The sequence below is a fragment of the Oncorhynchus keta genome, chromosome 33, assembly GCF_023373465.1.
Source record: "Oncorhynchus keta strain PuntledgeMale-10-30-2019 chromosome 33, Oket_V2, whole genome shotgun sequence".
NCBI lineage: Eukaryota > Metazoa > Chordata > Actinopteri > Salmoniformes > Salmonidae > Oncorhynchus > Oncorhynchus keta.
The window spans coordinates 9,384,528-9,528,706 of record NC_068453.1 but is presented as its reverse complement, the minus strand read 5'-3'; the positions used below and the strand labels follow the sequence as shown (position 1 = coordinate 9,528,706).

At 44.3% G+C, this 144,179-nt stretch overlaps 3 protein-coding genes across 6 annotated transcripts; 2 read left to right on the top strand and 1 right to left on the bottom strand.

Annotated features, from left to right (window-relative positions):
• Positions 1–9,278: 9,278 nt before the first annotated feature.
• On the bottom strand, positions 9,279–20,133 carry LOC118366193 (interferon-related developmental regulator 1-like). The gene is made up of 11 exons (XM_035748680.2): positions 19,914–20,133; positions 18,169–18,273; positions 17,843–17,924; positions 17,468–17,592; positions 15,140–15,297; positions 14,049–14,099; positions 13,645–13,823; positions 13,309–13,417; positions 11,269–11,403; positions 10,797–11,021; positions 9,279–10,207 (listed from the first exon to the last, which is right to left on the bottom strand). Exons 1-11 carry the CDS (start codon positions 19,942–19,944, stop codon positions 10,121–10,123), a joined length of 1,287 nt encoding a protein of 428 aa, XP_035604573.1. The 5' UTR covers positions 19,945–20,133; the 3' UTR covers positions 9,279–10,120.
• Positions 20,134–33,507: 13,374 nt separating this feature from the next.
• LOC118366191 (ras association domain-containing protein 3-like) lies at positions 33,508–95,702 on the top strand. Of its 4 annotated transcripts, none has more exons than XM_035748676.2 (7): positions 33,508–34,196; positions 49,281–49,405; positions 86,972–87,079; positions 90,259–90,414; positions 90,516–90,603; positions 92,354–92,469; positions 92,550–95,702. In XM_035748676.2, the coding sequence occupies exons 1-7, from the start codon at positions 33,710–33,712 to the stop codon at positions 92,697–92,699; spliced, it is 1,230 nt and encodes a 409-aa protein (XP_035604569.1). In that variant the 5' UTR covers positions 33,508–33,709; the 3' UTR covers positions 92,700–95,702. The 4 variants fall into 4 exon arrangements, with proteins under 4 accessions (XP_035604569.1, XP_035604570.1, XP_035604571.2 ...); XM_035748677.2 differs by lacking the exon at positions 33,508–34,196 and adding an exon at positions 40,830–40,983; XM_035748678.2 differs by lacking the exon at positions 33,508–34,196 and adding an exon at positions 48,126–48,204.
• Positions 95,703–99,718: 4,016 nt separating this feature from the next.
• Positions 99,719–142,402, top strand: LOC118366190 (ras-related and estrogen-regulated growth inhibitor-like). The gene is made up of 5 exons (XM_035748675.2): positions 99,719–100,031; positions 104,978–105,150; positions 134,781–134,837; positions 139,481–139,554; positions 140,599–142,402. Exons 2-5 carry the CDS (start codon positions 105,090–105,092, stop codon positions 141,007–141,009), a joined length of 603 nt encoding a protein of 200 aa, XP_035604568.1. The 5' UTR covers positions 99,719–100,031; positions 104,978–105,089; the 3' UTR covers positions 141,010–142,402.
• The last annotated feature ends 1,777 nt before the right edge of the window (positions 142,403–144,179 follow it).

Sequence of the window (144,179 nt, the reverse complement as noted above, 5' to 3'; positions counted from 1 at the left end):
GGGCCAATGAGGGAGAATAACAGTGTTAGGGCCATGGAGGCAGGAATGACCGTGTTAGGGCCATGGAGGGAGAATGACAGTGTTAGGGCCATGGAGGGAGGAATGACAGTGTTAGGGCCATGGAGGGAGGAATGGCCGTGTTCGGGCCATGGAGGGCCATGGAGGGAGGAATGACCGTGTTAGGGCCATGGAGGGAGGAATGACAGTGTTAGGGCCATGGAGGGAGGAATGACCGTGTTAGGGCCATGGAGCGAAAATGACCTTGTTAGGGCCATGGAGTGAGAATGACAGTGTTAGGGCCATGGAGTGAGAATGACAGTGTTAGGGCCATGGAGGAGAATGACAGTGTTAGGGCCATGGAGGGAGAATGACAGTGTTAGGGCGATGGAGGGAGAATGACAGTGTTAGGGCGATGGAGGGAGAATGACAGTGTTAGGGCCATGGAGGCAGGAATGACCGTGTTAGGGCCATGGAGGGAGAATGACAGTGTTAGGGCCATGGAGGGAGGAATGACCGTGTTAGGGCCATGGAGCGAAAATGACCTTGTTAGGGCCATGGAGGGAGAATGACAGTGTTAGGGCCATGGAGTGAGAATGACAGTGTTAGGGCCATGGAGGGAGAATGACAGTGTTAGGGCCATGGAGGGAGAATGACAGTGTTAGGGCGATGGAGGGAGAATGACAGTGTTAGGGCCATGGAGGGAGAATGACAGTGTTAGGGCCATGGAGGGAGAATGACAGTGGTAGGGCCATGGAAGGAGAATGACAGTGTTAGGGCCATGGAGGGAGAATGACCGTGTTAGGGACATGGAGGGAGAATAACAGTGTTAGGGCCATGGAGGCAGGAATGACCGTGTTAGGACCATGGAGGGAGAATGACAGTGTTAGGGCCATGGAGGGAGGAATGACAGTGTTAGGGCCATGGAGGGAGAATGACCGTGTTAGGGCCATGGAGGGAGAATGACAGTGTTAGGGACATGGAGGGAGAATAACAGTGTTAGGGCCATGGAGGCAGGAATGACCGTGTTAGGACCATGGAGGGAGAATGACAGTGTTAGGGCCATGGAGGGAGAATAACAGTGTTAGGGCCATGGAGGCAGGAATGACAGTGTTAGGGCCATGGAGGGAGGAATGACAGTGTTAGGGCCATGGAGGGAGGAATGACCGTGTTAGGGCCATGGAGGGAGAATGACCGTGTTAGGGCCATGGAAGGAGGAATGACAGTGTTAGGGCCATGGAGGGAGGAATGACCGTGTTAGGGCCATGGAGGGAGAATGACCGTGTTAGGGCCATGGAAGGAGGAATGACAGTGTTAGGGCCATGGAGGGAGAATGACAGTGGTAGGGCCATGGAGGGAGAATAACAGTGTTAGGGCCATGGAGGCAGGAATGACAGTGTTAGGGCCATGGAGGGAGGAATGACAGTGTTAGGGCCATGGAGGGAGAATGACCGTGTTAGGGCCATGGAAGGAGGAATAACAGTGTTAGGGCCATGGAGGGAGGAATGACAGTGTTAGGGCCATGGAGGGAGAATAACAGTGTTAGGGCCATGGAGGCAGGAATGACAGTGTTAGGGCCATGGAGGGAGGAATGACAGTGTTAGGGCCATGGAGGGAGGAATGACCGTGTTAGGGCCATGGAGGGAGAATGACCGTGTTAGGGCCATGGAAGGAGGAATGACAGTGTTAGGGCCATGGAGGGAGAATGACAGTGGTAGGGCCATGGAGGGAGAATGACCGTGTTAGGGCCATGGAGGGAGAATGACCGTGTTAGGGCCATGGAGGGAGAATGACAGTGGTAGGGCCATGGAGGGAGAATGACAGTGTCAGGGCCATGGAGGGAGAATGACAGTGTCAGGGCCATGGAGGGAGAATGACCGTGTTAGGGCCATGGAGGGAGAATGACAGTGTTAGGGCCATGGAGGGAGGAATGACCGTGTTAGGGCCATGGAGGGAGAATGACAGTGTCAGGGCCATGGAGGGAGAATGACCGTGTTAGGGCCATGGAGGGAGAATGACAGTGTCAGGGCCATGGAGGGAGAATGACCGTGTTAGGGCCATGGAGGGAGAATGACAGTGTCAGGGCCATGGAGGGAGAATGACAGTGTCAGGGCCATGGAGGGAGAATGACAGTGTCAGGGCCATGGAGGGAGAATGACAGTGTCAGGGCCATGGAGGGAGAATGACCGTGTTAGGGCCATGGAGGGAGAATGACAGTGTTAGGGCCATGGAGGGAGAATGACAGTGTCAGGGCCATGGAGGGAGAATGACAGTGTTAGGGCAATGGAGGGAGAATGACCGTGTCAGGGCCATGGAGGGAGAATGACAGTGTTAGGGCCATGGAGGGAGAATGACCGTGTCTGGCACTGCCATCCCCTATATCCCTCCGTCAATCCCGATTCGTCTGACTGACAGACCGACAGCTGTGCCCTTGTCTTTTCCTCTGGGTCCCTGATAAATGACAGCTCGGAGGGTTTTAGAGAATGCTATTTGCCATACCAGAAGGGTCTCACGTATCGGAATTCACACATTAAAGGGTCAGTCCATGTCCATTAGCACACAGCCTTCACACCCATTAACACCGATACTGTAGGTCTGTCGGTCTCTGGTTCCAAGTGCCTTATAAAGTGACACGTACAGTAGTCTGGTCCAGGATCTGTATGTGGTTCATTCAATTCCGCTGAGTATCATTGTTATACATACATTATATATCATGATAACAATAGACTGGGGAGTGAGTTCTCCAGAGCACACAGTAGTGATTTGGGGCCAGGCTAGTGTTGATTATGCACCAAATTGCACACAAGGACCAGTTCCACACAATTAGGGCAGGAGGATGTTAATCATTTGATAATAATAATCATAATTCAGTGTGTTTAAAAAATAAGCTGCATAGCTAATGTTCTTTTTTGGTGTACAAACACATTTTCATGTCTGTATTTTACATACACGTGATTGTAAAGGTTTTGTATATTTTGGTTTGGTCCATCGCGGGTTATCTGTATTTCCGTACCCCCATATTGTTCTCTTTTGCCTGACCTTCGGCCAGCGAGATATGTTGTCCTTGGCTCCGCAATTTTTCAATATAAAACCGTGGTAATGTTACACGATGCACTGTTATGCAACCATACGTTTTGTTACAATGTGGACAATATAAAGATGTATGTTAACAACTTTCACCGAGCTCGCTAACTAGGGTACCTATTGTAACTTGTGAGTACTTGGGACAGTGTTTTGAGTGAGTCTCCATGTGCTCCCGCAGGTGCCTGAGAGCTGTGACTGCGCCAAGGGCTAAAAAATGGTGTTGTCTCTTCGTGTGCAGGTATGTCATTGATTTTGTCCGAATTATGTTGCATCTCATTTGACATTGTATTGTATGGTGTGCTGTTGTGCACTGAATGTGTGCACGCAGCACCTGTTATTTCTTTTTGGCGCTCTCTTTTGCCTGACCTTCGGCTAGCGAGGTGCCTGAGGTCAGTGACTGCGCCAAGGGTTAACATTGTGTGTTGTCGCTTCGTGTGCAGGGCAAATAAAAAATCCAACCAGCAGACCTCCAGTTGTGGCAGTGTCCTACTTAAATCACAACACGCAGAATGAACCACGCTACACTAGCAAGTACTGTCGTCAAAACTAAATCAAAAGAAAGTGTTGATCATTAGCTAAGCTGGTTTGACCGTTAAGAATCACTGGCTGAGATTGCTCATTTACATACTGTTAGTCCTAATTGTAAAACTATCAGTTATCTATTGCCTGCCTTGCTCTACAGTTTTCTGTCAGCACGTGTATTGTTTTTCTATCACTGTACTTACCAGTTTGCAGGAGAAAAATGAAGCCCGAAAGATACAGGATTTCCAAGCTGGATCCCAATAAACCTGTGTGGTTGTTACCTCAATAACCCCGGCGGATACAGTGTTATTATCACAGCATTGTGTGTGTGTGTGTCCTCCTTTTGCGTGAGGATCCATTTATCCCGACTAAATTTGTCTCGAGAGACAGAGCAGAGGATCGGGTTTCCAAATAGGCCCACTACTACCTGCCAGAACTTTAGATGGAGACCATTCCGTTGCCAACGTAAGTGGAAACCCTAGGCATGAAAGATGCATCTGACTATTTGTTCCTAACTTGGTGTACCACTTTCATAGCCTAAAGTTCAAGGCTTTGGTAGACTAAAGGGATAGTTTACCAAGTCTATGGACAAGGTATGACAGTCAATGGTACACTATATATACAAGGTATGTGAACACCCCGTGTCACCTTTCCAACAAGTCAGGTCGTCAAATGTCTGCCTTGCTAGAGCTGCCCCGGTCAACAGTAAGTGCTGTTATTGTGAAGTGTAAAAGTCTAGGAGCAACAACGGCTCAGCCGCGAAGTAGTAGGCCACACAAGCTCACAGAACGGGACTGCCGAGTACTGAAGCGCGTACCGCTTAAAAATCACACACTACCGAGTTCCAAACCGTCTCTGGAAGCAACGTCAGCACCAGAACTGTTCGCCGGGAGCTTCATGAAATGGGTTTCCATTGCCGAGCAGCCACACACAAGCCTAAGATCACCGTGCGCAATGACAATCGTCGGCTGGAGTGGTGTAAAGCTCACTACAGTTTGGACTCTGGAGAAGTGGAAAAATGTTCTCTGGAGTGATGAATCATGCTTCACCATCTGGCAGTATGACAGATTAATCTGGGTTTGGTGGATGCCAGGAGAACGCTACCTGCCCAAATACATAGTTACAACTGTTAAGTTTGGTGGAGGAGGATTAATAGTCTGGTGCTATTTTTCATGGTTCAGGCTAGGTCCGTTTGTTCCAGTGAAGGGAAATCTTAACGCTACAGCACACAATGACATTCTAGATGATTCTGCTCTTCCAACTTTGTGGCAACAGTTTGGGGAAGCCCTTTCCTGTTTCAGCATCACAATGCCCCCATACACAAAGCGAGGTCCATACAGAAATGGTTTGTCGAGATTGGTGTGGAAGAACTTGATTGGCCTGCACAGAGCTCTGACGTCAACCCCATTGAACATTGGAATGAATTGGAACGCCGACTGCGAGCCAGGCCTAATCGCCCAACATCAGTGCCTGACCTCACTAATGCTCGAGGCTGAATGGATGCAAGTCCTCGCAGCAATGTTCCAAAATCTAGTGGAAAGCCTTCCCAGAAGAGTAGAGGCTGTTATAGCAGCAAAGGGGCACCAGCTCCATATTAAATCCCATGATTTTGGAATGAGATGTTTGATTTTGGTCATGTAGTGTAACTGCTGTATGGTGCCTATGTTAGCATGTTCACATCCAAATCATCTATAAATAACTTGACTCACAGAATATTTTTACACTTAAGGTTGATTTGGACATGAAGCACAAACATTATTATATAGGTACCGTTTACTTGCATTGGTGCAATATGTCATTTTGCAATTTGGTTGAACTGTCCCTTAAAGCTAGACTCCTTCGTTGCTACATCCAGTTTATACCCACTGCTTCTTGAAAAATAAAACACCTGAGCTTAGTTCAAATGTCATACTGCATCAGAACCCAAAATATAAGCTTGTTTTCCTCCATTTGTAAACAATGTAAAACACTGTATAGCCTCAAAACATGGTTTAAACAATACTTTTACTATCATTGATGGTCAGTCACTGCATCCACACCGCTGTCTGAATTTGAGAGTGGTTACATTTCCCGGTAACAATTCATTTGGATAGTCTTGTCTCTTGATGCTCTACAGACAATCAGTAACAGTTCAACTACCTACTAACACTAACGATGGGCTATCCAAATAAAGCATGGCCCATTTCTCCAGGCCCATCCCCCAGCTTTGTACCAAAACAGGCAGGTGAGCACATCGCTTAAGGTCTCTAGAAATATATATTTTTTTATATACACTGCTCAAAAAAATAAAGGGAACACTTAAACAACACAATGTAACTCCAAGTCAATCACACTTCTGTGAAATCAAACTGTCCACTTAGGAAGCAACACTGATTGACAATACATTTCACATGCTGTTGTGCAAATGGAATAGACAACAGGTGGAAATTATAGGAAATTAGCAAAACACCCGCAATAAAGGAGTGGTTCTGCAGGTGGGGACCACAGACCACTTCTCAGTTCCTATGCTTCCTGGCTGATGTTTTGGTCACTTTTGAATGCTGGCGGTGCTTTCACTCTAGTGGTCGCATGAGACTGAGTATAAAACCCACACAAGTGGCTCAGGTAGTGCAGCTCATCCAGGATGGAACATCAATGCGAGCTGTGGCAAGAAGGTTTGCTGTGTCTGTTAGCGTAGTGTCCAGAGCATGGAGGCGCTACCAGGAGACAGGCCAGTACATCAGGAGACGTGGAGGAGGCCGTAGGAGGGCAACAACCCAGCAGCAGGACTGCTACCTCCGCCTTTGTGCAAGGAGGAGCACTGCCAGAGCCCTGCAAAATGACCTCCAGCAGGCCACAAATGTGCATGTGTCTGCTCAAACGGTCAGAAACAGACTCCATGAGGGTGGTAATGAGGGCCCGACGTCCACAAGTGGGGGTTGACACCGTGCAGACACCGTGCAGGACGTTTGGCATTTGCCAGAGAACATCAAGATTGGCAAATTCGCCACTGGCGCCCTGTTCTCTTCACAGATGAAAGCGGGTTCACACTGAGCACGTGACAGACGCCGTGGAGAACGTTCTGCTGCCTGCAACATCCTCCAGCATGACCAGTTTGGCGGTGGGTCAGTCATGGTGTGGGGTGGCATTTCTTTGAGGGGCCGCACAGCCCTCCATGTGCTCGCCAGAGGTAGCCTGACTGCCATTAGGTACCGAGATGAGATCCTCAGACCCCTTGTGAGACCATATGCTGGTGCGGTTGGCCCTGGGTTCCTCCTAATGGACGACAATGCTAGACCTCATGTCTAGTTCCTGCAAGAGGAAGGCATTGATGCTATGGACTTGCCCGCCCGTTCCTCAGACCTGAATCCAATTGAGCACATCTGGGACATCATGTCTCGCTCCATCCACCAACGCCACGTTGCACCACAGACTGTCCAGGAGTTGGCGGATGCTTTTATCCAGGTCTGGGAGATCCCTCAGGAGACCATCCGCCACCTCATCAGGAGCATGCCCAGGCGTTGTAGGGAGGTCATACAGGCAGACTTCTTTTAACTTCTTGCGTCGAGCCATCCCGGATCCGGGATCGTGAATACAGCCTCAAGCTCATTACCATAACGCAACGTTAACAATTCATGAAAATCGCAAATGAAATGAAATAAATATGCTAGCTCTCAAGCTTAGCCTTTTGTTAACAACACTGTCATCTCAGATTTTCAAAAATATGCTTCTCAACCATAGCAAAACAAGCATTTGTGTAACAGCATTTAGCGTTAGCATAGCATTTAGCGTTAGCATTCAGCAGGCAACATTTTCACAAAAACCAGAAAACCATTCAAATAAAATAATTTACCTTTGAAGAACTTCTGATGTTTTCAATGAGGAGACTCTCAGTTAGATAGCAAATGTTCAGTTTTTCCTGAAAGATTATTTGTTTAGGAGAAATCGCTCCATTTTGTGCGTCACGTTTAGCTAAGAAAAACTAAATGTATCCAGGATTGTGTAAATCTATCAGCAAGCTCATTAGCATAACACAACGTTAACTATTCATGAAAATCGCAAATGAAATGAAATCAATATGCTAGCTCTCAAGTTTAGCCTTTTGTTAACAACACTGTCATCTCAGATTTTCAAAAATATAGCAAAACAAGCATTTGTGTAACAGTATTGATAGCTAGCGTTAGCATTTAGCGTTAGCATTCAGCAGGCAACATTTTCACAAAAACCAGAAAACCATTCAAATAAAATAATTTACCTTTGAAGAACTTCGGATGTTTTCAATGAGGAGACTCTCAGTTAGATAGCAAATGTTCAGTTTTTCCTGAAAGATTATTTATGCAGGAGAAATCGGTCCGTTTTCTGCGTCATGTTTGGCTACCAAAAGAAAATAAAAATTCATTCATCCAAACGCCAAACTTTCTTCCACATTAACTCCATAATATCGACTGAAACATGGTAAACGTTGTTTAGAATCAATCCTCAAGGTGTTTTTCACATATCTCTTCATGATAGATCATTCCTGGAAGTCTCCTCTGTCTCAATCACATGGATGAATGCGAGCAGCTTGGAGATTACGCAACAATTTCAACAAAGGACACCGGGCGGACACCTGGTAAATGTAGTCTCTTATGGCCAATCTTCCAATGATATGCCTACAAATACGTCACAATGCTGGAGACAACTTGGAGAAACGATAGAAAGGGCAGGCTAATTCGTGGCGCTTTCACAGCCAATATAAGGAGACAATGAAAAACAGCGTCAAAAATCCTGCTCATTTCCTGTTTGAAGTTTCATCTTGGTTTCGCCTGTAACATCACTTCTAGGGCACTCACAGATAATATCTTTGCAGTTTTGTAAACGTCAGTGTTTTCTTTACAAAACTGCCAATTATATGCATAGTCGAGCATCTTTTCATGACAAAATATTGCGCTTAAAACGGGCACGTTTTTTTTAATCCAATAATGACATAGCGCCCCCATAGGTTGAAGAGGTTAAGGACATTACATCAAAGTTGGATCAGCCTGTAGTGTGGTTTTGTTGTCAACACATGCAATTATGTAAAGGATAAAGTATTTAATTAGAACATTTCATTCAGATCTAGGATGTGTTATTTTAGTGTTACCTTTTATTTTTTTGAGCAGTGTATAAAATTGATAGGTGTTGGTGTTTGGGGTCCAAACTCCAGAGAAGCAGGAGCTTGTGGATATTTGACTAGTTACTTAATCATGCGTCACTGCGTTAGTGTTCTATTACAAGTCATACTTGTGGGAAGAACATCAAGTACTGTAATGCCGCAATATCTTCTTCCCCAGTCTGTTCCTCACTCAGCTTACACAAGGACTAAAGCGCGTCTCTCTGGAGGACCCATTTTACAGCCGTATGTACAAACGGCAACATTCTCTGAAAAACGTGTTCAGCTGCGGCGTTGTGTCAACGTGACCATTTCATAGGCAACTGTAAAGCAGGTCCTCAAATGTGAAATCAGCTTCCAGGAAAAGCTGAGAGAATAGAGTCAATTAGCCAGAAGTCCATTTGGTTGTCTGCTAATTGGGCTCTGCTCTACTCATGTGTCAGAGAAACCCATTACATAATACGACACACCTCAGCTTAACATGGGTCTTATCCTAACTGGTCTGCTTTAGGACTAGTGATAACAATGGGTGATATTTACTGAAGATCAAGAAACACACATTGAGACTAGTTCAGTTAGTATTTATTTGAGTTTCTCACAGCCAATAGACAAACTACACTGTGTACAAAACATTAACACCCCCCTCTTTACATGACAAACTGTCCAGGTGAAAGCTATGAGCCCTTATTGAGGTCACTTGTTAAAGCCTCTTCCACCAGTGTAGATGAAGGGGATGAGATGGGGTTAAAGAGTGATTTTTAAGCCTTGAGACATGGATTGTGTCATGTGTGCTATTCAGAAGATGAACAGGCAAGAGATTTAAATGCCCTTGAACAGAGTATTGCAGTACGTGCCAGGCGCACCGGTTTGTGTCAAGAACTGCAACACGTTTCCCCGTGTGTGTATCAGGAATGCTCCACCACCCAAAGGACATCCAGCCAACGTGACAACAGTGATAAGCATTGGAGTCAACATGAGCCAGCATCCATGTGGTAGACTTGTAGTCCATGCCCCGGCGAATTGAGGCTGTTCTGAGGGCGACTAAATACTAGGAAGGCATCCTAATGCTCGGTATAATCTGTGTATAACAAAACACCAGACAATAAACTAGGGTCCACGGGGAAGTCCATAGGAAACGTTAACCAATTAGTGCATTTTTAAATATTATAACTCAATGTTATTGGAACACAAACATTAAAACAGAGCAACAAAGTCTACATCTCACTTTATTCCCTACATAGACACTGGCAAGCCTATGGGGAATAGAGAATCACTTGAGACAGACATGATTATTCATATTTACAAATACCAAACACTTAACTGGATAAATTAAGGATAGTAACAGTGATATTCAAGAAGGTTCAATTGATGGTTAGTAAAAGAGCAGGTTGGACCCTTTAAATCACATCAAAACTCCCCGACGTCAACCCTCTTGTCTCTGAACTTGTTCCTGGCCTTTGTCCGAGCCTTGAATGCAGCCGCATTGTAGAGATGCTGGAAAAGAAAACCGCAATGTTAACACAATAAGACAGGTTCTTTTTTGCGTTGGTATATCCATTTGAAATGGTCAAAGAATTAACCCAATGAGTCCAACCGCGACATGATTTGCACTTCTAGCCCCTTTTAAAACAGTGTACGTTTCAGCTACTGACTGCTGGGTTGTACCATTGGATAAATCCATTTCTTCTGCGTGATTAACGGAGGGGTGGGGTGAGCTAGAGCGGTGTTTGTGAGACATGGGCAGATCCCGAAGGGGCTGGGTCTTTCTACAAAAACTTCTGTAGAGTCCAAATGGTTTGAGCAAAAAAAATAATGGCATTTGTCAAACTCATGAACGCAACATTTTATGTCAACTTGTTTTGTGATGCACTTGTAGATCTGGTTGTCCTGAAAATAAAGTGGTAAAACACTTCATGGTGAGGCTAAATATAAAGGGCTGGACATTAAAAGTCGGATGAGACACCAGCCAAAATCGTCTCGAGACTGATCGGGTTAATTGAAAGAAAATGCACTTGTGACCTTTTTCAAAAAGTTAGAGTTCAATTAGTCAAAGGAAAGTACGCAGTCTAGTAAGGATACTTGCCCTTTCGAAACGGGAGATTTTCATGGACTTCAGTGTGGCCGCGTCAACCAGCATGGGGGGTCCCAGTTGAAACACGTCACGAATAAACTCATTGGCCTGTAGGTGGTAGTTCATGCCAGAGCCCACAAACTCCCTGAAGGCGTCGTAAGTCCTCTTCCTCACCCAGCTGTCGATGGTCATACGCTCGGTGCTGAAGCGGATTGTCTCAGTCTGAAAGTCTCTCTCCTAACACACACACACACACACACACACACACCAGCTGAGGCAAGGCTACACTGTTCTGGATTCTCACAAGACAACAAAATGGGTAAATTATATTGATACCAAGGGTAGATTAGGTTGGCAAAGGCAACCATCTGCCAACACAGGCACACAGAATTCCCACCATGAATCAGCAATGAGTCATCACATGAAATTCAAATTCTATTCCCCAGACATTGCTCATCTACTATTGTATAATCTGCCCACTCACCTCCACAGCCTTGAGCACGTCCCTGAACACAGACCTCTGCTTCCTCTTGTCAGTCTTGGCACGGTGTTTGTTGCAGTCGGTGGCCAGAGAGTTGAGCTTGTCACACAGGGGCTCCCAGTCGTCATACTCAAACTCCTGAGAACGTCACAACAGAGCATGGGTCAGTCATCACTCAAGTGTTTACAGATTAACATGCTATGCTGGCACTGCATTTTGGTAAAATGCCATTTTAATTCAGTACAGGATGGGGATGTGCACAGCCAGACGAATATCCAAACTGGCGTTAGTATTAAAAATATGGAGTATTCATTTGAGCAAAAACTACTTATAGGTAGGTATATTTTAACTGAAAAAGGCTTTCTCTACATTAAAATAACCATGTGACATTGTTACATACAAGGATAACATGACAACAAATTATAGAACACATTTAAACAGTTTATGAAGTGCCCCAATTAAAAAATTTAAACTGTAGCCTTCACGTGTAGCTTGTTGGCCAATCAAAGCAGCTCCATGTTTAGCATATGTAGAGAGTTCACTAATGCAAGATGGAATAAAGTTACAGAATTATAAAAGTGACCAAAATGAGAAGTAGGCTACAACGAGCAATTAACCCAGCTAGCTATTCAAGGCTACTCCAACCAAAACAGGCTGAGGGAAGGCTATATGGGGATAAATAACAGCCAAGACAAGCTCTCTGCCACAGTCTGCTTGCGCCTATCTAACCGCCACTTCCCAGGACAAAAGTACACCATTTTATATACAGACAACCAGTCAATAGTTTGGAAACCTACTCAGTCAAGGGCTTTTCTTTATTTGTACTATTTTTTTTACATTGTAGAATAATAGTGAAGACAAGCAATGGCATGACATATGGAATCATGTAGTAACCAAAAAAATAAATAAATCCAAATATATTTTCTCTTTTAGATCCTTCAAAGTAACCACCCTGACTTGAACCAGCTTCATGGAAGTAGTCACCTGGAATGCATTTCAATTAACAGGTGTGCCTTGTTCAAAGTTCATTTGGGGAATTTCTTTCCTAAATGCATTTGAGCCAATCAGTTGTGTTGTGACATGGTAAGGGTGGTATACAGAAGATGGTCTTTTACCAAATAGGGCTAAGTCCATATTATGGCAAGAACAGCTCAAATAAGCAAATAGAAACAGACATGGTCAGTAATGTGGAAAATTTGAAGTTTGAAAGTTTCTTCAAGTGCACTCGCATAAAATCAGAACGCACTCTGAAACTGGCTCTCACGAGGACCGCCACAGGAAAGAAAAGACCCAGAGTTACCTCTGCTGCGGAGGATAAGTTAATTAGTTACCAGCCTCAGATTGATGCATTTATTTGGGCTGCAGAATTCAAATAACAGACACATCAACTGTTCAGAGTAGACTGCATGAATGAGGCCTTCATGGTCAAATTTCTGCAAAGAAATCACTACTAAAGGACACCAATAAGAAGAGACTTGCTTGGGCCAAGAAATGAGCAATGGACATTCGACAGGTAGAAATCGGTCCTTTGTTCTGATGAGTCCAAATCTTAGATTTTTGGTTCCACTCGCCGTGTCTTTGAGACAGAGTAGGTGAACGGATGATCGCCACGTGTGGTTCCCAAGAGAAGAATGGCGGTGGTGTGATAGTGCTACTCTGGTGACACGGTTTGATTTATTTAAAATTCAAGGCACACATATCTACCACATTCTGCAGCGATACACCAAGCCATCTGCTTTGCACATAGCGGGACAATCATTTGGTTTTTTTTCAACAGGACAATGACCTAACACACCTCAAGGCTGTAGAAAAAGCCTCAAATCAACAGGTGGGTCCAAACTGTTGACTGGTACTGTACATTCAGAATGTCCGGATTTCCAACAAATTCATGATACTGGTCGAATAGTGAAATCCCCCCCATTTCCTAGTACAACGGGATTGAAAATCCAAATGAGACTTGAACTTCCTAAATGAAATCGGATTGAATCTCCTGAATTTAAATGGAACGGAGGCACACAGACCAAAGAACAGGTGAGCACTTACAGGGTCCATGTCCCTCGCCAGCTCAAACAGCAGAGCGATGGTCTCTCCCGCTGCTATCCTCATGTTGACGTCATCATTCTCCAACAACCGGGGAAGTTTGGGCAGGTGCCTGAAAGACAAACATTTCAGTCAAAAACAAGTAGACTTCCTATTTAAGGCTTCCCAACGCCATTATATTTCCTTCATCCACACTGGTAAGACAACTGGACAGGTAAGGACGTCAGGAACACACATTCACTATATTCTCTTGATCAGAAGCATCCAAAGACCTATAGGCTGAAATGGACTGAAAGTCGTGTCCCAGAGGGACTCAAGAGGTTCGAGTTAAGTACATACTTGTGTGTGACTGCTTTGACCTGGCTGCCTGTGCAGATTGTGAGCAGCAGGGCCCAGGAGAGGAGGGCGTTGGTGTGGAGCAGGGTGGTCTGGGGGTTGAGAGAGGGGCGACTCCCATCCTCCTTCACATAGGAACGCATGAACAAACTCTCAAAGCTCTCCATGGTGGCATACACATCCTGGAGACCCAGAGAGAAAGAGGTTCATCATTTATGTTTAACCAGGGTGTGAGATTGGACTATGCAGTCATTTTGAGAGAGGTCTTAGTTTCTGTACCTTGTTTAAAATGCTGAACAGAATAAATGTTAGACAGAATGTCTCTTGTGCTGCTGAAGAATTTGGCAAAAGTAGTTCCACATACAATCAAGCATAGTCACAATGGAATGTCAAACATAGCCACATACCAAGATGTCATCTTCCGCCACCAGAGTGCACAGGCCCAAACTTGTTGCACACTATAAAAGAAACAAAGGGCCACTTATAAACTCGGCAAATAAAGAAACGTCCCCTTTTTCAGGACCCTGTCTTTGAAAGAACTTGTAAAAATCCAAACAACTTCACAGATCTTCATTGTAAAGGGTTTAAACACCGTTTTTTGTGCTTGTTCAATGAACCATAATCAATTAATGAACATGCACCTGTGGAACGGTCATTAAGACTAACAGCTTACAGACTGTGGGGAATTAAGGTCACAGTTATGAAAACTTAGGACACTAAAAAGAGGCCTTTCTACTGACTCTGGAAAACACCAAAAGAAAGATGCCCAGGGTCCCTGCTTATCTGCATGAACGAGCCCTAGGCATGCTGCAAGGAGGCATGAGGACTGCAGCTGTGGCCAGGGCAATAAATTAAAGTCCATACTGTGAGACAGGATGGACAGCTGATCGTCCTTGCAGTGGCAGACCACATGTAACACCTGCACAGGATCGATACATCCAAACATCACACCCACAGGACAGGTACAGGATGGCAACAACAACTTCCTGAGTTACACCAGGAACACACAATCCCTCCATCAGTACTCAGACTGTCCGCAATAGGCCGAGAGGCTGGACTGAGGGCCTGTTGTAAGGCAGGTCCTCACCAGACATCGGCAACAATGTCACCTATGGGCACAAACCCGCGGTTTTGTCTCACCAGGTGTGATGGTCGGATTCATCTCACAGCAAGAACTGGCAAATCTGGTGCAGTCCATGAGGAGATGCACTGCAGTACTTCATGCAGCCAGTGGCCACACCAGATACTGACTGTTAATTTTGATTTTGAACCCCCCCCCCCCCTTGTTCAGGGACACATTCAATTTCTGTTAGTCACATGTCTGTGGAACTTGTTCAGTTTATGTCTCAGTTGTTAAATCTTGTGTTAATACAAATATTTACACATGCTAAATTTGCTGAAAATAAACACAGTTGACAGTGAGAGGACAGTTCTTTTTTTTTTGCTGAGTTTAGCAAACCAAACCTATTTTAATGACAGGGTCCAGGCAGATACTCACAGCTTGTCTGGCTTGGATGTTGGCTGCTCCATCCAACAGAATGTTCTTGAAGATGGGTTTGAGGGTCTTGAACACCTCTTCGCTCTCAACGCCTGAGCCCAGCTGAATACACAGCAGACAGGCCAGGGAGGCTGCTGCACACTGCTCCGGTCCTTTACCTGAGGGATTTGATTTATTAGGATCCCCATTAGCAACAGCTAGTCTTACTGGGGTCTGGGGTCTGACAAAGCACACATTAGACAAGCCTTTACATGCATTTCAAAAACAGCATGTGCACATCCATCAGTTAGACATACATGTCAGTACATAAGCAACAAGTAGGTCACATGGGGGAGGGGCATTGTATTTGTTTTTTGAAACCAGGTTTGCGGTTCACTTGCGCTATATAAGATGGAAGGGAGTTCCATGCACTCATGGCTCAGGATAATACTGTACATTTCCTTGAATCTATTCTGTACCTGGGAACTGTGAAAAGACCCTTGGGGTGACCCTTGTGTGCGTTCAAGTTGCATCTGCAAATAATTGGGAATGTCAAACACATGTTTCTTATAAAAACAAGTGACGCAGTCAGTCTTTCCTCAACTGGTAGCCAAGAGAGACTGGCATGCCGTGTCCCTAAACCGGGACAGTTGTTGCTCAATATGTGACTAGAATGACATTGTAAACAGCCAACTTTCCTGGACGTCGACACGTCTTGAGCAGAAAGCTTAAATAATTGTTAATCGAACTGCTGTGTCCAATTTACAGTAGCTATTACAGCTAAAAAAAAAATACAATGCTATTGTTTGAGGATAGTGCGCAACAACACTCATAACAGCAACCGGTTTGATACATTCACCTCTGAATGGTAGCTCTTGCTCTGGTTTGTCATCCTGGAAAATGTAGCATAGTTAGTGTTTGATAAAATCAATTTTGGGTTCTACTGTTTGACCCTACTGCCACCTCACCCATCTAGATGAGAAGGTTAGTGTCTTTTCTGTAGGGAACCTAATGAGCCATCACGTATGACATTCTTGGGAGTATCCAAACTCACCATATTATTTTTGTATGTTAACTATAGTTATGTATGGAAGAGCGGGGCGGCAGGGTAGCCTAGTGGTTAGAGCGTTGGGCTAGTAACCGAAAGGCTGCAAGTTCATATCCTGAGTTGACAAGGTACACATGTGTCGTTCTGCCCCTGAACAGGCAGTTAACCCACTGTTCCTAGGCCGCCATTGAAAATAAGAATTTGTTCTTAACTGACTTGCCTAGTTAAATAAAGGTAAAATAAAATGTACATGTATAACTTGACCATTTTGGCACATTTGGGCAAACTCCTGGCAGACCGGATACAAAATAGTGTAGTGATGTAATGCTTTACTGGATCAGTCTGAAATTGCACACTGCTGCCATCTTGTGGACATCTAAATTACACCTAGAATCCTACATCACCACCTGGCCTCTTCAAAGATGCAAACAAAAATAGAAAACACGTGTTTTTATCTTTTACCAGATCTAATTTGTTACATTCTCCTACATTAATTTCACATTTCCACAAACTTCTAAATGTTTCCTTTCAAAAGGTATCAAGAACATGCATATAATCGAATCAGGTCATGAGCTGAGGGAGTTAGATGTGGGTGTTATTTTAGGCAGAAATTAAAAGTTCCAATCCTTGAGGTCAACTAGGTCTTTTGTTGCAACACTTGACCATATGACTGGACAATCAAGAAAACTTTTAATGGTCACGTATTCCAAAACAGACCGCAAAACTTTTAGGTTTTCAGTGACTTCATTAGCTGTGGTTGATGATACGTATATGGTTTAGTCAGCACACATGACACATGCTTTGTTTAATGCCAGGGTCATTGGTAAAAATAGAAAGGAGTAGCGGGCCTAGAGAGCTGCCCTGCGGGACACCACACTTTACATGTTTGACAGAGAAGCTTCCATTAAAGAAAACCCTAGAGTTCAATTAGATAAATCTGAATCCACAATATGGTAGAGGATGAAAAGCCATAACAAAATTCAACAGGTTATGGCCAATAATATCAAAGGCTGCACTGATATCTAACAGTACAGCTCCCACAAACTTCTTAATATTCGGAATGACTAGCTTCCATCCAGACCTGAGGACAAAGAATTTATTCTAGTCCCAGATTAAAGATATGACAGGAGTACCTATAGAGTCAGCTACCATCCTCAGTAACTTTGAGGGGTTATAGTAACTACTGGACCAGAACTAAAGATTCAAACACTCAATACAACAATACAATGTGGGTCTGTATTGGTATTCGGGGAATATGAAGCATGAATTGGTGAAAGCCTGTAGTAGCAGTAGTAGCTAACCTTTCTTGAGACAGCGCTCAATGCTGTCAGTGATGGTCATCCTCCTGTCTGAAATGAACTCGTACAGGATCCTAGTTGCCATGGCAGCCTTCAGCCCATCCAGGGCTCCCTGTCTGGTCTTGGCACTGTCGACGAGGTAGAACAGTAAAGATTTAGGCCTAGTATCTGCAGTAGCTTATGTAACAGCTACTCAATTCAATTATCAGCAGCAATCTGTGAATGGAAAGGATGACGTCTTGTTGCATTGTGTTCATTATATAGCATCTCAGGTTTCGTCGACCCAGTCCTAGGCCTCTGGTTCCATCTCGTCTGAAAGTGAGACAGCTAACAGAGAAATAGCAGGTAGATCAGTTTCCCACAGTGGTTTAGACTTGCCTCTTATCCACAGTGCTGTCAATGAAAACCTTCAGCTTGTACTGTAAATCCTCCTGGGCTGTCTCCTCACCAGCCTCCCCTCCTACACATATGAAGATGAATACAACAGACCCTGAGAAATACAGAGTTGTACTGGGCTATTCCCTTTGTAGATTGTATTCTTTGAACCATTTAAGATAAAAGCATAACATAAAAGGGCTGTAAGACATTTATAACTTGACAGGTCAAAAGTTTGTCCTTTTTTAAACTTTAAACTTTTTAACTTGCCCTTTGTTGTTACTTTATGACTGGGACACAGGCAAGCATATGTACATACAATCACATACCTTCCTCTGCCACACTCATGGCATCACTGAAGCTGCTGCAGCGGCTGAGGGTCTCGATGGAGGCATCCTCATCGCTGAAAGGCTGCACAGCTCCGTGCTGCCCCCCTGAAACGATTACATGTCCCACGCCCGACCCCCCCAACAAATCATACATTAGGTCATGGTAGGTACAATATGTGCATTTTACTCCAGGGGCTTAACTAGTACACTTCCATGCAATCACAACGCAGAACTTTATATGCAAAACCTTGACAGAACAAAAGCCAGATCGCTACCCTTATGGGATATGCACTTGATATTCTCTCCCCTCGAAGTCAAGGGCTCCACAGTCTTCTGCTGAATGTGCAAATAGCACAGCTCCTTGGGTGGGTAGCTGGCCAGGCAGTGACATAATCTAAACCCAGCTGGTGCAGTTTATTACGATAAGACTGTTCCCATCTGAGAGGGAGGGCCACACTGTCTGCTCTGCAGTGTGTAAACGTGACCATGTTCACGTGGCAATCCATTGCTTCCTTTTCAGACCATAGCACTGAACAAACTATTCTGAAAGAGGCAGACACCATCCAAATAGCTAGTCGACTAACACGATCCTGCTTCATAGCATAGCTGGCCCTATAAAACGTGTGCCAGCAATGTAGCTAGCTTGCTGTAATGTGAATAACTAGTTACCGAGCTAGCTAGTCAAGCGAGTATTATATAACCATAATGGGATTAGATTAATCTGTCACGGTCAAGCATGTGTTACACTGGGTGAAAATTGATAGAATTCATTTCGGAACCGGGCCTCCCGGGCGCGAGCCAGGTGCCCCGTTCACAGTCCAGGGCGAAGTTCAGTAGTAAACGTTAAGCACGTGCAGTTGTGAGTAGGATTCGGTGTCCCACATTCAAAACTGATTGCTTTTGATAACGTAGTATCTGCCTTCCCAGTGAAAACTAGTTCAATGTAAACGTATTTTATGGAAAAGCATGTTGTACATTTCTGGACGATGCACCATGCTGCCTTGTTCAAAGCATGAGATGGGCGGCGGCGGCCCACCCCCCCCCATCATCATCGTTTTTGCCAGCTGACGTCACGGCAGGCAAGTTCGTTAAGAAAAAAACGTATTTTCAATGACGGCCAGGGTTAAGAACGGCCTTGTTCGGGGACGAGTGTGCAACCTTTCGATTACTAGACCAACGCTCACTATGCTAACGTTACCTGCAGCTCAGCATAATCGAATCATCCCATTATTTGACCTGATCGACTGTCGATCTCATTCAAATGTTGTGGCGTCCTTCCAACTAAACTTCGTGTCCTCAAAACAACCTATCCTTTTACAGGAAGGGAGACAAATAGAACTCGCTAACAACTAACACATATGAGCAACACTGGCCAACGGATGTTAGTTGCTAGGTAACACATTCGTTTCAAAAGTCAGTCTAAAAACAAAACAAAAAAATACTGTAATCGCGGTTTCGGGGTCGTTTCTATAATCACAATACTCATACAATAATATCGGCAAACAATAGGATGTTGAGGTTAATTAAAATTATTTTAAGAGAAAGCGAGAGTTCTTTGTCTGGAAGCTCCGATTTCAACCACAAAACATGGGCAGCGATGCCACACTTTTGTAGTTCTGTTAGACATTACCGGTCGTTGAGCTCAACACGCTGTAAGAATGTACAGAACTACAACTCCTACAACGCACAAAACTCAAACCACGAGAGTAGGCCAAAACAACCCGGTCTGTAGCGACTTTACTTACCCCTGGAACTCCTCTTCTTGGACCTTGGCATTTTCGTGCAGATACGTATGAAAATGAGCAAAAATCAGCCGATACACGACCAGTTTTTATTAAACTGTCTCATAAATTGACAATCTTCCCGTGGCACGGTAGAGAAAAAGGAATTAAAAGCGATCCTGGAGAAAGACTGTTGGCGAAGACGATACATTTTCCCTCAAAAAAAAACTAGGGTTGCGTTAATGTGGTGAGGTTCTAAGTATTTATACGACCGACGTCACATGATCAATTATGGGTTTACCCCTGCACCACCGACCAATCATGTTGTATAAAGTGTATGACGCGATGTGATTGGCATCTCTTCGCTGTCTGGGGGTTATGTTTTCTGTGGTCATGTTCTTTGATAGCCACATGAGGGTGCTGCTACCCTGTCCACAAAATCCCTGCCGTATCGGTCGTTGCTCTAAATTTCTTTGGAAGTCCAACTGATGTCACCCTGTAAAAGTTGAAAATTGTTTAAGGTCAGGTAAGGGTTATGGTTAAGTTTAGGGCAGGGTAGGGATGTCCCAAGGATCCTGGATAGCACTAACCCGGATGAAAAAAGCACTATCCCTGGCCTAAAATCCTCAGTGGTGAGGTCTTCTGACTGAGTGGACAATGATGTACATAAAGCAGTGGAGGTTGCTGAGGGGAGGATGGCTCATAATAACATCTGGAACGAAGCCACTTATTAACACTCCAGGCAATACCACGAACCCATCCTCTAAAATTAAGGTGCCACCAACCTCCTGTGGTCATCTGCTCATAGATCTCAGGTTTCTTCACCAGCATGTCTTTGCCCATGCAACTGCGGTCTCAATTTCCAGGAGGGTCTCTGGAGTGAGCATCTTCCTGTGGACTTTGGAGGCTGCGCCAGTGCCTGATTGCCAGTGGAGGCAGTGGCCATGCGGGAGTCCAGCAGGCTCTTCATCATCACATCAATTTCTGTAGTCAGGTCCTTTGTGCGGGTCTCTGGAGACGCCATGGGTCCAATGCAGGCGGCTGTGACCTCGGATCTCAAACCTGGAGGTCCAGCACCCTTCTTCTTCCCGTTCATGACAGTCCCCAAGAAGCCCAAACACCATCTTGTTGATGTTATCGGCAGGGCTCTCTAGGGGGCAGGGCAGGGGAAGCCCAGACCAGCCTCTCTCTCCTCAATGGCCTTATCAGCCTTCTGTAGCATTGAGTCAAGGTTGATGCTATAGCTATCCATGTCTAATGGATTTATGAAAGACAATCGGCGATGGCGGACTTTTATACATTTTGGAGCGTGCGTCATAATGGAACCCCAAATGACATCATATTACTTTTTGACCACATTGTCTGCTGTTTGCGTGTTTAATATTATACAATTCTTTTTTTTGCAATCTGGCGTGCGGGATGTTTAAACAAAATATTTGCTATCAAAGAATCAGTGCTGAAACACTATAGCGGGTCACTGCCAAGCATAATGAAATAAAATCATCCGAATTTCAGAATGTTGGGGTCCCCCCCGTCCCTGTGAAAGTTGTGCCCCTGTGCTAAACTGTGCAGAAGCCATATGAAAAGGGTTGGTGACCATAAAATACCTATATTCATATTCTATCGACCGTTAGGCCTATGTAAAACAGTTTGATTGCACTTACCAGCCAGTTGTCTTCTTCTGCGTGGATCTGACTGTATCACTGGTTGAAGATAAGTAGTACTTCAATCGCCCACAACCCACGCTACATACACTAGAGCATGGGCCCCATGAAGTGTGTGGGGGGAGGCATAACCTGTCAGGGGGACCTCCCCCAGAATGTTTTTGGGCATCCAAAGCAAATTTCCTGCATTTTTACACAATCCAATATGCCTTCTCCATTTAGAACAAAAAGTAAGCAACAATGCCCACAGTCATCAAGCTAGGTAAGAGATCCTTATTAAATATGTTTAAGTGATTAATAAGACTGAACTAGATGTAAAGTAATTCAATAATAGATATTGTGTTGCACCTTTAACCAAATGCCTAACAAATGAGCAACTCTTGAAAAAATACAAATACTTTTTATTGGCTTTATTAAGATATCCTCTATATTACATTTTTGCCAGAATGACCAGCCAGCCCGAGTCTGCATGCCCGACCCCCACCAGTCTAGTCAATGACTAAACTCTCTCCCAAGACAATTTCCTTCCCAGTGTACACCTTAAATTGCTTTAATTCCAAGGAAAGGTTTGGAAACAAAACTAAAAACCCACATACACCTCAAATATACATTAATACACAGAAACAGCAAATCCTACATGTATTTAAACTCATAGGACTAATAGTACTGTAGAGCTCTTTTTACTTGCACACAATATAGCTGGGTCGCCCTGCAGCGCTCCAACCAAACACACCCCACTCAACTTTAGGATCTTAGTGAAACATTTAATATTGGTGTTGGGTGTGTTAGGCCAAGGCGAGAGTGACAAGCCACAGGACGGCAGACCATCAGGGCCAGGACTGAGTACCTCAGCAGCTAAATAGGAATCTTCCCTGACGTAGGCATGTTTTCAATACAGACTCCTTTAGTCGTAGGCCGTCATTGTAATTAAGAATATGTTCTTAACTGACTTGCCTAGTTAAATAAAGGTTAAATAAAGAAATAAAGTTGTACTGTATTCCATATAAGGCATCCAGGCCTTATAAAAGTTGCCCAGTATACCCTTAATCTGGTAATAAATCAAATCTAGTAATACATAACTTGACATTGTGGGAGGATAACCAACATTTCCAAGCAAACACAAACAGGGAGAAGGGGGAATCAAATCAAATTGTATTGGTCACACACCTGATTAGCAGATGTTATTGCGGGGGTAGCGAAATGCTTGTGCTTCTAGCTCAAGACAGTGCAGTAATATCTAACAAGTAATATCTAACAAATTACACAACATATAGCCAATACACACAAATCTAAGTAGGAATGAATTAAGACTATTGGCTTATGGACGAGCGATGTCAGAACGGAACGGACTAAGGTACAGTAGAATAGTATAGAAAACAGTATATAGATATGAGGAGATGAGTAATGCAAGATACAGTGCCTTGCGAAAGTATTCGGCCCCCTTGAACTTTGCGACCTTTTGCCACATTTCAGGCTTCAAACATAAAGATAGAAAACTGTATTTTTTTGTGAAGAATCAACAACAAGTGGGACACAATCATGAAGTGGAACGACATTTATTGGATATTTCAAACTTTTTAACAAATCAAAAACTGAAAAATTGGGCGTGCAAAATTATTCAGCCCCCTTAAGTTAATACTTTGTAGCGCCACCTTTTGCTGCGGTTACAGCTGTAATTCGCTTGGGGTATGTCTCTATCAGTTTTGCACATTGAGAGACTGAAATTCTTTCCCATTCCTCCTTGCAAAACAGCTCGAACTCAGTGAGGTTGGATGGAGAGCATTTGTGAACAGCAGTTTTCAGTTCTTTCCACAGATTCTCGATTGGATTCAGGTCTGGACTTTGCCTTGGCCATTCTAACACCTGGATATGTTTATTTTTGAACCATTCCATTGTAGATTTTGCTTTATGTTTTGGATCATTGTCTTGTTGGAAGACAAATCTCCGTCCCAGTCTCAGGTCTTTTGCAGATTCCATCAGGTTTTCTTCCAGAATGGTCCTGTATTTGGCTCCATCCATCTTCCCATCAATTTTAACCATCTTCCCTGTCCCTGCTGAAGAAAAGCAGGCCCAAACCATGATGCTGCCACCACCATGTTTGACAGTGGGGATGGTGTGTTCAGGGTGATGAGCTGTGTTGCTTTTACGCCAAACATAACGTTTTGCATTGTTGCCAAAAAGTTCCATTTTGGTTTCATCTGACCAGAGCACCTTCTTCCACATGTTTGGTGTGTCTCCCAGGTGGCTTGTGACAAACTTTAAACAACACTTTTTATGGATATCTTTAAGAAATGGCTTTCTTCTTGCCACTCTTCCATAAAGGCCAGATTTGTGCAATATATGACTGATTGTTGTCCTATGGACAGAGTCTCCCACCTCAGCTGTAGATCTCTGCAGTTCATCCAGAGTGATCATGGGCCTCTTGGCTGCATCTCTGATCAGTCTTCTCCTTGTATGAGCTGAAAGTTTAGAGGGACGGCCAGGTCTTGGTAGATTTGCAGTGGTCTGATACTCCTTCCATTTCAATATTATCGCTTGCACAGTGCTCCTTGGGATGTTTAAAGCTTGGGAAATCTTTTTGTATCCAAATCCGGCTTTAAACTTCTTCACAACAGTATCTCGGACCTGCCTGGTGTGTTCCTTGTTCTTCATGATGCTCTCTGCGCTTTTAACGGACCCCTGAGACTATCACAGTGCAGGTGCATTTATACGGAGACTTGATTACACACAGGTGGATTGTATTTATCATGATTAGTCATTTAGGTCAACGTTGGATCATTCAGAGATCCTCACTGAACTTCTGGAGATAGTTTGCTGCACTGGAAGTAAAGGGGCTGAATAATTTTGCACGCCCAATTTTTCAGTTTTAGATTTGTTAAAAAAGTTTGAAATATCCAATAAATGTTGTTCCACTTCATGATTGTGTCCCACTTGTTGTTGATTCTTCACAAAAAAAATACAGTTTTATATCTTTATGTTTGAAGCCTGAAATGTGGCAAAAGGTCGCAAAGTTCAAGGGGGCCGAATACTTTCGCAAGGCACTGTATGTAAACATTAAGTGACTAAGATACGGTAGAATAGTATAGAATACACATACATATGAGACGAGTAATGTCAGATATGTAAACATTATTAAAGTGACTAGTGTTCCATTCCTTAAAGTGGCCAGTGATTCCTAGTTTATACCCATAGGCAGCAGCCTCTAATGTGCTAGTGATGGCTGTTTAACAGTCTGATGGCCTCGAGATAGAAGCTGTTTTTCGGTCTCTCTGTCCCAGCTTTGATGCACCTGTACTGACCTCGCCTTCTGGATGATAGCGGGTTGAACAAGCAGCTGCTCGGGTGGTTGTTGTCCTTGATGATCTTTTTGGCCTTCCTGTGACATCAGGTGCTGTAGGTGTCCTGGAGGGCGGGTAGTTTCTCCCGGTAATGAGGCATTAAGCTAGGTAAGAATCTGTAGACACGCGGAGATAAAAGAACATAGTCTTTGCCAGAATTCAGCCAGCCTTCACAAGACCATAGCATATGCAAATATATGTCCCCTTTTGTGTTTTACAACTTCAGCAGAGGAATTACATTTATGAGTAATTCCGTTTCACTGGCATATATAGCAGGTTCTACGGATGGCCTTAAATTGCAGTAATTTATGTCTGAGATGATATGAACATTCAAACACATCTGTATCCATTCATCATCAATAGCTTCGACCAGGCCTTCCACACATTTTTGTTGTACATGTTTTGTGTCATCAGGAAAAGTCTCTATCAACCCTTGATACAGTTTGTAAATCAACTTCAGAGGTTTGTCAGACTGCCTTAAAATAGAATCAGGCTTGTCCAGTGTTTCCTGCACAGAGAGAATAAAGTGTATCTGCACAAATTCACCTCACCTACATCAGACTTGTCTTCCCTGGCTGCCTGGCCCTGCTGAGACTGTGGTATGGCCATTTCTTGGAGAGACTCCTTCCCCTCCAGTAGACAGTCAAACATGATGACAACAATGTGGTGCTTTTATTCTTCTCACTTTGCTTGGTGAGGTAGATTGCTGCTATAACTTGATGACCCTTCACATACGTAACCATTTCCCTGGCTCTCTTGTAGAGGGTATCCATTGTTTTCCATGCCATGATGTCCTTGAGGAGCAGCACAGCCAATGGGTGTGATGTGAGGGTAGGACTCCTCCACTTTAGACCAAGCAGCCTTCATGTTCCCAGCATTGTCTGTCACCAGTGCAAATACCTTCTGTGGTCCAAGGTCATTGATGACTGCCTTAAGCTCATCTGCAATGTAGAGATCAGTGTGTTTGTTGTCCCTTGTGTATGTGCTCTTGTAGAAAACTGGTTGAGATGATGTAGTTAATTATTACTTGCCCACAAACATTCAACCACCCATCGGAGATGATTGCAATACAGTCTGCTTTCTCTATGATTTGCTTGACCTTGACTTTTTATTTATTTTTAACTAGGCAAGTCAGTTAAGAACAAAGTCTTGTTTGCAATGATAGCCGAGGAACGGTGCCTTGTTCAGGGGCAGAACAACAGATTTTTACTTTGTCAGCTCAGGGATTCGACCTAGCAACCTTTCGGTTACTGGCCCAACGCTCTAACCACTAGGCTACCTGCCGCCCCAGAACTTTGTTGAACTCTGCATCCAGCAAATGAGTAGATAAAGTATGTCTGGTTGGATGGGTGTATGCTGGGCGAAGAACATTCAGAAATCTCTTCCAATACACATTGCATGTGAGCATCAGAGGTGAACCAGTTGCATACACAGCTTGAGCAAGACATTCATCAGCATTTCTCTGACTACGTTCCTCCATTGAGTCAAAAAAACTTCTGATTCCAGGAGGACCATGAGCTGTTGCTATGGATAAGGTGTCTGATTCATCATTTTCACCTCGAATAGAAGTAGGGGGGGACTTTTGTCAGAGGTTGCTTGTTGTGATCGCTGAGCGAACTTTATGCACTTGGCCAGATGATTCTGCATCTTTGTTGCATTCACATATGATTTACCACAGTATTTGCAAATGTACACAGCTTTTCCTTCTACATTAGCTGCAGTGAAATGTCTCCACACATCAGATAGTGCCCGTGGCATTTTCCTGTAAAGATGAGAATTATTTTGTTGTAAAAAAAACAAATACAATTCCATGTACAGATAAATAGTTAAGTAGTTCGAATACACAACTCCTTTGTAAGATAAATATGTTTAAATTAAACATGTATGGAAACAGGTGAATTAACTCTCCTGCTAGCAGGCTCAAGCAAGCTAAAACCCACATGGTAACACAAACTAAATAGCAGAAATTGTTAACAAGTTAGAAACTATTTATACACACTTTGCTGTAGGCTACTATTTTACTAGTTAACGAAAAATAATGTATGTGCTATAAAATATATTCACCCCACCCAGTATTGTAATCAAAACTTACCAGGAAGCATGTCGTCCTTGACTCAGACAGTGTAGTATTGTGGGCTCAATAGCATCTCATTAGTGTGCAAGATCTTGAGAATGCACTGCACATGTGATGGAAGAATGCACTGTGCATGCAGAGGGTTGCAATTCCATTGAATTGGGGATATTTTAACCAAAATATGCCACAATACCTATACTTGCCTTATGTGTATCCCACAAAAAAAAGGTTCACTGTTATAAGCTAACTTTTTTTGATGATTTAAGCTAAATTCCCTAAATTCCAGGGTTTAACATCCCATGGAAAATTTCCCGGAATGTTTCCGACCCTTTGCAAACCTAGCGCCTAGTATATGTAGTCTCATTGAAATAGAGTAGGCTGCCTACATGGGCGAAGAATCAAGTGGCAGTTAACCTGAATATGAAATAACTTCAATTTGATTAGACTGTAGTTTACTACAGTGTCTGTAAATAAATATTGTTAATGGAAAGAATTGGAGGGAGCTCAACCAACGTGAGTCGAAGTGCAATCCAAAAATATAGTCATCATTGAAAACGAAAAAGTCACAACGCGCACATAGGTTAGGCTACTATGGTGAGCGAGCGTTGCGTCTTTTAATTTTCAATAAATATTGATTACCCATTCATTTGTCTCTGCCTGCAAGTCATCCTCCCAAAAGGTAGGCTATATCCTATAGGCCAATGCCAGTGTCGCTGTCATCATTCTCGCTGCTTCCAGTTCAGTAGCCTAACCTGCGAGATCAGGTGCGAGTGTGATCTCAAAATAGAGTAGGCTATAGCCTATGCATGGGTGGAGAAGCACTGTCCGTTATCTTTCCAAGGAAATGTACTTCCACAATAGGCCTATGATTAGGCTATAGTTTACTACAACAGAATGAGTCACAACAAAACATGTTATAACCGTGTATGTGTGTGGTAGGCTAACTGACGGTACTTGTCACAGGGGAAGACTCCAGATGATGAGGCATATTTCCAGAAATTACTATTGCTTGCCTCTTGACATCGTTTCTTGTGTTTTGATTGATTGTGTGTTGTTGAGTTGGGGCTAGAAGATAAATAGTTGTGTGGTTGAATATCATGGGTGCCTGCTAAAACTGACGCAGGGGATTTCCTTAGGGAATAGAATATAATATTATCGTTGCCCATTTTGAAGGTGGCTAACTGAATTGCTCTATCCAGTCTCAGAGAGACTTTTATCAGTCATAGACTATACCTGCAATATAGTCACAACCTTTACCCACTACACCAAGCAGGTTGCTATGGCCTGTACAGAAAGAGAACAGACTGGCGAGCAGGTATATTATGTATTATATTTGGAAGGGGATACATTTGATAGACATTAACGAATATTCCAATCCCATCAGATTGTACAATTGTGCCCTAATATTTGAATAACTATCAATTTAGAAGAATAGATTAAATATAAGTATCATTGCTTTGTTTTTCTAAATAAGCTGACTAACTGTTATCACTGGGTTGACGTGTACCTTCTAAATAAGCTGACTGACTGTTATCACTGGGTTGATATGTACCTTCTAAATAAGCTGACTAACTGTTATCACTGGGTTGATGTGTACCTTCTAAATAAGCTGACTAACTGTTATCACTGGGTTGATGTGTACCTATTTGGAGTTTCTCACGTGTAGTTAAAAAAACTCTGTCATTCCAACATTCCAACAATTGGTTTCAATTTCGACCACATTAAAACACTGCTCTGATGTTTACGGAAGACACTTAGAGTCAGTCCGACATACAGCAGGCAGAACGAGAGTTTTAAGAATCAGAAGAACACTCGCTCATTCACCGCAAATATATAACTTAAAACTTCGCCAACTTGCGCAGGCGTAGTACACATTTTTGGCGTCAATTGAGAAAATAGTATGCTTATTGGTCATAGTATGGATATAGTTCAGGGATGTTGTACTAAATTTGCCAAAATATGAAGTATACACATCGAGGACACTGTTTACGTACTTTAAGGCCCATAATGCAATTGTTCCGGAAATGGGCGTGGCTCAGTGTTTTTAGATTTGAAGAACATGGCGCAAAATATACAGCCGAAGTACACACAATTATGACAAATTTTAAGAAAATGTTGAGCAATGTAATACAGTAATTACTTTTCAAATAAGTTACCTTACACGTTATGTTGGCTGACAATTTGTTAGCTACGCTGTCCTTACGAACCATATCATTACAGCATGTACCGGTATGCTAGTTGGCTACTTATACATCAAACTTGCCAGTATATTAACTATAGGCTATCTAACTACCCGTGTCATAGGTGTATTGACTTGATTATTCCCGTCATTCTTTGTTCAGCTAAATGTTATAGTCGTTTTGCGTTCTCAATTGATATTCGGGTGCTTTTGTAAATTCGCTCTGGCTATCTACTCCGATTTCGCCTGAGTAATGTTATACCTCAGAGCAGAGTGCAGAATAATTAATTTACGAACGCTCAACACCGGTTGAATATGACCGGTGTCAGTAAACCTCGGCAAAAAAAAGCGTTATTAAATTGTTGCCAGCAGCACATTTAGTCACCAACGCTCTGGATAACATGACAACTGCCTAACCAGCTGTGCTATGGTGAGTAAAATGGTCAGTGGTCTCATTTGTTTCTGGAAGTAGCTAGCCAACGTTAGCTTGGGTGCTTGACTGCCGTTGTAAGGTCAGAAACGCTCAAATAAATCAACCCTACTCTTTGGCCCTAGCGTCCAGTGTGCACACCGAGAGCGAAACGCTCTGAATTTACGAGCCTACGCTGGCACTCCAGATTGAATTTAAGAACCCATCCGAAATTGTAAAATGTCTAACTAGTCATTTGTTATGCTAACAAGCTAGCAAGAGGTTGCATAGCAACAGCATCAACTTCCCGTAAACAGGCGAATAGCTAATGTGCTCAACTGAAAGGATACTAAAACGTATACTAAAACGAACTATAGTATATACTCATATATAGCATGTAGTATTTACGCATTAAGTATGTAGTATACAGTATGTTAGTATGTGTTTTCGAACACAGCTTGGGTTTTAGTGATGGCATGTTTATAGTGGTTGTTGCCCTGTCCTCCCCTCACAAAGAGAAACATGGAAGAGATGGTGATGCATCCATTTTTCATCACACAGTCATTCACCCAGAAAATACTTGTTGGGATGGGGTGTAAACTTTACTGTCCTTTATCCTGTCAGGTCCTGTAGGACGCCTCACTGTCCTCAGCTGTTTCAAATCAAATCAAATCAAATTTATTTATATAGCCCTTCGTACATCAGCTGATATCTCAAAGTGCTGTACAGAAACCCAGCCTAAAACCCCAAACAGCAAACAATGCAGGTGTAAAAGCACGGTGGCTAGGAAAAACTCCCTAGAAAGGCCAAAACCTAGGAAGAAACCTAGAGAGGAACCGGGCTATGTGGGGTGGCCAGTCCTCTTCTGGCTGTGCCGGGTAGAGATTATAACAGAACATGACCAAGATGTTCAAATGTTCATAAATGACCAGCATGGTCGAATAATAATAAGGCAGAACAGTTGAAACTGGAGCAGCAGCACAGTCAGGTGGACTGGGGACAGCAAGGAGCCTTCATGTCAGGTAGTCCTGGGGCACGGTCCTAGGGCTCAGGTCAGTTGAAACTGGAGCAGGAGCATGGCCAGGTGGACTGGGGACAGCAAGGAGTCCTCATGTCAGGTAGTCCTGGGACATGGTCCTAGGGCTCAGGTCCTCCGAGAGAGAGAAAGAAAGAGAGAAGGAGAGAATTAGAGAACGCACACTTAGATTCACACAGGACACCGAATAGGATAGGAGAAGTACTCCAGATATAACAAACTGACCCTAGCCCCCCGACACATAAACTACTGCAGCATAAATACTGGAGGCTGAGACAGGAGGGGTCAGGAGACACTGTGGCCCCATCCGAGGACACCCCCGGACAGGGCCAAACAGGAAGGATATAACCCCACCCACTTTGCCAAAGCACATCCCCCACACCACTAGAGGGATATCTTCAACCACCAACTTACCATCCTGAGACAAGGCCGAGTATAGCCCACAAAGATCTCCGCCACGGTACAACCCAAGGGGGGGGGGGCAACCCAGACAGGCCGACCACAACAGTGAATCAACCCACCCAGGTGACGCACCCCCCCCCGGGACGGCACTTTTGTTTGTTGTTTGTCTTCTATGAGAGGACCATCTCTACCAGCACTCATGGTTCACCCAACGCCCAAATCGCCATGACTTGATAGGTAATCATGACACTAATGGGCAGTTTCCCAGACATATATTTAAACCTAGTCCTGGACTAAAAAGCATGCTCAAGAATCCCAATTGAAAGTGTTTTTTACTCCAGGAATACACTTAATCTGAGTCTTGGAAACTCCCTGTAAGTGCTTTACATTGTATGCGGCTAAATCACCGATTGGAGTACCACAAGCTTGTATACCCATTGGCGCAAAGCAGCCATTTTGTGTCAAAAGTCTCAGCCCTCTCTGCTCCACCAGGTGCCCAGTCGCCTGTAAGCAGTGGACAGCCTCCCTATGAGCCGGGTGCTGGGCTTCGGAGCCAAATACCTGCAGAATCACTTCTCTTCCTGGGCCAGACAGCAGGGTGGATATGTACGTACAAACAGATGTATATTGCCTATAGTACTGGAGTTCCACCTTGATCCTATCAATGATCTACAGCTGACAAAAATATCAATGCTATTTTGTGAGATGTCGAGCAACAATCAATAGTTTTAATTTCTCTCTCAACAGGAGGAAGCTTTTGTGAATGATGATGATGATGAGGAGGAAGTCGACTGAGCCAGAGGGATTTCCCCCCATTCTATACCCCCATTGTCTTATTCCCGATTATCCACTCTTTTCCCAAATATGCACTTGTGCATTTTCCGTCATGGATCAGAATTTGATTGGTGTAATTATAGGCTAAAGGGAGTTTCCACCATTGTTAAATCTATGACGGGAAAGGGTGGATAATTGGGATCTAGCTCTCTAACCCTAGCCCTAACCTCTAGAGAAGTTTCAACTCAGGGTAATGTATTGCTATTATTGCATGCCCAATTAAACATAGCTTTTTCACAAAGAAACATGTACATAGAAATATAGATGACTGTCTTTCAGAGCCATAGGATATGAGGGAAACTGTTCATCTCAAGCCCCATTCCATCTTATGAATTATACATTTATATGATATAAGAATGTATATGAAAGTACAGTATTCAGGTGTTTTTGTTAAAATATTTTAATTGGGACTACAGGAATGTAAAAAAAAATAGACAAATCTGTTGAATGAAACATTTACTTGTATTTTACATTCTATTTAGTTATTAACTTTTTTTATTGTAAGAATAATGATGATGAGACTGCTTACCATTGATCAGTTTCACCTGTCCTTGTGCTTGTCTCCTCCCCCCTCCAGGTGTCGCCCATCTTCCCTATTATCACCTGTGTATTTATACCTGTGTTCTCTGTCTTGTTTGTTGCCAGTTTGTCTTGTTTGTTCAAGCTTACCAGCGGTGTTCCTGTCAACGCCTATTGTTTCCAAGCCTTGCTCTACTTGTCCTCCTGGTTTTGACTGATGCCTGACCCTGCACCTTTGCTCCACCTCTGGATTACTGAACCCTGCCTGACCCTGAGTCTGCCTGCCGTCCTGTACCGTCGCCTAACCCTTGATTTTTGACCCCTTCCTGCCTTGACCTGTCTTTGCCTGCCCCTGTTTGCTACAATAAACAGGGTTACTTTGACAGTCGGCATCTGGGTCTTACCTTGATTCTTGAAAAGGCTATACTGTCAGATCCAAATACTGTTTACATAAAGCAACATTACCAAAGATGTCAACATTGCAGACCTCCAGGACATGTCCTCAGTTGATCCAGAAATGGAACCACTATATGGTTAAATCATGACTGGACCAAAGACTTGGGCAGCTACTGTAGCCTACGTATACTGTATGGAAGTGCTTCTATTCTGAGTGGTATATGGTCAAACAGTAATTCTGTGTGCTGAATCTATGCATTGGAATATCTACCTTGTTTAATAAGAACAATTAAACAAATTCCATATGATTATAGTGTTCAATGTTAACACTGATTTAGACAGCTTTGTGACTGTTTGATTTGTTATTAATTTTTTGAATACAAATAGATCTACTGGGCTCCTGAGTGGCGCAGAGGTCTAAGGCACTGCATCTCAGTGCTAGAGGAGTCACTACAGACCCTGGTTTCGAATCCAGGCTGTTTCACAACTGGCTGTGATTGGGAGTTTGCACAATCGGCCCAGCGTCATCCGTGTTTGGCCGGTGTAGGCCGTCATTGTAAATAAGAATTTGTCCTAGTTGTCCTGACTTGCCTAGTTAAATAATAAAAAATACTGAAAAGACTCCTAACATTGTGTGAAATTATTTATGACCAGCATGGTAATTATACTGAAATGCAATCTCAAGATCATCATGCACAGCATACCTGTACAGGTATGTCACTCATGGAGGGAGGTAGGATTTCTTGGGGTCTGTACTGAAATGAACCCAACCCCAGGTCCTGCACCTGCTCAACCTGCTTACAAGACAACAGGAAGACACACAAACAGGCCAGAGAGGACGCAGTCTATTCACATAATGTGGATTTCAACATGCAGGTAAACACCTTGTTCTGTATCTCACCTGTCAAACGCCCAATACTCCGCATTGCTGTCGCTTGTGTGCTCGAGAGTGCGTGGTAATGTAACACGATGCACCAAAGTAGGAAGTACTCACCGATGGCTCTGGATTTCGTTAATAAATCAGCACTGACACAGAGGACGACGACGGTGGACTATAGTCGAGGGGAATTGTTCAACCCGCCCAGAGTGCACCATTCGAAAGTCAATGGAGTCAGAGTCGTCCGGAGGCATATCTCTCCTCCAAGTCGCAGTCTGGTGGGCATCAAGGCAGTCTGGAGCGAGAGAAGAGCAGGCTCGTTACCAAACCTTGTAGAGAGAAGACCGGAGCCGGTGAAGGTGATGAACCCCGCTGAGGCCGAGAACGGCTGCCCTGGCCGCGGCAGTAGGAAAAGGGGGTTCAAGCCCCCGGATGTGAGGACCATATTCTCCCCCAGTGAGAGAAACCCCCGGGCGAGGGAGGAGAGGGGGGATAGACACACTTTCTACCTAGGTCTTTCGGGCGCATGGTGCGATGTGTGCTGCGAGTACATCCTCCGCGTCTCCCTGATGTGTTCAGGTGAGTTCTACTACTGTGTGATGTTTCAGGTGAGATAGTTAGACCGTCTCAACTCCAATATCATCTACTACAGCAGACAACATACTGGTTAATAGATAGCCTCATGACATACAGCTTATCAATATAATGACTTAACTGGAGAAACTGCCTTATGAATCGAGAATATCTCACAGGCTCTATACAATCGGTATATAAACACATACAGTGCTTTGAGAAAGTATGCATACCTCTTGGTTTATTCCCCCCAAAATTGTGTTAAGCCAGAATTCTAAATGTATTTTTTTCATCTACCCACAATACCCCGTAATGACAAAGTAGAAACTTGTTTAGACATTTTTGCAAATGTATTCAAAATGGAATACAGAAATATCTCAAATACATAACTATTCACCCCCCTGAGTCAATACTTTTTAAAAGCACCTTTGGCAGCGATTAAAGCTGTGAGTGTTTTCTGGTTTCAGTCTTAAGAGCTTTCCACACATGGATTGTGCAACATTTGCCCATTATTCTTAAAGAAACATATTCAAAGCTTTGTCAAATTGATTTTTGATCATTGCTAGACAACCATGGGAAAAGTCAAAGGGTGGGAATAGTTTCTGTAGGCTGTACATGTTCAGAAAGGCATGGCTACATACAGACTACTCCTAAACAGGGCCAGGCTTCACACACACACACACACACACACACACACACACACACACACACACACACACACACACACACACACACACACATGCTGATAAACTGGTTTGAAGGGAAAACGCAACCATTCCTGTACGTTCATACAGATGCTTTCCTCTCAGCTCAGCTCTCTCTGCATTCTTCCACTGATAGTCACTCACTCACTCCCTCAAGCTAACGTCATAGGAACCTGTTTACTGTCGATTGATACAATATATTCTTGTTGTTACTCCTATCATTGCTGCATTACTCCCCACTGGGCAACAGCTGGTTGGATCAACGTTGTTTCCACGTCATTTCAACCACTAAAATCTATGTGATGACGTTGAATCAATGTGGGAAACAGATTGGATTTGCAAGAAGTCACCAACTGAAGGGCATTTCTTTTAACCTAAATCCGATGACATGGTGACATTTTGTTGTTGATTTCACGCTGAATTCACATTAGTTGACAACTCAACCAAATGGAAAGCCAAACTAGACCTTGAACTGACGTCTGTGCCCAGTGGACCATCGCACGGGTAAAAGCATTGCTTGCAGGTTGATGGTTTTAAAGCACCTCTCCACATTGTCATGTCATTCTGCAGTGGTCTGATGCAGTTGCTTACAGGCCTCTGCTGTTGGCCTATGTTACATTAAGTTGTGGACTTGTGCAATATGATGGTCAAATGTCCAGTTGTGTCTTAACTGGACACCGAGTGGGTAAATGCATATGCTGTCAAATATTTCCTCCTCTACACATCTGGCATAGAATGGGTCATAACCCAATAGTGATTAGAACCTTATCTTGGCCAGTAGATCCCTAACCTGGCCATTGGAACCCTAACCTGGCCATTAGAACCCTAACCAGGTCAACACAATCCTAACCTGGTCAATGCAACCATTTTCAAGTGTTAATGTCACATGCACAAGTACAGTGAAATGCCTTTCTTGCGAGCTCTAATCAATAACACTGTAATACTAAAAAATAACCAGGTTGAACAAAAACACACAAGAACAAGTCAGCATACAGGGTCAGTTCCAGTACCATATTTACAATGTGCAGGGATACTGGATCGACAGAGGTAGATATGTATGGGGGTAAGGTGATTAGGCATCAGAATATATGATAAACAGAGTAGCAGCAATGTATGTGACGATTGTATCTGAGTGAGTGTGTGTAGAGTCAGTAGAAATGTATGTGCTTATTATGTGTGTGTGTGAGCAAATGATGGAGTGAGTGTTTGTGTGTGCGTGTTGGAGTATCAGTGTGCGTAGTGTGTAGAGCTCTGTGAGTAACCGTTCTGATAGCTGTTCAATAGTATAGAGATCCTATTAAAATCTTATTCCTAATTGTATTCTTATTCCTAATTCTATAGGCAATAGAACCCTAACCTGGTCTTTAGAACCCTTACTTGGCCATGAGAACTCTATCCCTCACAGGTTCTGCGTTGCTGTCCCCTGCCCTATGTAGCAGCTCTAGAAGTCTTTTATCCTAGGCTAACTAGCTGAATTCCTTCTGTTAACCCAAATGTGACATCGGGCTGTAAGGACAAAGGTGACTTTCACAGCTTTCTACTGTGTCCACCTCAGCCCCACAGTGAGACTGGACTCAGGTTGCAGCAGTTGCAGCAGGTTATCAGGTGTGGGAGGGAAAAATAGCCAGCAGTATGTTCTGACCACTTAGTGAATGTTTAATGGTGTTGTGAAGTTTTCTGCTCTCGCACTTAGTTGACTCCCTCCCTGTGGGGTTCTGTGTCGGGGGGGAGGAGCTATTCAATTATCACATAAGATCAAATGCAATTTTATTGGTCATGTTACACATATTTAGCAGATGTTATTGCGGGTGTAGCAAAATGCTTGACTTCCTAGCTCCAACAGTGCAGTAATATCTAACAATACACAGAAATCTAAAGGTAAAAGAATGGAATGAGGAAATAAACATTTTAGGACGAGCAATGTCGTGTGTGTGTGTGTGTGTGTGTGTGTGTGTGTGTGTGTGTATATATATACACAGTGTATTCAGACGCCTTGACTTTTTCCCACATTTTGTAATGCCTTAAATCATTTTTTTCCTCATCAATCTAATCACAATAACACATAATGACAAAGATAAAACAGGTTTTAGATTTTTTTGAATATTGATAAAAAAATATGGAAATATAACATTTCTGTAAGTATTCAGACCCATTACTCAGTACTTTGTTGAAGCATCTTTGGCAGCGATTACAGCCTCAAGTCTTCCAGGGTATGACGCTACAAGCTTCACACCTGTATTTGGGGAGTTTCTCTCATTCTTGTCTGCTGATCCTCTCAAACTCTGTCAGGTTGGATGTGGAGCGTCACTGCACATCTTTTCAGGTCTCTCCAGAGATGTTCGATCGGGTTCAAGTCCGGGCTCTGGCTGGGCCACTTAATGACTTTCAGAGACTTGTCCCGAAGCCACTTCTGCATTGCCTTGGCTGTGTGCATAGGGTCTTTGTCCTGTTGGAAGGTGAACCTTCGCCCCAGTCAGAGGTCCTGAGCACTCTGCAGTAGATCTCTCTGTACTTTGCTAGCTGAAAGAAAAATATCCCCACAGCACGATGAAACATCCCCACGGTAAGGGAAGGGGTCTGAATACTTTCTGAATGCACTGTGTGTGTGTGTGTGTGTGTGTGTATATATATATATATATATATATATGTGTGTGTACAGTACCAGTTTGGACACACCTACTCATTCAAGGGTTTTCTTTATTATGTTCTACATTGTAGAATAATAGTGAAGACATAAAAACTATGAAATAACACATATGGAGTCATGTAGTAACCCATAAAAGTTTTAAACAAATCTAAATATATTTGAGATTCTTCAAAGTAGCCACGCTCTGCGTTGACAGCTTTGTATACTTTTGGCATTCTCTCAACCAGCTTCGTTAGGTAGTCACCTGGAATGCATTTCAATTAACTGGTGTGCCTTGTTAAGAGTTCATTTGTGGATTGTCTTTCCTTTTTAATCCGTTTGAGCCAATCAGTTGTGTTGTGACAAGGTAGGGGTGGTATACAGAATATAGACCAAGTCCATATTATGGCAAGAACATCTCAAATAAGCAAAGATAAACGACAGTCCATCTTTACTTTAAGACACGAAGGTCAGTGAATGCGAAAATTTCAAGAACTTTCAAGAAGTTTCTTCAAGTGCAGTTGCATAAACCATCAAGCACTATGATGAAACTGGCTCTCATGAGGACTGCCACAGGAAAGGAAGACCCAGAGTTACATCTGCTACAGAGGATAAGTTCATTAGAATACCAGCCTCAGACATTGCAGCCCAAATAAATGCTTCACAGAGTTCAAGTAATAGTAACACATCTCAACATCAACTGTTCAGAGGAGTCTGCTACAAAGAAATTACTACAAAGAAACCACTACCAAAGGACACCAATAAGAAGAGACTTGCTTGGGCCAAGACACATGAGCAATGGACTTTACATTGGTGGAAATCTGTCCTTTGGTCTGATTTTGAGATTTTTGGTTCCAACAGCTGTGTCTTTGTGAGACAGTGAACGGATGATCTCCACTTGTGTGGTTCCCACGTGAAGCATGGAGATGTGATGGTGTGGGGTGCTTTGCTGGTGAAACTGTATCTGATTTATTTAGAATTCAAGGCACACATAACCAGCATGGCTACAGCATCATTCTGCAGCAATACACCATCCCATCTGGTCTGCGCTTAGTGGGACAATCATTTGTTTTTCTACAGGACAATGACCCAACACACCACCAGGCTGTGGGACAATGGGAGAAACTCCCAAAATACAGGTGTACCAAGCTTGTAGCGTCATACCCAAGAAGACTTGATCCTGTAATAGCTGCCAAAAGTGCTTCAACAAAGTACTGAGTAAAGAGTCTGAATACGTATGTAAATGTGATTTTTCTTTTCATTTTTGATAAATTATCCAACATTTCTAAAAACCTGTTTGCTTTGTCATTATTGGGTATTGTGTGTAGATTGAAGGAAACAAACAATTTAATACATCTTAGAATAAGGCTGTAATGTGACAAAATGTGGAAAAAGTCAAGGGGTCTGAATACTTTCCGAAGGCACTGTATGTATGTGATGGGATGTATAGACATTATGGACAGTACGCAAATAAAATATGTACTCTATCTGAGGAATACGTAGGATACAATAGTATATGTACAGCAATAGTTGAGTAGAATGGACCTGACTAGAATACAGTGTATATACATATGAAATGGGTAAAACAGTATGTAAACATTTTTAAAGTGACTTGTGTCCCATGTCTATATACATAGGGCCTATAAGGGTGCAGGGTTGAGTAACTAGGTGGTAGCCGGCTAGTGACAGTGACTATGTTCAGGGCAGGGTACTGGTTGGAGGCCGTCTAGTGATGGCTATTTAACAGTCTGATAGCCTTGAGATAGAAGCTGTTTTTCAGTCTCTCGGTCCCAGCTTAGATGCACCTTTACTGACCTCGCCTTCTGGATGATAGTGTGGCTCGGGTGTCCTTGACGATCTTCTTGGCCTCCCTGTGACACCGGGTGCTGTAGATGTCCTAGAGAGCAGGCATTGTGCCCCTGCTAATATGTTGGGCAGAGCGCACCGCCCTCTGGAGAGCCCTGCGGTTGTGGACGGTGCAGTTGATACAGACGTTGATACAGACTGACATGATGCACTCAATGGCCCACCTGTAAATGTCTGTGAGGGTTTTAGGAGCCAAGCCAAATTTCTTCAGCCTCCTGAGGTTGAAGAAGCGCTATTGCGCCTTCACCAAACTGTCTGTGTGGGTGGACCATTTCAGGTTGGCAGTGATGTGTACGCCGAGGAACTTGAAGCTTACCACCTTCTCCACTGTGGCTCCGTAGATGTGGATGGGAGTGTGCTCCCTCTGTTGTCTCCTGAAGTCCACGATCGGCTCCTTCATTTTGTTGACGTTGAGAAAGAGGTTATTTTCCTGGCACCACTCCACCAGGCCCTCACCTCCTCCATGTAGGCGGTCTCGTCATTGTTGGTAATCAGGCATACCACTTTTGTGTCGTCTGCAAACTTGATGATTGAGTTGGAGGCATGCGTGGGCACGCAGTCATGGGTGAACAGGGGGTAAAGGAGGGGGCTGAGAATCAGCAAAGTGGAGGTGTTGTGGGGGGGCGTCAGGAAGTCCAGGACCCCAGGGCGGGGTTCAGACTCAGGGCCCCGGGCTTGGAGGGTACTATGGTGTTGAAGACTGAGCTGTAGTTAATGAACAGCATTGTATCATCCATGGTTCTATTGGGGTGGTGTTTATCCCTGTCATTCACACTTAGCTGGCCAGAACCGTTTGGCCCAAATGGTCAGCTCGGCCTGTGGGCCTGTGCCAAATTCTTTTACACGGAGAGGTGAGAAGTTGGTGGAATCAGATTAGACACGGAGGAGAAGGTGGATTAACATGACCATTCAATCACCACAGGGGAATGTTAAAGACCTGTTTTGCTCCTGGGTGAAGAAGTAACTTGTTGTAAATCCCCATGAAAAGATCAGCTTTCATTCTCCACCTACGGCTGTGTGTGTGTACTTGCGCATGCCTGCATGCCTGCCTGCCTGCCTGCGTGTATGTTTTCTCTAGCGCCCAGCTGCTGTTTGTGCAGGCGCAGTGACAGTGTGGCTCCAGAAGACCTTGTGACAGGTTAATGACCCATCACAATGACCACACACACTTTATGTTTTACTGTCCTTGTGGGGATTTCAGGTAACCACGGGGATAGTAAGCTCACATGGGGGTGAATGGGGGGCTACAGTAAGGGGAGGGACTAGCCCAGGCCAGACATGACACAGAAAAGCCAGACGGGGCAGGATAGAGAGAGAGGGGGAGAAAGAGGGTATAAAGAGGGGCCAGAGTGAAAGACAGTCCAGAGCTGGGATTTGCAGGACTGGGGCGACCTTATGTTGGATATGCGCAGCGCTCTCTGCAAAATGGAGCCCAGTGTGTATGAGTTGGAACCTGGGTGTGTGACTGAATGAGCAATGGGAATGGCTAAAGGATTTGGGAGGACTCTGAGGAGATTATCTGGTTTCTTCTTCCGTGTTCCCAAAGTGATCCGCCGTTCGGGACGCCTGGAACTAAGCCTGCTTTGGAGGAACTCTGGTAAGTGAGTGTGTGTGCGTGTGTGTATGTACATTTGTATATGTGAGTGTGTGTATGTGGGCCTGTGTTTAGCCAAACCCAGAGCATGGTGGTAAGGCAGACAGAGGGTTTGGTGTCACTAAGAGGCCATGACCTGAGAGATAATACAAGTGTATGCACTGTACATACGGTTCCTGCACTGTACACACCGTTTAGGGCCCTACAATTCAGGTCCTTCAGTCTTCATGTTCTGTAGAGACCAGCCACAGATGCAGTGTTGTGTCCACAGACAGACCACTCAATGTCATCGCTGACCTGCCATGAAACATGCATTCCGTAATTAGGTGTGTTTGCATTTCAATTAGGTGTTTGGCAGCCATGTGTGAAAAGGCTCATAAGTGCTGAGTGAATGGGTTTAGTCCCGTAACTGGTTCTATGGGAAACTGATTACTGTTTACTGAGGAAAACAACACTACCACAGTGGAATGACAACCCTTCCGTCTCTTCCACTGACAGTCAGCACAGTCTGAGACCACCTGTTGTCCTGGCTGTGTGTTTTAGGGCAGCGTGTTGTAAGTGGGGGCCTGAGTGGAGCCGGTTAGGAATGAGAGACATGGATTTTAGAATTGAAGTCTCCGAATGTAGAATGTGGAATGTAGAATGAAGTTAAGAAGACGTAATGCCGCTTCAAAAAGGAGATGTATTTTCTATTGTCTAAAGACAGCGCAGGAACAAATACAACACACCACCTGTCTGGACAAGCCACACACATCCACAGTTCTCCAGCCTCAGACCATTCTACTCCTATTACAGTCCAGTACTAAACAGTGTTGTCCTATGACAGGTATTGTGTTGCTGCATCCACAGCCTTGGTGTCATACCAACTGCTTTAGTAAATGGATCACGTCGGCCCATCGCCCAGATAAAGCTATTGTACCTACTGAAACATAAGGCTTCGCTCAGCTTTGATTACAGGATTAGAAAACGATCTCTCTCTCTCTCTCTCAATTCAATTAAATTCAATTCAAGGGGCTTTATTGGCATGGGAAATATATGCTTACATTGCCAAAACAAGTGAAATGGATAAACAAAAGTGAAATAAATAATAAAAAGTGACCAGTAAATGTTACACTCGCACAAGTTCCAAAATAATGGAGACATTTCAAATGTCGTATACAAAAAAAAGTACATATCCAAAAAGTACAAAAGGTAAAATTAAATAAACATAAATATGGGTCGTATTTACAATGGTGTTTGTTCTTCACTGGTTGCCCTTTTCTTGTGGCAACATGCAGGGAAACTTAAATCCGTTTTACCAAATTTCTATCAGCATGTTAAATGTGCAACCAGAGGGGGAAAAAAACTCTGGACCACCTTTACTCCATACACAGAGACACATACAAAGCTCCCCCACGCCCTCCATTTGGCAAATCTGACCATAACCCTAGCAATGGGTCCCGAATGCACGGGAGATTCCGGCAGCACCGGACAGGCGGGCGATTCCGGCATCGCTGGATTAACGGCCGGCTCTGGCAGCTCAGGACAGACGCTGGCAGCTCAGGACAGACGGGAGACTCTGGCAGCTCAGGACAGACGGGAGACTCTGGCAGCTCTGGACAGGAGGGAGACTCTGGCAGCTCAGGACAGACGGGAGACTCTGGCAGCACTGGACAGGAGGGAGACTCTGGCAGCGCTGGACAGGAGGGAGACTCTGGCAGCGCTGGACAGGAGGGAGACTCTGGCAGAGCTGGACAGGAGGGAGACTCTGGCAGCGCTGGACAGGAGGGAGACTCTGGCAGCGCTGGACAGGAGGGAGACTCTGGCAGCGCTGGACAGACGGGAGACTCTGGCAGCTCTGGACAGGAGGGAGACTCTGGCAGCGCTGGACAGGAGGGAGACTGGCAGCGCTGGACAGGAGGGAGACTGGCAGCTCTGGACAGGAGGGAGACTCTGGCAGCGCTGGAAAGGAGGGAGACTCTGGCAGCGCTGGACAGGAGGGAGACTCTGGCAGCGCTGGACAGGAGGGAGACTCTGGCAGCGCTGGACAGGAGGGAGACTCTGGCAGCGCTGGACAGGAGGGAGACTCTGGCAGCGCTGGACAGGAGGGAGACTCTGGCAGCGCTGGACAGGAGGGAGACTCTGGCAGCGCTGGACAGGAGGGAGACTGGCAGCGCTGGACAGGAGGGAGACTCTGGCAGAGCTGGACAGGAGGGAGACTCTGGCAGCGCTGGACAGGAGGAAGACTCTGGCAGCGCTGGACAGGAGGAAGACTCTGGCAGCGCTGGACAGGAGGGAGACTCTTGCAGCGCTGGACAGGAGGGAGACTCTGGCAGCGCTGGACAGACGGGAGACTCTGGCAGCTCTGGACAGGAGGGAGACTCTGGCAGCGCTGGACAGGAGGGAGACTGGCAGCGCTGGACAGGAGGGAGACTCTGGCAGAGCTGGACAGGAGGGAGACTCTGGCAGCACTGGACAGGAGGGAGACTCTGGCAGAGCTGGACAGGAGGGAGACTCTGGCAGCACTGGACAGGAGGGAGACTCTGGCAGAGCTGGACAGGAGGGAGACTCTGGCAGCGCTGGACATGAGGGAGACTCTGGCAGCGCTGGACATGAGGGAGACTCTGGCAGCGCTGGAAATGAGGGAGACTCTGGCAGCGCTGGACAGGAGGGAGACTCTGGCAGCGCTGGACAGGAGGGAGACTCTGGCAACGCTGAGCAGGCGGGAGCACATGTAGGGAGGAGACAGAGCCTGGTGCGGGGGGCTGCCACCGGAGGGCTGGTGTGTGGAGGGGGCACCGGATAGACCGGACCGTGAAGGCGCACTGGAGGTCTCAAGCACCGAGCCTGCACAACCCTACCTGGCTGGATACTCCGCGTAGCCAGGCCAGTGCGGTCTATTCCACCTCTCCGCACTGGCCTTGCTACGCTGGCGAACCGGGGACACCATGCGTAGGGCTGGTGCCATGTACCCCGGCCCGAGGAGACGCACTGGAGATCAGATGCGCTGAGCCGGCTTCATGGCACCTGGCTCGATGCCCACTCTAGCCCGGCCGATACGAGGTGCTGCTATGTAACGCACCGGGCTATGCCTGTGCACCGGGGACACCGTGCGCCTCACGGCATAACACGGTACCTGCCCGGTCCACCTCTCTCCACGGTAAGCACGGGGAGTTGGCTCAGGTCTCCTACCTGACTTAGCCACACTCCCCGTGTGCCACATTTTTGGGGCTGCCTCTCGGGCTTCCAACCGCGCTGCCATGCTGCTTCCTCATACCACCGCCTCTCGGCTTTCGATGCCTCCAGCTCTGCCTTGGGGCGGTGATATTCTCCCGGCTGTGCCCAGGGTCCCTTGCCATCCAAAATCTCCTCCCATGTCCAGGAGTCTGGAGATCGTTGCTGCTGCTGCTGCCCGTTATCACGCTGCTTGGTCCTTTGGTGGTGGGTGATTCTGTAACGGTTTTCCTCTTCTGGGGAGGAGTAGTAGAGATCGGACCAATGTGCAGCGTGGGAAGTGTCCATTTTCGTTTATTAAAACTGAACACTAAAGAATCCAAAATAACAAAGTGACTGATACAATCGAAAACCGAAACAGTCCTGAAATGTGAAACAAACATCCAACAGGAAACAATCACCCACAACTCAAAAGTGAAACCAGGCTACCTAAGTATGGTTCTCAATCAGGGACAACCAGGCTACCTAAGTATGGTTCTCAATCAGGGACAACCAGGCTACCTAAGTATGGTTCTCAATCAGGGACAACCAGGCTACCTAAGTATGGTTCTCAATCAGGGACAACCAGGCTACCTAAGTATGGTTCTCAATCAGGGACAACCAGGCTACCTAAGTATGGTTCTCAATCAGGGACAACAATTGACAGCTGCCTCTGATTGAGAACCATACCAGGCCAAACACAGAAATCCCAAAACATAGAAAAAAGAACATAGACAACCCACCCGACTCACGCTCTGACCATACTTAAAACAAAGACATAACAAAAGAACTAAGGTCAGAACGTGACACAGAGGAAGGCTCTAAAAATTGTCAAAGGCTCCAGCCACCCTAGTCATAGACTGTTCTCTCTGCACGGCAAGCGGTACCGGAGCGCCAAGTCTAGGTCCAAGAGGCTTCTAAACAGCTTCTACCCCCAAGCCATAAGACTCCTGAACATCTAGTCAAATGTCTACCCAGACTATTTGCATTGCCCCTCCCCCTCCCCCCTCTCTCCACACCACTGCCACTCTCTGTTGTCATCTATGCATAACTTTAATAACTCTACCTACATGTACATATTACCTAAACTAACCGGTGCCCCCACACATTGACTCTGTACCGGTACCCCCCTGTATATAGTCTTGCTATTGTTATTTTACAGCTGCTTTTTAAATACTTTTTACTTTTATTTCTTATCCATACTTTTTTTAAACTGCATTGTTGGTTAGGGGCTTGTAAGTAAGCATTTCACTGTGACTAATACAATTTGATTTGATTTCATTGCACACTGTGGTATTTCACCCAATAGATATGGGAGTTTATCAAAATTTGACTTATTTTCTAATTCTTTGTAGGTCTGTAATCTGAGGTCAATATGTGTCTCTAATATGGTCATATGTTTGGAAGGGGGTTAGGAATTGCAGATCAGTTTCCACCTCATTTTATGGGCAGTGTGCACATAGCCCGTCTTCTCTTTAGAGCCATGTCTGCCTACGGCGACCTTTCTCAATAGCAAGACTTTGCTCACTGAGTCTGTATATAGTCAAAGCTTTCCTTAATTTGTGGTCAGTCACAGTGGTCAGGTATTCTGCCACTGTGTACTTTCTGTTTAGGGCCAAATAACATTCTAGTTTGCTCTGTTGTTTTGTTAATTCTTTCCAATGTGTCAAGTAATTATCTTTTTGTTTTCTCATGATTTGGTTGGGTCTAATTGTATTGCTGTCTTGGGGCTCTGTGGGGTCTTTATTGGCATGGGAAACATGTGTTTACATTGCCAATGCAAGTGAAATAGATAATAAACCAACAGTAAACATGACTCTCTCTCTCTCTCTCTCTCTCTCTCTCTCTCTCTCTCTCTCTCTCATTCTCGCTCTCTTTTTTTTCTCTCGCTCTCCTTTTCTTTGTCTTTCTCTCTCTCTCACACACACACACACACACACACACACACACAAACACTCCATCCCCAAACATGCAGCGGGTCTCCAAGAAGTGTAGTTTTGAGTACTGTTATGTCTTCTGCAACCACACAGTGTCCTCTGGGTGAAGGTCTGGCTCTGCCCTGTTTATACACACTCTGAAAACCCTATGTTAAGGCTATGGTCTTTACATGTTGGGAGTAGTACTGCGAGATCCAAGTATTTTACAGCCTTTGCATCACGGGCTGAAACAGCTGCTGTCATCCCTGACTGAGGACAAATGGTGGTGGGGGGTAGAGTTTGACTGAATTGGCTCTTAGCACGTCAGTGAGAAGGTCGCCACAGGTTCCTCATCTCTCCTCCCAGCACTCAGAGACATGGTTAGACAGCCAGCTCTATATACTACACACAGAGACATGGTTACACAGCCAGCTCTATATACTACACACAGAGACATGGTTACACAGCCAGCTCTATATACTACACACAGAGACATGGTTAGACAGCCAGCTCTATACACTACACACAGAGACATGGTTAGACAGCCAGCTCTATATACTACACACAGAGACATGGTTAGACAGCCAGCTCTATATACTACACACAGAGACATGGTTACACAGCCAGCTCTATATACTACACACAGAGACATGGTTAGACAGCCAGCTCTATATACTACACACAGAGACATGGTTAGACAGCCAGCTCTATATACTACACACAGAGACATGGTTAGACAGCCAGCTCTATATACTACACACAGAGACATGGTTAGACAGCCAGCTCTATATACTACACACAGAGACATGGTTAGACAGCCAGCTCTATATACTACACACAGAGACATGGTTAGACAGCCAGCTCTATATACTACACACAGAGACATGGTTAGACAGCCAGCTCTATATACTACACACAGAGACATGGTTAGACAGCCAGCTCTATATACTACACACAGCTGACACTGGCTAGGCTCAGGGGCGAGTGGTGTTGGTATGCATCTGTTTGTGGAGTATGTTGTTGTTCTGTGAGGGAGTGAGTGAGTGAATGAAATGAGTGAGTGAGTGAGTGAGTGAGTGAGTGAGTGAGTGAGTGAGTGAGTGAGTGAGTGAGTGAGTGAGGAAAGATGCTGAGTTGCGCTCTGTTCTCCTCTCAGCTCCACTGATTAAGTCTGATCAATTGGATTTGTCTGGCTGATTACAGGAAGTGCTATTATCAAAGCATCAGCACAGCTATACTACACACACGCGCATGCACACACACACACGCAGGCAGCACTCCCCACAGACTCCCCACAGGCCCAGGAGACTCCCAGGGGGGGAAAAAGTGCTTGACTCATCAGACAGCCAATAGAAATCATCATCATCATCAGATGTCTGTATTTTGCAGTTGTGTAAGACATGGAAGCGTATTTATTTCTCCTCACTGGGGTGAGAAAAAAATCCCCTCTAAGTTACAGAGGGTTAGAGAGCGTTTAGGGCAGGAAGCCTAGCAGACGAGCTGACCACCCTCTTTGTGTGCTGGTGAGTGAGCTCAGAGAGGGTCATCCCTGGCCCACACACTCTCTCACGCACGCACGCTCAGACTTACACACTCTCTCTCTCTCCCTCCACCTCTCCCCCGCTCTTCTCTCCTACTGTCTGTGTGTCCATCACTGTGACCCACTGAGCCTCCATTTGACAGGCAAATCACCCACTCAGCACTACCATACAGAGAGAGTGGGAGACAGAGAATGAGTGAGTGTTTGTGAGAGAGAGTGGGAGCGAGAGAAAGAGCGAGAGAGTGGTAGCTGCTAGGCAAATGAGTCTCTGTGTAGGTCTGGGCTGGCGAGGGAGGTAGGGGTATCCCAGTCAACACAGGCTATTGTTCCTGATGCTTGTCGTGCCTGTGTGTAAGAGAGTGAGTGCGTCGAAGCTGGGCCTGTTGCTACTGGCCAGTGGTGGTACAGTGTAGGACGTGGTCAAGGAGTATTGCTTATCAGACAGAGCAGTGAGGGAGAGCTTCAGAGAGAAGAGTGTGCGAGGCAGGAGGGAGATGGTGTGCTGGTTGGGGATGGGAGCAGCCATCTGTAAACTGTCGGTGAAGCTCAGCCGGCAGGTGAAGCGGAGGACCTCGGGTAAGTGAGGAGACACACACGAACACACACACACACACACCACGCTGTTCCTGTACGCCAGGTGCTAACAGTGAGGGCTTGCTGGATGTTCTGTACACTTGCGAGGGACTGTCACAGTGATGTGCAATGTATTCTGTGTTGTTGGCCGTCTCTCCCTGTCTCTCCTCCACGCCGAGTTATTTCTACGTGGGCCGCTGGATGCTGGCCAGGCCCGGCGCAGAGAACGAGAGGAGAAAGAGAAAGAAAGAGTTCACATATTAGAGATTCCTTCAACCTTTATTGTTGCAGTGTGCACGGCAGGAAGTTTCTGTGTCACTAGACTTTTCCCCCGGGCCTGTCAGACCGATCCGATTGACTGTCAGCGGAAACACGCTCCTCTTGCTCTTCGCCATTCCAATGCATCGTATCGTGTTTACATTTTGGTTGCACTTGGAATAGTTAGAATAGTAGCCTCGTTTCACTTGACTTGAGCTGAATGTTGATAGTTGAATGGTGACTGCGAATAGTTGACTGAGCTGACAGTTGAATGGTGACTGTGAATGGGGGTCGGTATGAAGTGTTTGCATACTGTGGGCAACCTCATTTCCTTCCTGTCCTCTCTCCAGACACAACACAGCCTCACCTCGTTATTGCTGTTGCTGGAGACCCGAGCCTGGGGTCCCAGGGAATATTTGCGTAGCCATTTGGGGTTGCGTTCTAGACTAAAGATGTTAGCGGCTGGGTTATACGTTAGTTATTTGGTTGTGGATGAGACTCGTTAGGGGTTGGCTGCATATTTAACAGAGTACCTGTGACCTGGGTGAATCCACAGGTCTCTGCTAGTGATCACGCTGCTATTGAGTCAACACAGATACAATACTTTAAATCCTCCTGGCAAGGAAGTGGCAAGAGTCTTCAAGAGGTGTAAGAATATCTCGGAGTCGGAAATGAGGGTATTTGGTGCCGTGTTATAAACACTGTCGGCAGCAGCGTTGGACCGCTCTGTTGACACGCGTCCGAGAGAGAATACAGCCTCTATGAGTCTGCAAGGTCAGGTCTTTGCAATTGTTTAACAAGCTCCTCTCTTCCTACTTCAGGGTGTAAGTATACTTGTCACCCAGAGTGTCGAGAACGAGTGTCGTTGGACTGTCACCCCGGTGGTCCTGGTACCGTTGACACCCCCCTCAGCCAGGACCACCTCAACGACGAGACACAGCCCACTGTGAGTACCCGCCTCCTCTCTCACTCCCTGTGTGTGTGTGTGTGTGGTCTAATTACAGGGTCAACACTTTGTTCCTTGAGATGTGCTGATATTGTATTCTGTGATGGTCACATTAGCACTGTATTTAGTGTATTTCACCACAAGGGGGCGGTGGGGTGCATAGAATGAGTAATCACCCTGCCCGTGATTAGTGAGGGACTGAGACGTAGTTCACTAATGTACCACCAGATGACGCTATCTCTGTCTCTATACTGTATCTCTTGTCCATATTTTATTTATTTTTTACCTTTATTTAACCAGGCAAGTCAGTTAAGAACATATTCTTATTTTCAATGACGGCCTGGGAACAGTGGGTTAACTGCCTGTTCAGGGGCAGAACGACAGATTTGTACCTTGTCAGCTCGGGGGTTTGAACTCACAACCTTCCGGTTACTAGTCCAACGCTCTAACCACTAGGCTACGCTGCCGCCCCCCATAGATCTCTTGGCGGGAGTGAGTGAGTGTTTGGGGGATGTGTTGCTTTTAGGTCTTTTTTGATATCATACAGAAGGGTGTGTGTTTGGGATTAACTAGGTGGTGCCAATGCTTTGAAACCAGCAGTCCATGTCATTGTCCATATAATAGCCCTGGAGTCATTTTTTGTGTGTGTGCATTCAAAACGACCTGGCCCTGTAGCCCGCCCAACAGCAACATGATCCGACTGCCACATATAACGAGTGGTCGTGTTGGGTGGCCTGACACACATTTCTGTCCTCTGTGGTCCCAGGGGAATCGAAAGGTGTGTGTGTGTGGAGGCCCTGTCCCTAAATCCCTGAGCCTTGGTCAACTTCACGAACGCAGGCATGCACACACACACACAAATACTACTCTTGCGTTGTGATGGTATGGATGGATGGATGGAATGAGGGAGGGCATTACACACCTCTGTGGATCATATTTAGCATGTACATTTTTTATTTATTTAAATAATGCAATTGTCAGGGATCTTCAACTCTGTCAAAACAGTCTGGCTTCAATACTGCAGTGAAACAGTTTAGTGTTGAGACGTTAGCTCAGCAGAAACCTGGGACCAGTGCTGAACAGTGCTGCTGAGACATGCAGATCTCTGTCATGTTGTTGTTTCACAGTGTCGTGTTTATGTTTCTGTGTTAATCTGTGGCTGAGTGTGTCTCTGTCTGTGTGTATCTGTGTGTGTGTCTCTGTGCGTGTGTCCCTGTGTGTGTCTGTGTGCGGCTGGGTCAGACAGCGGGAGATATTGTTGGGTTTTGACCAAACTCCCCCATGTGACTGCCCAGAACCAGAACTAGACTCATATGTTCAGATGATCCTTTACTATCCTTATATAAAGCACTCTGAACCTCCCAGCAGATTGTAGCTCTATCTCTGTCCAACGCTCTGTCTCTGCTCTGTGGTCTGTGGTTGAAACTCTCCTGGAATGGACTCGGATAATGATATGAAGCCATGAGACAGTTTATTTACTATCTGTCTCGGTGAAGGAAATGGAATCCGAGAGTGGATAGATGGATCTTCTCAGCCTCTGTTATACCCAGAGGACACAGACACAGGAAGACAATGAGCTCCTTATCCCAGTTTAGAAGAGGCTGCAATAAACTAGGAATAGAGAGGGCCTCTACAATATTACTCAGTAACTATGATGATTAACACCTAGTGGCTGGCTGGCTGGCTGGCTGTCCGTCCATCTGTCCCTCCCTCCCTCCCTCCCTCCCTCCCTCCCTCCCTCCCTCCCTCCCTCCCTCCCTCCCTCCCTCCCTCCCTCCCTCGCTCCACTAGCAGATGAATCACAGACAGCTGGTTAGCTGATGAAGTTCACAGGAGTTAAGGAATGACACTGACTCAATATGGCTGCCAGCCAACACATGTTGACATTTATAACTAGGGGTCAATTCAACGTGGTGGAATCCTACACACTCTGTAACACACCCTCTGAGTGAGACAAGATCTGGGACAGCACTCAGTCAGGACATGCAGGAGCGCAAAGTGATGAGCTGATTGAATAGATCAGTGATTCCATTAAGCAGTGGTTGTTGTCTGGAGTTTGTCACTGAGTTGACTATAACAGAGTAATACATAGATTGACATCAGTCTGACCCAGAGCTCTTGCCCTGTCATGGGCTAACTCTGTTACTGGGCCTGAAACACAATTCTTGGAAATGGCAGGTCAGTGTCACTGTACATTTTTCACCATAGAGAGATGATTCACATGCAGTCTACATCTCTGTCAGAGCTAACTGAAGTTCGATACACAGCAAGATCTCACGAACTCAAACATGAACTCACAAAAAATGATGCACGAAGACAGCTGGGTAGATCATTTGTACTGAGTTAGTTAATGTGTAATTAGTTAATGTGTGATGTAGTTAGTTCATGTGTAGCATGTTGAGCTGTAGAGAAAGTTGTTGTGACTGAAGGGATGTGCTTTCTGAGAGACTGACCACGCACAGTGCTGGGAGTGACCTCTGCACTCTATATGCCCATGTCCATTACTGCACTCGTATAGGCTGAGCCATGCCTTCTGATAGGCTATCCAGCCAGACAGGCAGTAAATAATAGGGCCACTTCCTGTTCCTGAACGATGGGAAAGTCAAACACAGGGACCTGGGAGAAAACAGTCGTTAGGAGGACAAGAATGTTGATGTATTCCCTCTGGGCTTCATTGCTGCTCGTTAACTGCAAATGTTAGATTAGGAACACCTGCATAAGTTATTGATCTTTAACGTTTGACCTTTGTGATGTCACCTCTGTTAATATTGTGCATTCTTCACAAACCTTCACAGACCTCTTTATCTGTAGGGGAATGACCAGGGACTCTACACCTCTCTGAGATCTCAGACTAAAGGGAGTCTCCCTCATTCCCTTCCCTCCTCTCCTCCTCGTCGAGCGCGGGGTAATGTAGTGCGTCCTATAGGGTTGCTTGCGTCATGCCATAGGTGTGCTGTCTTACCTGCTTTTGTCAGTTTTTCTTCCTTTTCTTAGCAGGGTTTCCTTATCTTATCACTCCTCTTAAAAACATCAACTCTGATCTGAAGACCTACTGATTACTAAGCTATGGGCCAAAGGGAAAGGATACGGTGAGTATATATATACAAGAGGGCAGGAAAAGCTCTACATGGATCGAACAAAGTTTTCCACCTCATGCTGAATGAAGATTCCTCAACAGCACACTGTGCAGCCAACAGAAATTGCCAACCGTTTCCTTAGTGACCCCAAATGTTATATAATATTATGTTGAGTGGAAATAACCCTGAACTCTGTTACGACTCTGTTTTTCACTTTCGCTATGTTAATCACTAACAGGCTGCTCTGCCACACTCGCACGGCTCTAGTTCTAAGATAGAACGGCCCACACTCCTCTGGCAACAGAACCCAACCGCTCAGCAGAATGCCTGGTAGAGTGCCTGGTTCTCCAAAACCGTTCTCCAACCAAGAACATGGAACAAAATCCACTAAATCATTTATTGCGTAACAGCTCTGTTCTATATGATTAGTAACCTAACCTCCACTGCAGGGATGTTGTAAAACACAGTTAACCGGTTTGGGTAACCAGGTCACATCCGGTCTTGATTTACTCTAGATGTTGATGTCGGAAAGTCAGGGTTTTATTGTTACATGGTTGTTGTGAGAGAGCGGGGTCAGAGTTCAGCCCAGATTGGTTCAGCGTGTTACTGTTTTACAGACAAGGTGTTCCGGCTGTCTTAATGTTCCCTCTCTGTGTCAAACTGGGCAGATAAAGATGTACGATAACAACTTAAAACCACCAGAAATCCCCAGGCTTTCCCCATACCTCAGCTACCTCTGACAGACAGCGTTTCCCATCTGTCACACAACCAGGAGTGGTGGGGGCGGAGTCAAGCTCAGAGAGCAGAGGATAATGGGGGAAACACAAACTTTATTGCGGTAACCAAAATAAACGCCCAAAACAACAGGCGATAATCAAAAGTGTCCAACCCAAAACTGGGCACAAACAGACATGCTGTGTTCCCTGCAACAAACCTTGACAAACAGAAAACAAGCCCGCACAAAAGCAGGCGGGCCTAACAGGCTTAAATAGTCCTGAATCAAAACTCAAACAAGAAACAGGTGCAACCAATAAGACATAACAAACAGAAAGGGAAAAGGGGATCGGTGGCAGCTAGGAGACCGACGACGACTGCCGAGCGCCGCCCGAACAGGCAGGGGAGCCACCTTCGGTGGAAGTCGTGACACTATCAGCAGACATAGAGGACATGACTGTCTGTAGAGTCCCAGAAGATTCCCTCGATCCAGTGAACTCTACTCAGCTAGAATGGCTATCGCTACTAGTCAATGTTCAGTGGTCTTCCCAGTCCCTTACGGTTCCAGCGTCGTTCCCCTATCATTCACAGCCCTAAGAAGCCATGTCAATAAAATAAAACCTTATGTCGAACCACAAAACAGAGGGGCCTCTGTGCCACAATCACAGTCCCATCAAAATCCCATCAACATCACAGCCCGATGACTTCCAGGTCAGCCTGTAAATACACGATTCATTATTGTTTCTTATCTGCACCTCCTTTCCCCTGTTTCCCATTGTCTCCCGTCTTTCCTGCCAGTCTGTAGTGAAATCAGTGAGTCACTGTGTTGTTACCTGAGGGAGGAGAGAGAGAGAGCCATGTTGTTGACAGAGCCAACAGCTAATCAGAGCCTGCGTCTAATCCAAGTTGTATGAGGGGATAATCTCACCTGATGTTTTATGTTGCCTGTAGTGGCTGTGTGTTTTAAATGTGGCGTCCCTCTGCTTCCCCCTCATTGTCTGTAGGTAGTGTTTGTGCTTCCCCCTCATTGTCTGTAGGTAGTGTTTGTGCTTCCCCCTCATTGTCTGTAGGTAGTGTTTGTGCTTCCCCCTCATTGTCTGTAGGTAGTGTTTGTGCTTCCCCCTCATTGTCTGTAGCTAGTTTTTGTGCTTTCCCCTCATTGTCTGTCGGTAGTGTTTGTGCTTCCCCCTCATTGTCTGTAGGTAGTGTTTGTGCTTCCCCCTCATTGTCTGTAGGTAGTGTGTGTGCTTCCCCCTCATTGTCTGTAGGTAGTGTTTGTGCTTATCCCTCATTGTCTGTAGGTAGTGTTTGTGCTTATCCCTCATTGTCTATAGGGAGTGTTTGTGCTTATCCCTCATTGTCTGTAGGAAGTGTTTGTGCTTCCCACTCATTGTCTGTAGGTAGTGTTTGTTCTTCCCCCTCAGTGTCTGTAGGTTGTGTGTGTGCTTATTCCTCATTGTCTGTTGGTAGTGTTTGTTCTTCCCCCTCAGTGTCTGTAGGTAGTGTGTGTGCTTATTCCTCATTGTCTGTTGGTAGTGTTTGTGCTTCCCCCTCATTGTCTGTAGGTAGTGTTTGTGCTTATTCCTCATTGTCTGTTGGTAGTGTTTGTGCTTCCCCCTCATTGTCTGTTGGTAGTGTGTGTGCTTATTCCTCATTGTCTGTTGGTAGTGTTTGTGCTTCCCCCTCATTGTCTGTAGGTAGTGTTTGTGCTTATTCCTCATTGTCTGTTGGTAGTGTTTGTGCTTCCCCCTCATTGTCTGTAGGTAGTGTGTGTGCTTATTCCTCATTGTCTGTTGGTAGTGTTTGTGCTTCCCCCTCATTGTCTGTAGGTAGTGTTTGTGCTTATTCCTCATTGTCTGTTGGTAGTGTTTGTGCTTCCCCCTCATTGTCTGTTGGTAGTGTTTGTGCTTATTCCTCATTGTCTGTTGGTAGTGTTTGTGCTTCCCCCTCATTGTCTGTTGGTAGTGTGTGTGCTTATTCCTCATTGTCTGTAGCTAGTTTTTGTGCTTTCCCCTCATTGTCTGTCGGTAGTGTTTGTGCTTCCCCCTCATTGTCTATAGGTAGTGTTTGTGCTTCCCCCTCATTGTCTGTAGGTAGTGTTTGTGCTTCCCCCTCATTGTCTGTAGCTAGTTTTTGTGCTTTCCCCTCATTGTCTATAGGTAGTGTTTGTGCTTCCCCCTCATTGTCTGTAGGTAGTGTTTGTGCTTCCCCCTCATTGTCTGTAGCTAGTTTTTGTGCTTTCCCCTCATTGTCTGTAGGTAGTGTGTGTGCTTCCCCCTCATTGTCTGTAGGTAGTGTTTGTGCTTATCCCTCATTGTCTGTAGGTAGTGTGTGCGCTTCCCCCTCATTGTCTGTAGGTAGTGTTTGTGCTTATCCCTCATTGTCTATAGGTAGTGTTTGTGCTTATCCCTCATTGTCTATAGGGAGTGTTTGTGCTTATCCCTCATTGTCTGTAGGAAGTGTTTGTGCTTCCCACTCATTGTCTGTAGGTAGTGTTTGTTCTTCCCCCTCAGTGTCTGTAGGTAGTGTGTGTGCTTATTCCTCATTGTCTGTTGGTAGTGTTTGTGCTTCCCCCTCATTGTCTGTAGGTAGTGTGTGTGCTTATTCCTCATTGTCTGTTGGTAGTGTTTGTGCTTCCCCCTCATTGTCTGTAGGTAGTGTTTGTGCTTATTCCTCATTGTCTGTTGGTAGTGTTTGTGCTTCCCCCTCATTGTCTGTTGGTAGTGTGTGTGCTTATTCCTCATTGTCTGTTGGTAGTGTGTGTGCTTATTCCTCATTGTCTGTAGGGAGTGTGTGTGCTTATTCCTCATTGTCTGTTGGTAGTGTTTGTGCTTCCCCCTCATTGTCTGTAGGTAGTGTGTGTGCTTATTCCTCATTGTCTGTTGGTAGTGTTTGTGCTTCCCCCTCATTGTCTGTAGGTAGTGTGTGTGCTTATTCCTCATTGTCTGTTGGTAGTGTTTGTGCTTCCCCCTCATTGTCTGTAGGTAGTGTTTGTTCTTCCCCCTCAGTGTCTGTAGGTAGTGTGTGTGCTTATTCCTCATTGTCTGTTGGTAGTGTTTGTTCTTCCCCCTCATTGTCTGTAGGTAGTGTTTGTTCTTCCCCCTCAGTGTCTGTAGGTAGTGTGTGTGCTTATTCCTCATTGTCTGTTGGTAGTGTTTGTTCTTCCCCCTCATTGTCTGTAGGTAGTGTGTGTGCTTATTCCTCATTGTCTGTTGGTAGTGTTTGTGCTTCCCCCTCATTGTCTTTAGGTAGTGTGTGTGCTTATTCCTCATTGTCTGTTGGTAGTGTTTGTGCTTCCCCCCATTGTCTGTAGGTAGTGTTTGTGCTTCCCCCTCATTGTCTGTAGGTAGTGTTTGTGCTTCCCCCTCATTGTCTGTAGGTAGTGTGTGTGCTTATTCCTCATTGTCTGTAGGTAGTGTTTGTGCTTACCCCTCATTGTCTGTAGGTAGTGTTTGTGCTTCCCCCTCATTGTCTGTAGGTAGTGTGTGTGCTTATTCCTCATTGTCTGTTGGTAGTGTTTGTGCTTCCCCCTCATTGTCTGTAGGTAGTGTTTGTGCTTCCCCCTCATTGTCTGTAGGTAGTGTTTGTGCTTCCCCCTCCTTGTCTGTAGGTAGTGTGTGCGCTTCCCACTTAATGTACGGACAGAGTGGGGCCCTGATGATTCTACGCCCTGTGTCTATCTAAGGGCCAGACAAAGGAGCCACAGTTAGTTACTCTATATGGGACATAGGGTGGGGAGAGAGCAGGTCTATTGTCACTCTTTAAGCGAGTCCTGACCTGCCTATACTATTATACCTGTGAGCAGCAGCTGTTCCTGTGTTGTCTGCGGTTATGAGTTGGATAAAGTTGCCCCTATACATTTATTCAGGCTATGTTTTGTGTTTCCTCATTTAGGGTGAGGGAGCTGAACTTAGATCTGTGCCTATGGGCTGATCGTAGGGTAGCCTATGGTGTGGTATGAATTGGGTGTGTGTGTGTGTGTGTGTGTGTGTGTGTGTGTGTGTGTGTGTGTGTGTGTGTGTGTGTGTGTGTGTGTTTACGTTCACGATGCTGTCTTGAACTCTGCCCACTGTATCTACCCACATCATCTCGGCCTCCGCCTCTGCTCCACTCCGATAAGCTTCCACTGTAAATGGCACACATTCATCACTGATAAAGGTTCAGGTGACAGGGGTATAGAAACATGTTCAAAATAAACGTTGAAAGACTTGAGATTCAACTTGATTTGAGAAAACCAGAGAGAGTGTGTGAAGTGAATAGTGTTGACCTGGCTCTGTTTTGGCAACAAAGAGTGCAGAATGATGGGCGGCAGCTCGACTCCCCAAAGAGTAAATGTGTTACCCAGTAGAATAGTCCCTTTGATCTCTCCGGGGTCAATGTTGTGTGCCAGGTTCTTTACCGTTTGAAGCGCAAAATGGAGGGTGGTTTGTGTAGCTCAGAAACCAGTTAAATGAGATACAGTAGCCTGCATGTAACTCAGAACTTTTTTGTTGATGTTGTGAAAATTGGGTAACTACCGTAGCAAAGGTTGGGTTATATTACAGAAGCATAGTATCCGTATCCCAGCATTCCTATGGTGTTTGCTCATGAGTGAGTGGAGCGTCTTGGCTGTCAGAGTTTTGTGACTTACTGTGCCTCAGAGGAAGAGAGGCAGCAGATCTATTACAACATGCACACTCACACACACTCACTCCAGTACACTCAGTGCCTCAGGAGAAACACAGGAGGAGTCCAAGCTGAGTCACTCAGGCTTTACTTGGCTCAGTCAAGTGGGTAGGGACAGGTATCCACTACTATTGTGGTGTAATCTAACCTCATATATGGCCAAAGGGGTTTAAAGTTGATCCACAGAGAAGGGGCCAGGATGTAATCCATATACAGTGCATTCAGAAAGAATTCAGACCCCTTGACTTTTTCCACATTTTGTTACGTTGTAACGGCGTTCGTCTGTTGAAAGAGAGTCAGACCAAAATGCGGCGTGGTAGTTACTCATGTTCTTTAATGAAAATTAGACGATACATGAAATAACAATAATATACAAAACAACAAACGAAACGCGAAAACCTATACAGCCTATCTTGTGACAACAAACACAGAGACAGGAACAATCACCCACGAAACACTCACAGAATATGGCTGCCTAAATATGGTACACAATCAGAGACAACGATAATCACCTGACTCTGATTGAGAACCGCCTCAGGCAGCCATAGACTACGTAGACACCCCACAAACCCCTAAGACAAAAACACACCACAATAACCCATGTCACACCCTGGCCTGACCAAACAAATAAAGAAAACACAAAATACTAAGACCAAGGCGTGACATACGTTACAGCCTTATTCTAAAAAAAATGTTTTACCTCAACAATCTACACACAATACCCCACAACGACAAAGCAAAAACAGTCTTTTAGAAATGTTTGCACATTTATTAAAACTAAACAACTGAAAAAAAATCAAATTTACATTAGTATTCAGACCCTTTACTCAGTACTTTGTTGAAGCAACTTTGGCAGCGATTACATTCTCGAGTCTTCTTGGGTGTGACGCTACAAGCTTGGCACACCTGTATTTGGGTAGTTTCTCCCGTTCTTCTCTGCATATCCTCTCAAGCTCTGTCAGGTTGGATGGGGAGCATTGCTGCACAGCTATTTTCAGGTCTTTCCAGAGATGTTCGATCGGGTTCAAGTCCGGGCTCTGACTGGACATTCAGAGACTTGTCCTGAAGCCATTCCTGCATTGTCTTGGCTGTGTGCTTAGGGTTGTTGTCCTGTTGGAATGTGAACCAGGTTTTCATCAATGATCTCTCTGTACTTTGTTCTGTTCATCTTTCCCTCGATCCCGACTAGTCTCCCAGCCCCTGCCACTGAAAAACATCCCCTATGCACGATGCTGCCACCACCATGCTTCACCGTAGGGATGGTGCCAGGTTTCCTCCAGGCGTGATGCTTGGCATTCAGGCCAAAGAGTTCAATCTTGGTTTCATCAGACCAGAAAACCTTGTTTCTCATGGTGTGAGAGGCCTTTAGGTGCCTTTTGGCAAACTCCAAGTGGGCTGTCATTTGCCTTTTACTAAGGAGTGGCTTCCATCTAGCCACTCTATCATAAGGGCCTGATTGGTGGAGTGCTGCAGAGATGGTTGTCCTTCCGCAAGGTTATCCCATCTCCGCAGAGGAATTCTGGAGCTCTGACAGAGCTCCAATCAGGTTCTTGGTCACCTCCCTGACCAAGGCCCTTCTCCCTCGATTGCTCTGTTTGGCCAGGCGGCCAGCTCTAAGAAGAGTCTTGGTGGTTCCATACTTCTTCCATTTAAGAATCATGGAGGCCACTGTGTTCTTGGGGACATTCAATGCTGCAGAATTTATTTGGTACCCTTCCCCAGATCTGTGCCTCGACACAATCCTGTCTCAGGGCTCTACAGACAATTCCTTCGACCTCATGGCTTGGTTTTTGCTCTGGAAAAAGAAAAGAAGACGCGCACACTCTAGGAGCTCCGATGCAATAATTGAATAACCTTATAGGCAACGTTTCCACAGACAAGCTGTCTTCATCAGGGTATAATGACAAACACTGCGAGTCACTAGTTTATATAGTGTCAAAGGACACACGCAGGTGTCTGTAATCATGGTCGGGTGTGGCCTGATATCACTGGTTAATTCTCAGATATATATATATTTTTTTATAACCTTTATTTAACCAGGCAAGTCAGTTAAGAACACATTCTTATTTTCAATGACGGCCTGGGAACAGTGGGTTAACTGCCTGTTCAGGGGCAGAACGACAGATTTGCACCTTGTCAGCTCGGGGGTTTGAACTCGCAACCTTCCGGTTACTAGTCCAACGCTCTAACCACTAGGCTACGCTGCCGCCCCATAAAAAAAAACATACAAAAAACATAAATGGCATGCGATCATAGATACAATTTGGCTACATAGGCATACAAATATTTACAATGAATAGCAAAATCACAAGAATCACAAGAATGACTTCAGATCAAAGTCTACGTTGAGACCGAAGGGAGCAAGGGTCTTTAAATGAATGATCCAGGCAGCCTCTCGTTTTAACAATACATTGTCGAGGTCACCCCCTCTCCTGGTTTTTGATCTGACATGCACTGTCAACTGTGGGACGTTATATAGACAGGTGCATGCCTTTCTAAATCATGTCCAGTCAATAGAATTTACCACAGGTGGACCAATCAAGTTGTAGAAACATTTCAAGGATGATCAGTGGAAACAGGATGCACCTGAGCTCAATTTCGGGTCTCATAACAAAGGGTCTGAATACTTTTGTAAATAAGATATTTCAATTTATTTTATACATTTGCAAAAGTAAAAAATAAACTGTTTTCACTTTGTCATTATGGGGTATTGTTTGTAGATTGATGAGGATTTTTTATTTATTTAATCCATTTTAGTAATGTGAAAAAGGGAAGGGGTCTGAATGCTTTCTGAATGCACTGTAGACAGTATACTGAAAGTAGCTATCCATTACTCTTATAAGTGAGCATTCCTCATCTTTGTTTTATCTCAAGCACATTTGATGTCATTACTCACAGGAATATTTGTTGTACTTCCTGATTAATAAAAAAGGGTTAGTTATTACAACAATGACATCATTCTAGATGATAAAGGTAGGGGAACTCAGACTCCCACACTCACTTGAAAATCCTCCTTAAACATACACCTTTGTAGAGAGTAGGCAGGTAAACCTGAAGTAGAGAGTGTCTGTTTTCTCACAACTCTCTCTCCACATACCAGACTTTGTGGTGGAATTCTCATTTATGGAGTCATTTATGGGACATTCCTTACGCCTCCCCGACCTCACCCATTCACCTCATTGCGCCCTTACCCCTTTCATCTCACCACCTCACCCCCTCTTCACCCACACCTCTTCTTACCCCTATCACCTTTAACTAACTAGACCTGCAGCATGTAAACAAGCAGTGCTGAGAACCTTAAGCCCTTGCCTGCAGAGGAATGTGGGTAATGTCTGCCAAGGGCTGTGGCTCTCAGGCAGAGAGACTACAGGCCCAGTGACCTCTCTCTCTCTCTCTCTCTCTCTCTCTCTCTCTCTCTCTCTCTCTCTCTCTCTCTCTCTCTCTCTCTCTCTCTCTCTCTCTCTCTCTCTCTCTCTCTCTCTCTCTCTCTCTCTCTCTCTCTCTGTGTGTGGAGACCAGGAAGGGGGGTGGAGTTCATGCCGAGTGTCCATTGTTTTACACCAGGGAAGGGAGAGTGAGGGGGGTGGAGCTGAGAATGAGTTTCCATGTCTCTGAGACATTCTCTGTGCTGTTTTCACACACTTCCAGTCACTTACAGGAGCCGATCTGTTCCTTCCTAAGTCAGTGCAGTACTACAGAAATACAGGCCAAGGATGCCGCAACTAGTGCCCATCACTCCACCTGACCAGAAGCTGTTGGTTAGACAGGGTTCTAGTGGACACTATAGTTTCTCCTTAACATACAGGTGAGCAGTTGGCTCTGAGACTGGACAGTAGAGAGGCCATCTGTATGAATCTTCCCTGGCCAGGCTGTGGTGTGGTTGGAGGGTTGGGCTGTTCCTGTGCTCCGAGGTTACTTGTAGGTTGCCTCTGCACTCTGGGTTTAAAGTAGGCCTGTCCCTCCCATAAACCCCCAAGAAGCTACAGTATGTGTTGGGTGTGGTCAGGATAAGGGTTGTACGCCTTATTCACTACATGTGTTACATACATTTGACCCAGTAGCTGAAGTTGTAACAGCCTTTCCAGTGACTGGGTGGGCTAGTTAGTTGTTTGATATTAGTGTGTAAAAGAACAAGCCACGCAGGAGGAGTCATGTAGAAATGGACTCAGAAAAAAGCCTCAGGCAACTAAAATCCTTTTAGAAATGAACTGCATGCGCTTTTCATTGTGGTTGTTAAAGCATTGCAGCTCTGCTCTCTGAGAATTGCATAAATGGGTTCCATGTTGGCTGATGCAAGACAACTTTTATCAGACGCTACAAACACCACCACAGAGTTAAAACATGAATTAAGCCATATTTCACATTTATAACCAAATAAACCCAGGAGACAGCTAGCCTCCCCAGAGTCAAACACCACCACAGAGTTAAAACATGAATTAAGCCATATTTCACATTTATAACCAAATAAACCCAGGAGACAGCTAGCCTCCCCAGAGTCAAACACCACCACAGAGTTAAAACATGAATTAAGCCATATTTCACATTTATAACCAAATAAACCCAGGAGACAGCTAGCCTCCCCAGAGTCAAACACCACCACAGAGTTAAAACATGAATTAAGCCATATTACACATGTATAACAAAATAAACCCAGGAGACAGCTAGCCTCCCTACAGTCAAACACCACCACAGAGTTAAAACATTAATTAAACCATATTACACATTTATAACCAAATAAACCCAGGAGACAGCTAGCCTCCCCACAGTCAAACACCACCACAGAGTTAAAACATGAATTAAGCCATATTACACATGTATAACAAAATAAACCCAGGAGACAGCTAGCCTCCCTACAGTCAAACACCACCACAGAGTTAAAACATTAATTAAACCATATTACACATTTATAACCAAATAAACCCAGGAGACAGCTAGCCTCCCTACAGTCAAACACCACCACAGAGTTAAAACATGAATTAAGCCATATTTCACATTTATAACCAAATAAACCCAGGAGACAGCTAGCCTCCCCAGAGTCAAACACCACCACAGAGTTAAAACATGAATTAAGCCATATTACACATGTATAACAAAATAAACCCAGGAGACAGCTAGCCTCCCTACAGTCAAACACCACCACAGAGTTAAAACATTAATTAAACCATATTACACATTTATAACCAAATAAACCCAGGAGACAGCTAGCCTCCCCACAGTCAAACACCAAATGTGTTTTCAATGTGTTTATTGATACTTATACAACAGGTTATCTGACACTGCATGGGGTGGTTGTCGTAACAGCAGCATGGGAACCTGGTTACTAATGATGTCATATCATCTCTGGCTATGAACACCTTGAACTGTGTGAGGGTGGCTCACATAGGCCTATGCAGAGCTTCGAAAGCTTAGAAATTGCTTGTGACATTCTGATTTTATATATAGGTTACATGTGGTTGTGACAGATTGGCAGGTGTTATTTGCATATACACAACACACACACACACACACACACACACACACACACACACACACACACACACACCGCCACCACCATCAAGGGCCACAGGTTTTGTTAAAAGGTTGGTCCGAGCGAACGCCTGCTGTTCCACCCATTCATCTGGGCGTATGTCACTCTAAAGTATCTTGATGTCTTTGGTCTGTATTTTAAGTTTAGTTGGTCCTGGAGCTCTGGTAAAGCAGCATGTTGCAGGGAAGGAAAATAAGAAAGCTAGCTTCGCTGTGCTGCATGTTCATTGAGGTAAGTGGGAAGCAGATGTTATGTTGTCTCTTTAGGATGTGTGCATTTATGGATTCATATAGATTATTTGATGATGAGTGACTAAGGAAAGAAAAGTAGGAGAGAAGGAGGCAGGAGGAGAGAAGCAAGCAAGAATGAAATAACTAACTATGGCTTTCACTTCATTGGAGTGAATGTAATGGTTTATCTCTACTTATTCTATTGTATTCAACAAATCAAAGGGGGACCACGGAGAAGCCGGTGGAAAGTGTAGGTTGGGAAGAGGCAGAGGAGGTGCGACGTCGCGAAAGAGCAAGAAAAAGCCCTGCTAAGATCAGAGCCTTGTCTCCTGTGTATACACCTTCGTTTGAGGAGTACATGCTGCACATACTTCCGTCTCCTGATTACAAACCAATTAATCTTACTTATAGGTCTTCATGCTCTCTTGGGAACCTTGAGGATCTTGAAATGGAGTCAGTCGGCAGTGGCGAGCACTCAGAAGTTGAGCCGGTCCAGGATGTAGTGGGCCTACCTGCGGCAGCAGGTGTGGTAGAGTCTTTCAGCGTTTGCCCTGAGAATCCTACCAGAAATGATTTTGGACCGTTAGGAGTGAGATTTTTTAGAAAGGGTTGAATCCTGCTTTTTGGCCGACCCATATTTTGTAAAGGATATATTTTGGGTAAAGGACAAACTGGGAATGGTTACATCTGTGAAATGACTTAAATGTAAATGTAAATGTGAAGTTGTCGAGTAGTGGAATTGTTTTTTTTTTTTTATGTGTCCGCCTCCCAGAGGAAGTGGGCGCTTTGAGTCACGCGGCTCGGGGTTAAACCCGTGGTGTGCTTTGCTCTCCGGAGCAGGGCGCCGCTGAAAGGGGTGTGGGGTAGCGTTGAATGTAGAGGTGGATCAAATGAAAATGAAGAATCCTAGTGTTTGTGACTTCCGCCATTTGGTGAGACATAGTCACGGTGGCAACGGCAAGACTGAAAATACCCTGTCTTTCTTGTTAAGCTTTGAACCTGAGTTTCTATCTGTTAACCTTAGGCCCTCACAGAATAGCAAAAAGAACCTATGTTTAGAACCCGCTATGGTGCATTAGGTGCCAAAGATTCGGACATGTTGCAGCAGTGTGTAGAAGGGAGATCCCACGATGTGAGAAATGTGCATGAGGGCATAGTCAGAGGGAGGGTACAGCACTGTGTGTCAACTTTGGTGATGCCCATGCAGCTGGGGATACGAAAGTACCCTGTGAAACCGAGAGGCTGAGATTACCAGAATTCTAGTGGGGCAGAAAGTTTCTTATGCTGAGGCAGTGAAGAGAGTATTGGATACCCCAAGGTTGAGTAATTTGACTAGGAGCCTCCAATTGAGCAGGCCTGAAGAGAGAGAAACAGAGAGGATGAGTTTTAGTAAGGTTGGATTTCTTCTGGTTATAGCCGTGGTGATCAACTGCACTGATGGAGCAGACACCACCGAAATATAGATGTGGTAGTTGCAGTAGTAGAGCAATATTTGGGTGTGAGAGATTTTAGTGCAGAAGATCTACAGGAAGTTTTGAGAGAAGGGGTTCTATCCATCTTGCCAAAGTAGTGGGATGGGGTGGTTGGTTTTTGGGGATAGTGTATAGTTGCATGGTTAGATGGTGACGCAATTTAAATTTGTCCTATTCCTTTTTCCCTTTTTTGGGGGAGGTGACCAAAATGTGCAATCCGCACTCCGACCTGCGTAAGGCAGCACCACAGCGTCTCGTCTGCCGGAAAACCACACGAAACAGAAGAAGAAGAAGAAAAAAGTCAAAGGTGATTGGATAAGGGACTTTCGACGAGTTCTAGTAGGCGTGTCTACCTAGCGGTTGACAGACAGCACAGCCAGCGGCTCGATAGTTGCTAGAGTGTGAGGACTGCTCAGTAGTTGGTCGAAGGGTGAACGTTGGAAAGTATTCGGGCTTTTTGCGGTTCAAAAAACAAGTTTGAGAAGGTGTAACCCACTTTATTTTCTAGTTGTTGATTTGCGGCTGTGGTCTGCTATTCGTTTTTCATTCGTTTTTTTGATGCTGACAAATTTGAAGATATTAGTTTTCTCCTCAAATGACGTGGACTAGCACCATGAGTAGTGGTTACAGTAGTTTAGAGGAGGACTCCGAAGAGTATTTTTTCACTGCCAGAACATCGTTCTTTAAGAAGCCTTCAGGGAAACCAACCCAGTGCAAGGTAAATTAACTTGAATTCATGCCAACGTCTCACCTGGTAGCTACTGTGTTTTTATCGTATGAAGTTCGCAACCTGTTGCTAAACAGCTAACGTTAGGGAGCTACCCGTTTCGCATGCAGTCTGCTCGACAGTATTTTCAATTTAACAAATGGCAGGCAGGCTGGCTAGCCATTCCATTAGCTATCAATTATTTGCTTAGGCTAAATCCATATTGGTTTGCCAGGCTTCATGGTTTAGATTTGAATGGAGCTAATCTGATGGTCGGCAATTATACCCATAATCTGAGTGGCACGTGCAGCTAATATATTTCAGAACCACGTGGAATCATACTTTGATAGGATAGCCACTTAAGGTCCCCTAACACTTCATCTTTTAAACTATAGGCAATAATTAAAGTGTATAGTTGCATTTTATACTGTGGAAGAGTTGGTTAATTGGAAACGTACATGCCACAGGAGACCTTTTAGTCCCTGATTGGGTTAAAGCCCATGACTTCCTGACTGGGGTATCGAACTCATAAGTAAGGTCAGTTTGTGCCCATCAATACTGGTTTGTCTCAGACTCAAGACTCAACATATAATGTAACAGTTTGTGTGTGTCCTGTCACACACACAACTGCATTCACTAGGTATGTGGTGTGTGAGCTTGCAAACTCTTCTCAGCCTGACCTCTCATATTTCCATATGATCTTGACAATCATATTCCATTGCCCGGCTGCGGACAATGTGGCCCATACAACACACACACTATGCCATGAACGGACTTGCCCAGTAAGCATAATGCGGTCTGCCCCCACAATGGTGTTATTGTAGGTGAAATGTCAAGCATAGTAGCTCCTCTAGTTAACCCTCCAGCAGCTCAAATCCTGCTGTATGGGGTTCTATTCATCAAGCACTTGTGAATGACTTAATGCATTCTTTTAAATGTACTGTACTTAATGGCGACATCAGTTATGCCACTGCTGCTTGTTTCAAATGTGATTCATTGGGTTTAGATAACTCAATCCTTTCCCTTCTGACAGCACCACCACCAACATACAACAGTTAGGCTACCAGTTGATGATAAACCTCAGAGGGTCTAGTTAGGCTCGTTCGTTACTTCTCCGGAGTCATTCCATAGCAATGTCTCCCCTTGAGCAATGGTGATTTAGATTCTGTTGGCCTTAGCCCAAGTTTAATCAAGAGTGCCTGTTCATTGTGGTGTGTCTTTACAAGTCGAAGCTTAAGCTTCAACATGCCTCTAGTCTTTCTGTTTACCCCTTAGCACCATGGACACTCAGGGGAAATGGAGTCTCAAAATGCTCTGACCCTGCCTGGGCTGCTGGGAAACAGCTGTAATAAGACAGACAGCTTCTGAGTGACGGGGCCTCATAACCCTTCTCAGCTAGTCTCTGTGTCTCCAGAGTAGCTAGCTAATACTGTGGACTACTCAGTAATTCACAGCCTTCTCTCTCTGTATATGGAAGGAGAGGACCCTAGTGGGTCTGTAGTGGAGCCATGTCATAGTTATATTGATGTATAGTACATTAATCATAGTAGTAGGTGTGTTTAGTATGAGTTTGCAATATTAGTTATGGTATTGTTTTAGTAGAGTTGGGTTGGAGCCAGTGAATCAGTTGGCTCCAATCTAACATGACAGCTTCGTAGGAGGAGAGGGCTGCTGTTTGATTCTCTGCTACGCTTTCATAAAATGATCACCATGCATTATCTCCTCGGACAGTCTTCCTTTATAAAACTCAAAATATGGGCTGCCTTGGTCACAGAGGGCTGTTTGTTGGGTTGAGTGAAGGACAAGTGGTCCCCATCTGTGGTTTGTGTATTTTTGAGTGCTGTACAACAGTAATGCATTTCAGTCTTTCTCCTTGAGTGCACTCTGTTTCCAGATGGAGAGAAACAGCTTAGTATTGGTCTTCCTCAGACATCAGAAACATATGCTCTGTCCGGACCAGAGGATTCCCCAGAATACTAGAAGGATAGGAATCACACCCATGGTTTCCAACTGTTTCTGTGGTAGATATAGAAGCTGCTTTAGCCTCCCTTCCAGTCTCTGTTGGTGGGAAAAGGCCCCTTTTAGTTGAATCTCAGTCCTGTAGGCTATATTCCCGTGAGAGTACAGGAGAGGGGTATTGATGGCAGAGGCAGTGCCCCCATACCAATTCAGGTAGGTTCGGGTTTGACTTGTCTATGACATCACCTGACTGCATGGTGTGCAAACCCCATGTCAGGACCTTAATCAACCACACAATCCATTAACACACACTCCCTCACGCGTCTCTCCCCCTCTTCCAACGCCACCCCAGTTTCCTCAGCTATTGTGTTGCAGTTCCGAAAATGTTCTCAGTTTTGTATCCGGTTCTCTTCTGCTGCCACTTTCAGTCCAAGTTGTGCATCATTACTAGAGCTGGGACTAACTTCCTTGACATTTTTAGTATTGTGGCAAGGAAACACAACATGAAAGGGATTTAACTTCGTAAGGAAATCAGCCCTAATGTTGGAAATAAGCAGCATTATGTTGTCATTCAGAGTCGCGTGTATTTATTTTCCAAGCTATAGCATGCACTATTTTAATATATAATAATATAATAATATATATTTTACATACAGCCACGCACTATTTTACATACAGCAGGTTTTTAAAGGACCAAAGAGTTTGGTCTGCTTCATGTTTTCATTTTTGCTATGGAAATAATATTGCAATATTTGTATCGTCCTGGCCCTAATTATTACAGTATCACATTTACCACAGTTCCTCCATTTTGTCCTGTTTGTCATCTTGCTGTAGGACTTGCATGTTTGTTTACATTTCCTAAGTACGTACAACAAACCTGTTCTCCAGACCTGCTCTTCCTCCGGGGCTGTACTGTGCTAGCGTTCGCTTAGCACTAGCTTTTGGGGAGTGGAAAGGGTCTGAGTGAAAGAAGACCTCCAGGAGCCCCAGCCAATCTCTTACTCACAGTAGAACCTTCAGTCTGCTGTGAGTTTACATAACGGCAGCCAGACCTCTCCAGACGCCTGTTCCAGAAGGAGAGCTCTGTCTCTGCTATTCAGAGACGGGGTGTCCATTTTTTTTTACTGCATACTGACATCTCTTTTAGCGTGTGTCTGAGCTATAAGCCTTCTGACTTGAGACTTCAGATCTGGAGATGAAGACAGTTTGGCAGTGGTACACCCAGTCTAGACAAAATGTATGTTTTGCTCCAGGGAGATCTCCAATAGATATGTGTAATTAACAAGTTGTGTGTGTGTGTGTGAGTGTAACTACTTAATGTCCGAGCGCGGAGTGCCTGTGTTTAAACTGACTGGGGCAGTTACTACATTTGTCCCCTCATCAGCCTTACACACAGCCTTTCGTGTTTGTTTCGATATGGCGTATTGATGATAGGAGACTGAATAGAATAATTAAGCCTAAGCAGTGGCAGAGGGCTCAGGGCACCACCTTGAGGAACAGACTGTTTGAAGAGGAGTCCCTGAAGCTTTATATTCACAACATAGCTGACCCTCAACACCGTTCAGCTCAACTTAGCTGTGTGTGTCAATGCGTGCAATGCAGGCCTGTTTCCTTCCTGCTGTGGTGAGTTTTGTCCTGCTGCAGAAGGAGAGAATGTCAACAGTTTCTCTGTTTTCATACTTCAGCTAAACCGAGCAAGGCCTACACAGCACACTCTACCAATCCAGCCCTCGCAGCTACTGATAAAAATTAAAAGAAAGAAAAGACTGATATGGAAACATCCTTAGTTTAGAAATGCAAAACATGTCCTAAGTCATCTAGCCTACATATCAAACATGTTGAAAAAACACTCCTCTGGAGGTGGGTTTTACTGCAGGGAGTTGGTATGGGTTTAGGCTACTTTATGATCAGTCTTACATTTACATTTAAGTCATTTAGCAGACGCTCTTATCCAGAGCGACTTACAAATTGGTGCATACACCTTATGACCACCAGTGGAACAGCCACTTGCTCTGTTATGTTGCTCTAGCATGACCTGCCTGCACGTTACTTAAATCCCTTTTATAACTGTCTGCTGCTCTAAGTGTTCTGTTCCAGAGGAAACAGCACTCGCAGTCTAAACATGCACGCAGAGCAGGCTCATGATTACCTTTCAAAGACTGCCTGCGTCATGAAGCAGATGAGGTGTTTAACACTGGACCCGTGTGGGTGTACTTGACTACTCGTGCATGTACAGCCACATCAGTCATGGAACGGAAGCACTCCATGCTAGATCAAATTTCCAGACCTACTGAACTGTATCACATGGTCATGTCCCATCCTAGCAAGACCACAGAACAGGTGGTCTATAAGACACACGCCACTTCACTGTCTGAGAGAATCCCCCTTTTCTCTGGACAACAAATTGTCATTATCCTGAATAATGCCCTGTAATGGAACTACTGAGGCCCAATAGGAGCTGATTTTTACTCATAGGTCCCAGAAGACACCTGGTCTACAGGTGGATATTACACACTAGGAAGGGCATCCAGGTGGTCATTTAACTGATGGGTCGGCCACCACCCTCTCATTTCCCCTGAAAAGGTTCAGAGGTCAACTGGTATAGATCAGAGGGTTGTGGGTCACTATCTTCGTGGGTCCCTGCCTGCTTATGCTGTTTCTGGGAACAGTTAGAGAAACTGGCTGTGGCTGTAATTACTGTACCACCATCACACACTACACGTCTGCACACATTACACACTACGCACAAGCTCCACACACACCACTGCACACTATGTGAGAGGAGAGCGAGAAGGGGAGAACATACCAACAGTATAGAATGTATTGGGTCTAGTATCTACTAGCTACATTTTAAATGTATCAGCTGAACATTCATGCCACTTGTAGGTCCATGGAAGAGGGAGTGTAACATGACGTCTTGATGAGATGAGGTCAAGGTATTAGATTGGCCATCACATAGCCCTGACCTCAATCCTATAGAACATTTGTGGGCAGAACTGAAAAAAGCATGTGTGAGCAAGGAGGATTACAAACCTGACTCAGTTACACCAGCTCTGTCAGGAGAAATGGGACAAAATTCACCCAACTTATTGTGGGAAGCTTGTGGAAGGCTACCCAAAACATTTGACCCAAGTTTAAAAAAAAAATTAAAGGCCATGCTACCAAATACTATTTGAGTGCATGTAAACTTCTGACTTACTGGGAATGTGATGAAAGAAATAAAAGCTGAAATGAATGTCAGGAATTGTGAAACTGAGTTTAAATGCATTTGGCAAAGGTGTATGTAAACTTCAAATGTACATGTAGGTAGGGGTAAAGTGACAGATAATAAACAGTGAGTAGCATCAGTAAAAAATATATATTATAAAGTGTGGGGGGGGGGGTCAATGCAAATAGTTCAGGTAGCCATTTGATTAATTGTTCAGCAGTCCTATGGCTTTGGGATAGAAGCTGTTAAGGAGCCTTTTGAGTCTAGACTTCGCTACCGATTGCCATCCGTGGGCTGTACACACTACCCTCTGTAGCGCCTTATGGTCAGATGCCAAGCAATTGCCATACCAAGTCAGGATGCTCTCGATAGCGCAGCTGTTGAACTTTGAGGATCAGGGGACCCATGCCAAATCTTTTCAGTCTCCTGAGGGGGAATTGGCCTTGTCGTGCCCTCTTCACGACTGTCTTGGTGTGTTTGGACTGTGATAGTTTGATGTGGAAACCAAGGAACTTTAAGCTCTACACCCGCTCCCCTATTGCCCCGTCAATGTGAACGAGGGCGTGTTCAGCCCTCTTCCTGTAGTCCACGATCAGCTCCTTTGTCTTGCTCACATTGAGGGAGAGGTTGTTGTCCTGGCACCACACGGACAGGTCTCTGACCTCAGCCTATAGGGAGGTCTCATCGTTGACTGTGATCAGGCCTACCACTTGTTGTCAGCAAACTTTTTAATGATGGTGTTGGAGTTGTGCGTGGCCTCAGTCGTGGGTGAGCCGGGAGTACAGGAGGGGACTAAGTACACACCCCTGAGGGGCCCTCGTGTTGAGGATCAGCATGGCGGATGTGTTGTTATACCTACCCTTACCACCTGGGGGCGGCCTGTCAGGATCCAGTTGCAGAGGGAGGTGTTTAATCCCAGGGTCCTTCATTTAGTGATAAGCTTTGTGGGCACTGGTGTTGAACACTGAGCTGTAGTCAATGAACACCATTCTCATGTAGGTGTTCCTTTTGTCCAGGTGTGGAGTGCAATTAAGATTGCGTCAGCTGTTGCTCTTTTGGGGTGGTGTGCGAATTGGAGTTGGTCTTGGGTTTCAGGGATGATGGTGTTGTGAGGCATAACCAGCCTTTCAAAGCACTTCATGGCTACAGTGCTACGGGTCGGTAGTCGTATAGGCAGGTTACCTTGGTGTTCTTGGGCACAGGGATTAATTATGCCTTTGGATGGCGATTGTGACATTGAAAAACAGATCAAGGTGCAATAACTGTAGTCTTTATTGAGCCTTATTATCCCTCTCTGAGCCTTAGTCACAGCCCCGCTATGGATGGTTGCTACAGTCATTGCACTGTATAGCTATAGTTGCTGGTCTCCGCCCTGGCTAGTACTGCAGCTGTGTCTGTGTGATTAGTGAGAATGCTTTGTCTACGACTCCTGTCGGAACAGTCCTCCATCAGCCACACCATTCATCTCACACCATTATGCATTGTACCACACATGCCAGAGATAGGCCTGTTCAGGTTTCTATTGGAGCTGAGAAGGGAATGAGCCTTGGTCTGTCAACCTCTGTCATGTCCATGTGGTATGGGTTTATTCATGGTAGGAAAAGCAACCACACACCCCCATCCCATTCCCACAGAGTGTGGACAGTTTGCTAAATGTGACTTGTAACCCTATAGGGCCTCTGTGCTGTGTTTCTGCACCTGGTTAGTGGTCTTAGCGTGCGTTTACTGAGATGGACAACCATGCTATCACATGTTCTTACTTCTATTTTGAATGGATTTAATTGAGCACTTGTTCACTTTGACATGCTCAGGGTAAAGAGAATACTGTCTGGTTCTCAGAACAGGACTGTTGTATGCTACTGGCAGTTATATATCTAATCACACGTGTGTGTCTGTATTCATATGTATATGTAACAGACAGACCGGTTGACGTAATGATTGTCACAGGAGAGTAGACTATAGTTAGTTAATGATGAACAACTGCTGGTTAGCTAGCTGCCTTTAGGCAAATATTAACAGTTTCACTATGAGAGGCTTGTCAATGTCTCAACTCTCCATACTCCAGGTTGAAAGCCTTTCATCAACGTTGATTTTAAAGTAGTGCTGTTTTGATCGTCAGAGTTGAGTCTACAGTTGTAGAGTATTAGCAAGTTTTGACTGCCTTGTAACAGTTAGTACAGTAGTTTGCCCACAGGTTCAGGGTTTGATGTGACAGTCTGTACCATGCAGCCAAGGACATTGAAAATTAATTTTCTGCTGCAGTTACCCTGCAACCATGCTGACTGAGTGGGCTAGCCTTGTGCTGTTGCGCTTGTTACGCTCTCTGCAGTGTGGTTCCTGTCTGTCTTTGCTAAGTGAGGGTTACAGACATGATAGTTGGTCAATGCTACTCCCCATAGACTAGCTCTACAGGCTAGCTCCCTACTGATTCATACTTCCGTGGCAGTTTTCATGATGCGTGCTGTTGGAGTGTTAGTCAGACAAGTCTACTTCCTCCCAGAGTGAACCACATAGTATCACATCTGCTCAGTCATCCCCATATTCCACATACTGTGTGTGTTCTATTGTGTTCCTCTATTGTGTCTCTTGCCACATACACACCTGTATTTATTATCCTCAATGTGTTGGTCTATAGGAATGTTTTCCATGTTACTGTAATCCGATCTGTCTGAAGCCAGGCCTGTTTTTATGTCTGAGATGGAGATCCACTCTAGAGAGATGTGAATCAGAAAGACCGAAACAGTGCTGGGCCTAGTGCTATTTGTTACACTGCATTCCCTATGTGTCTCCTAATCGCTCAATGCCATGTCAAATCAAACTTTATTTGTCATGTCTTACCGTGAAATGCGTACTTACCAAGCCCTTAACCAACAGTGCAGTTCAAGAAGAGTTAAGAAAAGATTTACCAAATGAACTCAAGTAAGAAGTAACACAATAACAACAACGAGGCTTTTTTCAGGGGCTACCGGTACAGAGTGTGGGGGTACAGGTTGGTTAGTTAATTTGTATATGTTAGGTAGGGGTGAAGTGACTATGCATAGATAATAAACAGCGAGTAGCAGCAGTGTACCAAAGAAATGGGGTGGTGAGTGCATCAATGTAAATAGTCCGGTGGCCACTTGATTGATTGTTCAGCAGTCTTATGTCTTGGGGTAGAAGCTGTTAAGGAGCCTTTTGGTCCTAGACTTGGTGCTCCGGTACTGCTTGCCGTGTAGTAGCAGAGAACAGTCTGACTTGGGTGACTGGAGTCTCTGTCAATTTTATCGTCTTTCCTCTGACACGCCTATTTATATAGGTCCTGGATGGCAGGAAGCTTGGCCCCAATGACGTACTGGGCCGTACGTGTACTACCCTCTGTAATGCCTTACGGTCAGATGCCGAGCAGTTGCCTACCTGGCAGTGATGGACCCGGTCAGGATGCTCTCTGGTGCAGCTATAGGTCTTTGAGGATCAGTGGACCCATGCCGAATCTTTTCAGTCTCCTTAGGGAGAAAAGGTTTTGTTGAGCCCTTTTCACGTCTGTCTTGGTGTGTTTGGACCATGTTCGTTTGTTGATGTGGACACCAAGGAACTTAAACTCTCGACCTGCTCCTCTACAGCCCCGTCGATGTTAATGGGGGCCTGTTCGGCCTGGCCTTTTCCTGTAGTCCACGATCAGCTCCTTTCTTGCTCACATTGAGGGAGAGGTTGTTGTCCTGGCACCACACTGCCTAGGCTACATACTATCGCGAATGTGTGTGTATTGTGTGGACTTCTCCCCCTGTGGGCCTCTCACATTTGGCTGACAACATGCTGACCCAGCACAGTGGTTTGAGGCATGATGAGTCTTCCCCAGGCAGTTAATGTGAACTTTCAATCATCCCTGTCTCCCTAGGTAACATGTCTGTGGTCTGCAGTGCAGGGTCCAGGTTTCCAGAGCCAGCTAATAACACTCAACAGCGGAAGTATGGGTTATTGTTGGCCTTGGTTCTCAAAGGACTGGCCTACGGTTCTGTTCTGGGAGGTGGCTTTCAGTGCTGTGAAATGTTCTATTGCCTCACACACTAAAATAGCTACTGATGAACAGAGAAGTCTGCCTTTCATCATGTCACATTTCACCACCCCATGCTTAGTCCCCATTGTTGAAATGCACACACACAGTGTTGGGTAACCAGCTTTTCAGATGGAGGTGATTGGGGAGGATGGGGTGTGGTAAAAGGCTGAGGAGGTGTGAGGAAGTAGAACAGTCTTGTTATTGGACTACAGCAATGGATTTATTATAGGCCTAGGCTACATGCTGCAGTAATGAGTCCTGTCTGCACCAGTCAGTCGTACTCCGCACACTGATATTAAGCTTGTCTTTTGAAAAACAATAACTATGCTGGAACATCCTGGCAAGAAGCCACTTGGTGTTGAGGGGTGAGGAGTTGAGTTATCAGCACGGTTTTGTGTGGTGAAGCTATACAGCTGTGGGAGAGCTGTGTTGGAGGACTGTACTTGGGCTGACCCCGTTTGGGCAATTAGCTTTTGGTCGATCTAAGATATATATTTTTTGTCGAGCAGTTACAATAACTTATTTATGGAACTGAAGCATGTCTGTGGACTAATCCATTGCGGAGGCTGCGCCGATGGCTCCCCAGTAGTACTTTTACAGTTACTTCCCATAATTTTGAATCTACAATGTTTGTTTGGTTACTGTAATTTCTGTTAATGGATTCAAAATATTATTAGACTTTTACAGTTTTCATTGTCGCAAACATGTCAATGAGCGCACAACCTAGGCTACACTTGTGAGAAACACGTTTTGGTGTGTTTCATTCTGTTTACGAGTTAATATATTCATTGTGTTTTGTTGGAGCGCTCCTGTCAATGTTGAGTAAGGACACGCATCTGATTACGCATAGAATAAGTCCTCGGCTACCTGGCAAATGTAGGCTTATAAATGTGCTTGTTTGGGGATCTGATCGTATTTCTGTCTTAACTCACCACCACTAATGAGCTGTGGCGCTTCTGTCATTTTTTTTCTTCTTCACCTCTAACAGCAAGTAAACAGTCTGTTTTTACGTCCATTGAGAATTGTTCCTCAATGTAGCCTTTTTGAAAAATCTTTCCAGCTCTCTCCCTTTTTAGATAACCACTCAGCATGAAAAAAATCAAATACATCTGATCCGGTGGAAAGCAATTAAAATAGGCCTAAATCTGTGTCTGTCCGGAGCTCACTGGTGTGGGATAACTCTTGAGGGCCCAGAATATTTTATACAATGCCGAAAGTTTGTTAGCACAAGCTTCCTGCTGGACCAAGTTGATAGCCAATACGATTGATTTTTTTTTTTTTTATCAGGATATTTTCTTCCTGCAGGCTGCAATATTTTTATTTATTGGCTTTATGTAGGTTATTTTCACATAATGGCAGTATAAGTTACTTTCATATTCATATAACTTTCATTTAGAAACAATTTTATAAAATGACTCTAGATTTTATTCATTGTCTATATATGGAACAATGCATTAACACATTTATATATAATCTTGGTCGAACGAGAGTTGTCCTGTTCTTTCGAGCAAATGATTGGTCAATGTTTTGAATGTATTTTTCCATACAGACAGAATAAAATCACTCTGAATATTTGAATAAAACCACTACATATGCACTGAGCTTGTCTGATGCTTTAAGCACACAGTTTGATTAAATAATTAAGACACACAAATGACTTGAGCCTGATGGTTATGGTGTTTTTTTTTTTAAATGACGACAGTGTTTAACTGGTGCATGTTGTCTCGCGCGCCTCCCTACTGCAATGAAAAGGTACCACAGCACAGCAAGTGTTTATTGCGCTGTCTGTGCTGAAGCTGCAAAATTATTTCATCCATTTAGTTTCTTGTTTCTGCCTGAAAAGTTCTGTTACTGAAATCCCTCATTTGTTTAGGAAAAACATTCCCTATTCCATTAACCCTTGCTCTTTATGTGAAACGTGTAAGAATTGCATGCATGTGATCAACAGGCTATAGGTCAGTCCCTATCATAATCCCATACATTTATATCAAACTCCAACGAACATGTAATGTTGACAGCAAAATGGATGTGTAGGAGGTGAAAAATAAACTCAAAGGGTAATGTTTACTGGTTGTTGAGTAGGGAAAGGGGAAGTCGGATCAGTAGAAGACATTTGACTTAGTTGTGGAAATGTTGTTTGGCACACAATACTCAGACAATTGCTGTTAGATTACAAGCTCCCTGTGTGATGACATGAACAAATGAAAGATTGATTGATAGACACAGTAGCCCATTGACATAGGCCTAAATAAGTTACGGTATTAAGACTAATCAGGACGCGCTCTTAGGCTTACAGCTCGATGGTGGTTATACAAGGATACTATACAAAGCCTACTAATGATGATAACATTACTTATTATGATGATCATAATAATAATTGGAATAATGACAAGGAACTCAAGAAAAAGAAGGGTGTAGGAGCGAGCGCTGCCTGCATATTATGTGACAAACAGGTGCTGTCAAGTTACAATATTTTTCTGCCTGTTTGGAACAGTGTAAACAACACTAAATAATACATTCCAAGTAATACCAGTCTCTTCTAATGAAAAAAATTGTATAGCAAAGATGTCAAATTACTTTATCCAACATTTTGCCCTTAGATGAGGCTTGGTGCTCCCAGAATCAGTAGGATATTAAACAAACAGGCAACAGAAGCAAGATCAGTCTTATTTCTGTAGATATACAGATTTGGAGTCACACTCAAAATTAAAGTGGAAAACCACACTATAGGCTGATCCAACTTTGATGTAATGTCCTTAAAACAAGTCAAAATGAGGCTCAGTAGTGTGTGTGGCCTCCAAGTGCCTGTATGACCTCCCTACAACGCCTGGGCATGCTCCTGATGAGGTGGCGGATGGTCTCCTGAGGGATCTTCTCCCAGACCTGGACTAAAGCATCCGCCAACTCTTGGACAGTCTGGTGCAACGTAGAGTTGGTGGATGGAGCAAGACATGTGCTCAATTGGATTCAGCTCTGGGGAATGGGCGGGCCAGTCCAGAGCATCAATGCCTTCCTCTTGCAGGAAATGCTGACACACTACAGCCCCATGAGGTCTAGCATTGTCTTGCGTTAGGAGGAACCCAGAGCCCAAACGCACCGTACCTAATGGCATTCAGGTTACCTCTGGCGAGCACAGGGAGGGAGGGCTGTGCGGTCCCCCAAAGAAATGCCACCCCACACCATGACTGACCCACCGCCAAACCTGTCATGCTGGAGGATGTTGCAGGCAGCAGAATGTTCTCCACGGTGTCTCCAGACTGTCACGTCTGTCACGTGCTCAGTGTGAACCAGCTTTCATCTGTGAAGAGCACAGGGAACCAGTGGCGAATTTGCCAATCTTGGTGTTCTCTGGCAAATGCCAAACGTCCTGTACGGTGTTGGGCTGTAAGCACAACCCCCACCTGTGGACGTCGGGCCCTCATACCACCCTCATGAAGTCTGTTTCTGACCGTTTGAGCAGACACATGCACATTTGTGGCCTGCTGGAGGTCATTTTGCAGGGCTCTGGCAGTGCTGCTCCTTGCACAAAGGCGGAGGTAGCGGTCCTGCTGCTGGGTTGCTGCCCTCCTACGGCCTCCCCCAACTTCTCCTGATGTACTGGCATGTCTCCTGGTAGCGCCTCCATGCTCTGGACACTACGCTGACAGACACAGCAAACCTTCTTGCCACAGCTCGCGTTGATGTGCCATCCTGGATGAGCTGCAATACCTGAGCCACTTGTGTGGGGTGTAGACTCCGTCTGCTACCACTAGAGTGAAAGCACCGCCAGCATTCAAAAGTGACCAAAACATCAGCCAGGAAGCATAGGAACCGAGAAGTGGTCTGTGGTCACCACCTGCAGAACCACTCCTTTATTGGGGGTGTCTTGCTAATTGCCTATAATTTCCACCTGTTGTCTATTCCATTTGCACAACAGCATGTGACATTTGTCAATCTGTGTTGCTTCCTAAGTGGACAGTTTGATTTCACAGAAGTGTGATTGACTTGGAGTTACATTGTTGTTTAAGTGTTCCCTTTATTTTTTTGAGCAGTGTGTGTGTGTATATATGTGTGTGTATGTATATATATGTGTGTGTATATATATATATATATTAATAATAAAAAATTGACTTTTTTTTTTTTTTTTTTTTTAATCGGTATCGGCCTTTCTTGGTCCTCCAATAAGCGGTATCGAAAAATCATAATCGTTCGACCTCTAATTTTTACATTGTAGAATAGCGAAGACAAATATTCCCAGTTAAGAAGTTTTAGGTTAGTTATTACAGGAATTATGACCCGTCGACTATTTCTCTCAATACCATTTGTATTTTATATTCAGTTGAAGTCGGAAGTTTACATACACCTTAGCCAAATACATTTAAACTCAGTTTTTCACAATTCCTGACATTTAATCCTAGTAAAATAATCCCTGTCTTCAGTCAGTTAGGATCACAACTTTACTTTAAGAATGTGAAATGTCAGAATAATAATCATTTATTTCAGATTTGATTTCTTTCAACAACTTCCCAGTGGTTCAGATTTTTTCATACACTCAATTAGTATTTGGTAGCATTGCCTTTAAATTGTTTAACTTGGGTCAAATGTTCTGGGTAGCCTTCCACAAGCTTCCCACAATGTGTTGGGTGAATTTTGGCCCATTCCTCCTGGTGTAACTGAATCAGGTTTGTAGGCCTCCTTGCTCGCACACTTTTTCAGTTCTACCCAAAAATTGTCTATTGGATTGAGGTCAGGGTGATGGCCACTCCAATACCTTGCCTTTGTGTTCCTGAAGCCATTTTGCCACGACTTTGGAAGTATGCTTGGGGTCATTGTCCATTTGGAGGACCCATTTGCAACCACGGTTTAACTTCCGGACTGATTTCTTGATGTTGTTTCAATATATCCACAATTTTCCTACCTCATGATGCCATCTGTTTTGTGAAATGCACCAGTCCCTCCTGCAGCAAAGCACCCTCACAACATGATGCTGCCACCCCTGTGCTTCATAGTTGGGATGGTGTTCTTTGGCTTGCAAGCCTCCCCCTTTTCCCTCCAAACATAACGATGGGCATTATGTCCAAACAGTTCTATCAGACCAGAGGACATTTCTCCAAAAAGTATATTTGTCCCCATGTGCAGTTGCAAACCGTAGTCTGGCTTTTTTATGGCTGTTTTGGATCAGTGGCTTTTTCCTTGCTCAGTGGTTTTTCAGGCTATGTCGATATAGGACTCATTTGACTATGGATACTTTTGTACCTGTTTCTTCCAGCATCCTCACAAGGTCCTTTCCTGCTGTTCTGGGACTGATTTGCATGACAGCCAACTAGCGCAGAAATAGTTTTGGCACGTCGTCAAAACAATATGATACGATATATCTTCCCATCAAAATCCAGATATGGAACTCACACTTTTTTCTTAGCCCCTCTTCACAACCAGACCCCTCTCTCTCTCATATGTTTCAGACTTGGTGTGGAGCAGTAGACATGGAGCACAGACTTGGAGAAACAGGCACATCCCAAGATTCAGATTTTCCGATCTCCAGTGTTTTCATACCTCCGCTAGATAGGGGATCTGTGGAGATCTCTATCAGCAGTGTGTGCGTTCCAGGCCAGGGGCCTGTGGGGAGAGTCAGCAGTTCTACCGGGGTGGTTTCCATTCCTCTTTTTCTTTGTTCAGCCCAGAGTTTGTCCAGCTTAGTATTTTTGTTTTTTGTGTGTGTTCAGCTGATGGTTTCAGTCTTGACCTCCTTACTCATCCTCAGTAAAGCCACTTTCAGTTATGCGTGTCCATTGACACCACAGGAGGCAGAATGGACTCTAGCCCACTGAGCAGGAGTTCACATCTATTCTGTCCAGTGGGACGCTAAGGGATGGATCACTCCTGCTGCAGTCAATGGAGTGGTTTAGTCTTTCCCACATTCTGTGTGTTTGTGCATGCAGTACTGGGTCAGACTCAGGTCAGTAAATAGCAGCTGGAATCCCTCCAGGTCAAAATGAGTACTGTGCCGTTTGTAGTGTGGTGTCAGGGAATTGGCTGTGGTATAGTAGTAGTATAGAATCTCCAAGTGGGTTTTCACTGGATGCGGTGTATTCAGTGCTTGGTTTATGTCTACAGAACCTGCATTAGTTGAAGAATGTCCACGTCTGTTATGCAGAGGAAAGGTGTGGCTGCTGTGGATTTCCCCTCTAAGCTGAAGAGGAAGTCCCACACAGAGGGGCGGATAGTTGCTTCATCACTATAGCACTGAGTGAGACTGGTCATGGATTCACAAACTACCATAACACATGGTCGAACTGCTCTTCCCTGAATCTTTATCTAGAACAATATCCATGCCCACACATCCAGATGTAGGTTGTCAGGGGTGTTTAGTCTATTTCCAGCTTTTTTTTTAGCTTGTTTTATTTTCTGCTTGAGAAGCATGGCTGTCTGGCTCTGTAAACGGATAACATCAGTTGTGTGTAATCTATATTAGTCAGGCGAGGAACCGGTTTGACTGACTGCGACTGAAGCAAAGCACAGCCTATTCTCTCTCCTTTGAACACACCAAACACATTACACCTCACACTAGAGGTCGACCGATTAATCAGCATGGCAGATTTCAAGTTTTCATAACCATCAGTAATTGGCATTTTTGGACGCTGATTACATTGCACTCCACGAGGAGACTGCGTGGCAGGCTGACCACCTGTTATGTGAGTGCAGCAAAGATCGAAGGTAAATTGCTTCCTAGCATTACACTTATCTTATAAGCATTACACTTATCTTATAAAAAACAATCTTAACATAACTTGTGACTCCCAAACCCGGAGCGTAATCATCGCCTGAAACTAATTAGCATAACGCAATGGACATAAATATTCCTATTCATGAAAAACACAAATGAAATATATTGAAACACAGCTTGGCTTTTTGTTAATCACCCTGTCATCTCAGATTTTCAAAATATGCTTTACAGCCAAAGCTGGACAAGCATTTGTGTATGTTTATCGATAGCCTAGCATAGCATTATGCCCTGCTAGCAGCAGGCAACCTTGTCACAAATCAGAAAAGCAATCAAATTAAATCGTTTACCTTTGAACTTCGGATGTTTTCACTCACAAGACTCCCAGGTAGATAGCCAAAGTTCATTTTTCCCAGAAGATTATTTTTGTAGGCGAAATAGCTCAGTTTGTTCTTCCCGTTTGGCTGAGAAATCGCCCGGAAATTGCGGTCAGGACAACGCCAAAAAAGATTCCAAATTAGCTCCATAATATCGACAGAAACATGACAAACGTTGTTTAGAATCAATCCTCAAGGTGTTTTTCTCATATCTATTCGATAATGTATCCGTCGGGACAATTCGTTTTTCAGTAGGGTCGATTGGATAAATGGCTACCTCTGTATTTTAGACGAGAGTCACCCTGGGAGCCATCATGTGACCACTTACGCAATGTAGCCGCCTACGGCTATTCTTAAACATAAATGCGTAAAACTACGTCACAATGCTGTAGACACCTTGGGGAATACGTAGAAAGCGTAAGCTCGTTGATAGGACATTCACAGCTCAATAGGGACTTATTTTGAAAGCGCTGCGTTCCAATATGGGGCACTTCCGGATTGGATTTTTCTTAGGCTTTCGCCTGCAACATCAGTTCTGTTATACTCACAGACAATATCTTTACAGTTTTGGAAACGTTAGTGTTTTTTATCCAAAGCTGTCAATTATATGCATATTCTAGCATCTTGTCTTGACAAAATATCCCGTTTTAAAATGGGAACATTTTTTAAAAAAAGAGAGAAAAAAAAATACTGCCCCTAGAGTCGCAACAGGTTAACTACACATGGTTTATATGACTAGTTTAACTAGCTTGTCCTGCTTTGCAAGTAATCAATGCGGTGCCTCTTAATTTATCATTGAATCAGTCTACTTTGCCGAACGGTTGATTTTAACAAGCACATTCCCAAATTGTATTTTTATATATTTATATTTAAAAAACGTCTGATTAATCGGTTTCGGCTTTTTTTGGTCCTCCAATCGTTATCAGCGTTGAAAAATCATCGGTCGACCTCTACCTCACACACATTGCTTCACACGTTAAGCGACACCCGCACACCTCTACTTAACCCGGCACTGAACTCGTAACTCTACTAAGGCTTAATCGAAGCACTCAACCCCAGAGCCACTTTACTGCACGCTGGCCTACGGCTATCCCACATTGCTCGGCCAACTGACTCTTCACCCTAAAAACCAACTCCCCTCTCCTCCCTCCTCCTTATACTTCTGCCACCCCAGCTAACCCTGCCTGCCCCAGGAAAAGTTGCCTAACTGCTTTCTTCAATCAGGGTACAGAGGGAGAGTATAGGCTTGTCGTTACTTTAACAGAGTCTAATCCGACTGGCATTCATTAACCTTGATGCTGCAGTAACTACAGTGAAGGGAGTGTAGGGGTGACAGTGTAGGGTGGAGAGGTTAAAAGTGACAGGTTGAACACTCAGGGACAGTCCTAAAATCTGTTCTGCTGTGTTTCTGCTCTCCTCCTCGCCGGCTGCAGTGTAGTGGCCCGTGGCTAAAACAAACACTGTGTGGGAGGGAGAAGGCTGTTTTTTGGGGGCATTACCTCATCAGGACATTTGTTTTGCCTTTTGTCTCACGCTCCGGCTCACTGGTGCTCCTCCTGTCTGTGTGTACTCAAATACACTCCCTTTTTGCATACTCTGCCTCTGAACCCAAAGTAATGATACCGATGTACGTTTGTTCAAGACCACAGTCATGAACTGGCTTGGCACTGAGCCATCTGTTGTAGTTGATCATGACCTCTGTGAGGTTCTGTTTGAAACAGAGGTAATCCTATAGAGCTGGTCGTGATGGCGATCAGGCCAATCAACCAACTCTATCACAGAACCCCTGAGTAGTCATGGCCCATGCAATAGCGGCTAGCAAGTGTTGTCATAACCAACACCAACCTCTTTCTCTGTGGCTACCCATAATCCCCTTGGTCTTACTGTGAGCCACTTTAATCAGCTGTGACCTGTACGACCCAGTAAAGTACTTCAGGGGTGACTAGCTCTATCTGCCATGACTACAGTGTGTATAAATACAGGGTGGATTTAGAGGCTAAAGCCCCCCAGATTGTACTTTTTTTTTTTTTTTTGTCATCTTATGCCATGATTTTTCCGTACCTGACAATTGTGAAGTTGTGGGCAAAGTCGTAGGTTGTAAACGATTGTCGGTCGTCTTGGCTCGTTCCGTGTGACCTGGTCTACTTCTGACGATTTAAGTACCAACACGTCCGGTCGTAGGCTCCAACAGTTCTGGCAGTATCAGATTTTGGGGGGGCATTTATCGTGCGTGTGGCTGGTGTTACGAGCCGATTTCGGTGACTGACCAATAGGAACACAACCAGCACTGATTATGCACACAATAATACGATTATTGGGAATAGTCAGAATAATATAATAGTTTGATTTTAATGTTTGCATGCTGTGCAAGAAGGATTTCCCTAATAACCCTCTTTACATGACCCATCTGAAATCAGGCTACCTGATGAGATTTTGATAAATGCACAATCGCTAATCAAAATAAATGTTCTACCACAGCGTCAATGTTATTTTTGGGTTCTGAGTTTGGACGTATGTTTGTGTGAAGAATATGCATACTTTCAGTAAGACTGAATCTGACGTACTGTTTTAAGGTCTTTATTTATTAGTGCAGAGCCACTTTCTCCTATGCATCAGGTGGCCTTGATATGCTGTCATGTCTGTGTAGTGCTAACAGTGCCGTTGACCTAGTATTCCTGTAGCGAGTCACTGGGCTCGACCAAGCAACAGGTCAATGGCACCTGTTTTGGCTCATACACTGCAACCCATAGTCTCATAAACCTACTGGGTTACATCATGGGCTAGGTGGAATTGACCTCCAGTTCTCCACAGTGCCACCCAGCCCAATCCCCGGTCTGTGAAGATATCTGGCTGCAGCAAGAGTCTAAACCCCAGTATTAGACCACATCCATTGCTAACCGTAACAGTAAGGAGCTCTGTACTGTTATTTTATGAGCCTGTTTTCCTCTGTGGTAGGCAGTAAAAAAAGTGTATCAGAAGCATGCCTTTTATTGCCTTGATGTTGACATTAAGGAAAACTCTAGTAGGTCAGGAATATGGCCCCAGTCAGCCCTGTCTCCCTGATGTAAATACTAGGCTATTAGAACCATACCACTCCACTATCAATGTTATTGCCTAAGGTGGACTCTTCTGTGTGTGTGTGTGTGCACGTTGGCACCCTGGTCTCTCGTGCAGTGTGGCCTTATAAGGTGTCCAGTGCCTGCTAGGTCTTGCCAGGATACTGAGTGTGGTTTAGGTTTCTTTTTAGTAGCTAGGAGCCTTAGAGAGCAAAGCTCTATGCCCATGTAAGAACACACAGCGCTGTGTGGACTTTGGACCGTCAGGCAGGCACACACACTGAGGATGACGTGTCTGCTATGACTGCTTGATCCAGGGTGATATGGAGAGGAAGCTATCCATTAAGAAATAACTCAAATTCAGTTCTCATTATTGACAAACTCTGAAGTCAGATCCTTCTGCTTTCTAGGAGTTAAAACGTATGTGTACATGTGTGTGAAAGTCACAGCCTTCAGGGGTATGACTCATCTCTCTGGATCTGGGGAGCACATTCATTACATGACTATGACCTCTCTCCCTGGGTTGGGCCTGGCACACTTCTGTCCTATGATGGGATGAGTCCTCTGTGTGTTTGCGCAAAATCAACATGAAATATTCTGGCATCTGCTCTGGTGGACATTCCTGCAGTCAGCATGTCAATTGTACGCTCCCTCAAATTGAGACATCTGTGCAGTTGTCACACAACAGTGCCACATTATAGAGTGGCCTTTTGTCCCCAGCACAAGGTGCACCTGTGCAATGATTATGCTGTTTAATCAGTTTCTTGATAACCCATCCACCTGACAGGTGTGGCATATCTTGGCAAAGGAGAAATGCTCACTAACAGGGATGTAAACACATTTGTGCACAAAATTTAAGCAAAATAATATTTCTGGGATCTTTTATTTCAGCTCATGAAACCAACACTTTACATGTTGCGTTTGTTTTTGTTCAGTATATGTATTGTTTAACGGAGGCCCGGATATAGTTTTTTATTTTTAATGTTAATTGCGGGGGGGGGGGGCGGCGGACATTTTCTACATAATTGTTCATTGGAAGAACTGTATAAAAAAATATAAATAAATGCACAACCGCCATTAAAATACTTTTCTTAAAATGAAATATTGCCAAACTTAATTAGGAAAGAAGTGACTGGCGCTCAACCAATGTGAGTCGGTTCAACCCAAAAACAAATATTAAGAGGTTCTAAAAGTAAATTAAGTAAATGTAAAATCATCTGGAACTAAGTATCTCAATAAATAACACAAATATGCAGTATGTCAAATCAAGTAATGCCAAATTCCAGTCTGCAGTTTTGAATTAATTTCCCCCAGTCATTACGTTTTTTGTTGTCATAACTCCCATTTTAACAAGTCCTTGTCAATATCAAATAAGGAAATAGAAGGCACGTAGGTGTTCCTTAGTCGTAGCTTTCAGTAATGGGGTCATAATATTTTGTAGCTTAAACCGTTAAAACGCTAGAGCCAACTTCATATGAAGAAAAAAGAATGAACTGGCCACGTAGGCGCTAGAAACCACACTACAGACCACCACCATAGTGCTTGTCATTTTAACGCTGAAGTCAATTGGTGTAGATATTTTTGGAGATCTTTAATTAATGTTAAGAATTTATCAAAGGGCTTGTATAAAGTAATAATTTGGCCTGCAGGCTGCCAGTTGCATATCAATGATCTAGGGCCTCCAAATGAAGGTCAGGAAAACACTCTGGCAGGCCCAGGGCTGTGTGTGTGTGTGTGTGTGTGTGTGCGTGCTCTTTGGTAAGATCATCTGATACAGATAGCAAATGTCTTCAGGCCAAATAACATGTAATAACACCACTTAACTTTGTTTCTGTCAATCAGGATGTGGCACAGGAAAGGGAGTTACGGACTCATCTCAGCAGAGAGGAGATCAGACAGAAGGTCGAGCTGTACAACAACTCCTCCAAGGACCACCTCAAAATGACCCTGGCAAGTGACCACTAATCCCTGACCCTGTCCACTAACCCTTAACCCAACTCCTGTATCAGACACTAGGCTACCTCAGTTTATCATCCCATGTGACCTAGCTACCCACTTTGACCCCTCATCCCTAAACTAACTTGAATGACTGTCCGGCTCTGATGGTTATCTCTGGCGTAAAGGCTCATTCTGCACTCATGTTTTGTCATCTATCCCCTCCTGATCCACAAGAGATGTGACACTCACGTTTGCTCGCTGCATGCTTCCACCACAACTCCTTCCTTTACCAATGATTAGGGGGATTGAACAGAAGCTCTTGAGTTGTCCTGACCCACCCTGTTATGTAGAAGAGGACCAGCTCTAACTGTCTGCTCAGTGCTCATCAATCTGCGGGCATGATGGTGGCACACAACACATGTTCACCAGACTAGCTGTCTGGAACAGGCCTGCCTGAGATTTGTCCCAGATGAATAACTGTAACATACAGTACCAGTAAAAAGTTTGGACACCTACTCATTCAAGAGTTTTTATTTTCAGCTCAATTGAAGACATTAAAACTATTAAATCACACAATGGAATCATGTAAACTCAGCAATAAAGAAACATTGTCTCACTGTCAACTGTTTATTTTCAGCAAACTTAACATGTGTAAATATTTGTATGAACATAAGATTCAACAACTGAGATGTAAACTGAGCAAGTTCCACAGACATGTGACTAACAAATGGAATAATGTGTCCCTGAACAAAGGGGGGTCAAAATCAAAATGAAGTCTGTATCTAGGGTTGCCACCACCTCCATTAAGTACGGCAGTGCATCTCTTCATGGACTGCACCAGATTTGCCAGTTCTTGCTGTGAGATATTACCCCACTCTTCCACCAAGGCACCGGCAAGTTCCTGGATATTTCTGGGGGGAAATGGTGGTATTGTCATGCTGGAAGGTCAGGTCAGGATGAGCCTGCAGGAAGGGTACCACATGAGGGAGGAGGATATCTTCCCTGTAATGCACAGCGTTGAGATTGCCTGCAATGACCACAAGCTCAGTCCGATGATGCTGTGACACACCGCCCCAGACCATGACTGACCCTCCACCCCGAAATCGATCCCGCTCCAGAGTACAGGCCTCGGTGTAACGCTAATTCCTTCGATGAAAAAACGTGAATCCGACCATCACCCCTGGTGAGACACAACCGCAACTCGTCAAAAGAGCAGTTTTTGCCAGTCCTGTCTGGTCCAGCGACGGTGGGTTTGGCATTGTTGCCGGTGATGTCTGAGGACCTGCCTTACAACAGGCCTACAAGCCCTCAGTCCGGCCTCTGTCCGCAATAGGCTGAGAATCTGAGCACTGATGGAGAGAGTGCGTTTCTGGTGCAACTTGGGCAGTTGTACCCATCCTGTACCTGTCCCGCAGGTGTGATGTTTTGATGTACCGATCCTGTGCAGGTGTTACACGTGTTCTGCCACTGCGCGGCTGATCAGCTGTCCGTCCTGTCTCCTTGTAGCGCTGTCTTAGGCATCTCGCAGTACGGACATTACAACTTATTGCAGTCCTCATGCCTCCTTGCAGCATACCTAAGGCTTCTGCTATACAGAAGATGGCCCTATTTGGTAAAAGACCAAGTCCATATTATGGCAAGAACAGCTCAAAGAGAAACGACAGTCCATTACTTGAAGACACGGAGTTCAGTCAGTCCTGTTTCTTTAAATGAAGTCTCAAAATCATCAAGCGCTATGATGAAACTGGCTCTTATGAGGACCGCCACAGGAAAGGAAGACCCAGAGTTACCTCTGCTACAGTGGATAAGTTCATTAGACTTACCAGCTTCAGAAATTGCATCCCAAATAAATGCTTCACGGAGTTCAAGTAAGAGACACATCTCAACATCAACTGTTCAGAGGAGACTGCGTGAATCAGGTCTTCATGGTTGAGTTGTTGCAACGAAACCACTAAAGGACACCAATAAGAAGACTTGCTTGGGGCAAGAAACTCAAGCAATGGACATTAGACCGGTGGAAATTTGTCCTTTTGGTCTGAGTCCAAATTTGAGATTTTTGTTTCCAACCGCTGTGTCTCAGAGACTCAGGAGGTGAAAGGATGATCTCTGCATGTGTGGTTCCCACCGTGAAGCATGGAGGAGGAGGTGTGGGGTTGCTTTGCTGGTGACACTGTCTGTGATTTATTTAGAATTCAAGGCATACTTAACCAGAATGGCTACCACAGCTTTCTGCAGCAATACGCCATCCCATCTGGGTTTGCGCTTAGTGGAACAATTTGTTTTTCAACAGGACAATGACCCAACAGACATCCAGGCTGTGTAAGGGCTATTTGACCAAGAAGGAGAGCTGTGTCAGATAACCTGGCCTCCATAATCACCTGACCTCAACCCAATTTGGTGGTTTGGGATGAATTGGACCGAAAAGTGAAATGGTGCTTTTCCAACAAGTGCTCATGCATATGTTGGAACTCCTTCAAGACTGTTGGAATTCCAGGTGAAGCTGGTTAAGGGAATTCCAAGAGTGTGCAAAGCTGTCATCAAGGAAAAAAGGCTACTTTGACAGTGTTAACTGTTTTGGTTACTACATGATTCCATATGTCATTTAATAGTTTTGCTGACTACACTATTATACTGCAATGTAGAAAATAGTACAACTAAAGAAACCCTGGAATGAATGTGTCTAAACCTTTGACTGGTACTGTACTTATTGACTTCTGAGGGGTCAACGTTCAACCACTGTTCTTTGATTCAGATTGATGTCATGCTATCAGACATGTCAGTCTCATCTAAAACATGCAGTCAGGAAGGCATAATGACTACTTCTGTCTTCTTTAGAATGTCTTTCTTTGCTCCCACACCCATTTTATTCTCTCTCCTCTCTTTGTGTCCCCGATCTGTCCATCGATCGCAACCACAAGTAACTCTTTTGTTCTTTCTCTAAAGAAATATAACGGTGTGGGTGCGTTTTAGTAGTGGCAGTCAGTTGATTTGAGTTTCAGCTCATCGCCTTTAATGACTCTCACACACGCGGTGCTGTCCCATCCGCAGGTGGTACGTGAAGTAATGGGCTTAGAGAGAGGCCCACAAATCTGGGCTCCATCTGCTAACTTGTTACCCCCCCCTAAACATGCTCGCTTGTGTACATTTTCTGTTGCCCTGAAGTATCCTGACCTGTCTCTCTCTCCCTGTAGAACCCCAGTGGTGTCTATACAGGGTTCATCAAGGTGCAGTTGGAGCTGAGGAGACCCATCACTGTACGAGGAGGTGGGGGAGGAGAGGAGGCCTTCTACCTACCCCAGGGGGCGACTAACACTCTTCACATCAGCTCCAACAACACCATACGACAGGTGGGTCTCTCACACAGTTAAGGTCAACCTGCTTGCAGTGATTTGTAGAAAATGGCTATAATTATATATGAACGCTGATGCTATGAATGTTGATTTATCAGGTGATCCAGGCCCTGTTGACCAAGTTCACCGTAGCTGACAACCCTGCTAAATATGCCCTGTACAAACGCTGCCGCAGGGAGGAGCAAGGTAAGTGTCTGTCTTTCTGGCTAGAGGAGAGACTAGCTGGTTTGTCATGCCATAGATGCCAGACTGTGTTAGCTGGCAGGATGGCATGCATGCCAGAACTGGGCTGGTGTCTGAACATGGTGTGTGTGGAGTGTATTCATGAGTGAGTGTGTCGGTATCTATAGGGTCAGGATGTGACTTTCTAGACTCCTCGCCCTCATGTTGCTGAATGCCACAGGGCTGTCCCCACACACATTGTGTTTCATCCCTGTGTCTGGAATACCCCGGCAGGGCAGAACACACACACACACACACACACACACACACACACACACACACACACACACACAGCATGTCCAGCAGCAGCTGCTCTCCAACCCGCCAGCCTGTGGAGAGATGGCCCCAACTGGTTTCAGTACAGGTTATAGTAGCGCCTGTGTCTTGGTCTTCTCTCCCCCACCTACTGTTACTACAGTTCTTCCTGTGTTAGGGCTCTGCTAGATACGATTGATAGGGCAGATCACTGGCGGGTTTCAGCCTGGACCTTAACCCGGGTTTGAGACCGCCAGCAGACGAGCAATGATGGATCAGTCCCTTCTCCTTATACCACAGAGCAGGAGATTAGCCCCTCTTACTGAAGACTGGGTGGGGGTCGGGAATAGGAGTGCAGGTAGGTTATGGTTTTGATTGTGAATAGGTCAGACTTCCAGCCAAGTAGCAGTGCTGACTGCAGTCTGTCACGGTCTGTCTAATCTCTTCTCACACTGTTGTGTAATCTGTCAGCTCTTCATTATGTCAAGGGAAATGCACACACGCTATCCCCGACCTCTAGGACAGTGTGGCTCAGATGCTAGCTCTGACGTCGTGGTGTTTTCCCCTCTGTAAATGAAGAGGGGAGGGCTGAGCCTGTTAATGAGATGGTCTGTCTAGACGGAGCCATTACTGTGGTCCAATTAAAAAAACAGTTTAGTTCCACTAGCTGATAAATACACTCAGACAGATACACAGCAGCACCCCCTGGGTGGAGTAGGCCTAGGGGGGGGGGGTCATAGACTCAGTTTGTAATGGTCAGGATTTGTACCGTCAACTGACCCTAGATCTGTTTCTGTGACGTATGAGGAAGGGTAAATGTTTGCATGTATATGAAACGTATGGCCCCTTCTGATGGTGGGAGCTTAAAGCCCCTGCCTGCAGCAAGAAATACCATTGATGTCAGAATCCGGTGTGGCATGGAATGCGGTTCTCTCCCAGTCCCGCTGAGATGGACGGTTAAACTACTGTTCCGCCACGGCACCATCTGTTACATAGCTGGTCTCTTTCACCAATTGGGTTTTAATAGGGTTAGGTATAGGCTGGTTAGGCCTAGCAGGCAGGAACCTCCACTGTAGAGGGACAGGCTGGGAACATGTGCTGGTGTCTCTGGATAAGGAGCATGGCTGAGGGCTGCCTGGTGACTGACTGACTCTCGTGAAAGACTTCTGTCTCTGATCTGACAGGGCTGCTGTGGTTATTTACCCGTGTGTGTGCATTTGTTTGTGTGCCCTTACCCCATTGGCATGGAGCCAAGACTTTTATCCAGGGTTGTTTTCCATGCACACACACCACTTTGGCCTATCCCCAGTTTCCCAAACTCTCATTAGTCAGTGTTTTACAGCACGTCTTCCCCCTGACTCAACACTGAACCCCTTTGTAGAATGTCCAATGATCATGCCTTATAACCACTGCATATTATGGTACTGATGTTCTAGCTTGTGTGTTTTTCCTCCTGCAGTGTACATGTGTAAGCTGTCGGAGGGAGAGCATCCGTTGTGCCTGCGTCTGCTAGCAGGTCCCAACACAGACACACTAGGCTTCGTCCTGAGAGAACAGCAGACTGGTGAGGTCATGGTAAGACGCACACGGAAATCCCACACACACAAAACACACACTCTCACTCTCTGTATTAACCGTACTCCTCTCTCTTCCAGTGGGAAGCGTTCTCCATCCCAGAGTTGAGTAACTTCCTGAGGATGCTGGAGAAGGAGGAGACAGAGCGGGTGTGTTCCGTGATGCGTCGCTACGACAACTACAGACTCAAACTGCAGGAGGCCATGAGCACAGCAGGGGGGCCGGGGTAACTACTGCCCCTGGAGGAGAGGAGGAGAGAGGGCTGGGAACCAAAAGCCAGTCTGGGGGACACTGAGGGGGAAACTGGAGAGAGACAGACAGCTGGAATTAACTCCAGATTGTACCAGTGGACCCTGTGTGCAATACAGGATCCAATACTGGATGGACAATAGAGGGCAGCAGAGGGCAGTGGTTCCACTGCAGTCAGCCTGGACTTCATTCAGGAGCACTCAAGTGACTAGCTCCATGTCTTTACTGAGTAGGCCTACACCCTGTGTGCCATGTTCACTCTTCTGTTCACGCTCTTCCCATCCTTCTGGTTAGTGCATCTCTCTAGTTGTGTTTTTATTATTTTAGAATTACCTTTTTGAACGTGAATGATTCAAACCCCAAAATAATTGATTCAATTTATTTGTACTTTCTATTTAATTGGATGCGTTGGTTTGTACATATTGTTGTTTTAATTTATGTGGGTGACGCTTTGTTCTGTTTCTTTGCTGAAATGGTTTTATTGTGTTCTATGAAGGCGTGGCAGCAATCCAACCCCTACAGGGACCTAGTGAGTTCATTTATTTCTCTCACAGGGGCGCACAGAAAACACATTGGCAACAAAGGCTAGACTGGTTTATGGAATTGACTCTGTATTAAAGGTAACTGAGAGATGGAGAAGATGAGTGATTGTGTTTAAACTGAGGGTTGTGATGGTCTTGAAAGGAGAAGAACATTTGGTGTAGTGAGAGTCACAAGCTGTTTGGGGTTTAGAGGTCAGAATGGGAGTGTTACAGCTTGTGACCAGACTGACAGGTAGTGGAGTTTGATCTGACCTCTGGACATGCCGTGAGAATGGAAAGATTTTAGGAAGTTGACTAATGGTTTTAGAGGAGGTAGAGAAGAAACGTAGAAAGTTGTTTAAGGAAAAACATGAGAAATGAAATGGATGTGACAAACAAGGGTTTTTGGAGTTCCGTGTTAAGAGATTGTTGATGCCGAGAAAGTTCAGGGCCTAGTTTAAACCACCTCTGTTGGAGCCAGTGCCAGGCCTGTGGCCACAGATAACATATTTAGGAATAGCAGCGAATGACTGGCTATATTGTTCCTGTTCCTCTGGTATTCATTTAACGTGGCTACGTCTGTCCTAATCTGCTGTAGGGCTGGTAAGATAAATGCTTTAAATCAGCCTTTCATTGCACCAGCGTGGGAACTCTGAACCCTGAAGCAAAGCTGCATGTGACATGCTCTGCATGGATGTGCTAACAGACCAAAGAAACTAGTCCGTAATCGTGGAGGTGAAGTCACATGACCATGTGTCCATCAGTCTCCTAAACTAGGAGAGAGAGGCTAGAACTTGTTGCTCTGAGAAGTTCTCACATTTTGCCTCCCTTTCTGTCTCTCTCAGTACTGTATGTACATCTCTACCAGGGTTGTATTTATCTTCTGGCAGTCATGGGGGGGTCATTTGAACCGAGACTGTCCCATCTATTGCAAAGTACAATCATTTCAATGGACAGAGCAACAAGTGAGTGCATTTTGGGCCATCAACCCTCAGCACCTTATCAAAACACAGACCAAATGCAAGAATATATGTTGAATTGGCATGTTTAAAAGCCTTGTTGTTTATCAGTACTATATGACGTTTTTCTGATGGTACTGCATTATTTGCCATGTTTATCTCTATAGAAGAGTAGTGGTGTGGTTATATAGCCCCACCTTATGGATATATGCTGTAACTGTCCTCTCGGTCTTCACCTGCATCAAACTGTTTATCTAAAGCCTGTTGGTGATATGATGTGGTGTTGCTTTCTCTTTTTCTGTTCTATAACTGAAGATATTCTAAAATGTTTAAGATTTATTTTAGGTTTTGCCTGGTGCAAGCTCTTAGAGGCCTCGTAAAAATTGAGGGAAAATGTTATAGCTAGAGTTTATAAGGGGTTACACACCCTGAACATAATTTGTTTAATCACTGTGTTAATGAAGTTAGATATGGTAAAATAATCTATCATATTTTAGATCCTAAAGCCATTATTTTCTTTGTAAGCCCTGGTAAATGGTGTTGCAAAGCACAGTGTTACGTTGACAGATACCACTGGCCCTGTGTTAGCTAGTTAGAGGTCTGCACATCTCAGCATCAGGGCTTTGAACCAGACCAGTTCATATCTATCTCCAGCGCTCCTATCGGACCAGTTTACTGTCTACTGAAGCTTCTGGGCACTACCTTTTAATTCAGGGATTTTTATTTTCTCCATTTACCAGATGCCGATCTTCCACTATTCTAATTCTAGACAATGTTTCATAATTAGGCCTTTCTTATTAAAATACGAGTGGCTTTTATGAAAGATGTTAGGTGTTTCTAAAACTTGATATGTATACAAGCTCCTGTATGATTTGTTAGACTGTGAAAGTTGGTTTATCTTCAATTTGTATCATGTTATGGGCGGTGCTGTCTGGTTGGCTTTTACGTCTGTAGGAATATGACTGCTAAGGTAACCCATATAAATATACTGAAATGCATGCATTATCTACTCTAATGCATATAGGCCTACTATGTGGCTTCCATGGAACCGTAGGCCAGTACTGTTGAACTTGGAAATGTATGAACAATTTATATAGATATTCGTAAACTAGATAGATGCATAACTATTTGCCAAAGATTGCCCCCCTGTCTCTTAAGATATGCTCTTGTAATGTTCTATGCTGCAGTGCTATATGCAGAGACTAAGATCTATACCTGGAATGATTATGCTGACAGTGTTAGTTATGGTTCAGTACCAGGATGTGGATGAACACAGCAGCTGTGGGCACAGCTTGGAGGAGACAGGATGCAACTAACATGTTATAATGAAAAAGACTTTGCTATATTCTATTTATATTATTGATGATGCAGGTTTATTTTTGTAGGTAACTGTTTTATTTTTGGATTGTTACCAAATGTGGCCTTTACTTCTCTAAAGGACTGAATTAATCTATTAAATTTTCAATTGTAAAAAAAAATTAAATAAATTAAGAGTATTGGTGAATCCACTGGTCTGGCCACTGAATCGAACATGCAGAACTATAATGACGAGACCTGACCACTCCTATAGGCAGGGCCTAAAGGGGTAAGCAGCAGTTGCTACATAAGATGAAGTATTCGTCCACGATCCAGTACACATAGCCGTACTTGGGGTAGTTCATTCAGGTGTTGCAGTAGAACAAGGGCTGTGCAGCATAGCAGGAGCATCTGCAGCAATAGGTTGACAAGACAGCGGTCGCCCAGGTATATGTCATCTTGCTCATAGATCTCAGGTTTCTACACCAACATGTCTTTGCCTGTGTACCCGGGTTCTCAATCTTCAGAGGGTCTCTGGCGTGACCTTCTTCCTGTGGACTTTGGAGGCTGTGCCAGTGTCAAGCGGACTCTTCATCATCCCGCATATCTCTGCATTCAGGTCCTTGGTGTAGGTGGCTGTGACCTCCAGAGCTCAAACCTTACAGGTCCTGCTCTCCTTTCTCTGAGACCGAATAGTATCTCGTTAATGTTATTGGGAGGGCTCTCTAGGGACTGGGCAGGGTCCGGCCAGACCATCTCATCAATTGTATGCATTTAATCACTTTCAAATTCATTTACGGAGCTATGGATGTTATAACAGACAATCCATGATTATACATTTGTTTACATTGACCTTGTTTACAAACGTTGGAGTAAAGCAAGTTTATATTTGGCGTTCTTACAGGACAGTTAAATGGAAACTCCACCACTTATCAACTTAATTTGTATTATTTCCAGCACAATACCAGTGTTAATATGTGAAACGGCGCATTTCTATGTTTTGTTGAAAAAGTGATTTTCAAATGGTGAGATTTGCGGTGACAGAGCATGAAAATACCCTCCCTTGGGCTAAACTCTTTGCAGGTTTTCAAAATCTGTTTTTTACTTAAGCCTACCCTGTGATATCAATCTTTTTTTGGTTTTTAACTATCTTTTTCAAAATGGATAATAGAAGCACACCGTTTACACATACAGTATGTAGACACTGGTTTGGTGCCACAGATGATCAATATGAGGTTAACAAACGGCGGAATTGCCCTTTTAAACTAAGCTCATGAAGCATTTATAGGTTACATTCTTCAAGAATCAATGGGTATATATCATTCATAAATCCAAAAATGGATGTAGACTGAAATTGTTGCTTTTGCGTAAAATTGTTCAAAGGTTTTACTGACTTACAGTTCATATTAGGAAATCAGTCAATTAAAAATAAGTCATTGGGCCCTAATCTATGGATTACATATGACTGGCAACACAGATATGCATATGTTGGTCACATCCCTTAACAACAAAAAAATGGTAGGGGAGTGGATCAGAAACCAGTCAGTATCCGGTGTGACCACAATTTGCCTCATGCATTGCGACACATCCCCTTCGCATAGAGTTGATCAGGCTGTTAATTGTGGCCCGTGGAATGCTTTCCCTCAACACTTCAATGACTCTGCGAAGTTGCTGGATATTGGCGGGAAATGGAACACGTCGATCCAGCAAGCACCATACATTACCCACTGAGCTACAGAGGATCTTCATGATGTCCATAATCAGGGCATGAAAAGAACATATCCATCAAGGCACCCCCAAAACAAATCGCAGTATTACTTTTTGAGGTTGCAGCTCCATAAGTCCATGCCTTGCATATGCAGGCACATGCACAGATCGAGGTCTGGGTACCTGAGCACCTGCCCTTCTGAAAGGTGCCCTTTCAGATTGGTGCTGTTTTTTTCTTCAGTTTTAGGGCTTTATTCAATCTGTATCACTGAAGAGTTACAGAACGTGTGATAGACTGGTAAAAGATCTTTATAGTTCTATATTCCCTTTTGTTATAGAATTGTAAGCTGTAAGACTAGAGGATCTCCTATCTAAAAACACTGACCCCTAGTGGTCTGAATTTAGCCTTTGACCTCAGCAAATATGAACGTATCCTTTCCTCAGCTTGCACTTAAGATGTTACCTTTGTTGATGATGCTTATGCATTATGTCTCAACCACAAGACTACATGTAACAAAGATTAAATTAAATGGAAACATTACACTATATACTATATACTATATACATTACACTATACACTATATATACAAAACAGTGGCGGTCAGTGCCATTTAAGATGAGGGAGGGGGATTTTTGTTTTTCATGACCATGACCTTATTTCTATTACAGTATATTGGATGACTCTCGTTCATATTCCATTCACCCAGTTCAATGTAATAGCGATAGGTTTAGGTTACGACATGATACTCAAATGTTCCCCTATACCTGTCATGAGGTTGCTACAACCAAGCCTATGAAAGAAAGTTTACAACGTAGGTGCACACAGGTCGAGAGACAAATTTGAGGTGACAGACGGTGACATTCAGTACCGCCTTTCACACACTTGCCTGCATCAAGCTGATCTAGGGTGTAATCATTAGACCAACAGTTGCAAACGAGAGTTTCTATTGGACAAATTCTGATCCCTGTTTTTTTTTCCCTTTGCTTCTGTTTAAGAAACATTTTTCAACAGAAATACATACCTGATTACAAGTAAACACTGTTTGCTTTGATAGCAGCCACGTTGTATTCCTTCTCGCATCTCTCCTCCTCTCACCTCTTCCCTTCACTTGTGGACTTCAATGCACAACACATCAGCTGTATGTGACCTGCCGAAAAACCTTTCCAAGCCAAACCTCTACACGCAACATTGTTGTCACCATATTAGCTAAAGTAACGTTAAAGTCAGCATATCTACTAGAACTAACCTGTTAGTAAACCTGCTAAAATCAGTAACGTTACAGTGTACAGTCAGTAAGCAGTTACACTGCAATACAGTGTAGAAAATAGTAAACAAATAAAGAACTCTTGAATGAGTAGGTGTGTCAACTTTTGACTGGTACTGTATGTGTTAAATGTTGGCTACAGGAGCATTAGATAATTCGCTATGAATGTATTTTATTTCGGGGGGGGGGCACTTTGAGCCCCTGCCCCCCCAAACGTCTGTGCATGGCCCTGCTCATATGGTTCTACAGTTATTGTATCTGAATATAAAGCTGGAATTCTGACCAATAGGGTTGCTCTCTATATCGCCAGTCTGGTGGACTTTGGAGAAAAGGTTCCTCTCACCCACACTGATGATCACTGTGCGCCAGGGAATGTGGAAAAAGATCAAATAGCCCTCTTTTTCTCGCAAACTGCACAACAGATCTCAAATGGAATGAAGGCCACCTTATTTACAAAGCCTTTATCAACTCTTTATGCAAAAAAATATATAAGCAAAGGAAACTAAGGATTCTGTTGATAAGAAATCTTAGGACAGGTCAATGGACATTTCCTCTCAGACCAATTTACAGCCAATGACATTTAAAATGTTCAAATCCATCCGACCTCAGTAAGATCAACCTTACCCAAATAGTGAGCACATAACAATATCATATACTTTACATCTTTTGAACATATATTTTTTTATTTAACTGTTATTTAACAATGACGGCCCACCAAAAGGCAAAAGGCCTCCTGCAGGGAGGGGGCTGGGATTAAAAGTAAAAAATGTATAAAATATAAATCTAGGACAAAGCGCACATCAGGACGTGAGACAACACAACAAAAAGAGACATAATAAGACCACAACGTAGCAAGGCAGCAACACATGACAACACAGCATGGTAGCAACAGGACAACAACAACATGGTACAAACATTATTGGGCACAGACAACAGCACAAAGGGCAAGAAGGTAGAACATCTGATTATCTGACTAAGATTGCTGCATTTTTTGTTGATGTGATCAAATTAAGCTACAGCGAGAGAGAGAGACTATGCTCTTGCACTTGTCCACAATCTCTGTCTTAAAATAGTAACCAATCATTACTTTCAATACAATACCATGATATATCAATTGATTATTCAAATGACATTGTAACCTAATTACTTATTTGTTCCTCTTTTGAGTCTAGCCTACGGTGTTTTATTTCATTTTAATGACGGTAGAGGGCCCTAGTGTCTTCCGCTTCCATCTGCATCAGATGCAACGGTATGCAGCGCGCCAATATGCTATCAAACACAGAAGTTCAGCAGCTCCACTCCGTGTCTTGCAGCTGACCCTCGTTTGGCGATACCTTGACAGTGCGGGTGGTTGACCACAGTTCAGTCTGCTTGGATCAGAGGACAAGTAGATGTGTCCACCTTGCGCTCCTAAGACTCTTCAGGAACGCTGGGTCCGAATTTGTTGGATTCGAGTCAAGACATCGCCTCTCCTTGTCACAAGCTGTAGAAACATTGATTAACTTTTGTTCCTCCATCGCAGCTGTTTTCAGAACAAGGATTGTTTTACATTGACCAGTCGTTTGGTGAGTCAACCTTTTATTATGAGATTAAGATTTCTTGTTTCAGAATGGAATGACATTGGTCTCCAAAAGTAACCTAACCGAAGTCACTTGGTTGTTCATATGGCTACATTAAACGAGAGCTAAAACTAAAAACGACGTTAAGTAAGTCAGCGTACTTTTAGTTTAATCTATTTCTCATTATTTTTCTAAAGTAATTATGCAATCTCCCGTTCTATTTCCACATACGCGTTGGTTCCACGTCAGTAGCATGTCAATGTCAACTGTAGACTAATGATGTGACACATCTCCTACCTACCTGTGGCCGACAACTATGATATGTTTTCTGCGGCTCATATTGGATAGGAACAAATAATTCAAGCACAATCTGTCACATGCAGCCTAGTGGTTAGAGTGTTGGGCAAATAACCAACCGAAAGGTCGCTGGTTCGAATGCCCGAGCTGAGCTCTTGAGCAATAGGCGCAGTGAATCAAATTAGGGTTATGTGACAATAAAACATCTATACACTAAAGAAATGGCCAAACGCATAAACAATGGATCAAATTCAGCCCATTATATTTTCACATGCAAAGAGAACGGTGTTTCTATTATTTCTGTAGGCCAATTAAAATGCTCAAGGAAAGACATTACTTGAAGCTGTACTTTGTTTGTTCATAATATAAAACATGAGCAATGGAGTAAACTTAGTTTTTTGTTTGGTAATAATAAGGCCAGACTGTTGTAGTAAGCCCAAAAAGGAATGTTTAAGTCATATTCTTCCAAAAACAATGGGTATGTCATTAATTGAAACAACTAGAAATGTTACATACTGTGGCTTTTAATGTAGAAGATAGTCTAATATGTCAGTGACCCCCATTCCCTGTGCAAGCCAAGCAGTGAGAATTATCACATTGCTGCTGCTCATTTCGCATTCATGTCATCTATGACTTGAGCTGGCTGTGTGGAGTGTTGTGTAACAGATCTGATGTTCTCAGAGTACACACACACACACACACACACACACACACCCTCAGACCAGGGTTCGCACAGGATTGGCAAGGGGACTGCCGAGAGGCAACCACTGCTTAATACCATAAGCTCAATGTGACTGAATGAAATAATGGAATTTTACATTGTGAGATCTTTCAAAGTGATCTTTCAATGTGATGTGCCCTTCAATTTACCACCTGGAAAGATTGGAATGTTATTGTATTATATTATCCAGGCAGGGTGCAGCATACTGAAATACACACAATTAGTGTTGAACCTTTTCAACAGCTTCTTCAACAGGTATGGAAAAGTGAACATTGAAAATACATCTTTGCTGTCATTTGCCACATTGACTCTGATAAAACAGTGCACACATCGGGCAGGTTTTTAGTGTCCCTTTGAAAAAGCGGTGGTTTTTGGAGGTCTTTCTTTAGCGTGTGGTGCACTATGGCTCAAAGCACTGACTCGGGTCTCCACCCAGGGTTTGGAAGCATTCAGCCTGTAATTCCATCTACTGAAGTAACTACGACACCACCCACATTCACTGCCGACTCAACACTAAATGACATAAATGGCACTGGGGACTGGGCATGGGCACAGAGCTCTGGCTTTGGCGTGGAAAGAAAAATAAATGTGCTTATTTGGAGTGTTTAGACAAGGTCTCGAGTGTACAGCCCTCAGGTGAAACGCCAGCACGTTGTATTTTCCTCGTCCTCGCTTTTAACAGGCTTTGATGGTATTTTCTTAAGCAATGAATCTTAAAGTTGTGTAGAGTATAGATTTACACAGAGGCAATGCACCTATCGTCCATATATCTCCCCTCCCCCTCTCTCTCTCTCACACACATCACCATACAGTATGCTCAGATCTCACTATCGCCCCAAGGCTCTTTGCGGCAGGATTCGTTATTATTTTTTAGACTCCAGATGTGTTTAATTTGTCACCAAGTCTGCCCGGCCTCATTCTCCCCTGACCACTTAGCAGCCACTTAACGCAATCCATCACAGGACTTATTGCGCCTATTCATCTGGCCTCCCCTTTATTACAGATAGTGTGGGCCAAGGGAAGTGGCAATGACGTTAGCAGGATGTGTGTGTGTGTGTGTGTGTGTGTGTGTGTGTGTGTGTGTGTGTGTGTGTGTGTGTGTGTGTGTGTGTGTGTGTGTGTGTGTGTGTGTGTGTGTGTGTGTGTGTGTGTGTGTGTGTGTGTGTGTGTGTGTGTGTGTGTGTGTGTGTGTGTGTGTGTGTGTGTCCCGCCTTGGCTCTACTTGACTTTACTTCTACTAGGTGGGTGCCCGGAAGAGCTGTAGCCTCACGGATGGGGAATATTGTTTAAATGTTGTTGCAACGTTGTGATACATGTGTCTCCAAAGCGAGACAGCCGTTAAAGCCAGACGGATAGACCGGGGTGTTCCAGTCTAGAACCTTCAGCTTCCCTTGGCAGGAGAGAAACGTTGTGAGATAGATGATGCTAATGTCTCACTCTGGAAAGAGAGAGGGAGACAGAGCTTGGCACTGCAGCCCCTGGTGCAGCAGCATAAGGCTGTATAAACCCAGAGTGGTGGTGTGGCCTCAGAAAGAGGTCTCCTGGGTCTCTCTGTTTATTGGGTCTGGATGGTGAAATGGGGGGATAGATGATGGGAGGGGAGCGATGGAGAGGATGACCTCAGCGATGTTGACTGAGACACTCGTTTGCCACTCAAGCCCCTTGGGGAGGCTAGGACAGGGCACAGACGGTGCACAATCATACCATATAAGGGCTCAATTTGAGAGGGAAGGCTAGGAGAGTGCTGTGTGACTGTACACAACAAGACAGTGAGGGGGTGAGTGTTATTGAGGGATGGCTGCCGATGGCACCAGTGCCAGGGTCTAAGAGAGATTGTGATAATGGGAGGTAATTCACCGCACTTCGTGATCTCAGCCAACCTGGTGTGAAATAAACTGTCTGTGTCTCAAATGACACTACTCTAGTCAAAAGTGGTTCTCTATGTATGGAATAGGGTTCCATTTGGAACGCAGACAATTTCCCTCAGTATATATGGTGTACTGAGCAGCACCCATTTTCTAAATGAGGGGGGAAAAACGCAATTGGAGCTGCCAGCCCAGGACGTAGACATACATTTGTACGGTGTTAATTAAACAGTGTTCATTGCGTAGTTGAAGAGAGAATGTGCAATCGTTTCCCGTCATTCCTCATAAAAAGGTGACGCATAGTACATCTATGCGTGATGTTTGGAGTTTTATTTCTGTCAGTTGTCTTTAGCGTCAGCAGCAACACAGATCGGCTGGTTTCTAGCTAAACAGATTAGTGCTGAATTGACTGTTATTTAGAGTACGGAGTCATTGGCTTTATTTCTGAATGAATAATTTCAGAAGACTGCCCTCCCACATAGGCGCGCACTCTCTCTATATGTGACACATATCAGTGGTGATGCTGTTGCTCGCGGTAACGCTTCTGCAGATGGGCCTCATCCATCCTTCAGTTGGTGTGAGCGTGTGTGTGTGTGTGTGTGTGTGTCAGGGCTAAGCCATTGATAAACAGGAGCCACAGCACCCTGACACATCCACAGCTTCTCGGAGAGGTTCACATTGCCTCTCCCTCCCCAGTGATATGGAGCTCCTTTTATATAATAAGAGATTATCAGAATGATGAACTGCCTGTCAGCACGAGGATGGCCAGAAAGACCTGCAGCCACCTGTTCCCCTAAGCCAAAATGGCTTACAGCGCATTGAGGGTCTTTAAATTAGCACAGCCATTGACAGCCATTTGACAGCCTCAAAGTACATTACACCTGATTTCTCATTACAAAGAGAACTACAGAGAATATAACACATACACCCATTATACATTTATTTCCTGCATTAGACATTAACATGCTTTTCTCGGATCCAGAGACCTCATCCCACATAAACCGGACAACCTCGAATCGCGTGCCTTTTCCATTTTTACGACTCACTGCCTTTGGGAATTGTATATTAAAGGCTTCTCGTCTGTCATTTCACATAGCTTCAGATCCCAGCAGGAAATAAACTACCGGTCCAAAGTTTTAGAACACCTACTCATCCAAGGGTTTTTCTTTATTTTTTTATGATTTTCTACATTGTAGAATAATAGTGAATACATCAAAACTATGAAATAACACATATGGAATCATGTAGTGGTTTCTTTGCAGCAATTCAACCACAAAGGCCTAATTCAGTCAGTCTCCTCTAAACGGTTGATGTTGAGATGTCTGTTACTCGAACTCTCTGAAGCATTTATTTGGGCTTCAATTTCTGAGGCTGGGAACTGTAATGACCTTATCCTCTGCAGCAGAGGTAACTGTGGCTCTTCCATTTCTGTGGCGGTCCTAATGAGGGCCAGTTTCATCATAGCGCTTGATGATTTTTGCGACTGCACTTGAAGAAACGTTAAAAGTTCTTGAAATGTTCAGTATTGACTGACCTTCATGTCTTAAAGTAATGATGGACTATTGTTTCTCTTTGCTTATTTGAGCTGTTCTTGCCATAATATGGACATGGTCTTTAACCAAATAGGGCTATCTTCTGTATACCCCATACTTTGTCACATCACAACTGATTGGCTCAAACGAATTAAGAAGGAAAGAAATTCCACAAATTAACTTTCAAGAAGGCACACCTGTTAATTGAAATTCCAGGTGACTACCTCATGAAGCTGGTTGAGAAAATGCCAAGAGTGTGCAAAGCTGTCATCAAGGCAAAGGGTGGCTATTTGAAGAATCTCAAATATAAAATATATATATATATATTTTTTTGTTAACACTTTTTTGGTTACTGCATGATTCCATATGTGTTATTTCATAGTTGTGATGTCTTCACTGTTATTCTACAATGTAGAAAAGAAAAACCCTTGAATGGTGTTTTAAAACTTTTGACCGGTAGTGTACATCTAAGTTGTTTTGTGACGAGCTGTTTCATATTAAAACCTTAAAGCCGTATTTGATGGTTTGCTTTCCCAGACATCCCAGCTCCCGTGTCTTGAACTGAGGATGGGTCGCTGATCCCGGAACCCCTGTGCGATCTATCAGCTCTGTGATTGGTCCGTTCTGGTTCCAGTCACTACCTGCTGCCATGGCGAAGAGCCCTGAGGTGAAGCTGGCCGTTTTCGGAAGAGCAGGAGTGGGTAAATCAGGTAGGAGGACCGCTATCTGTCTGCTTGCCTGCCTCCCTGCCTGTCCGTTCGCTGTACAATACAGTATGTGTATGTGCCTAATGCCTATCTGTTGGACTGTCTACACGATTTTCTGTCTGTTTCTCTCTGTCTGTCTTCCGGCTGTCTGTCTTTCCATGTTTGTGTCTTTCTCTTTGTTCATCTATTGGAGTGCATCAGTGAGCTTTGGCTTATGGGCTTATTTTTTGTTAGAAGAGCAGTATTTGTTTTAGTTCCCATGTTTCAGTGATGTTTACACTAGAAACAATCTACTAAAATACCCGCTGATTGTTGTTCTGGTCTGAAGTGCCCTTACTTTACCCAAGTCAATTCAACACATTCTGAATCACCGTTGCAAACTGCCTTAACTCTCCTGTATAGACGAATGCACATGGCAAACGGGGCCCCATATTTAGTATGCTGTGTAGGACGATATCTGCAGTAGCTAACAAGATAATGAAGAGCATATGTCTCTTGCACGGCACAAATGAAGACCGATTGCTCTCCATGGCGTTTGAAAAATATTTCTTTGAATGTTATCCATGTTTAATCATCCCATTATGTAACACTGATGTCTGTGAAGGTCAAATCAGGGACTGGTTTCCATGATAACCCATATAGTATTATAAGTATTGTACACTGTACAGGCAGGCAACAGGATGTACTTCGCAATGGACACGTGTTATTAACCACTAATAGGTCATGTGGAATAAGGAGTACCACTTCTATAAAAGGGAAGTATGAGTTTTACAGCCCAGCCCTGTACATTGCAAGACTTTACACACATCTTCCAACTATGACAGCCAAATTCAACTGGCGGCGCGTGGTCGTGGTCCGGACCCAGAGAAGGGTCAATACGGACCGAACAACATCTCATTTAGTTATATAAAAGTAAATACATCATTTTTAGACCGCTTTCAAAAATCAACCTGGTGCCACGGCCTCTCTAACTCAGCAAACTATTTTTCTCTCTCGACGCAACGCTCACCTCTACTAGTGCCCCGTCTATTCCAATCGCGAGGTTATATGCAAATACATGAGGCTACAGAACCTCGGGACAAGCAGGCAGACAGAAACAGAATGATTTGACCGCGGTTTAACTGTTAATAACGCAAATAGGAGCTTAGTTACAAGTATCTTTAGTAATATGGCTTTTTAAATTTTTTTAAATACAATTTTTCGCCGAAAACAATATTTCCAAAGACGTGTAGACGAAACGTAATTCTTCCCACAACCAGCACAAAACGAATGTGCCTGATATGCAGTGAGTCCGCAGCCCTCGTGAAAAGTGCCAATCGATCCAGTGTATACCATAACCGCGGAGGTGAGAACAAACAAGGTTAACCAACTCAAAGTCCTTGTCAATTCCCTGACAGCCCAACTACATTTTTTGGGAGTGTTCACTGAGGATAGCCTGGGTTTTTGGTAAAACACAACAACAACAAATTCTGACGCTTATTTGGTTAAAGAATGCATGCGTGAAGTTGCTGACACCTTGCTTGAAGCTAAAACAAAAAGATGAGCTCAGAGAAAAGATCAAACAGATCCCCACCGACAGGTTCCACACCAATGAGGAGAATGACATTTTAGCTGAAGATTTATTAACTTCATACCTTGGATGAGGCCATTCAGAATGCATCATGCGTTTCATTAGCTGTGGATGAATCAACAGATAACACTGATAATGCCCAGCTTCTGGTGTTTGTCAGATTGTATAATGAAACAAAGAAGGAATCCTGTGAGGAGCTGTTGGGCTTAACACATCTAGAAACACACACACACACACACACACACACACACACACACGCACACACACACACACACACACACACACACACACACACACACACACACACACACACACACACACACACACACACACACACACACACACACACACACACACACACACACACACACACACACACACACACACACACACACACACACACACACACACACACACACACACGGAGAGGATACCCCATAAGGGATGCTGACAAAAAAGGGGAGAGATCTGAAGTCAGTGGTCTCTATCAGCACAGACGGAGCTCTCGCCTTGATAGGAAAAGAGAGGGGACTGGTTGCACGTTTTAAAAAAGACCACCCTAAACCTGACATCATACCACTGCATCACCCATTAATCTGTGCTGTGTGCCAGTCTGGGAAAAGAGTATTCTGAGGTCATGACAACGATGATGAAACTTTTGAGAGCAACATCATCCCGATAACACCGCCTGCTACGAGGCTTTCTAACAGAGGCCAATGCCAGTTTTGCACAACAATATCATATTGCTCAGCAAAGGCAGGGTTTTGGAATGCTTTTGGGCCATTCGGGAGGAAATCAAAGCCTTTCTTATCAGCGCAAAAGAGTGATAAGGCAACCCAGTTTCCTGAGTTTTTGGAAGATGAGGAAAAGATGGAAACAGTTGCATTTTTGACAGACATCACATCACACCTTAATCAACCATGTTAAGCTTGCAGGGACAGAACAACACAGTGTGTGATATGATAACAGCAGTCCAGGCTTTCCGGAAGAAATTGGAGCTTTGAAGACTCACTGTTGGAAGAGAACTGCTGCTGCTCATCCAGAACCCCTTCATGGTCACAAATGTGACAACGTTGTCAGATAAGCAAAACAGATCAGATGTTGCAAAATGACAAAATGGAGTTGATTGAGCTGCAATAAAATGTGTCTTTGAAGGAGCAGGCTGGTGGTTGTGACCCTGTTACTTTCTGGGGAAAGCTGATGTCCATTTTCTCAAGAAACTGGCACTACACATCCTGACCATGTTTGGCTCCACATACAGCTGTGAATCAGCCTTCTCCACAATGAACTTTATTTTTTTTTAAACAAATACCACACCGGGCTCACCGATGCACACCTGCAACGTTATCTGAGTTGCTCGCACACCATTTGTGCCAAAGTTCAAAGCATTGGCAGGAAACAGAAAGCACAATTTCTCTCATTGATGCAAGAGCCAGGCCCAGAGTGGCTTACACATGAATGTTGCATGGCCCACAGTGACTTTCTGATCACTCAGATGATTATCTTCAGTTCTCCAGAAAACGTGCAGTGTGTTTCATGTCAGTATTATTTAATCATTCAAGGCCCAATGTACAATGGTTCACAGTGCTTAGACAACTGTGCAACCACTTTTGTTCTTCAGCAATGATGCGCGCGTTTACATTCAAAATAAAGAAGTTGTAATTCATTTTATTGTCTCATTTAATATATTTAATGCACATTTTATATCGCAATATGTTTCGTAAAATTGTAGACGACTCTATTTGTTACTACGCTGTACCACAGCGCCAATAAAGAGCGATATCCATCCGGACCTTTGCCACCGAGGGAAATTTGTGTCACTGGACCTCCTGAAGTAGTCGTTGAGTAGCCCTGTCCTGTGACGTTCTTGTTGCCATTGCTAACCTGACGAATTAGACATGTGCATAAGAGATTTACATCTGATCATGGCTCGCAGAAACAAATGTTTCAAAACCACATGACTCACAACACGATAAATGAGAGCGACGTACTGCTCTCCAGCACAGTGTACTGATAAATGTCTGAGGAAATGGGGGCGAGGAGACATTTAGGCTAGCAGCTTTGTGGTGTATCAGGCACCAGTTTGTAAAACATTTTCATTTGAAGACTCAATCCAAACTTGAAAGAAGAGGTCAGACGGATCAGTGTGGTACTCAGAAGTCCAGCCGTTGCAACTCTCAAACTGACGTCTTGGACCAAACAGTTTGCAGATGACAGCTTTAAATTGGTGACGGCCGCCTCCAACGTCAATTACAAGAGAAAGTCACCGCCTTTCTGAAAGGAATATGACGAAACATTGGCACTTGGCCAAAGCTAAGTGCTTTTGCTAATTTTCTGTACAATTCTACAGATTCCGATGTCAAATATACGTGTTATGTTTTTCAACCATATCGGGTTACTTACATTCAGAAAGACCGGGGTTATCAGTGGATAAGGAGAGAGTTTGAGTCAGAGAGAAGGTGGGTGTGATTGCTTTCTGAGAATTTATCGGTAGCCGGGTTAACCTGACAGAACCACTGCGGTGTTTTCCAGAAGCTAAAGACCCGGAGCTTAATTGCAAATTGACACTTGCATTAAGGATTTTAGTAGAACGTGCAGTAGGCCATTCATTACTCTACCTTTTTTATTTTTCATTTATTTATTTAACCTTTTTAACTGGGCAAGTCAGTTAAGAACCAATTCTTATTTACAACGTTGGCCTACCCCGGCCAGACCCTAACACGGACGACTGCTGGGCCAATTGTGCGCCACCCTATGGGACACCCAATCACGCCCGGTTGTGATACAGCCTAGTTACCAATGTAATTAGGGCAATAAAAATCGATGTTTTGTCATACCCGTGGTATACGGTCTGATATACCACAGCCATCAGCCAATCAGCATTCAGTGCTCGAACCACCCAGTTAATAATACATGTAAATATGATAAATATTACCACACTTGCAAGGGGATGATTCATCTTGTCTCTTCAATAAGTAACATAGATTCTCGATGTGGTACATAACATCAGATTACTCAAACCTCGTTCAGGGCTCACAAATATTGCTGTTTAGACTATATGGATATTTATTTTTTAAGCCGCAGTGCTTGTTGACACAATGCCCACTTAACCCGGAAGCCAGCCGCACCAATGTGTCAGAGGAAACACTGTGCGCCAGGCGACCATGTGAGCGTGCACTGCCCCCAACCCACCACAGGAGTCGCTAGTGCGTGATGAGACAAGGCATCCCTGCCGGCCAAACCAAATCCTAACCCGATCGACGCTGGGCCAATTATGCGCCGCCCCATGGGTCTCCCGATCTTGGCCGGCTGCGACAGAGCCTGGACTTGAACCCAGAATCTCTAGTGGCACAGCTAGCACTGCGATTTAGTGCATCACTCGAGAGGCCTTCATAAAAGGTACTTTATTAGAGTTATTGCAGTATGAGTTGGCACAAAAACATCCTGGCTTCAGTGCAAACTTATCGCCCCCTTCCTCAAAAGGAATCTCCTTACATTGGAGTGCACAGTACACCTTCTGCCTCTGTTTCCAATAGATTCATGTTTTCTGTGGTGACTTTCAGACTGTCAGCATCACCTCATTTTCCTTCTTGGTCTCCTGGAGACAGGATGATATTAATGGGCACTATTTCTGTAAGGGAATGGGAGCGTGACTGCATATTAAAGATACACATGCACAATCACTGGATTGTTGGCCAGCAGAAAACATTTACTATGATAAACAGAAGATTGGTTGGTTCAGGAAAGGGACGTTTCTTGGCTTGAGGAGGACGGTGTGTGTGAGACTTGGCTGGTTTGGATTGGTTGGTAAGACCCGGGTTTAAGTATTGTCTATCCCTGATTGGTTGGTTCAGGGAATGTCAAGGGACATTTCTTGGCTTGAGAACTCTGTGTGTTCGTGAGACTTAGTTTTGATTGGTTGGAAAGATGTCTTGACTTCCTTAGACACACATAGACCAAGGTCTAATAAAGCTACAGAGTATATTGACAGACTGTGTGGATGGAGTCTGTTCCAGGGCTTCTCAGACTTTGGCATATTGACTCATTGGAGAGATGCTGGAGTCTGGAGATGCTATTTGTCAAACACACACACACTGGCAATCACACAAACTGACACACACACACACACACACACACACACACACACACACACACACACACACACACACACACACACACACACACACACTCTCTTGTGTGATGTGAGGTGTCAGCGTGGCTCCGGCAGCGTGGTGTATTTTTTGGGGGAGTCCAAATAAAGTGGAAACAAGGTTTATTGAGTGCGAAATGTGGCCCCATAAAAGGGCCCGTCAGCTAGCTCCCCGAACATCCTGCCTCTCTCTCCCTCCGCTCCCTCCATCCCTGCCTAATGGAGAAGAAAAGATAACAATAATAACGTCTCCTGCTCGCTGCTCTCCTCTTCTCCTCTCAGCCCAGAAATATTGCTGTTTATGGTTTCCAACCCAACACCTCAAGGTAGACCATGAATCAGCTTAATGCAAGTGTCTTGTATAAGAGATATATGTAAACAGTCTTTCACACCGAAAGGGCAAGGATGAGGAGTTGAGCCTTTGGAAAACAAAGAAACGGGCAGGTAGTGCTGCCCCGAAGATGAACGTTCACCATAATTTAGGTGCTTATATTATAGACCACACAGTCAGTCTGTTGCTCAGCACTGAGTGTGTGTTATTTTGTTGTAGTCAGATTGTTTTTATGACATTCTGGGAACAGGACCCCCCACAGGTCTTCATGACATGCCTTTCTAACACACATACATACAGTACCAGTCAAAAGTTTGGACACACTTCAAGGGTTTTTCTTTTTGACTATTTTATACATTGTAGAATAATAGTGAAGACATCAAAACTATGAAATAACACATATGGAATAATGCAATAATGATTATATTCAGCCCAAGGGCACAACGGCCACTTTGGCTGCAAAAGGCCTGGATTTTTTTTAGGGGGCATTATGGTCACACAAGAGGGATGCCGCCGGGAAATTTGAGGCCTGGTGAGAGTATTATCATGGGTTTAGTTGTCAAATTGTGAATGAGCGACTGATGAAGTGTGTGCAGCCTGCGCAAGAAACAAAGCAGAGCTCATGCCTTTCATGCAACTTTTTTCAAATCATCATTAGTCTCGTCATGCAGCCTTATTAGAATGTCATAAAAATCTAAACATACAGCCCGACATTTGTGTAACAACTAAACTTGCATAAATAACTCTAAGCATATCGGAGGACCAGTTTCTTTGTTCACCGCTCAACACAGAATAGCTGCATGTACACACTCCCTCTGAAACCATTTGGAGAAAATATCCTTTCTATTTTATTCAGCTATGTTCCATAGTATTCTTCAAACTATAAAATAATGCCACAGAATTCTAAGCTAATCTTGTCTGCTAAATTAACTAGTGTAGCCCACAGCCATATGGCATACCCAGATCAGGGACAAATCAGAGTAGGCTGAAATAGACGACATTTTCTTCGTATCATGTTTCTTTAGACCTGTCTAAAATAAATCATGGATTTATTGTGATGGTGTAGGCTATATTCAATAGATTTATGAGATTACTGGTTGCAGCACCGCCTGGTATGGCAACTGCTCGGCCTCCGATCACATGGCACTACAGAGGGTAGTGCGAACGGCCCAGTACATCACTGGGGCCAAGCTTCCTGCCATCCAGGACCTCTATACCAGGCAGTGTCAGAAAATTGTCAAAGACTCCAGACACCCTAGTCCTAGACAGTTCTCTCTGCTACCGCACGGCAAGTGACACCGGAGTGCCAAGTCTAGGCCCAAGAGACTTCTAAATAGCTTCTACCCCAAAGCCATAAGACTCCTGAACATCTTAGTCAAATGGCTACCCAGACTATTCACATTGCCGCCGCCCTCTCCACACCACTGCCACTCTCTGTTGTCATCGATTCATAGTCACTTTAATTAACTCTCCCTACATGTACATACTACCTCAACTAACCGGTGCCCCCGCACATTGACTCTGTACCGGCACCACCCCCCCCGTATATATTGTTATTTCTTACTGTGCCTCTTTAATTACGTGTTACTTTTATCTCTTATTCATATTATCCATATTATTTGAAACTGCACTGTCGGTTAGGGGCTCGTAAGTAAGCATTTCACTATAAGGTAATGCCTGTTGTATTCTGCGCATGTGACTAATCCAATTTGATTGGATTTTGATTTGATTTGACTCTTTAAAATGTAGATGTTCCTACGGTCTGCATCAGTGGAAGCCAGGAGATGCTAAATGTGTTTATGTTAGTTAATTAATGGTCAATTACCATGAGACCGGCAGTGATTTGCTTGACAATCTCTGGCTGACAAAATGTAATGACGGCCACAGCCCTACCAATAGCTCTTTGGTATGCACTGAACAGCCCTGTGCAAGAACCTACAAGAAAGTGTGGACCGGTTTGCATGCTGTTTGGAATACCCTCATTATATTTAGGATGGCACAGTGGCCCTGTGGGTATAAGCTGTGATTCATCGTGGACATTATTCCACTGCACAGGTGCACTAATTACCAATCATTGCTGGAATTTCCATTCCTGAGATAAGAACCTCGGAGAGGCTTAGGGGTCTCTTAAAAAGACAGGCGTGATTAGAAGTTTTGGGAATACTTCTAAAATCGAGAGGCGAGCCAAGTTCCTTCAAGGTTTTCAGTGATATGTACCCCATACGTGTTGGCACAGCTACAGCAACAGTGCAATTTTTTAAATATATATATTTTTTAACCTTTATTAAACTAGGCAAGTCAATTAAGAACAAATTCTTATTTTCAATGACGGCCTAGGAACAGTGGGTTAACTGCCTGTTCAGGGGCAGAACGACAGATTTGTACCTTGTCAGCTTGAGGGTTTGAACTTGCAACCTACCGGTTACTAGTCCAACGCTCTAACCACGAGGCTACGCTGCCACCAGCAATGCTGATCCATGTAATGTGTTTATGCGACTTGTGCATCCAGTATGTTATCTAGGCATTTAGATTTAGGGGCTAAAAGAGATCAGAGGGTGGTTATGGGAAATGTGGGAAGTTGGTAAGCTGGTCTGTTTATTAAATTGTGTGTTTTCCAGAACCCTGACAAACAAAGCAAATTAATGCATTATTTATGTTTGTTTTTAATGTCCAACCATCGCTTCATCATTTGGTCAAGTGGTCTTTATCTCACTTGGAAAACCCCCTAAACCCTACACAGTTCATACAAACTCAGAGTGCACTAAGTACTGTAAGTAAATTGTATCTCAAGGAGTGTTGTTGCTAAAGGATTGAGATTTACAGTAGTCCTACAAATGTGATACACCGATTTGACTCCACAGGTAACTTGAGTTCAGACAGACAATGCTACATAAGCTTTTAGAATGTGAAAAACATTTCATAGAAAGTTCTGGTATTTCGGACCCACTCACACCTCTCCTGTTCTGTTGATTTACAGCCATAGCGATTTGTAGCGTAGACACATAACAGGGAGTAAATATTCTACAGTAGCCTATTTTCCAGACTGAGGGAGTAATATTCAGGTTACATGCTGTAAGGCTAGATATACTTTGCAGGCGAATGAAGATGTCATTCGCATGCTATGGCTTTTTAAGGCCCTCCATGAATAACGTAAGACATTGCATTGTCAGTCATTAATTATGTAGCTACTTGTTTAGCTTCACAGGTGTCGTGAGGGCTTGCAAATGGCCTTTCTGCTGGCGAGAGCTCAAACAAAATGTATGACTAAATCTTAGGAAACAGGATCCTGCTATTCCTTTGGTAAGCAAGTAAAACCAAAAGACTGTACTGTATGACTCGAACACAGACCGCCAGTGCCTCTTCTGTCACCTATTTCTCCTCGGTAAGTAAAGGGACTGAGCCGGGCCAGCTAACATTACCATCCGTCATTGGTCCTGGTAAGAGATTGATTTGGCGAGAGAAAATGGGCCAAAGAAAAGAAGCGTAAATGAGGAGTGATGGGAAATGATTTCGGGTTAGACAGGCGAAATGAGGGTAGTCAGCCTGTTGGGCGTTGTTTCTATACAGTGCTGGAGTGTTAAGAAACTGAGACGGGAAAGATACTGCAAGTGTGGCCAGGTGATACAGATGTGTGCGTGTGTGCGTGTGTGTGTGTGTGTCTGCCTGCTTAGGAAGATCTGATCACAACGTGTATTTTAATCGTCTACACCTGTCCAAAAAATGTGAGCACAATCAGAATGTGGACAAGATCAGGACAAAGGGTTAGTAGCAGGTATAAACAAGGCTTACAGTATATGTATGCTTGCCACATATTGGCACACATGTTGCATCGACAATTCCAACAGCATCTCCTCTTCCCTTCCTCCCTTTTGCTCTCTGTCTCTCTCTCTCTCTCTCTCTCTCTCTTCTCTCTTCTCTCTTCTCTCTCTCTGAACGTATTATCTACACCCCAGAACATCATTTTGACCTCACAGTGGAACAGGATGTCCTCGGCGCTTACATCTATTTGAGCTGTCAAAAGACCTTGCTTTTCTTCCGTCTACCTCAGCATTCACACACTTCCACTGAACCCACTCATCTCACTCCTATTCTTCTCTCTCTCTCTCTCTCTCTCTCTCTCTCTCTCTCTCTCTCTCTCTCTCTCTCTCTCTCTCTCTCTCTCTCTCTCTCTCTCTCTCTCTCTCTCTCTCTCTCTCTCTCTCTCTCTCTCTCTCTCTCTCTCTCTCTCTCTCTCTCTCTCTCTCTCGCTCGCGCGCAATTGCGTCGCAGGAAGATGGGCTTTTTGAACATGATTTATTTATTAACCTATTTATGTATGTAATTTTAGACCATGCACTAAAATGCTCTCCCAGACTATTTGTCCATACGTACGTAGGTCTACCCACTCCTCACTCCCTCGCCTTGCTTGCCTCCAGTTCGTCACGAGTTCTCTATGCCGCTGGTCTCCTTAGTGGCGAGTGAGTCATCGTTAGCATTTCGCTCCCTTTTAACAGCCTTCCCAGCTGTGTCTCGGGAGAGTAGGACGGCTTTTAAAATGTAATGGTGGATCTATTAAGCATTTTCTTGTTGCTTTCTTTTGCTTTTTAAAGACGCAGGGCTTGTGAGGAAACGCTCGAGTAAATGTATTTGTTTTCCTGTGGCACGCTTTTGGCAAATTGAGTGGCTGTGAATGGCTGAGTTCCTAAGTGGATCTGTCCACCCTCTCAATAACACACTACACACACTCTAATACTTGTCTTCAGGTGGGCCCAACACACTCTAAGGTGGGCCCAACACACTCTAATGTGCCCACTCTAATGCTAGTCTTCAGGTGGGCCCAACACACTCTAATACTTGTCTTCAGGTGGGTACAACACACTCTAATGCTTGTCTTCAGGTGGGCACAACACACTCTAATGCTAGTCTTCAGGTGGGCACAACACACTCTAATGCTAGTCTTCAGGTGGGCCCAACACACTAATGCTTGTCTTCAGGTGGGCACAACACACTCTAATGCTTGTCTTCAGGTGGGCACAACACACTCTAATGCTTGTCTTCAGGTGGGCACAACACACTCCAATGCTTGTCTTCAGGTGGGCACAACACACTCTTATGCTTGTCTTCAGGTGGACACAACACACTCTTATGCTTGTCTTCAGGTGGACACAACACACTCTAATGCTTGTCTTCAGGTGGGCACAACACACTTTAATGCTTGTCTTCAGGTGGGCACAACACACTCTAATACTAGTTTTCAGGTGGGCACAACACACTCTAATGCTTGTCTTCAGGTGGGCACAACACACTCTAATGCTTGTCTTCAGGTGGGCACAACACACTCTAATGCTTGTCTTCAGGTGGGCACAACACACTCTAATGCTTGTCTTTGGGTGGGCACAACACACTCTAATGCTTGTCTTCGGGTGGGCACAACACACTCTAATGCTTGTCTTCAGGTGGGCACAACACACTCTAATGCTTGTCTTCAGGTGGGCACAACACACTCTAATGCTTGTCTTCAGGTGGGCACAACACACTCTAATGCTTGTCTTCAGGTGGGCACAACACACTCTAATGCTTGTCTTCAGGTGGGCACAACACACTCTAATGCTTGTCTTCAGGTGGGCACAACACACTCCAATGCTTGTCTTCAGGTGGGCACAACACACTCTTATGCTTGTCTTCAGGTGGGCTTGTCTTCAGGTGGACACAACACACTCTAATGCTTGTCTTCAGGTGGGCACAACACACTCTAATGCTTGTCTTCAGGTGGGCACAACACACTCTAATGCTTGTCTTCAGGTGGGCACAACACACTCTAATGCTTGTCTTCAGGTGGGCACAACACACTCCAATGCTTGTCTTCAGGTGGGCACAACACACTCTAATGCTTGTCTTCTGGTGGACACAACACACTTTAATGCTTGTCTTCAGGTGGCCACAACACACTCTTATGCTTGTCTTCAGGTGGACACAACACACTCTAATGCTTGTCTTCAGGTGGGCACAACACACTTTAATGCTTGTCTTCAGGTGGGCACAACACACTCTAATACTAGTTTTCAGGTGGGCACAACACACTCTAATGCTTGTCTTCAGGTGGGCACAACACACTCTAATGCTTGTCTTCAGGTGGGCACAACACACTCTAATGCTTGTCTTCAGGTGGGCACAACACACTCTAATGCTTGTCTTCAGGTGGGCACAACACACTCTAATGCTTGTCTTCAGGTGGGCACAACACACTCTAATGCTTGTCTTCAGGTGGGCACAACACACTCTAATGCTTGTCTTCAGGTGGGCACAACACACTCTAATGCTTGTCTTCAGGTGGGCCCAACACACTCTAATGCTAGTCTTCAGGTGGGCCCAACACACTCTAATGCTTGTCTTCAGGTGGGCACAACACACTCTAATGCTTGTCTTCAGGTGGGCACAACACACTCTAATGCTTGTCTTCAGGTAGACAACACACTAATGCTTGTCTTCAGGTGGGCACAACACACTCTAATGCTTGTCTTCAGGTGGACACAACACACTTTAATGCTTGTCTTCAGGTGGGCACAACACACTCTATTGCTTGTCTTCAGGTGGGCACAACACACTCTAATGCTTGTCTTCAGGTGGGCACAACACACTCTAATGCTTGTCTTCTGGTGGACACAACACACTCTAATGCTTGTCTTCAGGTGGGCACAACACACTCTAATGCTTGTCTTCAGGTGGACACAACACACTCTAATGCTTGTCTTTAGGTGGGCACAACACACTCTAATGCTTGTCTTCTGGTGGACACAACACACTTTAATGCTTGTCTTCAGGTGGGCACAACACACTCTATTGCTTGTCTTCAGGTGGGCACAACACACTCTAATGCTTGTCTTCTGGTGGACACAACACACTCTAATGCTTGTCTTCAGGTGGGCACAACACACTCTAATGCTTGTCTTCAGGTGGGCACAACACACTCTAATGCTTGTCTTCTGGTGGACACAACACACTCTAATGCTTGTCTTCAATGGGCTTATGCTTGTCTTCAGGTGGGCACAACACACTCTAATGCTTGTCTTCAGGTGGGCACAACACACTAATGCTTGTCTTCAGGTGGGCACAACACACTCCAATGCTTGTCTTCAGGTGGGCACAACACACTCTAATGCTTGTCTTCTGGTGGACACAACACACTTTAATGCTTGTCTTCAGGTGGCCACAACACACTCTATTGCTTGTCTTCAGGTGGGCACAACACACTCTAATGCTTGTCTTCAGGTGGGCACAACACACTCTAATGCTTGTCTTCTGGTGGACACAACACACTCTAATGCTTGTCTTCAGGTGGGCACAACACACTCTAATGCTTGTCTTCAGGTGGGCACAACACACTCTAATGCTTGTCTTCAGGTGGACACAACACACTCTAATGCTTGTCTTCAGGTGGGCACAACACACTCTAATGCTTGTCTTTAGGTGGGCACAACACACTCTAATGCTTGTCTTCTGGTGGACACAACACACTCTAATGCTTGTCTTCAGGTGGGCACAACACACTCTAATGCTTGTCTTCTGGTGGACACAACACACTTTAATGCTTGTCTTCAGGTGGGCACAACACACTCTAATGCTTGTCTTCAGGTGGGCCCAACACACTCTAATGCTTGTCTTCAGGTGGACACAACACACTCTAATGCTTGTCTTCAGGTGGGCACAACACACTCTAATGCTTGTCTTCAGGTGGGCACAACACACTCTAATGCTTGTCTTCAGGTGGGCACAACACACTCTTATGCTTGTCTTCAGGTGGGCACAACGCACTCTAATGCTTGTCTTCAGGTGGGCACAACGCACTCTAATGCTTGTCTTCAGGTGGGCACAACACACTCCAATGCTTGTCTTCAGGTGGGCACAACACACTCTAATGCTTGTCTTCAGGTGGACACAACACACTTTAATGCTTGTCTTCAGGTGGGCACAACACACTCTAATGCTTGTCTTCAGGTGGGCACAACACACTCTAATGATACACTCTAAAAACAAAAAGGGTTCCAAAAGGTTTCTTCGGCTGTCCCCATAAGTAGAACCCTTTTTGCTTCCAGGTAGAACTCTTTTGGGTACCTGGATCCAAAAGGGTTCTTCTACCTGAAACCAAAAAAAGGGTTCTCCTATGGGGACAGCCATAGAACCCTTTTAGGTTATAGATTACACTCTGTCATTAGATGCTGTCATTTAGTAGACAGAAAGGTCTGTTCAGATCTCTCCTCTGGATAAATGTTTTAAGCTGATTTAATACATCACTAAATGTTTCCAGGTGTTGTCCGTAACACAATGCAGAACTTAAATATTTTAAGTCCAGTGTAACACAAGACAAAATCATAGGATTATGCAATTATGTATCATCCGTAGTAGGGTTATTTTTGGCTAAACATCTGGTTAAAGTTAGGAATAGTTGAGCAGTAGAATGAGCAGTAGAACACCCACTTTCTTTTTCGGTCTTTTCTCTTTAAGTGTTCAAAAATGTATATCTAAGCTCAAGTATTTTTTTTAAATAAATAAACAATTGCATTCCTAGCCATCCATTTCCTGTGAAGTCGTCTGTTTAGTAACCTCCGTGTCGCAGGTAATATTCAAACTCCGATCAACTCATGCGTCTCAAATATTTCACACAATGTCAAATCATGTGTACTTTAATCACCTGGGACAAACGTTAGCCAGGGTGAATATGAGTAGAACCCCATTGTTCATTGGCCAGATTAGAGATTCAATGGAGTATCAGAAACCTTGCTCCTTTTGCGCCCTTAGAAAAGGGAGAAATCGTACTCTCCCAAGTGTCCTACTTTACGTTGCCGTAGGGGCCAGGAGTGAAAGGCTCTTTTTCTCATGCCCTCATTGTTTGTATGGTAATAAAGAGCTGGAACACGTACAAAGTTGAGCGACACTGGTCAGACCCTCCTTCAGGGGATCTCCCAGTCATTCAAAGTAAACATGAGAGCTTTCCTACACAGCGACCTGTTTTAATAAAATCAAAAGCAATCTCCATTGACCTCCATGGTCCTTTAGGCCCATGCAGGTGTATTGAAAGGATCTGAGTTCTATTTGACTGAACAAGTGAGTAATTACACACCCATTTAAGGATATACAGTATATACTACAATAAGGGATGCCGTGTATCAGGTTGAATAGAGTGCATGGTTATTTTTCATGTCCCGTGGCTACATTAACATCATTCTGTGCATTAAGCACTTCTTTAATAGGTCTACATGCTGTGATCAAACAGGAATGATTTAGCCTGAGGCCTAATCACCAGCTATTGCAGCGATTGCACGATTTATCTTTGTCTCTTCTGTGACCTCAGACTGTATACGGAAAAGTGCAGAGGTACTGTAAATCTATCTATAGTGTACGCCTGCTCTATTACAGTACACACAGTATAAGCTATATTTTCTAGACTGGTCAGGTTCTGGTTGCAGTTGATAGAGAGCCAAACTTTCGTCATTGACTATCCTCCCATTGAAGAGCATGTCCAAAAAAGTTACAAAATGATCTGGCTTTCATTTGAACACTGTTGTCCAAAATGTTGTAAAACATTCCTCTCCTCTGTGATCGACTGCCTGCTCCGGGTTGCCGTGTCTGTCAGGCCGAGTGTGGTGCGTTCGATTGGAGGATTTTTCTGTCGCTTCCTCCGATGAAGGTCAGGAAGCGTAGGTGTTGGTCTCCGTCTCCGAATTATATATAGTTTTCCTTAGAAATCCAACTTGGAAAATAGTTTGAGGTGCAAAATAGTGTCCATTTGTCAGGTGTTTTTTTGCTAGCTATCTAGCTTTGTTCAGTTCAAGGGATGCGAGCGGCAAAGTATGTAGGCACTGCCAAAGCTTACCCACACACCATGTTTAGGCAATACGCACGTGCCGAATATGTCAGGAACGGACGCACGCGTCAACGACTTGAATGGATGGGAAGGAAGGCATGAATACCCTGGCGCCTTGGATGGGAAGGAAGGCATGAATACCCTGGCGCCTTGGATGGGAAGGAAGGCATGAATACCCTGGCGCCTTGGATGGGAAGGAAGGCATGAATACCCTGGCGCCTTGGATGGGAAGGAAGGCATGAATACCCTGGCGCCTTGGATGGGAAGGAAGGCATGAATACCCTGGCGCCTTGGATGGGAAGGAAGGCATGAATACCCTGGCGCCTTGGATGGGAAGGAAGGCATTAATACCCTGGCGCCTTAGATGGGAAGGAAGGCATGAATACCCTGGCGCCTTGGATGGGAAGGAAGGCATGAATACCCTGGCGCCTTGGATGGGAAGGAAGGCATGAATACCCTGGCGCCTTGGATGGGAAGGAAGGCATGAATACCCTGGCGCCTTGGATGGGAAGGAAGGCATGAATACCCTGGCGCCTTGGATGGGAAGGAAGGCATGAATACCCTGGCGCCTTGGATGGGAAGGAAGGCATGAATACCCTGGCGCCTTGGATGGGAAGGAAGGCATGAATACCCTGGCGCCTTGGATGGGAAGGAAGGCATGAATACCCTGGCGCCTTGGATGGGAAGGAAGGCATGAATACCCTGGCGCCTTGGATGGGAAGGAAGGCATGAATACCCTGGCGCCTTGGATGGGAAGGAAGGCATGAATACCCTGGCGCCTTGGATGGGAAGGAAGGCATGAATACCCTGGCGCCTTGGATGGGAAGGAAGGCATGAATACCCTGGCGCCTTGGATGGGAAGGAAGGCATGAATACCCTGGCGCCTTGGATGGGAAGGAAGGCATGAATACCCTGGCGCCTTGGATGGGAAGGAAGGCATGAATACCCTGGCGCCTTGGATGGGAAGGAAGGCATGAATACCCTGGCGCCTTGGATGGGAAGGAAGGCATGAATACCCTGGCGCCTTTATAAGGTTTTGATGTAGTTTTAGCACATTTTGGGATTTGAAGCATACAGAACATCATTAGATAACAAAAAAGGATGTCTTTTAAAAAATATATAGAATTTCCTTTTTTAGTTGGCTTTTCATACCAGCTTTTTGTTTTAGATTATACACACATATTGACTGCACACCACTGGTGTGTGTTCACAAACACAGCATTTACATGATGTGCCAGTTTTGGAGGCAGGCTGCTCACACAGGTATTTAAAGGGTAGTATTCATTTTCCCCAGCTGCAGCTTTCAGGGGGGACATTCTGTGATTCATGATGGTTTTAAATGAAAGGGAGGATTTGCTTATCTTAGTGTTGTGAGATTGTGCAGCGCTTTGGAGTAACAGAGGTCATTTATTAGCTCTGTTTTTGGAAGATGATTGGTTTGAGAGTCTGGGGAAATGGCAGAGAAGGCAGTGCGTCACTCAGTGAGACATACTGTAGCTCAAATTAGTAATGAACAAATGTGTGTTGTTTGCACTTGATAGGATTGGCACTTCTTCTGTAAATATTAAGCCTACTAATTTAGCATGGTATGGATTGAGAGATGAATCAAATATCAATCACCTACCTTAATTTCTCATCTCTTTGGAGTTTGACTGTTTGGGGATTAGCACATTGTCATTATATTTGTTTGGGCCCCTATTAGTTATAGTGTACACGTTCTTATCACGAAACCAGGGACAAGATACCCACTGATGAGCAGAGAGGTCCTGGAAAAGAGAAGTGTTGACTCATGCAAATACAACTCTAGCTAGGGCCACTGCAGTTAATTGGCAATAATGATTTACAAAATAATCTGAACCAGGATCGTCTTACTAGGGCAACAAACCATCATTGGCGCTGCCAATGACATTTGGCGAAGATGTAGACTATCGTGGAAGTCAGCCATGTCTCTGTCCGATGAGACTCTTGACCTTATAAGTTCCCTTGGCGTATCAATTTCCGTTTATCTAGCAACGCTGTAGTTGATGTCCCTACAAATCTTGTTTATCAATGTCTCTGGAGAGCCTTGTTACCCAGGAAACACAAACATGCCCAAGAGAGTGTCTGGCGGTGAAAGGGGCTCTGGGAAAGCTTCCGCTGGACGCTGAGACTGACACAGAGCGATGACCTCGTGTTCACAGGAAGTGACCAGGGTAATTTTTTTTTGCAGCATGGCTCGAGTCGGTCCCGACTCCTGCAGTCTATGATGTCGGAAAAGGCTTGCTAACTCGAGCTGTCACTGTATCGCTGTGCGTATCTCTGTGTGTTGCCCATTTACCCACAATTACAGTATCATTTGTCTATTGAATGAAGAAACAAGCCTTGAGTGCCACTAATGGATTCCCAACTGCTCTTTACAGTATAAAGGTCAGTCCAGTTCACTATATCCACCTTGTTAAAATGCCTGCTACATTTAACTCAAGAGGCAGACAACACAAAGTGTTATAAATAGAAGCATAAACATGCAGTGCTTAATGGTAGTGTACAGGTTTGTGTCATTCGAAGGATAAATGAACTTGAGACCGCATATTGAAATATTTCTACAGTATCCTGTACAGTTGAGTTCTACCTTCACATTGCATACCATATATTTTCCGCAAAGCTGGTGACACGCCTGCTCGCATACTGTAGTTGTAATCATCATCCGCACAGTGGGCATTAGGTTTGTAAGTTCTTAGAGGATCAAATTGAATGAGCCCAGTCTATATTTGACAGAACACACTTAAGATAAATCTTATTTTTTTGCTCTTTTTCTCTGAAATAAGTAATTGTAGCTACAGGCAGTTTCTCAAGAGTAAGACAGCACTTTCTTCAGATCATATTTGATTTAACGGGCTATTCCAACTCAAACAGATTTTTGGCACTGCACGTACTGTCAAAGACAGACGACTAGTGCGGTGGGATTGGACAATGGGAGAACAAGTGTGTATGAAAAAGCACACCTCCTCTGTTACTCCTCCCACTAAATCGACAGTTATTTGATTTCCACCAGCCCTGGTTCCTCTGTAGGGCAGATCTGCTGGACAACAGCAATCAATCGTCATGGGGATCGCTGTAAGATCTATGGGGCCCGGCCTACATGCAACACTAGCCATAATTGATCTAGAAATCAATTTGTCACATGAGAGGCGGATGGAATGTCACAGGGCGGCAACATGAAGTGCATGACGCATTGGACCTGCACTGTAACCAGTGAGTTTTCTTTTTCACATTCCATACAGTCGTCAGTAGTGCTAAAGAATACATTTGTTTCCATGGTTGTGACCGCATACATTTTGAAATTGCTTTTCTGAACACATTTGATGTGGGTTTTATATAGCTGAATTGAGGAACATCGTTTATTTTGTGGAGGAGTTCATTATAAGATATATATATATATATATATATATATATATATATATATATTGGATACTGTGTAGAGGGATGCTATTAAAACTACCCAAACAGTCACTCCAGTTAATGACTTACTTCAACTTTGATTGGATCTCAGCGCCAGGCCAGTCAATGTAAACCCTGAGAAAGCAGTGTCCCAAGTGGACCTGCAACAGCTCTGTAGTCCTAAAACACCAAGAACTGAATGAAAGATTCATCTCAAACACAGAGGGGCGAAATTAATTGTAAATACTTATACTGTGGCAGCTTAGCCTGGTAAAACCAGGCTTGTTAATAAACCAAGCTAGTGTAGACTACCCACCAGACAAGGCAGTTAACCCACTGTTCCTAGGCCGTCATTGTAAATTATATATATATATATATATATATATTTTGAACGGAGCTGGAACCCTGGGGCTGTGGGGTGTCTGTTTGGTGGAATCAATAGGGACCTGTTCAATAAGTAACACTGACACTGGTCTTGAACAAAGTCTTGGGAGCTGCTAATTGCTTCTGCTTTGTTTGTTATCAGATGGACATTCTCCCTCTGATGTTACAAAGGCAATTAGTTCAACCCGAGACAAAAGGAACCTGTTGCTAATCACTTCCCATGGTTGCTATGTTGACACGGGACAGCAAACTTAAACTTAGAGGTCCTCCTCTCTCTGTTTGTCTTGGGCCCGTGGAGTAGGAGTGCTGATCTACGATCAGTTTAGCCTTTTAGATGATAATGAATAAGATTACATGGGACAGAGGGGACCTTTATCCTAGCACTCCTACTCTGACGCTTTGGCCCATGTTATAAAAACTGGTCATTTCTTTTTTTGATCACTGCCCGAGACCACATGTTGGGTGAATTCTCAAACAAGTCTGGGCTTGTTTTGTTTTTCAGTTTTATTGTGAAATCTGCCGTGATCATCCTCTTTCCCAAGGCTCAGCCATTGATCTTAACGACAGCCCAGATGTAACAGTCCACAGTCCTCGCTCCTCAGCGGCTATTGATCTAGTAGTCAGTGTGTCGGACGAATAGTGACTAGATATTGTGTAGCAGCCGCCGCAACATTCAGATGGGGAGGATTAAGCTCTTTTCCCCTTGGCCTGTGCTAATAAAATGCAGGTTTATAAGAGCTTTATCATCTACTGAATCACAGCCTGGCAGGAAAAGAGAGGAGTAGCCATTATTGTGTTTTTGAGCCCTGCACCATGTCTTTCATTAAGCTTGTAGTTTTAGACTAGGACTGATAAGAGACATTTACAGTGACACACTCTTGCTTGGAAAGGCGCTCTAATGGAAGCACATTGTCTGTAAAAGCTCTACTTTCCTAGGAATTCATCCGAAGCCTTTTGAGCATTTTGAGTCTGGTTCAATTTGAACAGTACGGACTTCAGATATTGTATCTTACCTCGAACAAGTCGTCACACTCCATTGCTTGTTCTTTCTACCTGGAATCCCAAGTGCTAAAAGGCACAATTACTTTGACCTAGACGCTCCCCGGGGGAATCTCAGGCGAACAAGAGAAGAAGAATGTGTCTGTAGCCTAGTTGGACATCTCTGGCTACCTGCTGTTTTAAAATGACAAATGATCTTGTGCTCTGCGTTGATTGCTAGCTGCATGACTCGAGCTGCTGTCTGAGTTTACCTTAACCACATCAGTGGCAAAATGTGTTGCTTCCATGCAGAGCCCGAAGTAAGTCAAACAATTTAGTGAAGAACCACTCAATTTATGTGACCGTTGAGAGTTTTTGTGAAACATACAGTAGATGTATTACATCGTGGCACATTGTGGCTGCGCTTTCACTAATGAAGGAAGGCTTTGTCGGAAGCTTCGGTATTGCTTTCTGTAACACAATCGCCACCAACTGATAATGTGTTGATTGTTTACTGTCTTCAACATGATGAAACTAATGAGAGGACAATTTAGTTTGGAATGGAGTGAAAATATGGGAATAAAAATAAATGGTCAGTCAAAAGTGTCCCACAATTCATGCCCGTGAAATGACAAATAGTGAAACCTAATATTCAAGTAACTAACCATCTACAAACATCAAATAATCATTCGTAGGTCAAAATAACTGACTCCTAGTTTAGTTATAGGGGCTAAAAGAAGCGTGTCGGCGACACTCAACCTCAACATAATAGCCTTTCTATTATCCCCCTTTCAAAAGCAGGGGCTCTGTCGCTTGACAGGAGGAAACCGATACCCTCTGAGACTCAAGTAGGCCATCTGGGCCCATTTGAAGTCACTCAGGCACAAGACAGCCACAGAGAGAAGAGCAGTGCCACTTACGCAATAAATCACAACCTGGGAGGGAGGCAAGTGATGCAAGGCATGCAGATACATACAGAACAAACAACCCTTTAATGCCTCAGCAACAGCAACATCATGCTAGCAACAATGCAACCTGTTGGCTGTGGATGGGAGTGCCTGAGTAGCTGTACATATCCAAGCAATATTTCAAGACTTTGCTTCGTCACTATGCAACTGAGGGCATTGGGTTCTGATTGAGTGCCTGGTAGAGGTGAGATCAGAATCTGAATAATGCAGGGCTTTGTAACCTTTCTCCATGTACAGTACATTATGAGATCCTGTGGCTCTGTGCTGGCGGGACCACGGGTGGGTGCCCTGGATTACAAGTTAGGCTTTTTGGGGGCTAATGGAAAAGCAAGGGGAAAAGCCTGTTTGTACCTGTCGTTTGGTCTGAAACGCTAATGAGGGCGCGAGTGAGGCCCAGGCAAGGGAAAGGAAAGGAAAGGAAAGGAGAGGAGAAAGGAAACCATGGGCCCACCCACCGCAGAGTTCCAGGGGGTATGGCTACCGGCAGACAGACCACACAGAGCGAGCTCTGGTTTCTCCCAGTCTTAATTGGATTACACGTTGGTGTGTGACGCTAAATTACCGAGGATAGATAACGGTATCACCGAGGAAGCACAGTGGGAGCGTGTGGCCTGTTTAATGCAAATCAGACTGCAGTAAGCCAGGTTTGCGGTTCTGCACAGTGAGGTGGCGTCATGAGTCTAAAGGCACTTACAGACGGCCCGCAGTAAACGGCAATTGAACCACGAGAAAATGCACCTACCGTGTGGAGAGACCAGTAGTCCCGGTTGTTGTCAGCTCGAATGTTGTCGTTAAAACATTGTTTGTTTGACAAGATGAACTCTGCACATTGGTCAACAATGTGTGGCAGCCACTCAAGATTACAGCTAATTTAATATTTTGGCGCCTCAAGCACGGAGCCAGCGGGGCCACTCACTGGAGTGAGCATCACGAACCGTGGCGCTTGCAAAACTACTTGCATTTTACCGCCTGCCGCCATTCTCCCATTGAACTCTTGAGACCTTCGCCTTACAGTGGGTTTTCACCACCCACGAATTTGTCAGGAGAATTTCTGCCCCCATTAATTTTCAACAAGGGCACGCAGAGAAATGTGCAGGGGATTGTGGGAAGGTGAGCGGCGAGAGCCCTGCTAGTGGTGTGGTAGAAAAATAATAAATAAATGAGGGACAGTTGAAGGTGTCGTAAAAAATAAATGCGCCCCCCTCCCCAACATGAAACATATTTTCACCCTCCCCTTGTACTGTAAAAAAACATTGAACACCCTCCCTCCTCATAGAATTAAGTGATAATAATGTTTACGACCACAAATAACAACAACTGTAGCAACGTTTAGAAATGTGGATATCGACTTTGCCACTTCAGCATGCTTTTGTGGCACAGTCGATGCCTCAGGGATACGGGCCAGAAGGTTGAGGGTTTGCCGACCACTACAGACAAGCTCACTCTCCCTGTGTAACGGCTTTCTTCTGTGGACGAAGGATCGGACCAAAGCGCAGCGTGGTTAGAGTTCAACATGTTTAATAAAGACCATAAACGTGAACACTACAAAATACCAAAACAACAAATGTGCAAAAACAAAACAGTCCTATCTGGTACATAGACACAAAGACAGAAGACAACCCAACACAAAACAGGCTACCTAAATATGGTTCCCAATCAGAGACAATGACTAACACCTGCCTCTGATTGAGAACCATATCAGGCCAAACATAGAAAAGGGAAAACTAGACACCCAACATAGAATGCCCACTCAGCTCACGTCCTGACCAACACTAAAACAAAGAAAACACAAAAGAACTATGGTCAGAACGTGACACCCTGTCTGTTTTCATTAGGCATACACTACGATCAGAGCAGGCTGCAGACAATGATCAGCTAGAGGGAAATTATATTTGTCAGTTAAAATAAAACACACACATATATATATACACACACAGTATACAACGTTTTAAAAGTGACTGGGATTGCACAATAAAGTTGGGGACTAATTTCCACATAGATACATATTCAATTACATAGACACGTTACAGAGATACAGACAAATTAAAAGGTTATACTGTTCACACATTAGCTAGCTTTTGACATGCTTCTTAAAGGGGGTTATGGTTGGTATGGTTTTGATTTTCTGTGGCAGTTTGTTCCACTCAACAGTACCCGTGTATACAAATGTGTTTTTACCAGATACTCTTACATTTAAAATTGTGAATATTAGAGTCTCTGGCTCCGGTATTGTGCTGGTGGACATCCCTAACAAATAAGGTACCTGGAGGCTGAGTCTGTGATAATTACGTGGACCAGAACAAGTTGAAGTAATAATTCTCTTTTTGTCCCACAGATAGCCAGCCTAGCTGCTTAAAATGGTCAGCCTCCAGATGAGTATGCTGGGGGGAGTTTAAGTACAATTCTTACAAGCTTGTTTTGGCTGGTCTGTAGCTTATTCTTTAGACATGTGGGGCTGCTGGTGAATCATGATGGGCAGGTATAATTAAAGTGACACTGGGGTAGTGCACTTGCGAGAGTCTTTAGGGTGCCTGTAGCAAGGCTTCCATCCAATTGGGGACAGATTTTTACATGAGAATTCTAAAATATACATAAAAACAATATGCACATATTCCCCATCAGAGTGGCATTTCCAAATTGAAGTCTGTGTGCGTAAATACGTAGTGCACATAAGAAAAACTTTTTTGCGGTTAATTTCCATTTTCATTTTTTGTTGGTCAAACGGCTGCCAAGCATCGATCATCATCAAATCAAATGTTGTGTTACATGCCGAATACAACAGGAGCAGACCTCACAGTGAAATGCTTACTTAAAAGCCCTTGACCAACAATGCCTTAAAAATAAGTGTTAAGTAAAAAAATAGAAAATAAAAGTAACAAATAATTAAAGAGCAGCAGTATAATAACAATAGCAAAGCTATATATACCTACCATTGACTCTGTACCGGGGATACCGATACAGAGTCCATGTGTGGGGGCACCGGTTAGTTGAGGTAATTGAGGTAATATGTACATGTAGGTATAGTTAAAGTGACTATGCATAGATAATAAACAGAGAGTAGTAGCAGCGTAAAAGAGGGGTCTGGATAGCCTATTGATTAGCTGTTCAGGAGTCTTATGGCTTGGGGGTAGAGGCTGTTAAAAAGCCTTTTGGACCTAGACTTGGTGCTCCGGTACCGCTTGCCGTGCGGTAGCAGAGAGAACAGTCTATGACTAGGGTGGCTTTAGGGCCTTCCTCTGACACCGCCTGGTATAGAGATCCTGGATGGCAGGAAGTTTGGCCCCAGTAAAGTCCTGGGCCGTATGCACTACCCTCTGTAGTGACTTGCGGTCGGAGGCCCGAGCAGTTTCCATACCAGGCAGTGATGCAACCAGTCAGGGTGCTCTCGATGGTCCAGTCTTTTCAGTCTCCTGAGGGGGAATAGGCTTTGTCGTGCCCTCTTCACGGCTGTCTTAGTTAGTGTGTTTTGACCAGGATAGTTTGTTGGTGATGTGGACAACAAGGAACTTGAAGCTCACAACCTGCTCCACTACAGCCCCGTCAATGAGAATGTGGGCGTGCTCCATCCTCTTTTTCCTGTAGTCCACAATCATCTCCTTTGTCTTGATCACGTTGAGGTAGAGGTTGTTGTCCTAGCACCACACGGCCAGGTCTCTGACCTCCTCCCTATAGGCTGTCTCATCGTTGTCTGTGATCAGGCCTACCACTGTTGTGGTGTCATTGGCCATCTTGATGAATGTGTTGTAGTCGTGCCTGGCCATGCAGTCATGAGTGAACAGGAAGTACAGGCGGGGACTGAGCACGCACCCCTGAGTGGCACCTGTGTTGAGGATCAGCATGGTGGATGTGTTGTTCCCTACCCTTACCACCTGGGGGCGGCCCGTCAGGAAGTCCAGGATCCAGTTGCAGAGGGAGGTGTTTAGTCCCATGGTCCTTAGCTTAGTGATGAGCTTTGAGGGCACGATGATGTTGAACACTGAGCTGTAGTCAATGAATAGCATTCTCACATAGGTGTTCCTTTTGTCCAGGTGGGAAGGGCAGTGTGGAGTGCAATAGAGATTGCATCATCTGTGGATCTGTTGGACCAGTATGCAAATTGGAGTGGGTCTAGGATTTCTGGGATAATGGTGTTGATGTGAGCTATGACCAGCCTTTCAAAGCACTTCATGGCCACAGCCGTGAGTCCTGCGGGTCGGTACTCATTTAGGCAGGTTACCTTAGTTTTCTTGGGCACAGGGACTATGGTGGTCTGCTTGAAACATGTTGGTATTACAGACTCCGTCAGGGACAGATTGAAAATGTCAGCGAAGACACTTGCCAGTTGGTCAGCGCATGCTCGGAGTACACGCCCTGGCAATCCGTCTGGCCCTGCGGCCTTGTGAATGTCCTGTTTTAAAGGTCTCGCTCATCACATTGGCTACGGAAATCGTGATCACGATCCCCACCCTGTGACATCCATCATAGTGCATTTCATCTAGCCTAATAAAATGCGTTCTTTCCCATGATATGAGAAAAAAATTGCAACATACTTTACTTGCATAAAAAGGTTGAATGGAAACACGGTTAATGTCAAGCCATTTTGAGGATGCTGGAATTATAATTTGGACGAACGTGCGCATGCCTGGCCTACAGGAGATTTTTTAAGTAGCCTAATTACATTATAACATTGTGACTGGTTGTGTTTATGTCCCATAAAAGCTAATACAGTTTAAAAGTTCAATGACAAATATTTATGATATATTGAAGTGTTAGATTCTAGATGTGCGAGGAATAGCCTTTCGAATTGGAGAGGAGGCAAAAACACTTTCCTGAACAACTGGGCCTGACAGGAGCATATGTGGCCCACAGACAGCGCATCTCAGTAACAGACAGACTGTCCAGACGAGACCCACAACTGATCCAAATAGAATGACACGTTCAAATCACAGGGCTTTTGCGCATTCGTTCAAATGACAATTGTCACTGCTGCCTAGAGTAGAATGTTGTACTCACTTGAGAACAATAATGCAATTATTCATTGTATTGTGGTGTTGTAGGCTAGTCTAGGTATGATCATTATATTGTCCCTAAACAAGATCAATAGGGGAGCTGTTTGAGCTGCTCCCCTTGAGCTGTGTCCTTGAGCCCGGGTTAAGTGCCGGGCTCAAGGACACAGACAGATTTTTCACCTTGACGGGTCAGGTACTCAAACCAACAACCGTTCAGTTGCTGGCCCACCGCTCTAACCGCTAGGCTACCTGCCACCCTCCCCTATTTTGGACCACCCCAGGAAATTTAGAACTGTCCCTAACTGTTTTGACTAAGTGGACATCAAGTTGACAGATTTGAAAGCTTGCTGTGATTTGGAGCAGTGTTTTCCATTAGCGGCTGTCATTGGCTAATCAGCTGGGTAGTGTATACAGACTCAAGGCATTAGAATGTACCAGAGGCTACCAAAATAGAGCTCCTTTGGAAAAACATTTCGAACCCTGGTCGGGGGCCGCCTGGCTACTTTTTATTTGGATGGCTACTCTATGTACTCGTGGAAAACACTTTTCTTTAATCCTTTGAATACCTATTACATAGATAACATATTGGATGGAATTACCAAGTTCTTATTATATATTATGTACTGCCCAATACATCACTGGGGCCAAGCTTCCTGCCATCCAGGACCTCTACACCAGGCAGTGTCAGAGGAAGGCCCTAAAGCCACCCTAGTCATAGACTGTTGTCTCTGCTACCGCACAGCAAGCATTAACGGAGAGCCAAGTCTAGGACCAAAAGGCTCTCAACAGCTTCTACCCCCAAGCCATAAGATTCCTGAACAGCTAATCAAATGGCTACCCAGAATATTTGCATTGACCCCCACCCCACCCTTTTACGCTGCTACTACTCTCTGTTTATTATCTATCCATAGTCACTTTCACTCGACCTACATGTACATATTACCTAAATTACCTCGACTAACCGGTGCCCCCCCACATTGACTCTGTACCGGTATCCCCTGTATATAGCTTCGCCATTGTTATTTTACCGCTGCTTTTAATTATTTGTTACTTTTATTTCATATTTTTTACTTAACACGTATTTTTCTTAAAACGGCATTGTTGGTTAAGGGCTTATAATGCTTTTACAGCATTTCACTGTAAAGGTCTACACCGGTTGTATTTGGCGAATGTGACAAAGTTTGATTTGATTTTGATTTGATCGTCACATCTCAACCTAATTGAATGGCAATTAGGTCTGCAGTGTCCCCGGTTATTGTATTTACTTGGAGTTACTCGACTATCAACTGACAAATGGTAACACTACAAATAACGCACTTCTACAACATGTATTTTATCTCTCTTCATGTCAAATAAAGGCCCTACATGCACTTAAAGTATCAGATCACAATCAACAGCCCTTCAGTAGCCTAATAAAGAGAGGAATGGCGTTGCTGATCTTTTATGACGATCATTTATTGCGCAGCCATAAAACATCAATCATTTAAAGTATTTTCCAACTGAAGTGAGGAGCGGGATTAATCATAGGTAGAAACCTGATCGTCCTCTGAAGCGGTTTTTACCTTTGTAAGACAACACTCTTCTAAACCACAGGGAAGTGGCTACCGCGACTACAGCCAATGGGCTTATCATTCTACAATAAGGACAGGAGGTCAGTGTTCCAAACCCGTGGCACATAAGGATATTTAATCATTTGAACTGGGACTCTACCTTCCGAATGACGATAGCGCTACCGTTCTACGCGCTAAAAAAGTCTGGGTTATTTGGTAACCCGGCGCTGGGTAAATATTGGACAGAACACACGCTGGGTTAGCAGCTAGGGATTTTTTAATGTAGTCCATAGGTTATATTCAGGAGGCATGGCCTATTAGGGGCGTGGCTTTCAGATAGTTATTTTTGGACACACGTGAGAGCAAATGTAATTCCTTTTCATGTTAAATTTGTACACTGAAAATACAAAAAAATCGTGAATATTTTTGCACATTACATATTCTAATATACATTTCACAACATTATTATTTACATATCACAACATTGAGATGCAATATTAGGATATGTGTTATCCCAACATTGGGAAATGCATAGGCTCTTTAGGAACTCAAACACTTGTAATCCTCATTTAAGCCACAAAGGTATCAGTGTTCAACCTTAACATGTGATAACAATACAACAGAACAGATTCACATTTACTCTCACGGGTGGCCAAAAATAATTATCTGAAAAACACACCCCTACTAAGCCACCCCTCCAGTCTTCTGATCTGACCCACTGGGTCATATCTCAATAACCCAGCATCAATAATCCAGCACCCAGCATCAATAACCCATCAGTTATTAAAGAAAACAACCCAACTAAGTGTCCTAATGCCTGCAACCCAGCAATTGGGTCATCCAAACAACCCAGCATTTTTTAAAGTGTAGTGTTCTATTCCATTTCTATGCGAATGACTATCATTGGATAAAATGGCTTTTCACAATTATGACAACAAAGACACAAAGTGACTCTATATGGTAAAGATAGGGGTGAATGGTCATTAGATATTTGGGGAAGAGATGTTTGGTCTAGCAGGCTGAGTCTCTGAAACACACGGCATTTGAGGATGTAAAACAATTCAGACAACTCATACATATTTGTATTCAGATGACATGCTGCTGTATCTGTATGCACATGGTCCCTTTCAGGCCTACAATCATCTGTCTCTAATATATTCCTGCTTGTAAGTGGCTCTGATTAGATGTGCATATCAGAGCGAGGTTGTTGTTCCTCTGAACTGAAGAAATTGTTGCGTAATCAGATGAGCACTCTGTGCATCTGATACTGAGTGGGGAGAGTGTTCCATCCCACCCAAAGTGATTATCTCTGTCTGTCAAGACATAATCCTATCTTCATGTTTTTGCTTGCTCTATATTTAAGTTAATTGAACGAATTTGATTACAGTGCAGTATGTTAATCTCTCTCTCTCTCTCTCTCTCTCTTCCTCCCTCCCATCTATCCCTCTCTCTACAGCTCTAGTGGTGAGGTTTCTGACCAGACGTTTCATCTGGGAGTATGACCCAACGCTTGGTAAGACACCCAAACTACTCATCCTGCTGTCCTAGGCAGCATTGACAACAACCTGCACAACACTAGTCTCAGTGTGTTTTGTGCAGCCAGTAAAGCTCCCTATGATTTGGGGTATCAAAGGCTTTATCTGACCTCAAAGGCTGTTTTGATCCAGAGATGGCTGTGCTGCGTTGGTCAAAGCCTTCTATCTCTGCGATTTATCATATCAAGATAGCAACCGAAATAATAATAATAATAATAATAATCACTCCCCGTGGTGTAATATATTTCCCCCCATAGCTCCTCCACACATCATACAGATTAATTTCCTGACAATATGCCTTTTAAGTCAGGCCTGACCTCTCTGGTTTTTGTTTAAAGCAAAACTACATCACAACCCTAGCCTGGGTCGGGGATTTAAAATGCTATGAATGCTATGTGATTATGAGACAGGGAGAGAGGCGATGCCTTAAGTTTAAGGTTTAAGGGCGAAGCACCATTCATTCACACCAGTCGTCGGTTTTACACTTTTCCAGAGAAATGTGTTTGACTATGACGAAGTCAAGGTGTGCCCATTGCAGTGTGTGGAAAGTAAGCGCTAATCTAAGGGAATTCACTCACTACAGGAAGGCTACAGAAGACTTACAATCTAGATCTGTAGACGGTAGCATTTGATAGTAGCCACAGGCTAATCAGGTTCATATTTAGGCTAACTGACCACAGCGACCGTGCAAGGGGAGGGTCGTGGAGAAGGCCTACATCCTGTCATTGGCAGGAAAAGCCTATTGTGGCATGTTTTGCTTGAAGCTAGAACAATATTGGGGTTGTCCGGTTCATGGTTCGATGGCATGCTATGTGCAGAGTCAGCCTCATTAGAAGTGGCACAGACCCAACTGTTGGCATGGGAAGCAGTAACATGATATAGGCATCAAGCCTCATTGCATGCAGATATTTCAATGTTATAGATGCTATATATACATACAGTATACTCCTACACATACCAATGGTCTAAGATATGCTCATAGCATGCTGTCAAACAATTAGCTGGAAAAAGAATTGGATCCTGCAGATATTTCTTTTTTTTTTTTCTCACTGCAAGCCAAGTCTCTGATTCCCATTGACAGTTTCCCCCCTTTTCCCTCTGAATGTGGTGTTCTTTTTGGTGCAGGCTCAAGTGCTTGTTATTCGAACAGCATTCAGGAGTATAAACCTAGTACCCACCACAGCTTATTTCCTGACATCATCACACAAGGGTTGAATGAAAGATGAAGGCTTTGGGCTGAGAGAGAGAGAGAGAGCTGAGAAAGAGAGAGAGAGCTGAGAGCGCTGAGAAAGAGAGAGAGCTGAGAGAGAGAGAGAGAGCTGAGAAAGAGAGAGAGCTGAGAGCGAGAGAGAGAGCTGAGAGCTGAGAAAGAGAGAGAGAGCTGAGAAAGAGAGAGAGAGCTGAGAGAGAGAGAGAGAGAGAGAGCTGAGAAAGAGAGAGAGAGCTGAGAAAGAGAGAGAGAGCTGAGAGAGAGAGAGAGAGAGAGAGAGAGAGAGAGCTGAGAAAGAGAGAGAGCTGAGAGCGAGAGAGAGAGAGAGAGAGAGAGCTGAGAAAGCTGAGAAAGAGAGAGCTGAGAGCGAGAGAGAGAGAGAGAGAGAGAGAAGCTGAGAGAGAGAGAGAGCTGAGAAAGAGAGAGAGAGCTGAGAGAGAGAGAGAGAGAGAGAGAGCTGAGAAAGAGAGAGAGAGAGCTGAGAAAGAGAGAGAGAGCTGAGAGAGAGAGAGAGAGAGCTGAGAAAGAGAGAGAGAGCTGAGAGCGAGAGAGAGAGAGAGAGCTGAGAAAGAGAGAGAGAGCTGAGAGCGAGAGAGAGAGAGAGCTGAGAGAGAGAGAGAGCTGAGAGAGCTGAGAGAGAGAGAGAGAGCTGAGAGAGAGAGAGAGAGAGAGAGAGAGAGAGCTGAGAGAGAGAGAGCTGAGAGAGAGAGAGCTGAGAGAGAGAGAGAGAGCTGAGAGAGAGAGAGAGCTGAGAGCGAGAGAGAGAGAGAGAGAGCTGAGAGAGAGAGAGCTGAGAGTGCTCACAGCTCTGTAAGAAACATGGACGTTGAGGAGAATATTGAATTACCACGCCGACAGATTAATTTCATGAAGTTTCAGAACAGGGTCTGGAAGCAATTTAATCATGTTTTTGCGAACAGTACCCAGTGTGTGTGTTTTGTAGGTTACACATATCCTTTGGTGGCTTATGTGAGTCCAGAAAAGTAACGTGATTTTAATAACGTGCCTTGTAGTCTACTAAATTGGTCATTTCATAATATGATGATACAGTATGACCCTTACAATGATTAAATCAACACCATGCGGCCATCTCAAAATGCCTGTCATGAAGTGAACAGCAATCTGTTTCGATTGACATTCAAGAAGCACTTTGTTTGCGTACAGTAGGCGCAGTCTGCACACACAAACGGATTTGATGAAGCTATGATAGTAAGAGGAAATCTGGAGGAAATCTCGACCACATCTTTCTCTTGACTTCTAAGAGACGCCATCTGCTTTTTGTTTTATCAGCCGTGCAAAATGGTTTTTAACGACAGAGCGCTTTCCATTTCATTATCATGTTGGAAAATAATTCAACTGTAGGAATATGATGATCGCTGTTGAAACCTTGTGTTCTTTTTTGGTGTTTCCTCAATTGTGATCTGTATTGTCAGAGGTTAGGAGTTAGGATTAGGATTTAACCTGCACAAGGGGGATCAATGAAATATGAATCAGGAAGCATTTTTGGGATGGAATTTACACAATTGAATATACAAATACACGAACACACAGTATAAGCATACCCCTTTCCCATAATCATAGAATCTATGTGGGTGTATGCATTTTCCTGGCTCTGAAGCATTGTCATGCTTGTTGCCATGACACCGATATTTTGACAATGGCGGCATACCCTGCTCATTGCGGCAGTCTCGTCAGGCGACCCCCCAAATAAAAAATTCAGAGTAATGCATTTCTATGGGTTTTCATATTTGATGGTCCTCTGTTATTATTGAATTGTAAGCTATTTAGTTCTCTGACTCCACTCTGCCCACCTAACACACGCAACCGCTAATATTATCTACTCTCTACTGTAGAAAAGGAATGAGAGAATTCCATTCATTGTCACTCACTGGGAAACATGTGAGCAGTGTAATTATGTAAATTGTCTTGTCATTAATACAAGAGGATACCTTTAGGTTCATGCATATTCCGAAAGTAGCTGTGAACAACAATGTATACCCCCTCTGATCGAATCTTATTTACCTCATGGAATGAACTCTTACCAAGTCACTCCTCAATAAAAACGGGCAGAGGAATCTACTATATAACTACGACCTCCTGGAAATCTACTATTAATCTCATTTATTGAGGTCATATGACATTGCACAATTAGGGGAATAAATAGCACAGATAGAAACAAATAGGAAAGCAGCTGCTTGGCTGAATCATAATCATGGATGTTTGGCAATCCAGTGAGTTAAGTGAGCGGAACAAGAAAAACATTTCTACGAGTCGTAGTAGTTAACAAGTACAAACAGCTTGAGACGGGGGCTGATAGAAGTTGCTATTGACAGATCTGTTTATGTTCCCACTTAATATTCTGGTATGAGACGTTCTCTTTCGGCATTCTGAAATAACAACAGCAGCAGCTAGAGGCTCCAGGTTCTCGCTAGGAAATGAGTTATTCGCTGCCAGGAAAATGACTGTGGTGTTGGCCCTCCTTAAGATCTTCAGATATGTAGGTTGGACCATTAAATCATCCACAAGCCCTCCTGTCCATGCTGTCAACACACAAAAACACATAGTAGGTGTGTGTACTTACGTGTGTGTGTGTGTGTGTGTGTGTGTGCAGGTGTGCGCTTGCACGTGTGTGGATGTGTGGCTGCTGAAATTGGTCGTCCCGTGAGACTGAGTGTGAGACCCAGGCTTTGCCCCTCGGAAAGGTGCTACCCTCCGACTATAGAAGGCAGTAAATCAACACCCTCACTCGGTTCTCGGTGACCAGCGGTCACTCGGTTCGGTGACATTTCACACGGACACAGCGTTTTGCGTCCCAGAGGGCGCCTGGGTAGAGGCAGGGATGATGACATGCACAGCTAGCTAATACCCCAACAGCACGTTCTGGTGTTACTGACTGTCATACTCCAGACCCCCGCCATCTTGAATAGTAGCCACCCACCATGCTTGAAGAAGTTTTGAGCAGACACTGAGTAACAATCTGAAACTGAGCATAAGATGAGATTTACAAACACAACAGGCTTGCTAAATAATGCCGTGTTCTCCGGTGGAGACAGCAGTGAAATCTCTCTCTACAAGGGAGATCTAAAGTGCCTTTTAGGGTTTTCGTGAGTTTACAAAGATGTTATTTTTTTTTTTACAAGAAGCAATTCAGGTGAATGACTCCTCATCGAGCTAAAAACAAAGAGGGTCATAGCCAGCATTCACACCTCTATCTTTCAGCCAGGTGTGTAAGACCTGACCACCTCTCGTCCTCTTGGTAAAGCTGCCCTGAAGCAAACCAGAGGTAATTCAACTTAATGGGGTTCATTGACCACCTAAACAACCAGGTGGGCTCAACTGTGCATGATAGTCATAAACATGTTACCATCTTTTGTAAATGGGGTTTCCCTTTTTTCTTTTTGTTCTTTCCAGAATCAACATATCGCCATCAAGCAACCATAGACGATGAGGTTGTGACCATGGAGATCCTTGACACAGCCGGACAGGTAGGAGCTTCAGCAACTTTGCACAGGAAACAACAACGTTTGTGTAGAGAAATGTTTATACTGTGACTGGCAATAGAATAAGAATAATTCATAGCCAATTGAAAATCCCAATTCCACCCCACTGTATAATGATGACAGGAGGGGATTATTCTGAGTAGAGGTCCTAGCTAGACTACGTCCTCGCTAGCATTGCTCTGTGCTGTTCTAATCAGCCGTTTGGGGTAAACACATTATACTTTCCATCTGGGAGAGAACCCAGCAGCATAGGCCTTCCATCCCAAGATAAATGTGCTGCCGCTGCTGCTAGTTTGAGTACGTAGGTGTTCTGCCTGCTGATAATTTCCCCGTGACACGTCCAGTCTAGTCATCCTTCTCTCATTACATTGTATTCTATTTTGAGAGTGCAGGGAGTGGGAGTTTAGGTGAGGGCCTAACCGAGCGTTGCTAGACCTGTCTTTCTTCAAGTTCAAAAGTCGGTCAGTTATATAGATGTCAAGTATCACTGTGTTTCGTGTGAGTTATGCAACAGTTATTGTAACAGGGTTATTATTGCCAATAACAGTTGGGAGGTCAAGAATATCTCGGGCTCCTACTTGCGCAAGTTTAATACTTTTTTTCCTCACATGACCAGTAAGTTTTGTTACAGGACTGGCTGTTCCGACTCAGGAGCAGCTGCTGAAATTTGCACCCAGTTCAGAAGGGTAGCCAATTGTTCAAATCTGGGGGATTTAACAAGTATTATGTTGAGAAAGGAGAAATAAAGCATTTGAATTCATTAGAAACATCATGTCAATCATTTGCAGCTGAAAACTTAGCAGAAGTTTTTTTTAAATAAAAAGCTCTGTTCAGTTCAGATGCCTCAATTGTCCATCACTTGTTCAATGAAGGCCCGCATAGAGCTATTGTTTCTTTGCCTTGTGGATATGCCAGACAACAAGTGGGCCTATTGGTCACCATCAAATGTCAACAGTATTCTAATTAGCTAGCTAGTTGCCAAAAGATTGTTTCTAAAAAAGATCCTTCCCTCCTGTATCTTTACCTCAGGAGGACACGCAGCAGAAGGAGAGCCACATGCGATGGGGCGACGGCTTCGTCATCGTATATGACATCACTGACAGGGGCAGCTTCAACGAAGTGGCTCCTTTGCGGGGCCTCCTAGAGGAAGTCAAGAAACCCAAGAATGTCCCGTTGGTTTTGGTGGGCAACAAGGCCGACCTAAACCATGCCCGGCAGGTGGGCACAGAGGAGGGCGAGCGGCTGGCCGCCGAGATGGCGTGCGCCTTCTACGAGTGCTCGGCATGCGCCGACGAAGGCGGCATGGTGGCGGAAGCATTCCATGAGCTGTGTCGCGAGTTGAGGCGCCGCAAGGCGGTCCAGGGCAAGGCCAGGCGTCGTAGCTCCACCACCCACGTCAAGCAGGCCATCAACAAGATGCTGACCAAGATCAGCAGCTAGGGGGAGCCTGTGAGCACACTTCACAAAGAGGATAAACTCAAGACGAACTAAAAAACAAAGTGACTGATTTCAAGGGTTTAGATGTGTGGAAATATATCCTACAGCCATCCAAGCTGCTAAGGAGCAGGAATATTAAATTATGAATGAACAGCGAACCTCTTCATACTTAGTATCAATGCACAATCAATGAAGATTTGCATTGATACGGAGTGTGTCGAAAATCGCTCTTCATTCAATATTGATTCTAAAGGGGAATGCTGTTGGCTATTATTACTTGCTCTTTGACCATGCTCCACAATTAAGGTCAGAAGCACAAAGGGGAACATAATAATCACATGATGGGAACTACTTTGTCCCTGAGGGAGGTGAAGATGCTTTTGTTTCATAGCCAACTAGGACATTTCTTTATGCTGCCAAAGAAGAAGGTAGAGTCCATTATTCAGAAGTCCCAATTCTCAGAAATTCACCCTTCCTTCTTGAGCGGTGGTGAATACCCCAGTTTTGTGTCCATAGCTCCACCAACTTTAAACAAAATATACAAAATAATGTCCGTCATGAACCCACCCTTTGTTTATCAGAAATGATGAACAAACGAGTTGTAGTTTCCTCTCCCTGTAGCTTGTTTGTGGGATAATGTTTTGATATGCTCTAGGCCAGTGTTTCCCAACCTTGGTCCTCCAGTACCCCCAATAGTACACATGTTTATTGTACACCTAGACAACCACATCTGATTCAACTTGTCCTTCTGGTCCTTCTGTGGCTCAGTTGGTAGAGCATGGCGCTTGTAACGCCAGGGTAGTGGGTTCGATTCCCGGGACCACCCATACGTAGAATGTATGCACACATGACTGTAAGTCGCTTTGGATAAAAGCGTCAGCTAAATGGCATATATTATTATTATTATTATTATTATTATTAATAATCAAGCTCTCAATAAGTTGAATAAGGTGCTTTAGTCCAAGGCTACAAGGAAAACGTGTACTGTACACGAAGACCAGTGTTGGGGAAAATGTACCTTTAAATTGTAAACTATGTATAATATTGCCTTTATCATTGGTCTCAAAGGAGTGTACAGTACATAACCCAGAGGCATACAAAATGGTGGACATGTCTCCTGTATTTTAACCAAATGCTGTTTCTTTCTTCTCCAATGTACCCGACCTGTCTCTGAGTTTTGAGAATGGGGATAAAATGGACAAATTTGCAGTGCAATTTTAATAAACATTAGATACATGCATATCCAAAACGAGTTTGAAAATGTATCTTTTCTGATTCATCTTCAACAGTATTGTTGTCATGCAATAACAAATGTCATTGTTTGTTATTTTGACAGTATAACAAAGAGCATGTATTTTAGAGCAGGTACGCCAAATAAAAATGTGATTCACATGTACCTCAGTTTTTTTCCTTCACATTTTCAAACAGTCCATCTATGTTTTCCAATGGAGCTATACATTTGGGTTTTTTTTTCTCGGCCTGAGTAGCCTCGTTTCACTGCCAAAAATCTAATTAAACCATCAAGTGTAAATAACACAATGTCAAATACAGGTAGCCTAGTCAAATAATTAACATCCAATCACATCAATCAAATGTATTTATAAAGCCCTTTTTACATCAGCCGATGTCACAAAGTGCTGTACAGAAACCCAGCCTAAAACCCCAAACCGCAAGCAATGCAGATGTAGAAGCACGGTGGCTAGGAAAAACTCCCTAGAAAGGTAGGAACCTAGGAAGAACCCTAGAGAGGAACCAGGCTCTGAGGGGTGGCCAGTCCTCTTCTGGCAGTGCCGGGTGGCGATTATAACAGTACATGGTCAAGATGTTCAAACATTCATAGATGACCAGCAGGGTCAAATAATAATACAAATCACAGTGGTTGTAGAGAGTGCAACAGGTCAGCACCTCAGGAGTAAATATCGTTTGTCTTTTCATAGCCGATCATTCAGAGTTAGAAAGCAGGTGCAGTAGAGAGAGAGAGAGAGTCGAAAACAGTAGGTCCGGGACAAGGTAGCACGTCCGGTGAACAGGTCAGGGTTCCATAGCCACAGGCAGAACAGTTGAAACTGGAGCAGAAGCACGACCAGGTGGACTGGGGACAGCAAGGCGTCATCAGGCCAGGTAGTCCTGAGGCATGGTCCTAGCGCTCAGGTCCTCCGAGAGAAGAGAAAGAGAGAGAGAGAAAGAGAGAAAGAATAGTTAAATTCACACAGGACACCAGATAAGACAGGAAAAATACTCCAGATATAACAAACTCAAGCTAGCCCCCCGACACATAAACTATTGCAGCATAATTACTGGAGGTTGAGACAGGTGGGGTTGGGAGACACTGTGGCCAACCAGGCAGGATATAACCTCACCCACTTTGCCAAAGCACAGCCCCCACCCCCTAAAGGGATATTTTCAACCACCAACGTACTACCCTGACGCAAGGCCGAGTATAGCCCACGAAGATCTTCCCAATGGCACGAACCCAAGGGAGCGCCAACACAGACAGGAAGATCACATCAGAGACTCATTAAAATGCAAATCAATTCATAACATTTTTGACATGCGTTTTTCTGGATTTTTGTTGTTGTTGTTATTCTGTCTCTCACTGTTAAAATAAACCTACCATTAAAATTATAGACTGATCATTTCTTTGTCAGTGGGCAAACGTACAAAATCAGCAGGGGATCAAATACTTTTTTCCCTCACTGTAGATAGGAGCAAGCCCATGTAATGCTTTGTAGGTTAGCAGTAAAACCTTAATCAGCCTTAACGGGAAGCCAGTGTAGGGTGGCTAGCACTGGAGTAATATGATCAAATTTTCTAGCAGCCGTGCTTATCACTAACTGAAGTTTATTTAGTGCTTTATCTGGGTAGCCGTAAAGTAGAGCATTGCAGTAGTCTAATCTAGAAGTGACAAAAGCATGGGTACATTTTTCTCCATTTTTTGACAGAAAGTTTCAGATTTTTACAATGTTACGTAGATGGAAAAAAGCTGTGCTTGAAACAGTCTTGATATGTTCGTCAAAAGAGAGTTCAGGGTCCAGAGTAACGCAGAGGTCCTTCACAGTTTCTTTTGAGACAACTGTACAACCATCAAGATTGTCAGATCCAACAGAAGATCTCTTTGTTTCTTGTTTCTTCTTCTCTTTTTTTCTGTTTTGTCCGAGTTTAAAAGTAAAACA

Bases quoted from the DNA above. Each gene is read 5' to 3' on its own strand.
- LOC118366190 (XM_035748675.2), top strand. From the start codon at position 105,090: ATGGCGAAGAGCCCTGAGGTGAAGCTGGCCGTTTTCGGAAGAGCAGGA. The intron at 105,151-134,780 runs GTAGGAGGACCG...CTCTCTCTACAG, and splicing joins AGCAGGAGTGGGTAAATCAG to CTCTAGTGGTGAGGTTTCTG. The intron at 139,555-140,598 runs GTAGGAGCTTCA...TCTTTACCTCAG, and splicing joins TCCTTGACACAGCCGGACAG to GAGGACACGCAGCAGAAGGA.
- LOC118366193 (XM_035748680.2), bottom strand. From the start codon at position 19,944: ATGCCAAGGTCCAAGAAGAGGAGTTCCAGGG. The intron at 18,274-19,913 runs GTAAGTAAAGTC...TAATCGTTTCAG, and splicing joins CAAGAAGAGGAGTTCCAGGG to GGGGGCAGCACGGAGCTGTG. The intron at 14,100-15,139 runs GTGAGTATCTGC...TTTCTTTTATAG, and splicing joins ACATCCAAGCCAGACAAGCT to TGTGCAACAAGTTTGGGCCT.
- LOC118366191 (XM_035748676.2), top strand. From the start codon at position 33,710: ATGCACCAAAGTAGGAAGTACTCACCGATGGCTCTGGATTTCGTTAAT. The intron at 90,415-90,515 runs GTGGGTCTCTCA...TTGATTTATCAG, and splicing joins CCAACAACACCATACGACAG to GTGATCCAGGCCCTGTTGAC. The intron at 90,604-92,353 runs GTAAGTGTCTGT...TTCCTCCTGCAG, and splicing joins CTGCCGCAGGGAGGAGCAAG to TGTACATGTGTAAGCTGTCG.